The following is a 133859-nucleotide window of genomic DNA, read 5'->3' as shown; positions in this document are numbered from 1 at the left end:
ACAGTCACAGGGGACATTTTACTGCACTGAGTACTTTTAGGCTACTTTTACTATGTTTTTTTTACTAGTTTAACACTTTCAATGCAGGACTTCTACTTGTAATGGAGTATTTTTACAGGATGTTATTAGTACTTTTAATTAAGTAAAGGATCTCAACACTTTGTGCATTACTGGGATTTTGGACACATTTGTTGTTTGCATTAATATGATTTATTATTATTATTATTATTATTATTATCAACTTATTGTTACTATACCCTCAAAATGAATGTTGTCACTGTATTGTAATTGTAACTTCCATACTTTTACTTAAGTAACATTATCAAGCAGGACTTTTATCAAATATTATGAATATATTTTAACTTTTTTGTACATTTTTTATTATTATAAACTGGATATTTTTTACTGCATTGAGCACTTTTAGGCTATTTTTACTATATTTCCCTGATTTTACTACAGTAACACTTTCAATGCAGGACTTCTACTTGTAATGGAGTATTTTTACAGTGTAGTATAAGTACTTTTACTTAAAGGTGCAGTGTGTAGTTTTAGGGTAGAAATTCATATCTTTCCTCTTACTTTTCTTACTTTTATTTACTTTTATTTTGTTTACATGTGGCGGACCCTGCCACCTTTCTAGCTCCAGGACCTTATTTTCCTCTGAGAACAGCTTGTTTATTCACGTATGTAAAAAAAAACTTTGTATAATTACCTCAGTAATATTGTAAATATTAAAATATTACGTTTGAATTTCTTCTCTAAAACTTCACAGTGCGTCTTTTAAGTGAAGGATCTGAACAACTTCCTCCATTTACTGCTGTTTTTGACACATTTGTATAATTATTTCAACCTTATCATCAATATTAAACTTATTATACTTGTGTCACGTCTCCTCTGCTGCAGTTTAACCTGAGGAAACCACCTACTTTCCAGCAGAGGAGGAGGAGGAGGAAGACGGTGGGAGGCGCATCATCCGAGCCGAAATCGAAAGAAAACTTGAATGAGGAAATAAAAGAAATCCTCCCTCGGTAGACATATTGTCCTGTCCTCTGCTCTGCTGCACCTGCACGCTTCTGACTCCGTTTGAAAACACTTTAACTCACTTTATTAATCTGTAACCTGCATTAATCTGCTCGGTCATGTCGAAGACTTGCACCCTGAAGATCAGCAGAGACAGCGCGGTGAAGGTGAGTGCGCGCGTCGACGCGCTCCGGACCAGGAGAGGCTACATGTGATAGCTTCAATGCTAAGAGACTTTTATTAAAACAGCTGATCGATACCTCTGATAGTCTTTACCGTGTTCAGCACACACATGTGGGGGAGACAGAGGGAGCTGTGCTCGCTGGAGCAGCGGAAAGTCCCTCCTGTGTGAGGGGAAAACGAAAGTAAATCCAAAAGCTGTGTCCAAAGTGAGTCAGCAGCTTTTAATATCCTCGTGTTTTCTCTGTCTGCAGGTGGAAAACTTCCGCCTGACGCTGTTTCACCAGGTGTGTAGAGGTCCTGACACGTGACAGGTGTTCACATAACTCATATACTTCAGATCCTGCAGCTTCAACACTGATCTTTTTGTGTTTTTTTTAAAATCTTTTCAGGCTGAGAACCTGTTCTCCAGCTACATCCCGCAGAAGATCATCCAGCTGGATGCCTTGCTCAAGGTCAGCGAGTTCATATTTTAAAGGATAAATTCAGATGTTGTGTCCTCACCCTCGTGCTGGTGGAAAGTCAGGGGATTTCTGCAGCTTCACAGCAAAACAGCGTTCTCCCTAAACAACTGGAGTAAATGGAGACTTGTTTACAACCAAACAACCAAAATGAATCATAAAAGGGTTTCCTACAGGTCGCCGGTCGTACTCCGAGTGTCCAGAAGCCCCGAGATCCCAAACTGATTTGAAAAGACGTTATTTACACCTGCTAAAAGTGTTTTTCTGAAGGGATTTGGGATCTGAGGGCTTCTGGAGACTTCGATTACACCACACAAGCCCTGAGATCCTACACAGATGTTGTTTACACCCCGTCTGAAGTGGGTGCCCTCCCTCGGGGTGTTAATAACGTCTTTTAACTCACAACCTCGATAACCTTTAACCTCTGGTCGTCACTCTCCTCATCGTGTCTGTGCGTTTCCAGGATGAAGCCCTCAATATCACAGACTTGACGTCGCTCCAGGCTCCTCTGGACATCCCCATACCAGACCCTCCTTCCCCGGAGGACGAGGTGAGACAACTGTGATTTTATCCACAAGTTAATGGATTCCTACCGCCTAAAATAACCTTTAAAAACCCACAGGCACGGGTTAAGTTCTTCACACGACTTGATCTGCAGTTTACTTGCTTTGGTGTATGATGATCGTGTATGTAACGCTGAAGCAAAGAGGAACTTAATGTAAATCATTTGCCGAATTTATAAGAAGGCCCAAATAATCAAGAATTTGTCAGAGACAGCGTTTCACAAAGTTTATAAAGTGTGTCCTTACTCAAAAACTCACAAAATCAAGTGTTTTTTAAAGGGAGTCTGGTGACTTTCTCCAAGAATTACATCTTTGTTTGTAAAATTCGACACTAACATTGAATAAAATGTGTCTTTTTTCATAAATTGAGTGTAAATGGTGAAATCAGTGTAAACAGTGTGTTCAACCAGCTGCCACAAACTTCTTACAACATGGAAACAACTTCATGTTTTGAATTTAATGCCGAATTTATAAGAAGGCACCAATGTATCAGAATTTGTCAGCAACCGCATTTCACAGAGTTGATAAAGTTTCTCCTAACTCAACAACTCACAAAATTGAGCAATTTTTAAAGGGAGTCTGGGGGCTTTGTCCACACGCGACAAAGAACTACTTGTACATTTGTAAAATTCGACATTTACCATTAATAAAATGTTGTCTTCTTTCATAGATGAGGAACAATTGTATAGCAAAAAATGTGTAACATTTAATGCAGAATTAACAAGAAGGCACCAATAATTTAGAATTTGTCGTATCTGTTTCACAAAGTTTGTTAAGTTTCTCCTCACTCAACAAACTCTCAAAATTGAGTGATTTGTTAAGGGAGTCTGGTGATATTGTGCTGCTGCTAACATTGGCAGGTTAAGAGAGCCTAAAACATGTCATTTACATTTACTTGACACTTTATATTAGATTCCTCTGTAATGATTTCTGCTTGTGTTAAATTAATTTCACAGGAAATGGAGACGGATAAGAATGAAGACGATGAGAAGAAGAAGAAGAAAGGTAAAGTGTTTCTCTTCTCTGTGGCATCTTCACACAGAGCTTGTGACAGTGAAAATATGCCTCATTCCTCCTCTTCCTACTTCAGCTCCGAAATGTGGCTTCATCAAGGGGAATGAGAAGATTTTAGCGCTTCTAGAGAGGGTGAAACCAGAGATTTGTGCTTTTCGAGAGACCATCATCACTGTAAGTGAATCACTGTCACTGCAAAGATGAATGATGAACAAGTTTCTTCTATAAAACTGTTGAAAACATAAAGTTTCAGCGTTTCGAGTTGCTTTAAAGGTTAAACTCTCCTCTGTCGCTGTAGGTCACCAGCTGGATTCAGCACCTCATCCCCAAAATAGAAGATGGAAATGACTTTGGCGTCGCCATCCAGGTACATTTCTGTGTGCATCCCGTTCACACGTAGTAGTTTATCAAATTATGTGAAATTTCAACGAGTTGTGAATGATTTCTTCCCCACAGGAGAAAATCCTGGAGAGAATCGGTGCCGTGAAGACCAAAGCTGACACTTTTCAGACCAACATCAACAAGTAGGTTGGATAAAATAATATAAATGTTGCTTGTGTTCAAGTGTTACGGCGGTAAATTCAACTTTAACAATTAAAGGTGCACTATGTAAGAATTTTAGTTCAAAACATTCAACTAAAGTTATCAGCAGAATGTGAAGAAACAACAGTTTAAACATGTGTTTCACAAAGTTTATAAAGTTTCTCCTAACGCAGCAACTCACAAAATTGAGTGATTTTTAAAGGGAGTCTGGTGACTTTCTCCACAGATGGCAAAGACCTTTTTCTGTCCTTGCCATGCTGCCACAAACTGACACTTTTTACAAGGAAACAAACAACTTCATGTTTTGCATTTAATGCTGAATTTATAAGAAGGCACCAATGATTAAGAGTTCGACAGAGACACTGTTTTACAAAGTTTATAAAGTTTCTCTAAACTCAACAACTCACAAAAATGAGTGATTTTTAAAGGGAGTCTGGTGACTTTCTCCACAGACAGAAAATATATTTTTCTGTCCTTGTAAAATTCAACGTCTAGCATCAATAAAATGTTCTTCTTTCATAAATTTATTGTAAGACATCTATGTATTGTGTTGCCCATATATCTACTGAAGTTAGCATGCTAACCAGCTAGCCCCAGGCCTGAAGATGTCTTTCACCGGCTAACAAGCTAACAGTAGCTACAGCCATGGATGTATAAACAGAATAGTTAGATATATGATTGTTATGCTTCATTAGATTCATGGGTACATTTCCTGACTGACTGTGACTTATAAAAACACTTCTGTTGCATCATGTAGGTACTTCACAGAGAGAGGAGACGCTGTCGCAAAAGCTTCCAAAGAGACTCACGTGGTGAGTGTTCACAATCTTCTTATCTTAAAGGATACGTCTGGTGATTTTCTACATTTCTTCAGTGTCAACTAATCCCATGAGAGTTTTTAAAATGGTTTTTATCTTAAACAGTATTCAGAACATTAAAAACAATTTGATTTAGTTCACAGAAATGAGTTCGATGCTGAGATACAGACCTGCCTGTGGAAGTCCTAAATAGTCATAGGTCAAACATATTATTTACTGTTTTTCCTTGATAACGAGATAAACTTGATTTGTTTCCAAGATCCCGAGTTGCTTAGGTCATTATCACGGAATAACAAATGTTATTTGCCGAAGAAAACTAGATAATTTTCTTGAGATCTCGAGAAAACAAACTTTGTTTTTTCCGTGGTAACGACATAAATAACTTGTAAACTCAAAAAAACAAAGAAAATTGAACTTATCATTTGGGCTTCTGTGCGAACTGTATATTTTCTATACATCTTGAATATTTCTACATTTTAAAAAGTTTTCCTACACAAGAAGGCCTTGAAGCCCCCATAAAGCTTTGGCGACCCCAAAATGGGGACACGGTGCATCAGAGCACCGAATGTGTATTAATCCACTGCTGGAAATAACAACTGGTCCCGAACAACTGCACTTTCTCCTCCTGTTTGTTTGTTAAAACTACAGTGAGCCGCAGCCACATTCTTTAAAGCTTTGATAAAAACTATTAGAAATACCTTTAACTCTGCGTTCTCTTCCTCCAGATGGACTACCGCTCGCTTGTCCACGAGAAGGACGAGGCCATCTACTCTGAGATCAGAGTGATCGTTCTCGACATTCGCGGCTTCTACGTAAGTCAGACTGATGAGAGTCAAGATGTATTTATCACCACGGTTCTGTCAAAGAGGAACGTTTTAACTGTTTTTCTATCCGTTCGCTACAGGCTGAGCTGTACGACATCATCAGCAAGAACGAGGACAAGGTGACCAATCCCAAGGGAGAGGAGAAGCCGTCCATGTACTGATGCTGGAGAGAGGAGGTGGCACTTAGGACTATTAATCAACTCTGTGTTCAGTCACGCTACATACACCTAAATCAGTCTGTCCTACTTATTCTACTCAAATAATAAATCAACTGGATCCAAGTTTTATCACTGCTGTTTGAGTTTAAAACAAATAAAGAAAGCTTGTTTTTCAAACTGTTTGATTCTCATTTATTTGTTTAAAAAAAAAAGCTTTTCTCACATGTGATTTGTGACAAAACAAATACTCAATTATGATTCTTATTACAAAAATATTTTCCTCCAAGATAAAGAAGGAACGACCCCAAAACAAACATAATCGACTGAGGAACACAACATAGGAAAAGGCTTGTATTCACAAAACAAAACTGTCAGCATCCAGTGACGATCCTCATACTTCAGGACCTTCTCCTCCTGGTATGAGCTGCAAAATACAAAATTATATGGATGTTATTTATCATGCGAAGGTGTAAAACAGCTGTAACAGGTCGTGGAGATTAAAGATCCACGTGTGAGCCTGTGAAGTGAATGTAAACATGCAGGATCTTTACAAACCATGGTGATGTTGTTGCCGTTGAGGAGGATCTGGTCCAGTTTGGTTATCCTCCTTCCCTCTGGTGTGATTTCACTGGAACAGATACGAGTGTCAGTCAACCGACAGGTGAAGCAGATAAAAATGACTGTTCGATGCAAAAACAGGAAGTGTACTCACAATTCTGTCACATCCTCCAGGACCATGTCTGAAACGTTGGATTAAGGACTGATTCTAGGACATTATTCAGAGCCAACAGGATAAAAATCATGCAGTGAAAATGTGTTTGTTATCGGAGTGCAACCTACAACAGAAAGGATACTGACAAAGTCATCGAACCCCAGCAGGGTGCCGACGATTTCCTTGTCGGTTTTCATGACGATGTGAATTCTGGAGCCGATACATTTGTCCACAAGCTCTAAAAGATGAAAAATAAACTGAAATCAGAGATCCTGCAATTACATGTCTGTTTCTTACTTTGCACCCTGACCTGCATTAGATCTGAAACGATTAGTTAAACGAGTATTTTCAGGCCTTTTTCAAGCAAAAATACCAAACTTTAGCTGATATCAGCTGTTAAAACACAAAGATTTGATGCATCGTTGTCTTATATGATAGTAAAATGAATATCTTTGGGTTTTGGACTGTTGGTCTGACGAACCAAGACACTTGGAGACATCAGCTCAATGAAAAAGAAACATTTTACATTATTTTATGACATTTTATGAACAAAATGACTAATTGATTAACTAAAGAAATAATAAAAGATGACTCGATGATGAAAATAATTGTCAGTTGTAGTCCTAATTTGTATATTTGCTAGTTTTATTTCATAAACGTTTGCAAACTTTAAATTACACATTAAATTAGCAAGCAACTAACAGATTATCTTAACATATTTTGACTTTTTATTGAATTTCTCCCTATCTTCTGCTGCAATAAATCACTGTGACTACTGGAAGTGCTTTAGTATATTCAGGGCTGGAACAAATAACTACTCCCAAGTCTATAACATGTCAGAAAATAGTGACAAATGCAATTCCCAGAGAGTAACTTAACCTGACAGTCCAAAACAAAAGGACATTCAGGTAACAATGTGAGTATTTTGCTTGAAAATGACATTATTCAGTAGCTATTAACCTAAATGCCCTGCTTTAAGTATAAACCCAATCCCCCCTTCAGCTTCCTACACAAAGGAAATGCTGCTTCAATTGAAGAAATTGAATCGTACATCACTTATAAAACACAGTGAGAGCATCGATCATCATCAATCTGCTTGTTATGATCACAACACTGTTAGCAAAGACACTTAGCAATGAAGCTAATCACGCGTATGTATCCGAGAGCATGATGCTAACGTGAACTAGCTAACAAAACATCACCAATATATAAACTACAGCCTCAAAACTCACCCGCCGCCCTCTCACTTGTAATATTAATTAATTAGCACACATGTAAAACACTAAGTCAACATTATTGAGCGTTTACGAACCAAGTGGGAGCAACTGAGACGGGTTTGTTGCCGGAGTAGCCGCCATGTTGAATCTGAAGACACCGCGCGCAGTCACGACCAATCGATACAAGAGCGTCCGCAGCCAGACTAAAGCAATCGAGCGTGAATAATCGATATCAGTTTATCGCCGATCAGACATCTGCGAGTTAAACACGAACACGTGACGACGCTGAAATAAACACACAACTGAATATAAACTAAAGGACGCGAAGATTAAATGCTGTTATTTCATCTGTTTCCACAAGATGGCGCTGGCTGTGCCGAGCAATGCATGACGTCATTCTTTTTACTGTAAAATAAAGAGGATAGAGTCTCGGTCAAGATAGTTACCCACCCTGGTTTCTGTAGTCTTCCGGGTCCACCGGTCACATGTTTTTATATAAATACTTCCATTTTATGACATTTTTCTTCAGATCAAGATTTTATAAACAAAACATACATAAGATAAAAATACAAAACATATAAAATGTGACTCATTGTTACAAATTTTACATTAAATATGGCTTATTTTCTAAATGAATAGTAAAATATCATTATACAAATTCTTTAACCACCTCAATCGGTTAAATTTACTCAACGGAAACATACATCTTTGCACAGATCTGTAGCCAATTTTAGGACACTGACATAACCTATGATTACTTCTGGAAGGTTTTAAAAACCTAAAAGGATACTTTACTTTCCAAATTTAATGAAAATCTAAAAATGATGTAGATATTGTTTTTTTTTTTTTTTTACCATAATTGTATTGAGATGAAATGTACAGATAAAGAAGAATGACAGCTTAATTAATGACTTTTATGTGGGGAAAAAATAACATTTTAATTTACAAAGTCGTTTTAATTCAGTCTTGGCAATTCATTGAAGTGATTGGGTTCTTACTGGGGAAATGAGAAGTCATGAAGTTATAGAAAATCCTAAAAGCATGTCATATTGTGTCAAATAACATGGCATATGCATATTATGCATTATTTATTTGTGTTATTTTTATCAAACTCAAAACGCAAACATATCGTTCTAAATAAAGTAAGAAAAACTAAAAAAAAATATTAAAAATGTGTAAAAAATCCACCGAAATTCGGCCTCTCAAACGCCATGTTCGTTTTTTAAGACGAAGCCGGAAGTGCTGAGCGGTGAACCCTCTCGGCGCGGCTCGTCCTCCGCCGCAGCGGGACGAAGCGGAAGAGGCTCCTCTCGGCGCTGCTGTGCTCGTGTCTGCTGCATCTCCTCGGAGGGGAAACATCGTCTTTGTTCGCCGTGTTTACATCCGAGTCCGGAGCTCAAGAACAGCACCGGACCGCCGCGACACCGGGACGGGATGGAGCCTCACGGCAGAGACGACCCAAAGGGACCGGTGCTGCACATCGTGGTGGTCGGATTTCACCACAAAAAGGGCTGTCAGGTGCGTGAACCCCTGCTCTGAGCTAGCTAAGCTAACTGCTAGCTAGCTAACTCTTCCTTGTGGATTGATTTTAATTAAAAAAAGGATAATTCCCGCTGTTTGTGTGTCTGTTCTGCCGGCTGTGGAGCCTCATCCAGCGGACTGACAGTGTCTGTGTGACAGTACACAGGCTGCAGCCCTGCAGGCTGACATGTGAAGGGTTGTGTCTAACATCAGCTGTTGGCTCTGGGCTCTCAGGGTTATGTAACATGTGCTCTGCTGCCAGCCTGGACATCTTTTCACTTCACTTGGGTTTGTTTTTTTTTATCACAGGCTGTTTCTCAGAGCTTCTGGATCCTCTGTCTGTCAAGATTTACCTCCCTGTTATTAATGTGGCTGTCAGATGATGCAGCCCCTGGATGTCAACAATGAGAGGATCATTTTGGGGATGACTGCTGGTGCTTTAATCCAGCATTTAATCTGAGTCAGGACTGTGTTTGATATTTATAAACAGTCGGTTTCCCTCAAGAAGTGCTGCGATAAACTGCAGCGCACATCGAAGTCGAGACAATAATCTGTCGTGTGTGTTCTTGTTGTGATGTTGTGTAATTTGTTTCTCTTGCACAAGAGATTAAACTTCCTGAACAGATAAAGCACAAGGAATTAATTGTTTCACAAAACAGTGTTGCTTAAAGGAAGAGTTCGCCGACATATCCTGTCAGCTCGCCTGGAAAAAAAGGAAAGAAAACTTAAAATGGCTCCTTTCAGCTCGTCTGGTGACTCTGAGCCCCGAGATTTATCTGAAAAGATGTTATTTACAAAGGCGTGTGTGCAAGATATCAGCTAAAAAAGCCACCCAGCGATTATTTTTATCAGCGATTAATCTGCACGTTATTTTCACAAGTAATCGTCTCATTGTTTGGTCTTTAAAAATCACCACATCGATCATCAGTGACGCTTCAAAATGCCTCAACAAACAGTCCGAAACCAAAAGACCCAAAGAAAAGCAGCAACTCCAGCACACGTCTGACATTCTTGATTGAAAAATGACTGAAACGATTAACGATCGTATGATAACTGATCGATTAATCGACCGATCCGTGCAGCTCTCGCACTGACTCTGCAAAAGTCAAGAAAAGATCAGAACGAAACAACCGTGTGAGGCACCGCTGCTGTCATGCCACAGCGACTCATGCGACTAATGATTATTTTCATGATCCAGTATTTTGCAGATCATTTTCCTGATTAATCGTTTGTTCGTTCGTTTGGAGAAATCATCACATCAGAGCCCTGAATGACTTCTTTTGTCTAACAAACAGTCCAAAACCAAAAGACTCTTCATTTACCGTCACACACGACAAAGAAAAGCAGCACGTCCTCACATTTAAGAAGCCGGAACCAGCAAATGTGACATGTTTTATTGAAAAACGATCAATAGATCATCAGAATAGTTGGAAATTAACTGTCTTTGGATCGACTGCTGGATTAATCGACCAGAGTGAAGAGCAAGAGTGAAACTCTGGCACGGCTGTGGTTCGACAGCTGGGTCGGCAAAATCCCATTCACTCGCAGTTTGTTCTGATTCTGTGTCGCCTGAACTAAACAGAAACCCACAGACGAGTGTCTCACGTTGGTTCAGCTCAACGTTTCTCTCAGACATCAGCCGTCTGCCTGCTGCACGACGACAGCAGCAGCGTTTAACACCTGCTAATTAGTGAGAGTGCGCGTGAGGCGCTCGCTGTAATCGCCTCTGATGCATCCTCTACATTCATTCAGTTTACAGGCCGTAAAGCTGAACACTGAGCCTCCTTGTTGCCGCTGCTCTCCATCTGGAGCGACCGTCGCTCTCTGGCCTGTGAGCAGCTGCTGTTCAGAGGCCGAACGTGAAAAAGACATTTTCTGATGTAAAAGCGAGACAGTGGACGCTCTTTGTTTCGGGGCTGTTGCCTCTGGGCGGTGCAGGTTATCTGATAGGGGTCAGCGATCTCCTGCCGGGTATCAGATCAGGTTCTGGCTCTTTAATCCGTCTTCTCTTACAGCCTCTCTGGACCCCTCCCTCCTTCTTTTATTCACCTGCCGCCCCATCTGTTCCTCTGGCAGGAAGATGTGTTTTTATTGGAGCATCACTCCTCCAAAGTCAGCAGCAGCGCCTCGCCCTGAGGGAGTGCGCTCTGCTCGAGGGCGAAGCATTGTTGCGTTCAGGACCAGCAGGTTTCAGGTTAATCTTGTCGGAGATTAACCGTCACCGCTGGCAGGAGGCTGGGCTTCGTAGAGGAGCTGCAGGCTGCTGCTTCTTTAGCTCAGTGGAAGCAGAATAAAGTTCACACATAACAAAAGAGAAAAGGCTTCATAATCACGCAAAATAGAGTGAAAACATATTAAAATAAAGCAGACAGGCAGGGAAAGGTACGTTTTTAAAGCAACATATGACAAGTGAAGTGTTTTATGAAGGAGAAGCCTGTTATACAGAGGTGACTCCTCTGTAGACCCTCAGACCTGCAGGAGGAAACTCTCACGACTGAGATGCTAATGAAACGTTTCTGACTGTGTCTCAGGTTGAGTTCTCGTACCCGCCGCTGCTGCCAGACGAAGGTCATGACAGCAACCTGCTGCCAGAGGAGTGGAAGTACCTCCCTTTCCTGGCTCTGCCCGACGGGGCGCACAACTACCAAGAAGGTACGTCACGCCCACAGTGTGTGTGGTTTCAGAGGGTGGAGGGAACGAAGCTGCACGCTGATCGGCCACAACATTAAAACCACCGCAGTTTGCACAGCGACGCCCTGAAGACCTGCAGACTCACGGACTTTGCGTGCGTGTTGTAGGGAGCGGTAGAGTCCGGACGCTTCTATCTTTGGTTGTTTGTTGTTGAGTCACTACAGGGTGGTTTTATTTGAAATGTCTCACCCGAACCTGCAAAGAAACATCTGGATAAAGTCAAGCTGTAGTTATAAAATACCATGTTTTTAAAGAAGAACTGACGGTAGGCAGGACGAGTTTAATGACGGCATGAGCGAGATTATTTAGAAACTTATTGTTCGTACGGTCAAACAACTCCCACAATGCACTACTGCCACTTTGAGTCCATTAATGAGTTTTTAAACAGGGTAAATGGAGTCAGAAAGTCGTTTTTGGACCTCTTTATATATAGAAGATGACACTGAAGGGATGAAGCTGTGATACTTTCTGTAAAAGCAGGCGTCACGTTTGAACAGAGAAACAGCCTGCAGGCTGGAGAGAGAGAGCAGGACTGAGCAGCAGCAGCAGCAGCGAGCTGACTGTCTTCTTGGCGATCTGTCCCGTGTGTTGTGGCTGCCGTCATGTGACAGTCCTGTGGTTCACCGCCGCTACTGTTCATCCTGTCCTGGGAAGGCAAACAGCAGGAACTGAGTCAGAGCTCAGCTGAAACTACACCCATCAGGAGAGGATCTGTCTGCTGCTGCTGCTCAGCTCAGCTCAGAGTCGCTCCTGCATCTGCTTTTGTGTCCATTTTCCCTTGGAATCGATCCCTGCTGTGTGTTTTATAATCTTTTGTGTGCTTTGTTTCTGCTGCTCCGGTGTGTGTTGTGTGACTCTCTCTCTGCACTGCGGCTCATAAAAGCAGCAGTCACGCTGATATGAGCGGGTTGTTGTTCATATCACTCCTGTTAACATTACTAAAGATTAACAGAGCGTCACATGAGCGCACGCCTTCAAACGGTTTACTGTCGACTTCCTGCATCTGTCAGTAGAAAAAGCTCTTGTGTGCGTCTGTTTGGAAGTTTTAACGTCAATTTAGGAGCCATTTTGGAGCCCGTCTCTCCAGTTTCATACTCCACATGAGCACTAAGCAGGTTTTAGATGGGTGAAGTAGTTTTTGTGTGTGTGTGTGTGCTTTTGTCCCACAATGCACTGCTCACAGAGGAAATGGTAGGAGCTGCTGACAGCTGCCAAATAAGATAAGAAAGGTATTGATCAACGAGGAGGAAACTCAGGTGTTGCAGCATCACAGAAGAGAAAGATCAGTGCACGATGGAAACAGAGGAGGTAGAGACGCAGACAGAACGTTTAAACAACGTTGCAGGTTTCCCACAGAAAGCTGAGCATCTTTGTAAATGATCTGAGTCTGAAAAGTCTCAGATCTCAGAAAGCAGAATCGGCTTCTGTTCCTGAAAGCGTGATCCCTGCAGCCGGCTGTACTTGTGTCTCGCTGCAGCCGTGGCCTCTGTCCAGATGCTCCGTCGCTGCCCGGCCTCCGTCGGCTCTCGTTAATCTCTGACGTCCGGTCTGACCTCTGTGACTCTGCGGCCGTCTCGTCCGGAGGAGATCTTAACCACGTTATACATCGCTCCTCGTCAGAGGGAAGGGAGGCTGACAGTCGTGACATTTCCTTCACTGTTAACTTGTTTCAGGCGATTAGCGATAAAGATCAGGAGGAAGTGCTTACGTCCTTTATTCTTCCACACATGGCTTCATGACCTTAAAGAAAACGTTACACTGTGCACGTATGTTAACACGACTCTCCTGTTGTTTTGCAGACACTGTGTATTTTCACCTGCCGCCGCTCAGCGGAGACATGAAGTGTGTTTACGGAGTTTCGTGTTATCGCCAAATAGAAGCAAAGGTCAGTCAGAGATGTTTTGTCCCCAGCTGTCCACATACTTTTGTCCTCATCACTGCTCTCTTCTTCGTGTGTCCTTGATTTGATTGGAGGCAAAATGACGACGTTGACTTCCTGTTCTGTTTGTGTCTGTGGTGACATCATGGTGACGTTGTTTCGTGAGGTCGTGTGCCGAGCGATGAGTCACGCAGCATCTTCGCTCTGACCTCTCACATCTTCACTTTAATATGTTTTAACCCCTCGCCGCTTCAGGCCCTGAAGGTCCGACAGGCTGACGTCACCCGGGAGACGGTTCAGAAGAGCGTCTGCGTCCTCAGTCGAGTGGTGAGTGAAGATTTAAAGCTTTACGTGCTGGATTTAACGAAACGCGGCCCGTGACCTCACCGCGGTCGTGTGAACGTAGGAGGAGGGACATGTTCGATCCGTTGTGGGAAAGACTTTTTATTTCTTCTCCTTTCATGCGTCCCCGCAGAGATTTAAATGACTCGCAGACAAGTTTTAACGATGTGAAGTGAATTCACTACGAGCCTGTTGAGACGACTCGACCCCGGATGAGCCGTTAGACATCCTCAGATGAACTTCAGCCAAGAAATCACGTTTTGTTTCTCACTTTATGGGTGAAATACTGTTATCACCACCAGACATCACGTATTAAAACATTTAGGGAAGGAAGTTTGTCATCCTATATTCACTTTAAATAATATTGTGATATTTTTAGGCTGTATTGCGACACACTGTATACATCTCGATGTTTTGAAATCACTTCATAAAGGCTCGATTTTACCCTTTGAACTCAAAATAATCCACCAGGGCCTGTTTTGGTGTTTTGCTTATTAAATGCTACATTTTCCTTAAAATCTGAACCAACCCAAGCTAAAATATTAAGTCCATGAACAATAATAAATGATAAAAGTATTGAAATTATGTCATAAATTAGAAAAAATATAAAAATCATGTTTTTTTAATCAAATTTTACTATTTCCAAACTGCCTACACTCGTATATTTGCTCATTGTGATGTTATTTTCAATTACTCAATATGCTCACAACTACAAAATACACTTAAATCAAAATAAACACAGTGTTCAACACTTAAATGGAGACAAAATAGTGTCAAACTGGGTTGATTGACGCCTCATTTGACCAGTTAGGTGCGTCTATGCCCGCCCTGCGGCCTGCAACAGCCAACGAGTGATCTCATAGGCGGGAGACCGACTCCTCGTTCCGCCTCCTCTCTCTCCTGAGCCAATTACACACCAGCTTCCGGATGATTGACGCATCATGTAGCCAATGAGATTTAAAATCCGTGGATATATAATTAAAATGCGTTTTAAAGCCTCCCCGCTGTCTAAGTTTATCTCTTTTTAAGCAATTTTTCTCGTTTTTCCCACCTCAGCACTTGTTTTTGACTATTTTATATGCATAAAGTGAGCGTAAATAACGAAATAAAGAAGTTTAATGAGTTTAATGTTCCTGTTAAACTCAGGCAGGGGGATTGTGAGCTCACAAAATGGCTTTTTTTTTGCTAAGCGCCTGGATATTTCCTCAGAAAAACACGTGTGAAGTGTTGATTTTCAGTGATATTAAATTTGAATGTGCACCATGTAAGACTATATGATGTGGACCCAGTGTGTTTTCGGGGCAGCTACAGGTCTGCAGGCGAGAAAAATAAATAATTCAGTGTGTTGATCGATGACAGTAACAGATCTTATCATGTGTGACCACGTCCTGTAAAAAGACGGTTAATGAAGCGTCGTTGTTTTGGTAGAAAACACGAGACACGAGTGAGTTATGAAGGTTTTTATGGCTCCTGCTGTAAAATGACTCAGACGTCGACACACATGTGACCTGCTGACAGTGTTTGTTGTGATCCGCAGCCTCTCTACGGGCTGCTTCAAGCTAAACTACAGCTCATCACGCACGCCTACTTCGAGGAGAAAGACTTCTCGCAGATCTCCATATTAAAGGTGAGATCATCATCTGAAACCGTCTGTTAGTCTGTTACAGTTTTTCTGTTATCAGCTTCACTCACTTCCTGTTTCCTCCTCCGACAACCCTGCAGGAGCTGTACGACCACATGAACGGCTCTCTGAGGGGTTCGGCTCTGGAGGGATCACAGGTTTATCTTGGTAGGTGAAGTCCAGAACACACTGTTGCATCTTATTTCACCATTTACACTCAATTTTTGAAAGAAAACAACATTTACAGTAAACAGTTACCAACATAGGCTACTTCTTTGTTGCTCGTCCCCAGACTCCCTTTGAAAATCACTCAATTTTGTGAGTTTTTGCTTTAAGAGAAACTTTAAAAACTTTATAAAACTCAGTTTACAACAAATTCTTAATTATTTGGGCCTTCTTGTAAATTCGGCAAATGTTCTACATTAAGTTTATTTCCTCCTTTTGTGTGAAAAGCATCACGTCTGTATGTGTTTGTTGGCATGTAGAGCAGGGAAGTGAGATCTGATATGTGGGATCCTTGTTTTCTGGAGCGTTTAGAAAAAAAAACAGACAAAAAAGGCGATCTTGTCTACCGGCAATGGGAAAGGAGCCAAACGCCTGTTGTTTTGGCAAGTTTACCTGCATTAGAAATCCTGCGTATATGTGCTAATATAGGTGTCAAAGTCGTATAACACACAACTGGCAGAAAATGTTTACTTTGGCTAAAAACTGAGGAGATTTAACACAAATTCTGGTGCACATTTAAACAAATTTGTGTTTTTTATTTTCACTTTCATGCATTTTAACTAAAGAAAGTATGAGGATAAAGACAAAGGTGTTGAAAGTATGTGTACGTTTGTTAAATAAAATATTATGTCCGAGTAAAGCGTCTTAAAATCACATTAATAATACATTTTGACTTGTTTTCTGGCTCCAGGGACGCAGATAATGATTCCCGTCAGCTGTGAACTTCACAAAAATGTCAGAAATGTTGAATTCCTCATTCATTGACGCTCTTGTTTGTGTCCTCAGGTTTGTCTCCAAGAGATTTAATCCTGCACTTTCGACACAAGGTAGAAAACACAAACCGAACAGTGACGTTCCTGCCTGGTTGTGTAACAATGTCAGTAATCCTTTTAATTTCTCCTGCACAGGTTCTCATCCTCTTCAAGCTGATTCTGCTGGAGAAGAAGGTTCGTTCTTCTCCTTCTTGATGTGAAAATGTTTGAAACATGACGCCGAACGTCCGTTTTAATGATTTGGTTTGTTGTGTTTGCAGGTGCTGTTCTACGTGTCTCCTGTCAACAGACTAGTCGGAGCTCTGATGACGGTTTTATCACTGTTTCCAGGTCAGAAACTCACAAATACATAAAGAAAATAAACTTATACAGGAAATGTCCAAAGTTTTATTTAGTCTTTGTCAATCTAACGAGCACGAGGAAGAACTGGTGCGTATGTTTGTTTAGACTATGGTGTCGCTACGGAGGACCAGAACTGCCAAAATCAAAAAACGATGAATTAATATGCCTTTTAAAAATAATATTAAACAAATACAGGAGCAAATTAAAACATAAATATCCATTTATGTCGCATTATATTTAGTAATTAACGCCTTCGTTTTGTTTCAGTATTATCTTTAGTGTGTTTAATGGCTTATTTATTAATTATTTATTAATTGTTTTTAAAATTCTGGCAGTTTGAGTTCTCGATTATATTATTAATAAATATTATAAATATTAAACTAAAGCTGAGCATTTTTAAACAGTAAGAAAAAAACTGAAATTAGAAAACACAAAATTAAAAACAAAATAAAGATAAAAACTAATAAAAAATACAAAACTATTATAACTATGATCTGTACGGATCAAAAAGTTTATGGGTCGACAGAAATTGTTTAAATATTGGAGAAAAAGTTTGAAGGTTTGGAAATATAACTTGTACAACTTTTCATTTGTTATTTCTTCTTCAAGCATCTGAAAGTCTCACATGTCTCTGGAGACATCAGTGAAGCTGGCAGGCAGCTAAAGGCTAACTGGATTAGCTGTAATCAAATAAAACAGCACTGACATTTTCATTTTGCTCTGATGGGTTCAGGTATGATCGAGCACGGCCTGGTGGACTCGTCCCACTACAGGCCGAAGAGCAGCGTGTCCGAGGACCCGAGCCTGGTGGAGAGCGTCTCGGGCGCCGAGGAGTTTGTCTCCGTGTCCGTCACCGACATCGCCAACACCGCGCTGGAGCTGGAGGCCGGCGAGCCCGCTGAAGAGTCCCTGTCCTCCGGGAACAGCGCGGAGGGGGACAACCACCTCCTCAAACCGCCGTCGCGCACCTCGCCGGAGTCCTCCGAGAGCGACTGGGAGACTCTGGACCCGAGCGTGCTGGAGGAAAGCGGTCCTAAAGAGGCGGCGGAGGGGAAAGAGACGGCCGCTGACCTCCCGGACGCCTTCGACTCCAAGCCGGGGACGCCCATCACCGTGCAGCCGCAGTCCGGCAGCGGTCAGGGAGGCGTGGTCCAGGGTCTGGTGTCGGGTCTGGAGGAGGATCAGTACGGCCTGCCGCTCCCCATCTTCACTAAGGTGACTCTGAACAAACTCTTGTTGTAATTCAGATGTTTCACTCGAGTAGTTTGAAGAAAGTCTTGCTGAACCTGAATCTCCCTCTCGTCCCGTCAGGGTTACCTGTGTCTGCCCTACATGGCCCTGCAGCAGCATCACCTGCTGTCAGACGTGACGGTGCGCGGCTTCGTTGCCGGGGCGACCAACATCCTCTTCCGACAGCAGAGGCACCTGAGTGACGCCATCGTTGATGTGAGTGCTGCGCGTATGAAATGTCGATATTTTGGTCTCACGTGGAAACATTAACCCGCCGGGGCCCGAGCAGGTTCTGGACATCTTTTACTCACTTTTGACTTTTTACTGCAAAATATAAATATAAATAAAAGTCCTGCAGCTCTGCTGAAGTCAAGAACTCAACATATCTCTATATCTGAGCGTTTAAGTGTTATATAAAGGATAAAACCTTCCCTGTCCGCCCGTAAACAGTCTTAATTTATTGTTTTTCACAGGATCTTGTTCGTGCACGTGTTTTATTTTTGCATGACAGAAGCGTTCGTCCCACATCGTTTATTCAAAGACTGTTGGAAATTTGAAAATCCAACGTTAATTTCTATTTTATTACAGTTTCTGGCCGTGATACATTTAAAGAAAACGTTGTTATTAAATGTTTAATAACTTTTGAACAGCTGGTCTGATCCATACGCTTTATAATCGTATGTAAAGCCTCGTTTCTCGGCTGTTCAGGGGTATCACGTGCTTTGTTTGGGCATTCAGGGCCTCCGTACTGAAACTCTTGTAGTTTCTTCCTCTGGACTTTTGTTGTTCATGTTCAGTGGATCATATATTTCTCCGAAAATTGTCCCTTTTGCTTCAGTGTCCTCTGTTGTGATTTAATAACCTTTTCACTGACTCGCTGAATGTTTTCAGTCACATCTACATGGTCGGTAAATGTCGTGTAAATGTAATGTCTGTAACTTGCCTCGGAAAGGTCAGATGTCTTTAAATAATAAGAAGATAAACGTCCTGAGGTTCTGACCGAGTTCACAGTAAAAACACTGGGACGTTTTGTGTTTTGTGTCGCAGGTGGAGGAAGCTGCCGTCCACATCCAGGACCCCGAGCTCCGGAAGACCCTGAGCCTGACGACGGCAGACCTGCGTTTCGCCGACTACCTGGTGAAACACGTGACGGAGAACCGCGACGACGTCTTCCTGGACGGGACGGGCTGGGAGGGCGGAGACGAGTGGATCAGAGCCCAGTTCACCCTCTACCTCCACTCATTACTGTCCTCTGCGCTACAGGAAGGTGGGAAGACTCAGACAGTAACTCGTCCGTCACCGTCTCATCAGTCATCGCGTCTCTGTTTCCCTCTCACGTCTTCATTAACGGGCTGTTTAAATTACTTAACAATCAGTTTAATGAGATTAATCCAGAATATCTGCAGGCAGTAAGAGTCTTTAAATACATTTGAGCTTAATTGAAGTATTGTTTAAAGTACAGTAGTTTATAATGATTTCATTTAAAAGACCTGCTTCAACTGTTCGACCATTTTCCAAAAGCATTCGTATGTTTTTTAGACTGATTTCCTTTATTTTCACCACAATTTCCAGATTTCATTGTCGTTGTGCGGTCAAACAGTCGTAAACTACATTCAGGAAAGCTCCCGTATCTGAGCTGTGACAGTCGGCAGCTGGAGAACAAGCTTTTTATTAAAAAAAATAATCCTTTAAAGTAACATTTCTGCTGTAAAATGTCCAAGACCTGATCATCCGACACGACAGGAAACAATGGAAACATCCATTCCCAGTAAAAATAACAACATAAAACAATAAAATACAGGGGGGAGGGAATAAAAATAGACAGCGACGACATACATATAGAGGTCGGGGGAACAAACGTGGGTCGGCAGGTGAATAGAGGAAACATCTGGATTGGAGGTATTTTCCCTGAACTCATGGAAATACTGAAACTGATTGTTATTCTGGAAATGAAAGACGAGAACTGAAAGAGAGTTTTCAGGACAAAAAAAACAAAAGAAAAGTATAAAATATCTCCTTTTCCAAAACAAAACAACATGTCCAAGACCTGTAAACAGTCGTTAATGCTTAAAAATGTCAGAATTAACACATCCGACCCGCTCACTTCTTTATTCGAGTCGAGTCGAGTTGATTCTGCGTTCGTGCTGATGTGTTTTCTGCCGTAAAGAGTCGGAGGCAGCTGTAATCATCACGTCACGAGCACATAATTAACTTTGTTGGAGAAAATGGCCGCTGATCCTCGTCTGTCTTCTGTCTCTTGTCGTCTCCGTCCAGATAACGAGCGGCTGCTGGCTGATTACGGCGCTCCGTTCATCACGGCCTGGAAGATCTCCCACAACTATCGAGTGTGGTACAGCAACAAGCACCCCGCCATGGCCGCCATCACCCCGGGGTCGGTGGACGGGGCGGGAATCTGACGGGTCCAGAGTTTCTACGACGACTTGAGTGTCATTAATGTTAAGACATCTGTGTTTCTTCTTCTGTTGCAGACACCCATTCCAGGGCCAGTACAGCGTGGCAGACGTGAAACTACGACTCTCACAGTGAGTCTTCTTCTATTCCTGCTGCTTCGTTTCATTCATCGTCGTGTTAATCTGCCTTTAAACGCCTCAGCAGCGTCAAATACTGCCGTAAACAACAGATGAAACCCGCGGGGACACACGAGCAGAGCTGTGACCTGTTTTTCATTCAGGCTTCATTGTATCAGATGACTCGCTGCAGCACCAACACATGCCTGCTGCTGCCCTCTTGTGGTGACAAGACGCTAGAAAACATGACACACACGAGCCTCCAGCCTCTTTAAGTATAAGAAAATGTTACAAACAAGGAAGGAAATATCAAAAAGCCTTCGTTATGACGCTTTATCATGAAAACTCCAACATGTTTCAACCACCAGGGCTCCTGACTGTGCTTTTACTTTGAAGGAGCTGAGAGCAGATAAATCCCTCAGTGTGTGTTTGAGATTTTAATTCATCTCTGTTTTGCTTTTGGACGCAGATATTTGGATAAACTTTGGTCATAATGTTCCTGATATTGTCCTGTTGACTCGTACGCACAGATTATTACGTATTACGGTGATTTGAGAGCAAGAATTAAGCTGCTAACGAGCAAAAATCAGATGTTGTCTTCCTCTGGACGCTGCTTAGACTCTGTTCTTCCTTCAAGTCCACAAATTTCACGGTATGAAGGTGAAATTTACCAAGTTACATACTTGAAATGTCTTTTAATGGACCAGAGTCCGACAGATACGTTGCCTGATATTCTTAAATTCACAGAATATATAATTAACAGTATTTTAACACTGAAACAATAAAGTTAGTGTCCAAAACGACTACAAATGATCCAGAGGAATCTATTTGTATGTAAAGAAATACGTTTTATATCGACACATATCAGACAACATATACTCCAACCAGGCTCCATAAATTAGAAATTAATCCCCAGTTATCACAATAATCACCCTCAAAATGATTGAATAATATTCTGCTATTTATCCAACAAGCAGGAAATAAACAGCTGATCGTTTCTTTGATGCATTTCCAGCTGGTTTCTGCTTAATTTCTGCTGACAAATACAGCTTCGTTATCAACAATAAAGTGACTAACGTCCCATTTTTAAAGTTGAATTCCTCAGCTGCCTGTTGAGGCTTTATAATACTGAACCACAAACCAGTTGACATCAACAAATATATTAATAAAAGGAATAAATGTGAAGTTACTGACTCACAGAAGCAGAAACCAGATGAAGAGATGAAGCTGCAACAACTCGCTGTCTGCTGAGGGGAAGTTTAAAGTAATGACCAGCCGTTTATTAACTGCTTGTTGGGTAATAACACATTTATTTTCGGTACATCTTGAGGTGAATTTTGTGGTTGTTTCTGGGGAAATCTCCAGAACTTTAACAGAATCTCTTCAGAATAAAAGACTTTGAGGCGGCTGCTCTGACTGACGGTGAACAGTCGTCAGAAAATACAGTAAATAAGTGAAGAAAACAAAAAGATGCAAGTCGGTTAAACTGTTTTTAAGTCGGTGTCGTGCTGCAGCAGGAAGTGATGTCACTACATGTTGTGTTTGTGGTGGATGTAGCAGCTCGGGGGGGGTCGAGGCGTCGGGGGGGTCTCATATCAGCTGAAGTCATTAATTATGAGCGAGTTTCATTCTCAAAAAAGCCGAGCCGGAGACGTCTTCGGCCTCGGCTCCGGCTCCGGTTTCAGCCCGGCAGAGCGTGAGGACGAAAGGCGACTCCGAGCGCAGCTGGAGAGCCGGGTCTAGTGTTTCAGATAAATGCCACACACACACACACACACACACACACACACACACGTAGTCGAGTGTGTGCGTCCATCCCTAACTTCGCTTCCCGGCGAGGACACGGTCAGATCTGCTCGGCCGTGATGACGCAGAGCTCTCGCTTTACCGCCGGGTGTTCAGTGACACGGCCTCCGTGAACTTTGTCGTAAAGTGTGATGTGGGGGTGTTGGGGGGTGATGTGGGGGTGTTGGGGGGTGTCGGGGGTGTTGGGGGGTGTTGGGGGGTGATGTGGGGGTGTTGGGGGGTGTCGGGGGTGTTGGGGGGTTGCAGGCAGGAAGTTTGGCGCTTGGCCATCGGAGCTTCTGAGGCAGTAAACTCGTCTCATTTCCTGCCTCAGCTTCTGACTTGGATTCACCCGATCTGGAAAAGAGTGCGTGAGGTTTTTCCTTCACGTGTTCCCAAACCGGAGGCTCGAGGGCACGTCGGCAGATAAACGGCTCGGTCTTCACTGCGATGCTGAAGTGTTGATTGGCCGTCAGGAGCTCTGAAGGATGTTGAAATCCTCGTCAGCCGGACAAAAAACAGACTAACGGCAATTATCAATCCCAAGAATAATAAAGATGGACTGATCTGTTTCCACTCGAGCCTGAAAAACACAGATCTGCATTTTGCAAGTAGACTTCACTGTTCATGTTTTAAAAACAGGTGCAGCTGTCAGACACTGATTAAACCCTGCAGCTCTGAACCTGCACGAGAGAGAAAATACTAAACAAAGTAAAAACTAATAAAGCCTGACGCTCATCTTCGGGTTTTTAAATTAAATTTGTGATCAAGACGAGCCAAGATCTGTTGGCTCGTCTGTTCGACAGTGTGCTGAGTTTACTTCCTGGGCATCGTGTCACCTGGTTGCACGCTGAGCTGGGTCACCTGGACTTCAGTGAGTCCGTCCTCTCGGCTCAGCTCATCGGTCTTTGTCCCCTGGAGAAACGGCTAAAACCTCGTCCCTACGCATGACTTCCTTGTGAATGTGCTGTGTTGCATGTGTGTTATTGGAGCACCGGGGGGGCGAACGCAGCCGACCCTCCTTGTTTTTCGTCGTCGGCGCTGGACAAAGAGCAGCCGGTGGCGGCGGAGTCACGTGACGAGCCGCTGCACGGCTGCAGGCGGACGCTCGCTGTCAGAGGACCCTTCTTTATTGTGGGCGCAGCGTAAGGAGCTGTTTATTTGGGTCAGCCGGACGAGATCGCTGAGGCTCGGAGAGGAAACTCCAACAGACAAAGTTAAATAAGATCATTTTACCACAGTGTTTCCATTATTCCACCCACAACAGCTTCAACGCTATTAACATTTTTTCCACACTGGAGCGTCTCACACTTCCAGAATATGAAGGAAGACGGTTAAACCTCGATTCTGGACGTCTTTGACCCGTTTTATACACATTTTCCTGTAACTGAGGTCGAGTTTGAAGCTTTGCCATCACAGTAAATATAAAAATTCAGCACTGCAGGTCTTTTACTTTGAAAAATAAAGACAAAAGGAAGTGTTGGCACGGCTCGGGACGGATTCCTGCCGGAGCAGCCTGATTACGGATCCTAGCAACAAGCGCCTAGCAACCCCCTCGGCTTGTTTGGATCCACTCGGCGTCCGCCGTGAGTGACGGGCGCCGCGGGACGCCCCCGTCTGACTGCGAGACGCCACAGAAGGCAGCGAGTCGTGGTGCCAAGCTCACGCTCCGCCGGGCTCAGAGCGGTGTCGTGTTGATGCTGTCGTCAGATACACACTGCACACACACACACACACACACACACACACTCTGGTTTCAGGTTTCACACACTTCAGTTTACTCTGAATCTCCACAGTTGCTTCTGTTTACTTCTGTCAAAGACGGATCAGGACGTAAGAGCATCAAGTTTAAGTCTTCACTTCGTCTTTAAATCCTTCCTTCAGTCAGAACCGGTCTGGACCCATATTTACCCTCGTCTTTCCTGTCCCGTCTGTGCCGCCTCAGAGAGACGCTGCTTCGTCCTCAGGTCCGGTGCAGAAGAATCGAGCGTGAAGATAAAAGTCAGCTGAAGTTTCGTAGTCTGCAAAACATTTCTGGAGCTTCGCGGCAAAACAGTGTCGCAGAAGTTCGTCCAACATAATCCAGGTCTACAGAAGCCCTGATAGCCCGAATGGACTTGAAAGTTCAGCGGCTCCAGTGAAGATTTTATAATAAAATATTATAAATAACGTCTTTTAAATCAGTTTGGGATCTCGAGGCTTCCAGAGACGCCGGACGAGCTGTCCCGAGCCGTTTGTTTCTTTGTGTTTTGGTGTTGATTTGTGTGTAACAGCCCTTTTTATTGTAATGCTCGGGGGCGAGCAGCTCCTGCAGGCCGCCGCTCTGCGACCCGGTTTATTTTCAGATGAAATAATTGGCTCGTCGGCGGGTGTGAATCCTCGGGAGTGGCAGCTGCTGACACGCGTCCACGCCGCCGTTTCGCCCAGATGATGTGAGATTCCTGCTGAATGTCAGGTCAGCGGGGATCCGTGTGAAAGGTTGCGTTGTTGGACTGGAACCAGGTTCAGATAAAGCTGGGTCGCATTTAGCCGTCCCATTTGTTGTGAAACGTAGCCGTCCGACGCCCGGCTCTTACGTAATCCCGTAGTTTCCACGTAGTTTGTTTCCTGGAAAGAAGGAAGAATTCCTACAATGTCACACGAGGAGGAGGAGGAGGAAGTGTTTCTGAACCCTGTGTTGTTCTTGTCTTCTCCTGCAGCTCGGTGCAGAACAGCGAGAGAGGGAAGAAGATCGGGAACGCCATGATCACCACCAGCCGCAGCGTCGTCCAGACGGGGAAGGTCGTAGGTAAGAAACCTCGAAAAATAACGAGTGTTTTGTTGGTTTGTGACCAGGTTTACACAAAAACTACTCAACAGATTTCAGCAACATTTGGATGGAGGATGAGTCTCGGTCCAGAATAGCGCTCATTAACTTTTGGTGCGAATCCTGATAAAGAGACGGATCCAGGAATGTTTAAAACTTCGTTAGCATTGTGTTTGCCGATTTTAAATATGTTTCATTAGGTTTGATACTGTCAGATGTTAAACATGACAGCAGGACACTAACTTTCCCCCAAAGAGAATCGGTCTAAAATCAGAAAATTAGAGTTGCTTCGTCACACTGAAGCTGAAAAGCAAAATGTTTTTGTAAATGTCTTTGAAAACCTTCTTTAGTCACGCTGTTCTCCACCTCTGCTCTCAGGTCAGTCGGTGGGCGGAGCGTTGACCAGCGCCAAGTCGGCCATGTCGTCCTGGTTCTCCACGCTGGCCCAGCCCGCAGCCGGACCGCCCCTGGACCCGGCCACGGAGGTGAAACCCTGAAACCGAACCCTCCTCGTCCGCTGATCTTCCGGCTGCTGTGAGCGAGTGAAGCCCGACGAGCTGCTTTTTTTTAATGAAGGACGAGATCTTCAGAAAATCAAGAACTATAAAAAAAACCCGGGACGCCGGTCTGGACAGGACAGCCCCGTATCCACTGTGAGACCGCCGGCGCCGTCGATCAAAGAACCGGGCTTCGGAGCGCCTGTCGGTGTTTGCTGGATGCTTCCCTGTGAGAGACACTACAGACGCTGTCGTTTCACTTCTCTGCTGCATATTTCTAGAGTTCGTCCTGAGATCCGACCGTGTTTCTGAGAAATGATGTTAAAAAAACAAAACAAAATATAATAATAATAATGTCACAGGACGTGACAGAAGAGCTGCATGATGAGCTGTGGCACCTTTTTACATTTTACATTCAGTCCGGCTCTGTGGTGACATGGTGGTTGTCGTGGTAACAGCATGAGTTCCTCAGTTTACGCTGAAATTAACAATTATTTTCGTCGTCGGTCAGTTTGTTAATTATTTCCCATCGATGGAGCCCAAAACTTATCAAATGTAGTAAAAACATGTAGCTCAACTAATAACAAATAAAAAAATCTGATTAATAATAATTAAAATTTAACTAAAAGTAATGGATCAATGGTGAGAGTCGCCCAAACCGAACTAAAAATGTAAATTTTATATGAAAATATTGTATCATCCACCTTTTATATTTACTTTTGTTTGATTAATAGTTAAATAAAATGATATTTGAGTTTATGGGACAAAAATCGCCTACAAAAAAGTAGCTAAAAGTTTGAAACGGTTAAAATAAATTAGCTAAATAAATTAATTGAATGTTAATAAATGTCATATTTTTCCTTCAACCAATAATTTGATTAAGAATAAAGCAGAAGCTTTTATTTTTTAAAAGTTGTAGTTCGCTGTTAACTTAAGCATTTTAGCTAGCAAGAAAACGCTAATAATGTAAGCTAGCTAATGCGACTTGATCTTATATGTGCCACGAGTAAATTACATTAGTTTTAATTTTTCGTTTTATCAACTGGTTGCTGGTAAAGGAAAGAAAACTACAAGATTTTTAGCGCTAACTCAAATAAAACTACAAGCTTTTTGCCTTTTTTTTAACCAACTGTTAAGCTAACTCAAAGCTTATTTTTACTTTTTACTCTTGTTAAAAAATCATTTTATGACATCACGTCAGTTTCTGGGCTCCATACACGTCTTTTAAATAACTTGTTCTCTCCAAGCAAAGATCCAAAACCCATAAAATATTGAATTTAAGACGATATTAAACAAATAAAAGCAGCAAATTTTGCATTTTGAGGCAGGAAACACTATTATTTGGTATTTTCCTCGATAAATGACTTCCCGACTCGATCAGCTCTGCACTACGACATCATTTAAAAATGAAATGCTGTTACTAAAATAACCACGATGTTATTACTTGAATCTTCGTGTCCCTAACGCCTCCCTTAATAACTATGAAGGAACCTGCACCCAGCCGTGTGTTTGACAGGGTTTAACCCTCATCCAGGCCTTTTTATATACATATATATATATGGGGAGAACTATATTTAGTAAATCTGAAGATAGTTTAAGTCAGATATCTTATTTATTTGTTGTGTATAAACTTGTAATCTCATAAATGTCCCTTGTTTTGTCACGACAACACTGGAAGTCGATACTGTTGTGTGTTTTTGCACAAAGCAGCCATTATATTGTATTTATGTGACTCTTTATGTTGTGTGACCGTCGCGTCGAGGCGCCGACGGGATCTTTTTCTCAAACATTCGACAGCTGTTGGACTGACAGTGGTCCGGTGAGCATGTTCTGTCCGGGTCCAGTGTCGCAGCTGTAACGCTCGTCATCCTTTTTCGGGTCTTTAAATCTTTTAACGTCGGCTCATTTTTTTTTTTGCTTTTAAACGTTTCTCCGGTCGTCGACTCACTTCTGGATTCTTTCTTTGTGACGTGTCAGAAAATATCGGCTCTAAAAAAGCCGCTTCTCGTTTCTTTTTGTATCCTCTGATGATCTATTTTCATTTTGTATTTAAAAAAGATTTGAATGTATCGTGAAGTTAAAACTCACAGAATATTTTTCTTGACAGATGCTTTTAATGTATTTGAGAAGAAAGTGATATTATAAACTATATTGCTGTATTAAAAACATGATTAAAATGCAGCGCAGGCTTTTATTTTCAGTCGACTACATACAGGAAACAATCCTGCTCTTTCTGTCCCTCCGGGTTTGTGTCTCGGTCCAAATGTAGGTCACCAAACAAAGTGGTGGTTGTGTGTGTGTGTTGTGTTGTTGTTGTTGTGGTGCTGGTTAACACGTGGACGGACTAAAACACACCCATGTGCCGTCCGACAACAATTCGGCGACAGCATCACGGTGACACATGAGGAACGTTTCCATCGTTCACACGCTGATTTTTATTCAGTTTGATTATTTATTTAAGATTCTGAAGTGTTTTCTTGCTTTTGTCTCACGAGCGGTCAGATTTTAGTTGTTGACTAATCGCGCAGTCCTGCTTTTAATGTTTTCATCCCGATACGTTTGATGGAAATATTTAATTCTCGTATTCAACGAGCAGTCGGATTTTAAGACTAAAGACTTTTAAGATGTGTGAAACCAAGTGGAACAAAAATATTCAGGAAATTTTTATTTTTTTTCCATATTTTAAGCGAAATTTTATTTCAGATTTTTTGTTTTATTTGTGTGAAACAGTGAATTATTATTTTTATTTGAATTTTTTTGTTAGTTTTTTCTTCTTTTTTGTGTGAAACCGAGTGAAAAACAAAAATTTCGGGATTTTTCAGGAATTTTTTTTTTTTTCTACAAGAATTTTTTTCCCCCCAAGTGTGAAACAATGAAAAAAAAATTTTTTGGCAGGATAATTTTTTTTTGTTTGGCTAATCTGTGCTGCAATACTCATTTTGACCACAAGAGGCTGAAGTGCACCACTAACCTCATGATCAAATACAGGTAACCAGTCATGTTTCCTTCAGGGGAAGTTTAAATGTCTCCGTGAACACCGAACACAACATAAATATCTTCTGTTCGCAGGTTATGAAGCTTTACTGTCATCTCTAACAATGTTTCACTCAGTTTAACACAAAAAAAAAAAGAAATAAGACTCCTTGAATTTGTTTTCCCAACTCGGTTTCATACGTGGAAATAAAGAATTTTCTCCTGGAAAAGAAAATTACTTAGTTTTTCCACATAAACTCAACTGTTTCACACGTGCAAAATAAAATAAATCAAGAAAAAAACTTTTTTTCCGCCACTTTCAAACGTTTCAACAGTTTCAAACATGGAAATAAAATAAAAAAATCTTCTGAAAATAAAGAAGAAAAAAGACAAATTCTCTAGAAAAATACTTTTTTTTCCTACTCGGTTTCACATGTGGAAATAAAAAACATCCTGAAAAATAAAATTAGTCACACGTGGAAATAAATGTCTCTAGAAAATGTTTTAGCTTTCAGTTTTTTCTTGTAACGTTACACCAGTTAGCCCATTGTTAGCCACAATGCTAGCAAGAAAATACAAACGTTAGCTTGCTAAATGCTACTTAGAAGTTTTAGTTTTGAAACTATGAGAAAAGTTTTACTAAATCAAACACATTTACAAAATGTCACGTTATGTCAACAAGCACGTCTTTCATTCGTGTTTGCTAGCCAACTTTGTAATTTTATCAGTTAGCTTCAGTGAGTTAGCTAGCTTAAAATGGCTGCGTTTAGCTAGCTGTGTTTCAGTTGAGCTAGCTAGCCGCAGTTTGATGAGCAGGAAATATGATCGATAATTAATCCTTTACGTGCCGCGAGTTAATTAAATAAGAAAGTTAATAAGATCAGAAAACTGAAGACGAGAAATAAACATAGTCTTCCGTAAAAAACCCCATAAGTCCTTCACACAAACACACTGATCATGAGTGAATCAGAACAAAAAGAGCCGGTGAGTCCGTTTCAGGAACGTTTTTGGTATGTTTTTTAATAAATTAACGTTCATTCAAAATACAGTGCCAAAGGAATATGATGCAGCCAAACATGCTAGTAAGGTTCGTCATGAAGCACCTGTGCTCATGTTTTTTTAAGGTAGGAGGAAAACCCCGTCCCTCCCTGACCCGACCCGACCCTCCCCGTCCCGACCCGACCCGACCCGCCCTCTCCGCTACTGCTGCCGGTTGCAGAGACGATTTCCGTAGCAACAGCCGTGGGCCAGCCCTCTCCTCTCACAACCAATCAGCAGCAAGATTCCTCAATATTCACTCGAGAAAAATTAAATCTGATAGGAAAAATGGAAATCTACCCCACAATCACACTACAGTAATGTCTGATATTAAATTAAAAAAAGACACTAATACAAAATAGACCTGGTTATTTTCCCCCACACTAAAACAGTTATGAAAAATATATATTTTTTTATTATATATATATTTCAGCAGCTTGGAAATTAAAAAAAAAAACAAAAAAAAAAAATATGCATGAGCCCGAAACCTACTGAGAAGTGGAGTCTGTTGTTGTTGTGTGTTCGCAGAAAGAAATGTGTAATCGTGTGACGATGGATGGAGTGAGGTGTAAACTGCTGGCTGTGTGGAAGACCTGTGTGCAGACAGACAGACAGACAGACAGACAGACAGACAGACGGGCGGTGGGTGGAGTCAGGGTGGAGGACAGAGCGGTGAGGGAGGAGAGGTGTCGGGCGACCGGACCTGCAGTCACCCTCTTTTTTTGTTTTTTCTTTTTTAAACCCTCTCCGCCTCTCACTCGTTTCCCCCGTCGGTCCTCGAACCTTCTCCACAGAAAAACCTTCTGGTCCTCTCGTCTGCGAGGCCTCGTGAAGAAGAGATGGATGCCGTTTGTTTTTTTTTTAAAGAGGAACGCTCGAAATCTCAACGCCGGAGGATCGAACACGAGAAGCTGAGAGCTTTAAAACGAGGCTCTGAAGAGGTCGGAGTTTGTGGAGGACGACGTTTGAAGGCTTGTTTTTTTTATCGAAAGGCTAACTTTGGAGTTACACTGCACTTTACTCTTGATCTTAAGTGCTTTAAAAATAAACTACTATTTATAATAATAATGTTAATAATACATAAACAACAAAACGGGCCTAAATTACCGTTATTCAATCGTCCAAATCACTCGTTCATTTAGTATTTTCGCTTTTCATTGATTGTTTGTTCTATTAAATGTCAGAAAATAGAACTTTCTCCACATTTCATGGACTTTGTGCCAACGATCTGTTGTTAAACGACACTTTCAACAGTCGGTTAAATCAGAAACAGACATTAAAACTTCTCCAGTGACCCAAATGTTCAGCAGCTTTACACCTTAGTAAATAGTGTAAACTGAAGACTAACTGGATCCTGAAGTGTTGCAGAGATGAATTAGTCCATTTAAAGAAGTAAATTTGGGACTTCGGGAACTTGTGGAGGAAGCGTTTCACTATTTTCTGACATTTTATTGAAAATAAAAGACGAATAAATAACTTTAAACAGTTCAAAATGCAACATTTTCTCCTTTAAACTTCAACTTTGACATCAAAAACAGGCATCGAAACTTCAGCAGCTTCCAATAAACACGTTTCATGTCGTCACCTCACCAAACCCCAGTCAAAAAGTAGCACATTTAGTGATTTAAGAGGCGTCTACAGACGTTCTGATACTTTTATTTCTTATATTTTTTTAAAGCTGATCTGTCGTCGTCAACAAAAGGATAAACTTCCTCAGAGCCTTTTTTTAAAAGTCTACAGGAACGTTTTTGATTCTCGATTGAGAGATTTTCAGCAGCGTTTCTTTATCAGTGGTGAGAGAGGAGAAGAAGAGGAAGAGGAAGAGGAGGCTGGGGGATTTTGGTACAGTTGCCATTGTCATTCCAAGAAGGTTTACCAGTTAAGTGCATCATCACCCTCATCATCACAAACATCAGCTGACGTTCAGATCATCACATTGTAGAAACAGTATGACAGACTTGTAATAATATCTAACAGATGTCACGACTGACAAAATAAGAAGAAAATAAACAGAATTTCCAGATTTACTTGTATTTCCGAGGGGCGTCTTTTTCTCTCCAAGCTTGTTGTTGTTGTTTTTTGTTTGTTTTGTTTTCCCGGCTGCATCGTTCTGGAGCTGATGCGAGCCTCCGAAAAGTCCAGAGATCCCTCCAACGTCTCGCCCCCTTCGTGTTCATCCCTCAGCGTTTACAGATGTCCTGGTTCAGTCAGCGAGGTAGGGGAGCGGAGGTTCAGAGCTATACGGGAGGGAGGTGCACCAGCTCCCCGTCCACCTCGAACTCCTCGGCTCCGTCGGGGGAGAAGAGGTAGGTTGGGGGTTTCCAGGGGGATTCCTCCAGGCAGGAGGGGTACAGCTTCCCCACCGCACAGCGGAAGTCCTTGCCCAGGTCCCAGAGCACGCGTTCGGACACGGGCTGCCGCAGGTACCAGCGGTCCAGCTCCATGTCGTACTGGTAGATAGCGTACTTGGCGCGCTCGTTCATGTGAGTCTCACGCATGAAAATGCACAGCGAGTTGAGCAGCACCACCGCCCGCACGCACGGGTCCGAGTAGCGCTTGGCGGGGATGTTGGCGGCGAGGCGCCACTCGTTCTTGTTGACGTCGTAGATCTCCACGGTGACGGAGGAGCCGTCGATGGTGCTGGTGGGCATGCGGATGCCGGAGTTGCTGACCACGTGGAGGCCGCCGATGTAGAAAATGAGGTCACCGAAGGCGGCCGCCGAGGCGAAGCAGCGGCTGGTCTTGCGCATGGCCATCTCCACCCAGGTGTCGGCGCGGGGGAAGTAGCAGTACATCAGGTCGTGGGTCATCACCCAGATGCAGTTGTGCGCCACCACCGAGGTGCTCCAGTTCCAGGCGAAGGGCAGCGGGCTCATCATGCTCCACTCGTCCTTCTCGCAGTCGTAGCGCTCCACCGTGCGCTTGTTCAGCTCTCCGCCGACGTTGTCCCCCCCGATTGCATAGATGAAGCCCTCGCAGTAGACCAGCGACGGCTTGATTCGGGCGCACAGCATGGGGGTTTTGGGCACCCAGGCGTTCTGCTGGGCGTCAAACCAGAAGAAGCTATCGACCGAGTGGAAGACCGCCTGTAGCTTCCCGCTCTTGCCGTGGTTGGTGATAGTGTTTTTGAGCGGGATCTGCCCGCCGGCGATGAACACGTCGTTGTCCGGCGTGACGAGGGTCCCGACCTTCTGCAGGTCTCCCGGAGGATTACTCAGCTTGTACACTTTCTCCGCCTGCGGGCTGTAACACACCACCGTGGTCGGCAGGGACCCGGACATGACGTATCCCTCGCCTTGCGTTTCTGACATGGCCTCCATGAAGATCAGCATCTCCTCCTTGGTCATGCCTAACCGCGGTTTGAAGAACTTGGGCATGGACTTGTAGAGGCCCTGCACCACCACGGACTTGTCGTTGGGCGGCAGACCCTGAAACCAGGCGCGCTGCGTCACCTCCGACAGTGCGTCGATGCGGATCTGACTGAGCACGGACGACAGGTGCTGCGAGCGCGCCTCCATGTTGTACTCCAACCACAGCATGGCCGCCTCGCGCACCGTCTCCTCCTTCTCCACGTTGAGGTTGTCGCTGCTCAGGACGTCTATCAACAGCTCGTGGGAGAGCTGGAGGAAGGCCTCCTGCCGGTACACCACTGGGAACTTGTGCTCCACCATGCGCTTGGCGCTCTGCTTTAGCTCGCTGCAGCTGAACAGGTCGCCGATGCTCAGCATGCGGACGCAGTTCTCAGCGTTTATCTTCTTCACCAGGTAGTCTCTGCACTGCAGCAAGACGTCCTCCACCTGAGAGAGGGCGAGAGACGACAGTCAGACGTCTGACGGACAGAAATATTCATGTTTGCATCAGAGGACACCGTTTTGTCTTTATCTATTATTATCTGACACTGAGTTTACATGACCACAGTTACTTCCTGTCTTTGGCTCTCAGTCCCAACACAACTGGTTCTGGTTGAGGATGTATATCTTTAAAAACATGAGTCGAGAGCGTATCGCTTCACTTCTGTAGGCTTCTCTAGAAGACGGTGCAAGATTAATATAAACATTCAGACACAGAGAAGTCAGAGAGAGAGTTTTGTTTTGAGCTCCCACAGACCTGCAGGAAGCAGGCGGTCTCGTACAGCGGCTCCACGGTGCTGTCGCTGATGGCCAGGTTGCCCGTGTAGGCGTAGGTGATGATGATCTGCAGGGTGGCCGGGTCCACGTTCCTCAGGTGGACGTGGGTCTGTTTGCTCTCGCTGAGGCCGCTCATGAACATCGCCCTGCAGGAACAGAGACGACGACATCAGTCATCAGTCAACAGGAGCTACCGAAGGAGGAAGTGAACCGCAGATCTCACACTGATTAAGATTCACTCATGTGTCCATAAAGATAAGAGATGTTATCTGCTGCTGCTGCTGCAACAACTCAACGTCTTTTCATGCACACCTGGTCCGTGTTGTGTTTTCAGCATCAACTAACGACGTCAGACAAACTCGGGGCGTCACAACAACAACAACACGACGAGTTTCAGGCCGACTTCTAATCAAGTCAAACAAAACTCGACTCTTCAGAGAAGCAGTCGGTGATAAAGCTCCTCATCAGTCTCGCTGTTTTTCCATCCAAATCTTTTCTTTTAAACAAACAGAGCCTCCTAATGACGGCTGGCCTCGAGCCAGAGTGGCTGTAAAAACAGACACGGTAACCGACCGGCGTCAGACGACCTGCAATCGGCTCCCGCTGGAACTCATTTTCCAGCTCCTTCAAAAAAACAAACAAAAACAAATTCGAACATAAACTGAATCTGGAGCCGAGTGCGTCCGTTTAATACCGATATAATGATGATGACACCATGATGCGCTCTTTTAGACATCAGAATATTCATTCAAACTCACGTGAAGCTGGTTTTCAGTGACTCTTTGGCACTTTTGTCCTGTTTTCTGAGAGCAAACTGTCTTTTATTTTGTTGGTAACTGTTGTATAAGTGCAATTTTACACTCGAGTGTGATTTCCACATGTAAACTGAAGTGAAAAGCAGACAGAGTCACTCATTCATGATACGCTACGTCGTCCACGTTAACGATAACGCCATAAAAATGATGAAGTGCGGGAAACAACATGTGTAAAGAAAGTGTACAGAGTTTTATCTTCATGTGTCGCATCACTCCGGAGTTAAAGACGTTTAAAGGAAGGACACAACTAACTTTTCTTCTATCTGTGGAAATTATGTTTACAACAACAAAGAGGCGTCATGACAGTGACTCTGTAAGTCAAACTGTTGGAGCAGGGCTGCACAATTAATCGCAAGAACTGCAATTATTTTATAAAAAAGGTAAAAATGTGTCACAAAACAGTGTTTTAATGAAACTGCAGCGCTGCAGAGACGCTCAGGCCGACACAGCTTCTTCTCCAGATGTGATAAAACATGTTTGTGTGTCAGAGACCAGGAGAAACGCCACATCATCATGATTTTACTATGAAAAATGTGATAAAATTGATCCATAACAATCATGAATTATAACGCAATAGCAACATCTGTCAAAATAATCACTTTAGACCATCGTGCACTGATATTTTGTCCATTAATGCCGGTAAAGCACAACTAAGTGTAAAGACACACTGTTTACTTACAGATGTTACTACTGACTTGATGTTTAACATGTGAGGACACTGAGTGACAGTGGACACCTGTCTGCTGGACACCTGTCTGCTGGACACCTGTCTGCTGGACACCTGTCTGCTGGACACCTGTCTGCTGGACACCTGTCTGCTGGACTAACTGCGCACAGCTGAGCTCCAGCTGGGCTCCTCTCTGCCTTGGCCGGCCGCCTACACGTCCACGTTTTTTCATTCATCTCCGAGTCTTTCACCGCGTCGCTTCATCGCTCTCGTCTGTGCAGCCGTTACCGGCTTGAATCTGTGATTTTTTCATTTATCGCGGTGCCAAATGTTCACATCACTTCTGCAGCGATGTTTCAGCGCCGTCAGTAACGTGTCACCAGACACAGCGGGAGCGACGCAGTCGCACGGCTTCGTCTTTTGTTTGTGTTCAGATTTCCTGACAGCGGTCGACATCGCTGCACACGACAACAACAACACAAAGTCTTCTTCTGTTCAGGCCACTTGATGCCGAGGAATGTACAAACACATCGCTTCCTCTGGGCTTGTTTACTGGATTAACTCCTCCAACAGGAAGAGTTTTGAACCATCCTGGAGTCTGTGACTGTGATCCTACAAATATATTTCTGTTATTACACTCAGATAAAAGTTAAATACACAGACTGAACTTCTAAAAAGTGGTTTAGTGGTGAAAAAATATCAAAAAGTTCCTGATTTTCTGCCATTTTCTCTTGTAAATCATTATTAAAATAACGTTACGTGGTTGAACAGAAGCAGTGATTTCAAGATGAGACTTTTTTGGGACATTTTATAGACTTAGCGATTAATTAAACTGCCAATTATGTTCACCATGAATCTATAATGAAGGTAATCATCAGCTGCAGCCTTAGAAATAAAACTAACCTGTTGATTTCTCTGGTTTGAATGTTGTCGGGAACTTTTGGGAAGATGCACGACAAAAAACACAAATATATAACAAAAAGTCCTTCCAATGCAGAAATCTTCCGCCTTATATCTTTATAACGATCAATTTGGAGACGTTTGAACTATTTTATAGACGGTTTCTGATGATTTTATAAACAACTGGATGCAAAAACAATCAGACGGATGAGTCGACGCTAAAATATGTGTCGCTCTTGAACAGTTAGTCTGCAGCCTCCCGTACGAAGGGGTTTTTTTTGGGGGGGGTGTGTGTGACTGTGTTGCTCGCAGCAGGGGCTGAACCTGCCAGGCCGCATTACGCAACCCTGCAGGCAAACCCCTGCGCTCCCTCCCTCCTTTTCCTCTCTTTCTTCCCTCTTCTCACCAAAAAACCTACGTGACCAGACTTTCCCCTCGTCTCTCCAGAGTCTCCCCCCGCCCCCCTCGAGGCGGCGGACGGAGATAGAGCAGGAAGGAGCAGCGGTAGAGGAAGCACTGCGACACCTCTGAACCCTGCGGGGGAAATGCTTTGCATGTTCGCACCAGATAACGAGTGCGTGGGAAAAACGGCGGGGAGGGAGGGAGGGAGGTGGGTGGGTTGCGAGGGAGGCATCGAGTTGTCGGGAACCTTTTCTTGGAATGCATGCGTGAGTGTGCAGCGAAGTGGGGGAGCGAGGCAGCGAGGGAGGAGGAGGAGGAGGAGGAGGCAGGGAGTTCAAATGCAGCATGAGCTCCTGTCATGTACAGATGGACTATTCCCAGAGCCGAGGCTGCTGCTGCTCCCGCTGCTGCTCCGTCATATTCGCCGCAGTGCACACACACACTTCATTATGCAATGTTGTGCGTACAAATGAGGCCTCCCCGGGGAGAAGAAGTGCAGGTTAGAGGAGGCTTCGTTTAGTCCCCGCAGGAAGTCAGCGTCGGCTAAGTAATCTATTACTTCAGCCAGTAACAGAGTAACAGAGCGTGTTGGCCAGACGTCGTCAGCTCAAACTTGAGTCGACGTGTTGGACGTATAAAGCCCTTATTTGTGTCCATTTATTCCTTCCACTGATCGTAACAATGAACACTCAGTAGAGAGCATACCTCAAACGAGGCCCAACAGTCCCCTTTAATTCAATCAGGCTTCATCCAATATCAAATAAAATGTATTCAAACTGTACTCACTCACAGAAACCAGCCACCTGAACACAACTTTCTTCATCAAGATCCGCGCAGAAGATATTAATCAACACGTTGAGTGACGGCGAAAGGTTTTACAGTCGACTGACCAGGTTAGCATAGCAGCAGAACAATATAACTCCATTTAACAACCTTTATCTTGATCTCTTTACGACTTCAGCTGCACTTCTTTAACTCTGATATCTGCATTACGGGCAGGGACGTCACGGTGCGTTCAAGAGCACCTCATACATAAAACTAAATGACAGTTTATAGTCGATCAATAGCTGTGAGCGCTGAAAATTGAGTCAAATGGTGACCTTGATAGTTACCGTGACACTTTCAGATGATAGTAACTAGTAATATGTAACACATCATATGTTTTAAGTAACTGGTAGATCAGAGAGGAAACAACTGGAGCTCCAGCTTTCAAGGAAACCTCCTCCCTGGTTTCCATCCTCCACGTATAGAGAGGCAACACATGGTGCATTATTCATTGTAACTGTAGGAGGCAAGCACTTACACACATCACAACACGGCTACACAACGACAGCATACCTCCGCCTCGTCACAGTCGCACCGAGGGGGAATAATCGCCGTCTTTAAAACACAAAAGCCCGGCGCTGCGTGCTGCATTATTTATTGAAACTGTATATCTATACGACCCGACGCAGGCTCGCAACCAGCCCGAGGCCGTCAGAAGACACAACTCCCACACATGCATACGACATGAGCTGCTCCAGTGGGCTCACAATGGGGCGGCGCACTCACCTGAAATAGGAGCTACATGTGGCCAGGACCATCTTGTGACACGGGAACTCGGTGTCCTCCACCAGCAGCACGACGTCAGTCAGTAATTTCTGTTCGTAAAAGAACTTGAGCTGCTCCAGCAGGGAGACAGCGTAGTCCGTGTTGACCGGCCTGCGCTCACTGAGATCCGACATGGTTGCATCCCATGAATCGCGCCCCAGTTTTGAAAAGTCACACGGCCGGCAGAACCGGACTCGAACCAACCAGGAGAAAAAATAATGTTAAAAAAGGGATTCAGGAGGAAAAAACAGGGGAGGAGGGAGGGAGGGGGGGGCTCTTCAACACCTCCACTGGACTCGAGTGGAGGTGTTCAGCTCCGACGTGAATGGAAACTTCCTCCGCTGGAGTTGAAAGATGAGACGAGGAGGTTGCGGTCACAGTCGGGGAGTCCAGAGGAAGGGGTCCGGGGTGAGGACGAGGGCGGCTGCTTCCCCTCGTGGATCCGTCTGTCGTCTGAGGTCATGCAGCGAGGCGCCGGGAGACCCGAGGTAGAGCGAGAGCACGACAACTGTCGCAACGCTGTCTGCTACATCAGCGCCTGTCTGGAAAAACACAGCAGAACAACAATAAGACCAGTCATCAGTCTGGAAACCAGAGCAGGGCTGCGGATAACATTTATTTTCTCTATTAATCGATCAGTTGTTTAGTCTGAGATGACAGAAAGTGTTTCCCCAAGACCGAGAAGACGTCCTCAAATGTCCACAACCCAAAGACACTCAGTTTACGGTCGTAGAGGAGGAAAGAAACCAGAAGATATTCACATTTAAGAAGCTGAACCATTGAATCTTAATCTATAAACTACTCAAACTGATTCATCGATTATCAAAGTGAAAATCTGATTGTAGATCTGTTTCCTTCACAGCGACGGGACTTTGTTCCCATCGAATGCAGATCTGGTGTCGTTTTAAAGACGTGGTATTAAAAGTATCCGTACTTTTAACTCTTCACAACCTCATGTTGTGGAGGTACTCGAGTACACGGGTCTAAAATGGGCCTCAACATTCAGACTAAACTTACCACCTTCATTCAGCTGTTCTGTATCTCACTACGATCATCTGCAGGTTATTTTACAGGCAAAACAAGAGTCGATGAGGTGAAACAGCTGAAGGTGGTCAGATATCTACAGGCCAACAGTTAAATACATTAGATCCACACTGAGTTGCAATGAGATCCCCGTCTATGAAAAACACGACATTTGAGGACATCATCTTGTCATTTTTCACCATTTTCTGACATTTTACAGACAAAACAACTGAACGATACATCGAGTAAATGACGCAGAATGAAGATAATCCTCAGCTGCAGCCTTCAGACACATGGTAACACAAAAACACAGCACACGTCTGTCCGGCCGTGAGACTTCAGCTCCACCGCTCACATCAGAAATGGTCTTCTTGGCAGGTGACCATGACACAGAGCCACGAAGCCACGTTTACCACCACTGATACTACAACTGCTGACCACAACAGCCTGCTGCCACAGCCCCTCTGTGCACATCAGCTGCAGGGAAAACACAAAGACAAGCTAATAATCTCACCCACGAGCTGAATATGTATGAATTTAACAACCACCTCTCGGTGAGCCAGGTCTGCTGGATGCTGGTACCGGCGAGACGACCTCTGATCCGGTGTCATCTCTTCACACTCCTGCTGCTAACACGCCCTGAGACAGCTGTCAACACGAGAGTCTGGATATCTGACATTTCTGTTAACTCTGTTAGCACGAGCAGATAGCTAGCATTTAGCATCTTTAGCACAATTCAAAAAACTGATGAAAAAAGGAGGAGACACTTCGTTAGCATGTGTTAGCTTCGCTTCAGTGAATACACACCACGATGAGGTGTTTCTAGTCTGAATGTTTAGCTTAACAACAATGTGTGCATGCTATATATTGATGTTAGCATCGGTCATTGCATGGCACATCCTTCATCCAGCGTTAGGCCATCTACACACATCAACTTCAGCAGGATCTTAACTAGCTGGTCGGCTAACTAGCGAGCTAACGAGACTACATTTACCTCCAACATCACGCTAACTAACGAGCTACGTCTGTTTGGACAGTTTAAGACTGTGCATCGCTAGCACCTTTTTTAGCCCTGCCTGCTGCTGGCTAGCTACGTTAGCACGTAAACCACCGATCCACTCTCCACCATGTCCAAAACAAACCCGTCCGCTGTCTGAAACATGGCAAAGTAACATTAGACAGGCGGGCCTGTTGCAAAACACACCTCACCAGAGGTTAGCTAACCCCTCAAACATTCACAACATCCCTGTGGCTTTGTTTTACAACGAGGTGTCCATCCTCATCTTTGATAAAAACTTGACAAACACACCTTATCAGCTAGCTTAGATGTCATTTATATCGCTAGCTCGAGCAGCGACACTTTGCTCGATCGCCACCCGCGGCAAGTTAGCATCGTTAGCTTCCCTGCGCTCCACAGTTCCGGGGTAACGTAGCAGTTAGCTAGCGTGTTAGCCCCGCTGTGGACGGGTCTTAGCTCGGTGTCGTAAAGCCGAGCGTCCGCTGTCATTAGCTCACCTGTGAATGTGTTTTCTAGCCGACACGATGGGTACAAAACCTCCGCAGCAGCCGCATCGGAGAGCGGTCACGCTGCTAGCAAAAACACAAGCTAAGCTAACTGCTAGCAGAGCTACATAAACGTACGCTAGCTACCTGAATGAGCCCGGAGCCACTTTGGACCGCTTCAACAAACCCGAATCCGAGCTTCCTTACAAGCAAGTGTAGCGAGTCCACTCTCGGAACCGTCGCGATGGGCTTTTCTCGTCAGCAGAAAGTGCCAAGTAAGCTCCCCGAGCCGAATTTAGACATTAAACTGTTGTGTAGCGGCGCCGAGCAGCGGACAACCTCAGCGCATCATAAGCGCCTGAAAGACCAGAGGCCAAATGAGGATACTGCGCATGCGCCCCAAAACCCGAGCAGCCCTGCGCGGTCAGGAGAGAAACAGCGACCCCCGGCGGGCAGAGGGGGCGTGACGTCATGAGGCCACTGTTGTTTTTCATTTGTGTTGTTTTTATATATTTAACTTCTGTCAGGCCGCTAAATATATACATGAATCATTTTACTACAATGTAGAGGAAATATAATTCACTCTAAAAAGATGTTGTTTTAGAAAATATGAGATAAAAAGACACAAATATCTGATAAAAAGTACAAATTATTAAATTAAAAGTCAAAATTACGAGATTAAAAGTAACAAATATGAAATAAAAAGTTAAAATTATGAGGAAAGAATACAAAATTAAGCCATAATTATGTGAAAAAAGTCACAGATATTAGATTAAAAGCCAGAATTATGAGAGAATAGTATTAATTATGAGAAAAAATATGAAATTATGAGATAAAAAGTCAAAATCATTAGATAAAAAGTCACACATATGAGAAAAAGGACAAAATTATGAAATAAAGTAAAAAAAAAATACGAGATAAAAAGTAACAAATATGAGATTAAAAAATCTAAATTATGAGGAAAAAAGCCACAAATATGAAATAAAAAGTCAAAATTATGAGGAAAAAAGGACTAAATTAAGTCATAATTATGACTTAAAAAGTAACAGATATTGGATTAAAAGCCAGAATTATGAGAAAAAAGTATTAATTATGAGAAAAAATATGAAATTATGAGATAAAAAGTCACACATAAGAGAAAAAGTATTAATTATGAGACAAAGTCAAAATTACGAGATAAAAAGTAACAAATATGAAATAAAAAGTTCAAAATTATGAGGAAAAAGACAAGATTAAGTCATAATTATGAGAAAAAAGATGAAATGAGATTAAAAAAAGTCACAAATATGAAATAAAAAGTCAAAATTATGAGGAAAAAAGACTAAATTAAGTCATAATTATGACATAAAAAGTAACAGATATTAGAAAATCCAAAGCTACTTTATAAATTCATGCCATCAAACTGACTGCATTCAATCTGAGTCCTGATTCGTCCTCCTGCAGTCGCAGCACACAGCAGCTGTTTCCTATATGACTGATGAGCAGAGATGTTTGGCCTTTTGTTAGTAGGACGTCATGTGGACCTGAGAGCGAAGCGTCTCTACTTCTGTTTATCCAAGAGTCGACTGTAAAACTCGTCTTTAATCGTTCGAAGCTCGGAGATGTTTATTTGTTTGCCTTCATCCCTCTGAGGTGTTTTATTTCTGACACGAGACACAAAATGGACGGTAAGATTTCCCTTATTTCGATATCCACGTTTGTTTCTGAGCTGTGTGTCACTTTTATTAACATCCATCAGCTGAATATTGGCTTTAATCTCAAATGTAACCCTTTCATGCATGAAATATTCTCACAAAGTCATATTTTTTACTCTTAAACAAGTGAAAAATCCTGCTAATAACTTCATTTTTTCAATGTATGCAACCTAATCGCCTGCATGAATGTTAGCAAAGTAAATGAAAACCGCAGAAAAGTAAAATCTTAACATTTCTCTCGTCACTGGTGAAGGTTTAGGCACAAGAACCACTTAAAATAGGCTTAAAATACCAGTTTTGGTCACCACAAACTACTACAAACAATAAACCATCTGCTGCTTCCTGCAGACGGAGGAAAACCACCTCATGCATTCGGCGGCGGACAGCAGAGACCTCAACACCACCGACCGTTTTTCTACGTCCAGCCTCCGTCTCAGCCGTACTTCCTGTACCAGCAGTGGCAGCTGAACAACCCGTACAGTCACTACGGTCTTCCTGGAGGTATCGAGCTTCTTTTTTAAAACCGTCTTTGTTTCGTTATCTATCAGATTGCGTGAAATGTGTGCGTTTTGTCTGCAGGTTTTAACTTTGGTCGTCCCTGCATGCACCCGTACCAGTACATGCAGTACCCCGGCTTTGTCTTCCCACACGCCCCGATCTATCCGATGGATCACAGGCGGATGTTCGAGCCTCGCTTCCACGCTCCGACCTGGAGCGACGCGCCTCGCCAGCAGTATCACCCGCCGCCGCCTCACGGGAGGCGAGAGATGGCCTGTTCGGAGGCTCAAACCGACCCGAGCGACGCCATCACCAAACTCATCGAGTGCTTGGATAAGATCCGAGGCGCTGACAGAGAGCTGGACTCGGGAGTCGCCTCTCAGGCCTCGGGGATGTTTTCTCCAGAAGAAGAGAAGAAGATCGAAGAGCAGCAGGGTCACCTCCCGTCTTCGGTGCCCGATGTCCACTTGGAGTCTCCAGCTTTGACCTTCAGTGACTCCACGACGGCGGTGTACGACGCCGAGTCCAGCCAGAGGAGCTTGGACGCCCTGAGCCCTCCTGGATGCTGGTCAGGAGGATTGGAAGAGGAGTTGCCCCTCGATAGTTCCTCCGTTCACGAGGACTGCGAACAGGAGAAGGAAGAGGTCACGGATATCCAGTCAGATACCTCCGTGACCGAGCCGAGTGTTCCCAAACGTGACGCCGACAAGCTCCTACCTTCTTCCAATCAACCACCGACCACGGATGCAAAGACAGAACAGAAATCCGATCAAAACTTCAAGATCCTCAAGCTGCCCTTCACTAGTGTCTTGTCTCCTGGAGGTGCTGCAGCCAACATCTCCTCCCCCACCACTGCCTCTGCTCCCTACTACTACAACTACCTCTCCATGCACTCCACCCACGAGCGGCTGAGCGTCCTCAGTCCATCTCTGGACGAGCTGTCCTCCAGAGACGAGATGTTCTCCACAGATCTGGACGACGCTGATCTGTTCCCCAAACACGTGTACACAGGCCGGAGGCTGCCGGAGGTTGTGAGCGGATCTCCTCACGCTGCAGAGGAAGTGGAGGAAGTTCGTCTGCCGGGGTCAAAGAAGTTCATGTGCGCCTGCTGCGGGAAAAACCTCCCGAAAGGTCCAGGAAGGAGCAAAGTCCACAGCTCCAAGATATACAGGGACGAAGCCGGAGACTCCGAGGAGGACGGCAGGTACGGACGAGGGTGCGAGCAGCCGGTCAGGGTGGTTGTCAGGAAGCATTTTGCACCCAGGAAGCCGCAATCTGTCCCACTGAGACATGCAGGGAAACCCTGGTATAAGAGAGGCCAGTACAAAGACCAGCCGGAGCCGGTCGCCAAGGAGGAAGGTCATGATGTTTGTAAGAAGGAGGCGGCTGACGGAGGAGAGTGTGGAGAGGTGACGAGCAGCGAGCTGCAGTGCAGAACGTGTCAGGGTAAGTCCAAACCTCTGCAGCACCACAGTACAAAACATGACAAAGACCCACCTGTAGTCTGACGTCCTCAAGTCTTGCAGGATTGCTGGCGATCTTGAGCAACATCATTGTTTTCAAGAGGCTGCGGTGCACCTATTTTTTAAGCTAAGGTAGTGGCATCATAAAAATAGACAACCTCAGAACATTTATTTGAGACACTTACTAGACTCAGCCTGATGAAGGTCTACGCTGAAACGTCGCAAATAGATGGAAAGTGCAACTCTCGGTCTTCTCGTCGCTCTCCTTCGCACCTGGCTCATTAAAAAGTTGTGTGACGTACGTTTCTTAGATTGCAAACATTATTCTGACGTTTGATGTTAAATACAAATGCAGATTTTGCTGGTTGCATAAAAAAGCAGCCTATGGTGACACATCTTTGTTTGTGCACAGCTGCAGTCAGGACTAATGTGCTGAATGTGTGAACTCGTTCGCAGACAGACTCTGCAGAGAAGACGTGACCACGTCGGATCAGAGCAGGTGGGGAGACGGCGACATGATTCCCAGGAGGAGACAAGCAGCCGCTCTGCAACGACAAGGTTCGCCTTAAACACTCGCATGTCTTTAATATCGGTCTTTACGACTTCCCTTCGCCTTCTTGATATCCTTTTTATTCTCACATCCTCTGGACAGAGATGAGCACTCAGAGGAAAGTGATGTACCACAGGCCGAGAGATGAGGACGACGATGAGCCGCCGCCAGTTCACTGGGAGAGAGGTTAGTGTCTGATCACAACACCGTTAACTTTCACCGGCCTGTCGCATCTCTTTAAAATGTTTCTGTCTGTCAGGCTCTATGATGAGAGGAGAACCAAGATGTTGACGTCCCCCCGGATCGACTTGTTGAATAAAGTGTGTTGAACTGTGAGTGAAACACACACATGAACACACACTTCTGTCCTGGTGGCAAAATATATTTTAATATTTTTTGTTTTTCCTCCTCAGGTCCCCCTCAAAGGTGTAATTGTTCCAGGACCATGAGTAATATTGAGAGCACCAGGTGAAATGCACTGCACAGAGAAAACCTCCTTACGTTAGATAAAAGTATAAAAAAAAATAAAAAATGTGTGTAAAGTTTACGCAGTGACACAATTAATGATTTATGAATTTCACAAACTGGGCTGAGAGGTTGTTACAGATGATGGTGTCACTGTTTGGGGCCAGTCCAATAAAATATTGTCATTATTTAAACTGTGAGTCGTTTCCTTTTCAGTGACCAGCTGGTTTGAGAGGGTGACTTTTAAATGTACTCCAATAGTCAGTAAAGTAATCCAAGTATCACAATATTGAAGCAATATAACTTGATTACTTTCTTATTTCAGTACCAAACATATGCAAATAAAGACGAGAGAAACATCTGTTCAGTTGAGTGTGTCTGTAATCTGATTACATCTTTTGTCTTTGTAACTTTACTGGAATACAGTCAAATTCATGTTGTAATCCCATTACATTACTCCACCAGTCTGCTGACGAGTACTGCAGGGTTGTAAAAAGTACCCAAAAGTAATGGAAGTAAAGATATTCTGATGAAATATGAAGTCATTTTCTAATAAATGTGCTTAATTATTGAAAGTAAAAGTATATTATACTTCATACAATCAGTATTTTCTTTATTCGGTTACTGATTTAATAAATACATTTTAAAATGCACTAGTTTGGCTCTGATGCAGCATGTAATGTGCTTAATAACAACAGATAAATGTAGTGGAGTAAAATATACAATATTTGCCTCCAAACTGTAGTGGAGTGGATGTGTAACGTAGCAGAAAATGGAAATACTCAAGTATAAGTACATTAAAATTGAAGTTGAATAAATGTACTTTGTTACATTCCGTCACTGATATTACATGCCTCGTGTATTTTTCACAAAAGATGAGGTAGATAGAGGAGATAGTCGCCGATTAACTGAATAAACACCAGGAGTCACATCAGATTCTGCTCTGATCCGACGGGAGGAGAGCTCAGAGATTACTTTTTAACTTGTGGGATTAAAAAGTGGATTTATCTTCACTCCTGTTTATCAACCTGACTGCAGCAGTGATCCGGAGGCGACCTCCACTGTCGGGTGTTTCTGTTCTGTAATGTCGACTGCTGACTGGAGCTGGAGGGGAAATGGACTTTACTTCATGAACGTAACATTACAGAGAGGAGAGAGAGAACCAGAACCAGAACCAGAATCTCTGCTGAGTTTAGTCAGAGGTTGATACACTATAGTAATCTGACTCAGATCAATCTCTGATTCTCTCCTGGAAGTTAAAGCAGCAGGAAGATCATTAAAAACATTTGGGATAATGTAAGTTACACAACTCATCAACATGTCAAGCAATTTTTAGACATTTTAATGCAGAATTCTCACATTATATCTTTAATCGACTGAATGAATCATCATTTAACCAAGAAAATTAAATCAGATTACCGTGAAAAGAAAAGAGACTAAAAGCAGAATGCGCTCACAAAACTAGATATGAAGGATTTGAGCTCTAAAACTAAAAACCCCGTGTCAGGGATGTTTTGTCCTGAAGGACCACACTGACCAGAATACAAACACTGCAGCACTTATTTTAAATCTACTGGTCCAGTCAACAAATTGGTCTCAGAGTGTTTATGCTTCACAAATACTGCTCCAGGCTACCAAACAACCATCATCTGACCTCATAATTGGCTCTTCGGGGGTCAAAGCTGCATCTGAATATGTGCTCTGCTCGCCTCCACCAGTAAATCACAAAGATGCTAAAAATGCAAGGATGTGCCACTGAGACACAAATCTGCAACCTGTGCTAATGAATCTGACAAGCTGCAGGTCTGTCGTTCTTAATTAAAGCCAATCAGCTTCGACCTTCAAGGCACCACTCCTGCTTTTTCCCCTTTGTCTGCCTCCCTTCAGGTGATGCTGCATTCAAATGCTCCTCAGACGGTCCCGTTTCTCGAGTATGGAAGTCGTCCATTTGATTTTGGTGTGTTCATGTGTGTCATGTTGGACTGTGGGACGCCAAAAAGAAATAGTTTTAAACATTTAAACAACATGATGACAGCTGTTTCCAGTATTTGAGTGACGAAGGATACTTGACTTACCATCAACCCAATGTTTACTTTTGTCCGCCATGTTTCAGCGTCATGTGACATCAACTCGTGTACCAACATTTTCTCAGACTTTCCGAGTTGTCTTCCCAACTTGAGAGGGCATTCACGTGAATTTTCCTTATCGTTAAAACTTCTTTCCAATATTTCCGACAGCACATGAACGCACCGTGAGTAGTTGCACCTCAGTGGGAGGGACTCAGTGGGAAACAAACATTTTTCATTGGCTTTGAAATTAGGTCTTTAAACTCTCACCTGGAACCAAAATCTAGCCAATCAGAGCAGCATTTCACCGTCATGAGTCCACACCTTTAATTTCCAATTGAAAACATACTTTGAAAGCGATCGTCAGTGGATATCTTCTTTAAACATGTGAGTACACCTGTTTTTTTTTGTCAGAAAATACACTGAAACCATCTGATACTTTGCAAGAAAGAACCAAACAGTTGTCTTAACTTGCTTCTTTGTCAGAAATGGAGGCATCTACCATGCAGCATTCTTTCGGTCTGGGCCCTCGAAGTCCAAACCCACCACATGGAGCTCAGCAGGCCCAGGGGACTGGACCTCCAGGAGCTCCACGTCCTGAGGAGCAGCACCAGCAGCAGCACCACAAACCTTTCTTCTACATACAGCCCCCGCAGCAATACATGCCCATGCAGAGTATGCAGTGGCCTGTGCCGATGCCCATGCCTGTGTCCTACAACCCGTACTACAACTACCCTGGTTTAGGTAAGCGTCTAAAATCTCACATCTCCTTCTCTGTTTGGTGCAACTAATGGATTAAGGGGTGAAATGAAAAGCAACAATCACTGATCTCTTTGTGTTGTATTCACTATTCACAAAAAAATTTAAAGGAACAGTTCACCTATAGATGAAAATCCAGTCATTATGATTTCAGCGTAAAAAGGGTGTAAATAACATCTTTGCAAATCAATTGGGGATCTCTGGGCTTCTGGAGACTTGGATTATGCCACTTGAACCTGAAACACTAACCCCTAGAGCAAAGACCTGGTGCTAGGGTGGGTTCAGTCAATTTCAAGCATTGCTCAGAACAACTATGGCAGACCACATCAACTCTTTACAAGTGTTACTCCTGGCTTTGCATGCCTAAATTGGCATCCAACCAGCAAAGAACTGGCTCCGAACCAGCACATGTGGTATCTAGAGCTGTTTTGTAGGGAGCAAAACTGTAGTTTGATGTGATTTTTAAAATCTCAAACTGTAAGTTGAGCTTTGATTGAAATAACAATTTAGAAACTACTCTTGAAGACTTTCTCCTTCTTTTAAAGGTTATGGCATGCCAATGATGCCCAACTATCAGCCAAATCCCTACATGGAGCCACCTGGCTTTGTCATACCCCACACCCACCTCCATCTGATGGACTACAGGCGCATGCTCAACCCTCAGTACTACCAGACGATGGCCTACCACTCCCGCAGGTTCCGCTACCAGCACAACAGCCAGACCAGAGAAATGACCAGCTCTGAGGTTCAAACTGAGCCACTATCTGCGACACAGAGGACTAGCACTCCAGGCGAAGTTGAAGCCTCCCGTGGCAGCCCCAGTGTCCCCACCAGTCAGCCGCTCTCTCCCAACTTGGCTGTGCAGAAGTTGGATCATTCTCTGGAGATGAAGGATGTGGTGCCCCCTTCCACCAGCACCACCAGGACGACACCAAACGGCAGCTTCGTGATCCAGACAGAGGAAGTCAGGATTGAATGCTGCACCACGCCGGTAGGACTACAACTCCTGCACTCTCACGAGACTGCAGAACTTTCCCACAGCTTTTCCCAGGATATGGTCCAGTGTAGCTCCATCCTCCAGGGTGGTGTCCTGCAGGATAAAGGACTGTGCCTTCCTGCAGACGAGTCCGAGCAGGCGCTCCAATCCTGTCCTGACATCCTGTTAGTCGGGACGCCCAGCAGCAGTGAGACGATCCCTGCTCTGGAGGAGTCAAGGAACCAGACGGACAACCGAGTAGCAGCTCCAGATCATGGTGATGTTCAGGAGATGAGCGGTGAGAAAGATCTGACATCCAAGAATTTTCAGTTGAGAGTCGTCCACATGCCCTACGACCCAAAGTACCTGGATGAGCTGAGGAAGATGGAGTCCACAGTCTGGTCGATGGAGGACACTTTGATTCCCTCCCCTGAATCGCTGATCCAAACGGACCAAACAGAGTCTCATGATGAAGAAGCTGAAGTGCCCTCAGCAGATGTGCTGACGGTCAGAGAGGAAGCTCCAACAGACGAGGTCGTCCCCATGATTGAGATGCCTCCTCTGATGTCAGATGAACTGGAGGATGCAGTCCCAATGATGGAGGGCCTAGAGGATGAGATGTGTCCTGTTGCAGAGGAAACTTTACACACAGCAGAAGAACTTCATGCACCGTATTTGCTGTTGTCGGATTACTCCCCTCTTAAGGTGAAGCAACACAGACGAGAACAAACTGTCCAGGATCACCAGGACACTTCCTTTGAATCGCTCCCTGCATACCTCCCCTCGACCAGCTGGCTTGCAGACTTTGACAACGTCTACTACTGCAGCAAGTTGCCGCCAACTCCCAAGAAGCAGAACAGACCTCAGACCAAGCGTAGTTTGGATGTGCCTTCCAGAAGAAGAAAACTCGACCTCGAGTACAAAGAACAACCGCCTGTTCGCAAACCGAAAGAGAGGTACAAACCCAAAGGCAAGGTGGACCGGAGAAGTCTCTCGGACCACGAATGCTGCATTAGCAGAAGCTTCAATGAGAATTTGTTCACTCCTTACGTGTCCAAGAGGGAGCGACTCTGCACCAGATGTCTGGCGAAGCAAAGGATCTGCACGGCTGCCAGTCCAGGACTCGATGGTCGGACCATACAGAGAAAAGTTCCTTTCCAACAGAAGAATGACGCACTCTTGCCAACATGTGAAGCCTGTAAATCTCACTCCACAACTGGAAAACAACTAATGAGAAAAGCTCCAAGAGTTGATGTCCGAGGCCGCCATCTTGGACACGACACTGAAGGAGAGTCTTCTGAGAACAGCTCATGCCGCACAAAATGGAGGGCAGCTGATGACCTCAGGAAGCTCAACGATCTCAAGAGGCCACTGGCGTCCAAGCAGAACTTGGACACGAGTCCTGCAGCGATGTACCCGAAGCTGAACCAAAAGAACTGTGGGTGTAACGAGCCACAGCATCAGTCAACCGCCTGGGAGAGGCTGCGCCACTGTCCCCACGGCAACACCATCCAACAAATGGACGAGAACTGCGTCACGCCGGTTTCCCCCCAGGACAAATGGCCGAACGTGGATCGGATTTACCTGACGCAGAGGTGGCAAACGGGTAAGCAAATGAGAAATTAGCCCATCACGTGCTGTTCAATAACTCTGCCTTACTTTGTAACTGCAAAACTTATCATCCAGCAGAGAAGTCGCAGAAAGCAGTGATGCCTAACCTCGACGTCGACGGCTCCAAGAACGAAGCCAGATCACAACACTTGAATAAACACAAGAGATCACAACCACAATCACAAGGTTTGTTTTTTACTTTACTCTAAAATCAGCTCAACAGAAGTCGGGTAAAGAAACATGGACGAGCCTTTGAATGCAGAAAAAAGTTTGATATGCTATAGAACAAATTACAATGTCTTACAATGACTTCTGGGTAGAAACTCCTGCATCACGCATACGTTTATGTACAATTTACTCGTCTCAAATGCATATTTGATGCTTTCACTAACACTAGTTTGGAGACCTAATTTAACTGTTGGGCCACAGACTAAAAACAATGACCTCTGGAGTTTAATCAAAACTAGCAGGTATGCTGCGTTTCAGTCAACATCAGGCGTTCGAATTTCCTAGTTGAAACTTCCAGCTTCTGCTCTCCAGGCATTCAAGATGCACAATCCAAAAAGTGAACAAACATCTTGGCTGACGTAATAAAACAATGTCTCTTTAGCAAGTGTACCCTCAGTAGTGCAGCCTCCTTGGATTTGTACAGGAAATGGGAGGGAAAGCTTCTCACATAGATTGAAAAGCCATCATGTACATTATAACTGACATAACTCTCCTAAGCAGGTTCTGTTCACCCAGTTATTTGTTTGGATTTTAAACTTTGGTTTGTGTTTTGTCAACTTTTAGTTTTGTTTATTTAAGAAAAGACATCGCAAGTTAATAAAACACCTGGTAACACGTGAATACAAATGCAAGAATTAGCCAAAAGGCTAATTTTCATTTGGCCAAGATCTTCAAAAGGCTCACTTAAGTTATCTGAATGTTAACTGGACTGACTGGGGTGCATGAAATTCACCATATTTCATCCAATCGGTTGGATAAAGCACATGTCATGATGAATACTGATTATTTGAGGTTGTATGTTGTCTTAATTTCACTTAATATTTTGTGTAATTTTTTTCTTTTTCTTTGCAGGAACTCGTAGAAAAGACACAAGATGCTGATTTGCACACGAGCACAATTCAACAAAGTGAGAAACACTTTTTTTAAAAAAAGAAACGACACGCACTTAATTTAAATTATTTCCACCTAAATGAATTGTATAATAATAAATCACTTTGTTCACTATTTATTAACCTAAAAATAAACACAGATTTATGCTACTTCTGGTCGTTGTCTTGCTTTAAAAAACAAAACTGCTTTTCCTTTAATGTTTGTGTAGTCAAATGGTGGTAAAAGATGTAGTAGTTGTGTTTGTCCACTAGATGGATCCATCTGTACATAAACTACACAATCCATCAGCTGATGACATGACAAACATCAGCTTTTATTTTACTCACAATGATTCATGACAGTCGTACATAATGCATAGATTATATAGCATTTTAATTGTTAATTGTTTCATACAAAAGTCAAAGAATATGAAACATTTTGGAGATGAGATAAAGAAACTGTCAACTTATTTCCTCAGATGGACGCTGCTGCGCCGCCTGAGCTGAACATCTGACAGTTTCCATCTCTAATTCATTAAACACGCCGCTGTGAACACATATTTGCATAAGACCTTTAAACCAACGGTCTTATCTCGACTGACTTTCAGCGAACGTTAAGGTGGCTGTTTATCATCGAGTCACTGGTGGTCTGAAGGTGCCTCTCCGGGGGATCAAACCTGTGACCTTTTTTGATTAGAGTGGCCTGATTGTAGCCTGTAAACTGCAAGCTGTGGCTCGTAATGAAGCTGATGACAGACGGTAACGTGAATGAAGAGATAAGTGCTTCCGATTTACTAAAAACAACATAATCCACAGCAAATGATCTGATGTTCAGTAACATTTGAGTTTTAAAGCCACGTGTTGTTTCAAGTCTCCGTCGGTGTTTGTTTGTCCAAACTGAAATAACAAGATATCAGCTTGTACTGGATGTCTCGTCACTTGTAACTTCAGAAATCATTTTCATTTTTTCGTCTTCATCGCTGTTTCTGTTCTGTGTGAACGTCACTGAATCTCACTTTGGTTCCAGACTGTGGTGACAGCTGCGTTGAAGTCAATGGGAGAAACACACTAAACCCCAACATATCTACGTCGTCTGACTTCTGATCAAGAAATGCCTCCAGAAAATGAAGACACACTGCAGAGAGCAGAGTAACCACTGATTAGGCCCAAAAAAATTAAAAATTAAATGGTTTGTTTCCTCCTAATGTCGCTTGTTTTACCAGTTAATTGCTCCATTTAAGATTTTCACAACAAACTGAGCCATAAAAGACTTTTTCATGATCAATTTAAGAATAAACAATGAGTTCAAAGACAGAAAAAATCACATAAACAACTTATAAATAATAAAACAAGATAATCAAGTAAGACTTTAAACCTTCACGGAAGCAACATTTGAGCTGTAATGTTAGCATTTAGCTAAAAGAGCTGCTAGCATGGCTGTCGACCAAGGCCGTTACATTAAAACCTGGAAACCCTAAATACCCGGATCCTCCGTGTTGTGCGGCCCACAGATCGTGCACACTAGAGACTTCTACCGACCGAGCTGGCTAACTTCCAGTTTAGCATCCGGCTAACTTAAAAAGAAATAAAATAATGTAGTCGTGTGGCTCTTCTAGACTTTCCAAATCATATTGGACTGAATGGATCAACTTATGATAGTGAAACGGGTCATTTCGCGGGGAGTTGTGACACGGGGAAAAGGTCTTTTTGGGCCGCAGTGGGTCACGTAATGATGTAATTACACGGTTTGGCCACTACGTCAGAGCCTGGTGCTCTTCCTGGGGGGCTTGGTTGTGATGTTAGCATTAAGCTAAAAGGCAGCTGTTTTCTGATTGCGTCAGCTAAAACATGAAGACACACTGTATTGAATTAATAGTCACAAAAAAAGGGACATTATTGGAGTCGTCATATTTCTTGTCAAGGCGACTGTGAACACGTTATTGACTCGATAACATGTAACGTCGCTCCCAGAGGGTGAAAAAAACACACAAATGTATTGAATAAATAATGAATGTTGTTGGGCCGGACCATTAGAGTTTATGCAGTGTTCAGCAGCCTTTGAAAGCAGGTAATGAAACCAATCTCGCTGACGTCGTCCCAAATGAAACATGTAATGACAGAAAGCGGCGGCAGTAATGGTTTTCCTGGCTGGAGGGGAGGTAAATACCAGGATGTGGAGCGTATGTTTCTGTCAGAGGGATTGTGGGAGTCGATGTGTGATTTCAGGGTCTCACGGCGGCCCGACGACCGCTCGCTTCGCCTCAGACTGCCGCCCTTTCTTCTCCTCATCCTCCACGGAGAGACGGAGCCCACACAATGAGCCGTCTTCAAAGGGAAGAAAGGCCCGCTCTGGTGCATTGTTTGAAACAGAGAAAAGCTTTTCGCAATCTGAAACAACCCTCTTAAGTGATTTCTGGCTAACGGGAAGGCGAGGGGTCTTTGAAGCTAACAGAGCGTGCTGAGGGAGGCCAGATGGGAGGAGGAAAGTTGCAGCAGTTGAGCGCAACACATGATTTCCCCTCAGATTTTTCCGTTTCGGGGCGGAGATGGACAGCAACGGTTCGAGGACGGTCTCAGAGCTCATATCTCGTCGACTCCATCTTCACGCCGACGCTCCATCTTCATGACGCCTGCATTACGGCTAAATGTGAAAGGCTTCGCCGTGATTGGCTCCCGAGGGGATTTACAGCGTGAGGCGGCGGTGACGGGCTGTAGCACATATATTTCATACAGGACGACATAAACAGTCGGGGGGGGTCTCTGTGGGGTAAAACATCCAGCAGTGATGATTTCCCTTTACGGCGGCTGTGAGATGATGCGTTCAAGTGCATGAACACCAGAATGTCCTCTTAAGGACAGAAAGATGAAGAGAAGCGGACGTTTTTACAGTCTCACACTTCAGCATCAGCTCTTAAAATGCAAATATGGATGTTTTGAGAAAAACTACATTGTGAAGTCGGCCATTTTAGTGTTTTATTTTAAAGGGTTAGTTCAACCAAATCACAAAGACACATATAAAAGTCAAAACCTGCATGGTTAGATTTCGTACCTCTAGGGTAACTTATATGTGGCGGACCCTGCCACCTTTCTAGCTTCAAACAGTGTTCTGGGATCTTATTTTCCTCTGAGAACAGCTTGTTTATTCATTTATGGAGTTTGTATTATCACCTCATTAATATCATAAATATTAAAATTCTCAGTTTGAAGTTCTTCTCCAAAACTACATATTGCCCCTTTAAGATTTTAAAGTCTTATTATCATTTATTTCTATTATTTATTAATCTTGTTTTTGTTATTTTAATTGTATTTTTTTGTGTTAAGGGAGAGTTCTGTAATTTTACTTCTTTATTATCTTCATTTATCTTGTTACGTTCACGTTTTTAGTTATTTATTTAGTTATTTTAGGCTACTTTGTATCTGTTTTCTTCTGTGGATTTACTTCAAAGTTCTTAGAAAAGGTTTTTTATGTATTTTTTTCATTTCATTTTATTTGTACACACATAAGATTGCATAAAATCCAAACAGTGAAAAGATGAGAGTTGCGTCAGACGAACACAATTTGGGAAAACGCAACAAAAGCTCGATGACAACAAGAAGCACATACAACCAATCATAAGACAATAATCAGATAAACACAACAAATAATGTGAGGAAAAAGAAAAATATAAACAAATAAAGCGAGAACATGAGCCAGCTGCGTCTAATCGTCTCCACCTTCTTGTATATTTAGTCTGTGTGCCGGTTCGTCTTCGTCCCGAGTGTCAAGCGTTCATTCTTGAGTCTTGACTCATGCTTCAGTCCTCCGCCCTCTGTGCAGCTCTTGAATGTGCTAACGGCGTCAGGTTGCGAAACAGTGACCATAAAACATTCAAAACCACTGGCATGGTACTTTTAAAGGAATAGTTCAACATTTTCATCCCCTAAAATGGCAAATTACAGATGTTATTTTGAATCTATAGGCTGAGCACATCCTGACTCCAGCTCTGTGAGAGACTGACGTGAGATCAGTGAAGATAATTTCACCAGAATCTGGGAAAGAAAGCAAAATGTTGAACTATTCCTTTAAGGGTCTTATGGATGTAGCTACGATTGAAGATGGTAAATGAGATTTCAAGCAAAGTGTTTGCAGTTGTTTAAAGTACAAGTAGACACGTGTACTTGAACTTTACTTCTACTCTCTTTACTTCTTTAGTTACTTCTCAGATACAGAATCTTTCCTTGTTTTAAAACTGAAAAAACAAGCAAAAAAAAAATAAAAAAATACTCCAAAACTCAATTTAAACTTTGCCGAATCAGCTGTTAGCATTTCCTGTTTGCAGTGCACTCATGGATGTACAGACGACTGTCACTGGATTACTTTGATACTGAAGAAAACTTAAAAACGTGATTTTTCTCAGGCAAGTTCTGCACATGTAAGGAGCGTGTTTTTTCTAGGGATCTCTAAGCCGATTAATAGAGTCATCATCTCCTCCAACCAAGACTTGGATTACGCCAGACAAGTTGTATGGAGCCATTTTGATGTTTTTTTGTTTTATTAAGTTTTAAAACAAGTCTCCATCTTCTTCAGTTGTTTAGCAGAACGCTGCAACGCTGTTTTTGCTGTGAAGCTCCAGAAATGTTCTGTGGACTACGAGACTTCACCTGACTTTCCATCAGCATGGAGGGAGGAGATGATGACTGAAATTTTTTGGTGAACTTTTCCTTTAAGCTAAATATACAGTTTAATAGCCCTCTTGGGGAATAGTGTGGAAAATGCATCGTCACAAAGCTGAAAACTACAAACTCCTGATGATCTTATCGAATATGATATATAAAGCAGTTAAAATGAGTTGAAGCTGAAACATCTGCAGCAGTAAAATTAATCTAAAAATGATGTGAGGGCTCTCACAGGGTGGTGTTGCTACTTTTACTCGAGTATCCGATTGCTTCCTGTTTGTGCACGACGTTCACCTATATGTTGGATCTTTATGTAAAACTATCTATCTGACTTTCCTCTTTTAAAGGCCGTTGCAGATGCACAAAGGATTTTTGAAGCACTCGACAGTTTTGAGCAGCTCGTGTTAAAATGTCAGCCTCTGTGTGTGTGTGCGTGTGTGCGTGCACGCTCTGTGTGGGTGTGCGCAGCCGCTCGAGATGCCTTTAAGAGCTGCAGGAGGTTAAGAGCATCCATTCTGCCTCCTTAACTGTTTGGAGTGATCCTTTCAAGCTGTCAAGTACATTTTTTTTTTGTGTGGAGAACAGCGAAGCGCATGCCACGCAGTTCAAGTGCTTTCGAAAATGCTCGTCGTCAACAGACGTCTCGGAGAACGACTAAGTGGTATCACAACACAGGATTCACTTTGAGGGAGAGTTTCCTCAAGTCCTCTCTGCTCCTTTTTACAGAGACATAAAAATAACCCTGAACAGAAATTACAGCATGAGATTATTTCATTTGTAAATAAGAGTATTACCCAAAGATTGTGAGTCAGATGTGTTCGTGTTGCTACAACAACGTCATAATTAATGTTGCTCCAGGACCATAATTTCGACAAAACTGCTGTGTTAGGTTTAGGAAAAGATGGTAAACCATGTGTTTCAAAGGATAACTTCTCCCATGAGCGTATTTTTTAAGTCACAAAGTGATCTAGCAACAACATAAATGCAATATTTCTACAGGTATTGGCAGTTGTTTCATTAGAGGATGTTAATATCCTTATCCTAGCTTGACCTGCTATATTTATTGGTTAGCGAGCACTAACTAGCTTTTCCTAACGTTAAATAAATTAAATATTAAAACCACCGAGCCTCTTTAGTGGAGCATTGGATAGCCTACTCGAGATATATTAGCTTCCTCTGTTCCCTTAAAGTTCAGCACTGTCAAAACAGTTTGCTGCTGGTCAACCACGTCGACTTGTGCGTCAAAGTTCACCAAATTTGCTTCTGTGAGTCCATGCATTGGTAGCAATATTTTATTGAAATTAACTGATTTTGCTTCAAAACGTTGCTTGTAGCGGAGTATTTTCACATAATGTGGTAAAACTTGTGTTTAATGTGTTTAAATGTTGAAGTGTCATCAGCTTGCGTTTCTTCACAGCTGCACTGTCGAACTGGATTGTGAAGATCCGTGTGTCCACATTATCAGCTCCTCTCTTTTCTCCTTCAGCCGAAGACAAACACTCGGCCGGTGTCGTGACGGCGCCGTCTGCTCTCTGCGGCTCCTGAAGGACATGATGGATGCTTCTTTGAAGGATCCCTTCTGTCATCCAGACGCCCAATTAAAGGGCCGGCTACGGCCGACCACTCCGGACCGAAAGGTAGGAGGGCAGCATCAGTCACTCAGCGGACCACACTGACTCTTTCTGGCAGTTTAGTCCATTGGTCACTGTGACAAAAGCAACTCTGTGAGGTCAGCTAATGATGTAGCACATGCTAATGCTTTAGCAGACAATATCTGCAATATTTTCATTTATTGTATAACGTTAATATATCAATCATACAATGGAGGACTGTCAAACCAACACATCTCATACCTGAATGACTGGACTCGCTGTTTTGTTTGGCAGCCAAGTCACCAGGATACAATGTTAGCAGCTAACACTTAGCAAACCACAGATACGTCCATACGTACGTATCATATTGACATTACTAAACATGTCATGTTCATGTAACATGTTTATTACCTGACTTACAATGGGAGGTGGAGGCAACAAGGCTGCCAAACCGGTTCAAAGTCTGCATTTCTAAGTGTGACAGCTCTGGATAGTTTCGACAAGAAACCACAGCGTTTCAGCTTTTGTAAGTGTCACACCACTGGATATTTTTCAGCTGTGGTTGTGGAGATAAAAAACAGGCATTTTGCAAGACTTCTGAACATTTCCGTTGGTGTTTGTGGTGAACGAAACAGGTATTTTAAGCCCGACAATGATGTTTTCCTAACCCTAACCTAGTGTTTCTTTGTGGCTAAACCTAACCAGAGCATAAGCACAGTGTTGAACCTAAAGAAACATTCAGTTTTAACTTATCTGTGGTACTTTGCTAATATTTGTTCAGGTGAGTGGGTTTGGTTGGGTTTAGGCAAGAAAACTACTTGGTTAAAGGTCCAATTTGTAAGAAATGTTAATTTTGAGTCTCATTTCCAACTTCCAACGACAGATTAGGTTGGTTAGGTTTAGAAAAACATTGTGGTTTGAATTAAAATAACCGTGCTACCTACTCTACGTACGCAACTCCGGTTACGTAATGCATGATGTAAGCCAAGTCCTGTGCCATCCATCCCAAACCACCTGACTTCACCTGACTTCCTCCTTTGCTGATGTAATAATTACTATGGCCACTAGAGGCCCCCGCCTGACGCGAAACAGAAACATGGGTTGATTTTCCAGTCTTGTGATTAAGTAAGTGGACACAAGGGTCCTGTAGGAGTGCAGCAATGGCACAAAAACTTGGCAATTACAGTAAAAGTGTGTGTCCGAATGTGTGTTGCTGCAAAGTGCGTGGTCATTTTTCAGCATAGAGGCGGTCCTGTGTGGCTCGGTGGCAGCTACATCCGCAGGGTCGGGGGTTTGATTTCCACCGGGGCCTCCCACACTCAGGTGTCTGCACTCAATTAAGCAGTAACACAGTCAAGGTCGTGGTTATTGGCAGCAGTGAACTGCAGCTGGAGGAAATGTAGATCAGTGAAACACGACCTTGACTGTGTTACTGCTGTTCACACAACACCGACTACATTTACACAGGAGCGGTGATTTTCTATGACGACCGCTGGTCACATTTAATTTCACCAGATTTCTCCTGTTGTGTTAAAATCTAGAGACGAAGCCTAATCAAGAAAAACAAGCTGCACCTGGCAGAGAAGAGGTAGTCTGGCTCGCATCGTGTTCAGATCTGGTTTCAGATGATTAAGTAACTAGTATTTAGTGAGTATATCGTGTCACTACTCAGTATGATGTCTCACTTTACTTGAAGGTACACAAGAAGAGTAACTAATGATTAAGTAACTAGTATTTAATGATTAATATGGGTTACTATGCAGTATAATTTCTCACTTGAGTGCACAAAAAGAGTAACTAATGATTAAGTAACTAGTATTTAGTGAGTATTTTGGGTTACTACTCAGTATAATTTTTCACTTCACATGATCGTATACATAAAGAGTAACTAATGATTAAGTAACTATTAGTATTTAATGAGTATACTGGGTAACTACCCAGTATTAAGTGTTACTTTCCTTGAAGGTAGATAAAAGAGTAACTAATGATAATGATAATTAGTATTTAATGAGTCTATTGGTATTTTTAGTCTAGCATAACATGCTAACTGTGGCTCATTTATTGTTTTATTTCCGGTTGATCAACGCTCATCATCCCTGACAAACAAATAAATAAGATAAAAACAACTAAAAGCTAAATTACACATGTGGTTTCTAGTCGTTGTTTTCATTTAAAAACAAACAGATTCCTTAATCAAAACCCACATCCCGTCTCAGGCTGTAATTATTTTGAAAACTTTCACAACAAGTGTTTATTGAGAAGGTCAAATTCAAAAAGCAGGTGACGCTCGGCTGCTCCTGAGCTCCTCACGTAAATGTCAAGGGTGCCTGTTTTTGTTTTTCCCCCCTCGTCGGGATGAATCACACTATCACGCAGCTCTCAGACACACCAGAGAGCCTCAGAACAACAACAACAACGACAACAACAACAACAACACTGAAGAATCCTGTCCTCTGCGACACAAACAAAAAAAAAACGGAGCGTGGCCTTGCCGGATATTGAGTCAGTGTACTGTGAAAATGAATACGGTGTAAGATCTCCAGGCGTCGTGTGCTGTAATGGCCGAGCCCACAGGGGAAGCAGAAGTTCAGCGTGTCCACTTGTTAGCTGTAAAACAGGTCCATCACACAGCCCGACCCAGAGAGCGAAGCCTCGGCGCCGCCCTCCTCGCTGCAGGCTCAGCATTTCTCCACCGCCGAGGTGACGCTACATAGATCAGCTGGTGCTCTGCGGTCTTCATACCTGCAGCTTTCACACTTTAATGTCGTCCACTTGACAAATGACCTGTGTTTATAGAGAGCACCTCGCAGGCCTCGGGACTCGCAGAGCAGCCAGCGGGCAGTGAACCCAGAGAGAAGAGAGAGGTCCGGGTTTCTTTTTTTTTTTTTTTACAGGAAGTGAGAGAAACCACTCGGAGAAGAGGATTTAATGGAGCAGGGTTACATCAGAGGGGGGTGATGCAGTGGCGGCACCAGCATGAAGAAAGTCATGATGCAACCTGCAGGCAGGCAGAGGCCATCGTATTTTACAGCCAGTCGCCAGAATAAAATATAAGCAATGTCGCAACGCACGATCCTGAAGCTCTGGTCAGGTTCAGCCACTTGGTTTTATTTTATTCATTTTAGGGTGGAGCAGCTCATTAATCTATGGCCGCCCTCTTCTGTCAGTTAAAGAAGATACAAGGGATGAAAACAAAAATATTAGATATAGAGATAAAAAGTCATCATTCATTTTATTATAATGTGGAGTTTTTATCTCAGGGGTTTGACTTTTTATCTCATAATTTTGACTTCCTACTTCAAAATATTGACTTTTAACTAATAATTTTAACATTTTATATCATATTTACGACTTTTTAACTCATAATTATGACTTTTTGTGTCAAAATTTTGACCTTTTAACTTATAATTATTACTTTTATTGAATAATTTAAACATTTTATATCATAGTCATGACTTTTATCTTATCATTTTGACCTTTTAACACATATTTATGACTTTTTATATCATATTTATGACTTTTTAACTCATAATTTTGACCTTTTAACTTATAATTATTACTTTTATTGAATAATTTAAACATTTTATATCATATGTATGATTTTAATCTTATCATTTTGACCTTTTAACACATATTTATGACCTTTTAACTCATAATTATGACTTTTTGTGTCATAATTTTGACCTTTTACTCATGATTATGACTTTTTATATCATATTTATGACATTTTATCTTATAATTGTGACATCTTACTTCAAAATGTTGACTTTTATCTCATAATTTCAACATTTTATATCAAATTTATGACTTTTTAACTCTATAAGTCAATAATAATGAAGCTCAGATTTTATCTTACTTGTTCTCTATTAACTGGCAGTAATGTGCTTCTATATAATTGTGCTGCATAAACGATTTGCTCTTAACTGAAGTGACAGAATTGGACTTTCACACCTGATTAATGTCAATAAGAGACATTGATCACAGTGATCAGCAGCAGCAGCAGCAGCACACGCTGAAGTCCTGACTGTCTCCAGTTCAGCTGCTCGACTTCACTGTGAGAACCAACATCCACATGATTAATGTCACAATATTTACTTGTTGAACAAATCAGCTGGGATGACACACACACACACACACACACACACACACACACACACACACACACAGAGCACTGAGTTGTTTTCCTGGTCGAGTTCTTGGCGGTGCTGCCGCCCCACCCGGAGGTAATCAGCAGGCTGTTTGGGGCCTTTTAGTCGAATCTCTGCAGAGGGACGAGCTGCTCACTGGGCGTTTCACCCAAACAAACACGGCGGGGGGAAAAGCCAGCGACGACCAGATTCAGGAAGAGGGAGATTGCAAACACGTGTAGCGGTGGGTGGAGGGGTGGGAAAGAGGGGAGGAGGCCCTCAGAGGGCACGAAGGAACGCCATGTTCCCCTCAGGGCCTAATTGCCAGAAACGAGCACCAGATGTGGCCGTCAGAGTGTTCACTTACAGAGACGGACTGCAGGACAGCAAACAATAACATGCAGGACGGAGCGATGAGCTAATCCTGCTTATGTAACGTGGTGGAGGAAAGAGGTGGGGTACTGCAGAGAAACTCTTACAGCTACCTGTGAGGCTGCAGCAGCTACGCCGCCGTCATCGTCTTACAGCCACCAGCTGATGCTGCGATGCAGGTTTGAGTCAGAAGAGATGAGAAGCTCCTCGCTGCATCAGTCAGGTGGAAATAACTATTAATTAACCTGTTTGCTTAGTTAAATCCAGGTGGTGACTTGCAGCGTATATATAAATGACTGTATAAACATCCAGACGTGTCATTCTGTGTGTTTAAGTCTTTTTATCCAAAGAAATAATAATATCTTGATCCTTAAGTGAACATGAAGAGCTTCAGTCACTGAGCCTTCATACTGTCAGACACCATCACGTCCTCCTCTAGCTGAGCCCTCTCTGTGATAAACCCTGTTACATTTCCTCTAAAGATGATGAAACTGAAGCACAGATGGCACGAAAGCTTCCACCATGTGGTCTGTGAAGACGAAAAACTCTTCCTCAGACTTCTTCTTCTACTGTACTCTCCATTCACGCCAGCTTCCACAACACTTTTCACGACCTAATTAAATCTGTGATACTCCAAACTCCCGGATGATTTATCTCACCGAGGCTCCTCTCAGCTCAGATGGTCTGATGTAAAGCTTTAAAGTGAAGCTGATTGTCAAGGTAACCTCGCTAGATTTAACGCTTCTCCCATGAAATTAGCTTATCCCTTTAACTGCGATGAATAAAACCTCAACAGCGAGGAAAAAACTTGATCTCCCGCATGCTTTTTTGGGGCCTGTTAACACAAGATATGGACTTTTTTTCTTTTCTCTTCCGACTCTCCCGAGGCAGGCTCAGATAATCCCTCGTGGATAGGAAATATCTGACCCAGCCACTGATTTCTGGGGACCCTGCTGCGCCTCTATCACGGATTAGCCGGGCTGAATTGGAATCAGAGGCGAGGAGGAGATGGAGCCGATGGGCAGAGACGCCATCCAGGTGTGAAAGTGCACACATTTACTGTCATGGTTTGGTTCATCTCAAAAATGCATGAAATTTCTCCCTGGAGATGGTCTCATAAGAAGGTCATTAGACCTCTGGACGCTGCAGGAGGCTGTGCTGAGTGTGTGTGGGCTGTTTTTGTAAACACAGTATATAATATATTCATCCGTCTCCACTTAGTATTAGAAGTGAAGGTCAGCTTTCTGAAATAAGAAGCGGGTCGGCCTCAAAATTCAATTTCTGCTTCATTTCCAGGCAGCGACAGAGACGTTAATACAGACTTCTATATATTCAGAGGTCGGCTGCAGACGTGTGACCGCCACCGACTGCAGCAGATAGAGTCCAACTCGCAACCATCGTCAGCTGCAGCCTGAGAGAGGGGGCTCTATTATGAGACAGGAAGGCAAGAATATGAGAAAAGTCAATATTATGAGAAAAGTCAATATTATGAGAAAAGTCAATATTATGACATACAAGTCATAATTGTGAGAATTTTTTTTAATTATGATAAAAAGTAGAAACTTTGAGAAAATAGTCATTATTATGAAAAAAGTCACAATTATAAGAAAAAGGTCAAAATTATGAGTTAACAGTCATAACTGTGTGAAATTGTTTTAATTATGAGAGAAAAGTCATAATAATAAAAAAGTAATAATTATGAAAAAAAGTCAAAATTATGAAAAAAGTCAAAATTATGAAAAAAGTCAAAATTATGAAAAAAGTCAAAATTATGATAAAAAGTCAAAATTATGAAAAAAAGTCAAAATTATGATAAAAAGTCAAAATTATGATAAAAAGTCAAAATTATGAAAAAAGTCAAAATCGTGAAAAAAGTCAAAATTATGAAAAAAAGTCAAAATTATGATAAAAAGTCAAAATTATGAAAAAAAGTCAAAATTATGATAAAAAAGTCAAAATTATGAAAAAAAGTCAAAATTGTGAAAAAAGTCAAAATCGTGAAAAAAGTCAAAATTATGATAAAAAGTCAAAATTATGATAAAAAGTCAAAATTATGAAAAAAGTCAAAATTATGATAAAAAGTCAAAATTATGAAAAAAGTCAAAATTATGAAAAAAAAGTCAAAATTATGAAAAAAAGTCAAAATTATGATAAAAAGTCAAAATTATGAAAAAAAGTCAAAATTATGATAAAAAAGTCAAAATTATGAAAAAAAGTCAAAATTATGAAAAAAGTCAAAATCGTGAAAAAAGTCAAAATTATGATAAAAAGTCAAAATTATGAAAAAAAGTCAAAATTATGATAAAAAAGTCAAAATTATGATAAAAAGTCAAAATTATGATAAAAAGTCAAAATTATGAAAAAAGTCAAAATTATGAAAAAAAAGTCAAAATTATGAAAAAAAGTCAAAATCATGAAAAAAGTCAAAATTATGAAAAAGTACAAAATTACAGTACAGACAGTCAGACAGTCAGTCAGACAGTCAGACAGACAGGCAGTCAGACAGTCAGTCAGTCAGACAGACAGTCAGACAGACAGTCAGACAGATAGTCAGACAGACAGTCAGACAGATAGACAGTCAGACAGACAGACAGATAGTCAGACAGACAGACAGACAGTCAGACTGTCAGACACACAGACAGACAGACAGTCAGACAGACAGACAGACAGATAGTCAGACAGACAGACAGACAGACAGTCTGACAGTCAGACAGACAGACAGACAGATAGTCAGACAGACAGACAGACAGTCTGACAGTCAGACAGACAGACAGACAGACAGACAGACAGTCAGACAGACAGACAGACAGACAGACAGACAGTCAGACAGACAGACAGACAGACAGACAGACAGTCAGACAGACAGACGGGATATCTGGCTGAGACAAAGTGAGACAGAATGAGAGAGAAGGTGCTGAAGTGAGGAGGAAGTGTGTCTCTGCAGAGTGAGACACTGAAACTCTCTTCAGTGAGAATGTAACTTCTGTCCGACTGCACGTTGAATCTCGTCCAATCACTGCAGGAGAGAGCAGAGAGAGATTTTCAGAACCAGGAATATAAATAACAGACACACAATATAACTGCGTCCACACAATTGTTGGATCAGCTCATTTTACAGTCAAGTGTTTCCTAATGTGCTTTAATTATGACTTTTAACACATATTTACGACCCTTTAAGTCATTATTTCAACATTTTATAGCATATTTTTGACTTTTTAACTCATAATAATGACTTTTACGACGTTGTGACTTTAGCAACTATTTTTGTTGCTAACGTGCTAAGTTGCTACGTTTGTTTGACCGCTGGCTCACTTGTGTTTATTCACGTTATGCCCGCAGCGCTACAAACAGCCAGATTACCTTTCTATACATTAGCCGCATGCTAACATTAGCAAGCAACAACACACATTGAGGTGAGCCTCTGACTGAACTCAGCACTCAGCAGAGACTCTGGTTCTCCTCTCTGTGACGTTACGATCATGAAGTAAAGAACATTTTTCACATTTAAAGGAACATTTTTAGAAGGAGTAGAAGTATAAAGATGCATAAATTGGAAATATTCAAGTCGAGTACAAATACCTTGAATTTGTACATAAGATCTTGGACTTGTTGGCCTGTTTTCTTTCTTCTCTTCAGTCCAGCTTGTACTTCACTCAAAACATAATAGTACCTCTTGACATCCATGAAGTACATCATCACTGTGTTTGTATCCTATCAAGTGAATCTTTACAAGTTATCAAAATGTGTTTTTTAACAAGTGTTACAACTTCTGAAAACTTGCTGCTTCGTGACGACATCGCTGAGAATAAGCCTGTTGAGACTGTTTAGTTAATGCATGAGATATATTTTATTCATCTTTTATTTTAATGTGGAAAGAAGTTGCATATTCCAACTTTGAAGAAGGTTCAGTAACTAAATCTGCACCTCGTTTCTGCTGAGACGCTGCTGCTGCTGCTGCTGCTGTGTTTGATCTGACCTCTGCAGGAACATCCACCCCCCAAAATTCATTTCAACTCGGCTTCAAAGCGGACGCTGCTGCTGCTGCTGCGGGTCGCCGTGCTGATTTTAAAGCTACATCAGAGAATCTATCAGGAAGTAATGAAAGAGATCATTTTAAATGCTAAAGAATAATCAAACCAGGAGAGGTTGTCTTATCTGTGATTCCCTGTAATCGAAGAGATCCCTAATCCCACTTCCTGTTCAGCGAGGAAGTAAACTTCATTCATGAATAAAGGAGTTTTTAAAAGTCAAGAGGTTGACAGAAGAAATGAAGCACGAGCCACAGAAAGTTTAATCGTAGAAGAGCCGAAGACAACCACTGAGATTTAGAGCAAACGTCAACATGTGGCTCGATATTTCGACAGCAGCGCTAACACAAGAGTTTTGTTTTCATGCTGTTGTCTGTTGGAGGAACATCTTTATCGGCAATAAGAGGGACGGGGTACGCTTTGGCTTGTTTCATTTCTGATTCGTTGAAGACGAGGTTCATGTGTTTTGTCTTTGGGAAGAAAAAACAACCTCCCCCTAAACAAATGGCGCAACACAGGAGGGCAAAACTCCTCAGTCCAACATGGTGCACTGATATAGAGCGTTGTTAAAAATACAGATGATAAACCAGCTGTGTCCTTTGCCTTGTGAACCCATCCTTCAGTCACAGGAGTCAAAGGTCACTGAAGAAGAAGTCGACCCTACGAGGTCGCCGCAGGAAGCTGAAGTTACACTGATTGTTGTTCCTGAGCTCCGTCTCAGCCTCTCGCTCACAAACATCCATCTCAAACTCTCGGGGAAAAAGCGGGTCAGTTTTTTTTCCTCACGTCAGAGTGTATCCAATTATACAGCCTCGCCGGCCTCATTCAGAGCGAGGTCACCTTAACTCCTATCTCTTCCTCATCGATTGGAGGTTGAAAGGAGGATTTGATTGGGTGATAGCAGTTGAGGCGGACGGTGGTTACGGTGGAGGAGGAGGTGGAGGTATATCAGCTAAATTTTCATCAGCAGCTCCTTCCATCTTTTCTGGAGAGAAATGCTCCGGGGGTAAAAAAAAACAAAATAAAGAAAGGGCCAGGGGAGCTTCGGTGATTGGAGTGTGGAGTGAAGGCGGCGTTCAGGTGGTCAGTCGAGAGATGAGTCAGCAGATGCCTTATCGCTTTTCAGCCCAGTTTTTGTGTGAGGTTGTGTGTCCATATCAGTGTTGTGGAGGGCAATATTTGCCTGCAAAATGTAGTGAAGTGGAAGTAAAACGTCACAGAAAATGGGAATAATCGAGGACAGCAATCAAGTTTAAACATATTTCGTTATTTCCCATCGGAGAGACAAACTATTGTAACGAGTGTCGTCTTCAACAGGAGGCCTTGACTGTCATCCAGAGCTACAGCGGCGTGGTTTAACGGGTCACACAGCACTCTCTGAAAAGTGATGATTTAGTAAGACATTACTCTTTATCCTCTTATCCTCCTCTGATCTCCAGCTGAAGGTGGAAAAGTAGGTTTTTTTTTCCCTCGCAGGGCTCAAACTCTGCAGCAGGTGGTGGTGAGTCAGGAGATAAAAAATGTTCAGCCTGTACATATATATGTGGTGGGATAATACAGAGAAGTTTAAGGTCATTTTCTACAGCTTCGTTTCACCGAACCGACCAATTGCATTTACTCGACTGGGCCGATTGTGCTTGGATCCAATTTTGACTTGGACTTAACCTTGAGTGATTTCATTTTTCTGCTCGGCTACTTTATACTTCCAGCCTGCACAAATATTCAGAGGCAAACATGTACTTCATACGCCGCAAAATTTAAAAATACTCATTTAAGTGTTAAGACTTGATGGTGCCAGGGAAAAAAACTACCCAGCAATGTATAAAATAGCCAAAATTAGCTCCACCTTGATGCTTTATATCGTAACTTCAACTTGAAATTTTCAATACGGGACTTTTACTTGTAACTGTGTGGTATTGCTACTTTTATTTAAACTGGCAATAGACAAGTTTTCTGCTTCAACGTATCATCATGAAGTAAATAAACCTCGCTATCACTACACATGTTTTGTCACCACCTGTGGTCCTGAAACTAAAAGTAATCTTAGCCCATGTTGACGAGCATAACAAAGGGTGATGTTAACCATCATATGCTACTTCATCTGACTTCTTTCTTTTCTACGTAATAATAACTCCGGCCACTAGATGTCAACCTTCTCACAACAAATGTAAATATGGGAGGTAATAAGCTGCTTTCACAATCAAACTGTGTGGTCGTTTTTATACATCCAGACTCGTTTGGACTTTTTTTTAATACTTTTTCTGACGGCCATGTTGGTGTAGGTGACGTATGTTGCGTCTTTTATACGAAACTAACTGATATTTTACTTCCTTCACGACAAACTCTGACTTTCTTGACTTGCAAAATAATGTTTCGACCTCACAAACATCATAATTCATTCATGGCACGAACCCAAATGGGTTTTTAAAACAAACACATGGAGGAGGGAAGAAGACTTTGCTTCTTTTTCTCTCTGTGCTGCCGCGGTGGACTAATAATCGTGCCATTAAGTGAGCATTTCAGGAGAGTGATCGGACATTCAGTGTGTATTTTCCATGTAATTATCTCTCGTGGCCACAGCGACCGCTATTCACTGGAAGTTACATAAACTCCCTTTTCAAAACACCACAGTGGGGCTTTCATTTTGAATTATAGACGAGTCCCTTCGGATGATGCATTGTTTATTTGATCGAGCTGTAAATACTGGATGTACGGAGTGAAATGTGTTGTAGTCACTGGTGGGAGAGACTCCCCGAACCTTGAAGTAACAGTTGTGCATTAATCTAATATACATGTTCATTAGTCGGGCCTCGGCAGCACATTTCATTGTTTGATCCGTTCACTCTGGAGAAACCGGAGCGTTTAAACGTATGATGTTTTGTGGGAAAACCTCCGGCTTCTCTCTCGATGTCAGATAACGTCGAACACACAACATGAGCAGCTCGGATCGTAAAACAAAGACGACCCGGTGATTCACACAAGGTCAGCCCGAGCCCTCAGGTCCGGCTCGCTGTAAATCACTCTACGATAGGAGCGTCAGCCAAATGCTTAAAATGTAAATGTCCTCATCATGGTGGCTGAACCCCGGTGCCAGGCCCGTGGGGTCCTATCTGTCTGCCGGCCCGAGGCGGCGCTGGAGTGGAATTGGCAGGGAGCAGATGGGGGACGGGGGGGCAGATCCCTCTGATGAGCCACTCAGAGAGGTTCACTGATTGCACTAATTTAACGGATGAGCTTTAATTTCTGCTGGATTCCAGAACCAGGACGGATCGTCGTACAGTCACCGTGTGTCCTTCCAGCATCGCTTCATGTCGGCCATTGCTGTCCGGCCGCTGCTGACCTCGGCTGTTTTTACGGTGTTTTTCTGTCTAAAGAGAAACGTTTTACTCACCACCAGTAAAACAGTCATTTTTTATGTTTCATTTGTTTTTAAAGAAGCTCCTTTTTTTAATTTCCCATCCTCAGAATCTCACCGACATCCTCCTGCAGAGATAACAGATAATACAACTCTTTTTGTCTTCCCCTCTTCACACTTTCCAAACTCATTCGAGCGGAGACAGAAAAACTTTTGAACAAACTTCTGCGGACGAGCGTCAGGAAACACTTTGACAAATTGCTCAACTTCTTTATTCTTCACGCGTCTTGCGAGCTTCACTTTCCACTCGACGTATATTAAACTTCGACTCGACATACGTACTTTACATTACAAGAGACGCTACAGAGGGAGGATTGTGAGGGATTTGTGTGGGAGAGGAATCATGTGAGAGGCAGATAAAGCTTCCCGGGGAACCTCAGGAGTAACACATCAGTTTTTTTTTTCCTTGAGGATGCGGCTTGTCGCTGCACATCAGCCAGACAGCTGAGCAGCGAGCAACAATAGGCAATTAGAAGCTCCCATGGAAGCAGAGGAAACACAGTGTATATAATGGGGAGAGAGGGGGGAGGACGGGTGAGATGAGGATGTTGAAGGAGTCTGAGAAAAATCACAATCACCTTTATTTTACGTGAACGCAATCACACAACGGTCACACACTCGCCTGCGATGCTTCAGAAGAAGAAGAAGAAGAAGAAGAAGAAGAAGAATGAAGGAGAAGAAGAAGGAGAAGAAACCCCACCCCAGTTGCTCTCTTTCCAGCCTGAAGTGGTACCAGGTGGTTGATGTTTTGTGATGTTAAAAAAAAAGTCGACAGGAGCAGAAGTGTGCTGGCTTTCATCTCAGCCTCCGTCCCGTTTGGAGACTTTGCTTCGTTCGGCAGCTGACCTAATTTTCCAGAATGCAAGAGCTCCGAGTTTTTTATCGCTCATTCGTACTCGAGGCGGCGAGGGAGGGAGGGGAGGGAGGGAGGGAGGTGCACCGGAGGGGATAAAAAAGGCAGACGTCGTTGTTTTTGTGTATCTGTCACTGTTTCAGGTCGACGGCTGGAGAAAAGGCCTTCGACCTGACAGGATACTCGCTGACGTCTGACTTTGTCTGGTCACATTAATGTAAACAAACAACCACAGAGGATGATGAGGCAGGTAGAAACCAGTGCAGCCAGTGCACAGCTGATGAAATGGTTGTCATTTTTAGTGTAGATTAAAGAATTAAACAATTAAAGACTTCAGTATTAAAATAAGCTTTCTCGTTCCTGCCAACAGTGCTGCTACGTTCGATTTGGGAAGCTTCTGTCGTTTGTCTCGCCCAACTTCTGACTTTTATTTTGGATTTAACGGCCTCCCGTCGACACTAGCGTGACCCAACACTGTCCCTAAAGCCTCAATCACAGTATAAGTAGCTGTAGTTTTGTTTTTAGCCTGCAGCTAGCAGCTAACCAACATCACGGCTGTGCGTGGACCTTACTCACTATTGCAGGACAGTATCAGACGGCTGAGACAGGACCAGGAGCCGATCGTTTCGCCGACGTCCTGTCTCTGGGTGATGACATGTGGCCTGTCCTAGGGGCTAAACCCACTCCCTGCATCCCAGAGGTCCAGGTCAAAAACGGCAAGAGTCGTGTGCAAAACGCTTCCTCGGACTGCAAGCATCTGACATCCCTTCTGCTGAGCGACATGTTTCAAGCTCTGGATGTGGGACGGGACCATGCCTCCGCTCCACCGAGCCACTTGGGGGCTCCTGCTTTGCCTTGAACCTGCCGGGGGTCGTCGGTCCATCTGGTAAAAAACACTTATCCTAGGACACACCTTTGGTTCCTTCCTCCCAGCTCCACGTCTCCTCAAAGACACATCGAATGGACCAGAAACTCCTCCATCACAGCACACTTTGTTCATTGCTCGGGTCACGAGCCGGAGGATGGAGAACGGGAGGACGGGAGGATAATAACCTGATTGGAAAGCACCATAAAAAAATATAGATCCTGAAGCTGTTTATGGATCAAACTGCAACTTCACAAATAATTAAGATAATCTAGTCAGCACATCTTCAAGACACGTGAGCGTGGGGAAGGTGGCTCACGTTAGCAGTTAGTTAACTTTCCCCCGAGTGCAGGATGAGTCAACATTTCTTAAAGTTTTCCAGCCTTCAGGTGAGATACAGAACTTGACGTATGCGATAAAACACTTAATCATCGATTGTGACTTCATGGGAACTTCAACTGTCCCTCCGAAGATGTTTCTAATTGATCTCGGCCGCTCCTCTGTGTACAAAAAACACACAGACCTGCTCAGTCAACACAACTCAGAGGTTAAAGAAAAGCCCCTGTAGCTGTTGCTGCCTGTCAGAAGTGGTGTTGCAGGGTTATCGATCAGGAGAAACGAGGACTGAAGGTTGCATCCTGCCCGCCGCTGTGTGTTTATTTAGCCTACAGTGAGGAGGAGAGCGCGTCCTCCGAATGCCAATTAAAGCCGGTGATGGTCAGATCATTGTCACGGCACTCTGATGACTGGCAGGCCTGACAAGCCGGGCCGAGCGGCGCATGTGGTTGCTTTAATTAATTTGCCGGCGGCTGGGCTACACGTGGGCGGACAGAGCGAATATGGATGTGGACGGCGAGCGAGCGACTCATGCTTCTGATAATTCTTTGTGAAACAAAGGGTGAGTAATCGAGTCAGATTAAAGATCCGAGCGAGCGATGTGAGTGTTTCTTTTTCTTTTTGTCCCCTGCGATTGATCTCAGAAGCACAATTTGTTGGTTTGTCTGAAAGGAAAATGTGCAGCATTTATCTGAGAGTACGCTAAAGGTTAGCGTTACCCCCCCCCCCCCCCCCCCCCCCCCCCACCACCAGCGTGGTGTGCGTCCCACAGGCTGCAGCCAGATTTAGCCACCAAAAGTCAACATTAGCATTTCAGACGCCTATCTATTTTCATCAACTCAGTCTCGTGTAAGATTTCCCCAAACTCCCCTGGAGCCTGAAGCGGTATCAGGCATTTTTTTTACGGGGCTCCAGGGGTGCGATGCCATTTCAGAGCCTTGATGCATCACAAATTTAAATTCATTATCCTCCATAATTAAAGCAAATATATCAAAGAGCGCTTACACTGCAGCGATACTGTCAGCGAACTCCGGAGGGAACCGAGACTCGGGCCTGCAGCCCAGGTGGCTTCTCAGATATTCAAACACACACACATAAATATAAATATAGCATCTTGTTAAATTCATCCTCGAGGTTCCTTTTTAATAATTTAACCCCCCAAACTGTGAGCCGTCCTCGTCGTCGCAGGCTTCCTGCAAAAAATGTAATTGCCACTACTTTTAATTATACTCTGGTCACCACATTTAATCATAGTGTTTCAAGTGCGATGGCGGTGAAATCATTTTTAGAGCAAATCTTCGCTCCTCCGCTGACAGAAGATCGTTATGATGCTCTCAGAGGAACAGTTGGACTCGTCTGCGCTGCCCGACAGAGAATTAACATCGACTTTTTTATCTCCTCTGAGGAATTTGGAATATTCTCCTCTTGTTTAGTCGATTATATTTAAAGAAATCCTATCAGAGGTGCTTTATGTTTGCAAGCGACAGGGTTTCATACACCTCGAGACTAAAAATGCATGAAGCGCTCGTCTACAGTTGAGCGATAATCAGCCCAAATAAGGCAAATCTGTCCTAACTTGACTTATCAGAGAGGAAACACTTTCACATTTGTGTACAGAGCGTCTGAGCAGCCGCACACTGCAAAAAATGTCAACCTCAAAAGGTCAGTGAAGCTAAATTTAGACTTTGAGATCACAGTTTCTGCTGCTCGAAGATATTTGTAAGATGTGACCAGAATTTAACTGTCAAACACTCAAAAATCATCAGCAGAGTGTGAAGAAACAACAGTGTTGAAATTAGCATGCTAACCAGCTAGCCTGGACTGTCCTGTGTCATAACACCACCTTGTAACACAGGAGGTGATCGTCTGACAGCCCCAGAAAACAAATAAACTCTTAAAATGTAAAGAAAGGATTTATTTTTCCTCACTAAACAGAAAAAAACAGCCAAACACCATCTGAATCCAAGTTTCTCTCTTTAACTGAACTAAGATGAGCGTGATTACATCGTCTCTGCACACCAGGACTGTTTTTACATAAATGTTTCTAAAAATATGTCTGATGTGTTTATTTTCGTCTTCATTGTGAAAATTTGCAGTATGAGACAAGATAGAGTCGTGAAGCAGTGAAGATGATTTCGTCGTCCTCTCACTTCTTGAAAAAATAAAGAAAATACTGGGTCCATCCATTCCTGAAAACAAGACAAGAGGTTATCACACAGCTGTATCAAACTACGGTGGCTCTGGATAGTCAAACAACCATCTGAACGCCTTTGACGGATGCGCAAAAACATGGAGGATCGAACCTGTTCAGCAAAAAGTCGCAGAGTCAGTGTGTAAACATGATCTCTGCATCCCCGTCTGCTGTGTCTTCTGTAAATCGCCTCCATACTTTATCCGAGGTCGAGATCTCTGCAGACTTCGTTCATGTGCCGTCGGAAAAATTTGTTTTTATGGTAATAAACTTTCACCAAAGCCGTGTTTCGTTTCCTTTGCACTTCGTTGTCACTCAAATACTTGAAACAGCCGTCAACGCTATTTTTTTAAACGCTAAATAAAATGCTAAACATCTTGCTGACACACGAACACACCGAAGTCGGAAGAACGACTTCCCAACTCGGGAAGTGGGAAAAATCCGCGGAGCAGGTCAAATGCAGCATTAGCTCCACGGCTAACTGAGCTACTTGCTAAGAACAGCTAGAAGCTACAGCCATAGCTACAGAGGGGTACAGTGAGCAGCAGTTAGCGGTTATGCTGCCCCCTTTAAGTTTAGAGCTACATTCAAATTCTGTCCGTTTCTTACAAATTAGACTTTTAACGTCGTTTTGCTTTAAAATGCTTTAAATCTGCAACATGTTGAGCAAAATGTTCTAGTTGTAATCTTTAAAGCTTAACGAGGATTTATCTAAAATGTGCCAGAAATTAAAAAATGCGTCTTGTTTCCTAACTTTTACATTCGTCTTGATGAATCATCTTCAGCTGCAGTTTGAACTGGAGCACTTCGTTCAGATTTATCTCCCTGGATTATTTGAGGACGGCTACACAGTCTCAACATACGAATGCTTTCTGAAGCTCGTCTAATGAATTAGTCATTGAAGTGTGTTTAAAGACCTGATTAGCATGAAATGTTATTCTCAATACGTCACAATGATACAAGCCTGTGAATGCAGATGTAGGAGCCGTGCTCTCGTGGGTCTGCAGATCTGGTCATGAAAGACTTCTGTGATTTAAAAAATGAACATGTTTGATGTGTTTACTGTCAAAAACTCACTAAATATGTTTGAAATGTTTCATAATTTCTCTGTTATTCAACTGAAACGCAGTTCGTGTGTGTGTATGAATAGATTTTACTTAGCGTTTAGGGGGGAAGCCCAGAGGGAAGTCCGTAAAGATTTCGTGCTAACTGGAGCAGCACTCCAGTTAACTGGGGGGGATTTGTCCCACCAGAGGGGAACTAAGTCCAAAAGAGGGACATCTAGGATAAGCAGAGGGTGGTACTGGGTGGTTAAAAGGACATTTTGGCTGACCAGAGGGGCAACTGGGTCAACCAGGAGGGTACTTGAGTGACCAAAGGGGCACTTTGGCTGACCAGAGATGCATCAAGGTGACCAGAGGGAAACTTGGTCCAACAAGGGGGAATGTGGGCTGATCAAAAAGGATGATTGGACCTACCAGAGGGGCATTTTAACAAAAATCTGTATCTCCACCTTGGTAAGGCAACGGCAATACAAACTCTGGTTCTTCCTCGCCGACACTTGCTTCCCTTTGTAGACCGCTAGCCTTCTTCTGAACGTCTAATTGCTTTCTTTTTCTTCAAAGTTTCATCGTCCGTTGTTATCGGTCTTTTCTTTGTGACCGTTCCATTGTGTGCAATGGCGATGTGCACACTCTGCATTTACACCCGGGTCAATCGGCTCTGCAGTAGACACGGGTTTTTATCACCTCGGCTCGGCTTGGGTCTAACCGAGCCGGCTAACTTCCTCTTTAACGCCCGGCTAACTTGAATTTGGATAAAATAATTGAATTGACTTTCCAAATGTTGTTGGACCGAATGACTCAAATTCTGACAGTGAGACGAGTCATGTCATGGAGGTTGTGACGCTAAAAATGCTGTGGGAAGTGTGATTGGGGTCAATAGGTGATTTTTTAGCGTGTTGACCTGTTAATGTTGGTGGAAAAGCGGCACGACTGTGCGCCGCTTGTGATTTTGTGACACCCGGTGTGCATCTTTGGTATCACAGCAACCTTTCATACCAAAGCATGACCTCATTCAGCGATACATGTTGACTTAACAGACATTTATTGACATGAAAATGTTCCAGATTATCACTTTAAAGGTGTGAGGATGTGTCGCAGGAGAAACTTGAGATTTGGGGCATCAAAAACTACATTTTATGGCCTAATCAGGGCATAAAAAAAGCATGAATGGCGCTCAGCACCACTGTGGTGACTTTAAAAGTGTGTCACAGCGCGCAGCCTGTGAGGATGGACATTTCTTGCAGTGCAGAGAGAGGCAGCGGTGCAGCAGGACCTCGCTCGGGCTGCTCACCGCCGCTCAGACGCGGCGCGCCTCCACCTGAAGCCTCCGACATGTGTGCGCACATTTCCTCCTTCCTCGTCCAGTGAGAGAGGGCGTCTCCGCCCGGGTTTCTTCACACACACACAGAGAGAGGCTGAGCCAGTCCAGGAGGAGTGGAGGAGGAGTGGGAGGGCTGCTCGTTTGTGTGTTTTTTTTCTCGCTTTGGTTTTGAAACAAGAGGAAGAAAAAACAGCGCCCAGCAAACAAGGCGCAACCGCTGCTGCTGCTGCTGCTGCTGCTGCTGTTGGCCAAGATTACACGCACGGAGCGGAGCAGACACCCCGCACACTCCCGCAGACTGGAGACAGGACCGCTGCTGCGATCCGAGACAGGAAACCAAACAAAAGGTGAGCCCCCGGATCTCCGTCTGTTTTAAAAATGATGATTTATTGAATGGAGTCTGGTGGGAGGAAGAAAAAAAAAAACGCAACAAAGTTATTTCCTTTGTTGCATCTGTGTGTTTGTGTCTTTGTGTCTGCACACTTTTGCATGCACGATTTAAACACATATTTGAGAAGTGTGCGCTGATTTCTATCAACTTGTCACATTTGTGTGTCTTCATAATGCTGCACAGGCGTTTGTGTTGCTGTGTGGGATCAACATGCTCCACTATCAGACCTCCTTTGTGTTGTTATCTGGATTCCTGCACCTCCACCGCTCAGCTTACAGTGGAGCCTCTGCCAGTTGCATTAATGTCATGGTCACCCATTGTCACAGGGCTGTGCTGTAAACTTTAAGCTTTCCTCACTTCTGCATGCTGATAAACAGGATATTTGTTTTTGACTTTGGCATCTCTGCTCTCTTGAAGTGTGAGGCGATGGTGAAATGTGCTCGTCTTGTTTCCTCTCTTTGTTGTGCAGATTTAGAGTCTGAACGTTAAAGCTCCACCTTGAGCAGATATTTGCCCTGGGGTGGGGGCACCATTCACAGAAAACAACACACCCAAGTAGTTTCTGGTCACAACAACATGATTCGAAACCATCTGAAGCCACAAGATCTCGATTCGTATTAAATCAGCACGGCCTGATCTGACAGTGTGATCTGAGTTTGTGCGTTCGGATGCTGCTCTTGTATATTTAACCTTTAACAGTCAGCACAGTTATTAATTTCAAAATAGTCGTGTTTATTTATTTATTTTTTGCAACGATCGTTCATATGTGGATATCAGACGCCTAACAGAGGTGGAATATTTGACAGTTTAACAATACATTTTTAACATTTACTGGGAAATTAATGATTAAAAATGACCCCAAGCATCTTTTTCTGTATTATATTGGTAAAAAAATAAATAAAAGAAGTTCTTATCGGCCCATATCTGACAAGATATACGCCGATAACTGTGCTGAATTTTCACCAGATGACTTTAATTAAGTGATTTTGTAGGGGAGGGACCCTCAGACGCAACAAACTCCCTCGTGTCCACAAACCCTTAAATCGGACGAAGTTGTTCAATAATAAACCGACTTATCTTGCTAACATTAGCTTCACACTGCTGTTGACAGAAACTTAAAATCTCGCCTCGTTTAACTGTCTGCAACGCGTCTCTACAGCGAGTTGTTGCAGCGCGCTAACCCCCATTTTGTTTACGTCTGCTTCCCCACGGGATCACGTACGAGCCCAGCGTCAGGCTGCAGAGTCATGAAGCCACGCCCCCCGCTGCTGTACAGAGCCGCGTTTGATGTTTATTTAAGATTTATTAACATTGAGCTATCGCACTAAATTCAACACTGCACTGACTTGAGTCCTCGGCAACAAACCTGCCGAGTGTGAAGCAGATCGGACGAGCTGCTCTCGAGATATGTGAGTAACAGACAGACAGATTCATCGTTTTATAGTTTGATGAAAGAGGGAGATGAGGAGGATTTGTGATGAGATGTTTTAATAATCATCCTGTGCTCTCAGGTGAACGCTGCCTTCTTCACTCCTCATTCTGTTTCTATTCAGGTCGTCTGTTTCCTCCACGAATCTGAGAAACCTTGTAATCCTCCTGCGTTTTCTTCTTCTCTCTCTCTCTTTTTTTTTTTTAAAGCCTGATTTGCTGCTTTTGGACTTCATCCAACATTTAGGACGTGTCGACTCTTACTTAATTCCTCGGCTAACTCAACGGCCTGCAGGATTACTGTGTTAGAACGAGAGTTTGTGTCAGTTTGATTTCTTGTTTTGCGAGCAGTAAACATTTACTGCGGTTTCCTCTCTCACAGCTGCATCGATGGAAACCCGTCATCTATTGTCTGTGCGAGGTGATGATGTAACTGTGTTAAGAGCAGTCGATTAATCAATTGACAGCAAACGTATTGACGACCATTGTGTCTTTTATCTTTTAAAGATGGTGTTCACAGCCACAGTAACCTGCAAAAATTAGCCTCTGGGATGTTAGTTTCGACAGTGTGTGACATTATCTGACCCTTGGATGTGCTGTCAGATAATTTTATTTAAATCAGTTTGAAGATATGCAACATATGAGAAGAAGATAAAGAAATGACGATGATAAAACTACATCCTGACACCTTTTAAAGGTCAGAATCAATGTGTGTTTGTTACCTCAGAATGAGCCTTTTGTATCCACAGAGGGAGCTTGTCCTCCGTGACGCAGTCCGCCATGTTTCTACAGGAGCCCAGAAGGGATAAAACAAACACCGACTGTAGAGAAGGACACAGTGGTCCTTTAATATCGAACAGCCTGCTGTAGCTACAGCGTCAAACAGATTGCAGATTGCAACCAATCATATCCTCCTCGTCTGACCCTCTCTAGTGTCAGTGTTAGGTTTGTCCCTTCTGGGCTACTGTAAAAAAACAAGGCGGACTTTACGTAAGTTACGTGACCTAAACCAAACCGTGACTGTTTCACAACGTAACAGAAAAAAACCCTCAGAATATGTGAACTGTTTGTCAGCAAGCTTTATTTTGAAAGTCTAACTGGACGTTGCATATAATGTATGATTGCTGACTTGACCGGGGAGCCCCTCACGTGCAAACCTGGTGCTAGGTAGAGCGCCATCGTTCGAAACTTAAATGCCATCGTGTTCGTAGGACAAGAGTCGCTGTTGATTGTGGGGAGAGGAAATGAAAAGAAGCATGTTGCTGCTCTTTGCTCGAACATCACGTCTCCATGTCCATGTTTGAATTTGTGGTAGCAGTGTGTGTTTTTCTACACAGTTTTCTTAGCTTAGCTTCCTCGGCTAGTCGGCCGACGTTGTTTTATGCATATGCGGCTGCGCAAAGCTAAGTGGTGCGGAGACGAGGACGCTTTCAAACCTGGCACAGGGATGTAGGTCGGTGGTAACGGGAGACAGTTTCCTCTGCAGGGTGAGGCCGCTGGAGATTCATGTCAGAGCAACGGTGGGAAACAGAAACAACGACGTCACCGTCCATCACGATGTTTCGCTGTAGACGTCGTCATATACCAACTCAGCAGACAGCAGCCCTGCTAAGCAGTTACCCTTTAAGGCCGCACACCAAGCCACAGTGTCTGACGAGTTGGAGGTGAAAACATGCTCATTATCTCGGCCTCGCCTTGGAAACTTTACATTTTTTATGGGAAGCCTGAGGGCATGGCGTCCGACAGACGTAGATGCTGGTCAGTTGCATAATTGGATGTGTAGGATTATGAGTTTCTGTAGCTTTGACCGCTGCTAATGAGCAGAAATCAGGACTTCACTGCATCAGTGTTGACTTTAATCTGTGTCTCTTAAAGGTTGAATCCCAAGAAGAAGACAAAATCAGCAGAATGCCCTTTTCTCTTCTTGAGAGGAGGCGTGAGATTTAGTGTTGGTGATTCACGAGGAGACGATGTAGAAACAAGTACAAACACGTTACAGGAACAACAACAACAAGGACGCAGGAAGACAAACAGTTCAGTCCGTCCTGGTTCACATGTACAGTTTATACTCTCTGGACCAAAGCGTTGGAGGAAACGTTTACTCTGCTGCTTTTCTGTCTAAGCCTCGTTAAAGCCGAGTCCTCTTAACAACAGTCACATGAATTATAAGTTGCTTATTCATTGGACGGAGACGTGTTAACCTGTCAGCCCGCCAGGTTTCAAGAACTTGGCAGCCCCAAAGGAGTCTGCCTGCGCTCCGAGTGAAACGTGATGGATTTAAACTGAGTGTGTTTATACAGTTTGAGATTAGGAACACATGAAGAAGAAGAAGAAGAAGAAGAAGAAGAAGAAGAAGAAGAAGAAGAAGAAGGATTTCACCCTGTAACACTTTGTTTGTTTTTGCTGGCAGGTCTTGGACGATGACTCCCATCTAACAGGCGTCGTTCTCACCTGGAGAAAACCCTCGCAGAGGAAGCGTTCACAGATTTGGGCCTCGGTAATTTAAAAAGCTGCTGAGGCATTCAGCTGAAACATTGTGCTCTTTGTTTTTAAAGAGGAAAAAGCAGAACAACATGAGAGAGAGAGAGAGAGAGAGAGAGAGAGAGAGCAAAGGTCTGCAGCTGCAGAGAGAAGAAGTTATCTCAGTTAATCAAACGCATTAGCTGGATTTGCTCAAGTTGTTGGAACAAGATAAGGAAACGGACTTGCGCAAAAAATTATGAAGCAATTACCTTTTGTATGAGGGGAACGTGCATATCACAAACGCTCTGAGGAAGTCGTATCATCCTGTGGCAGCTCTGCAACCATGTTTTAGATCTTGTTGTCGCCGTTCGGTCGGTTTGAAGATGTAAAACTGAAACAGACCGGCCAGATTAGGCTCCAACATCCTCGTGACCCTCAGCGTGAATGAGATAAGAAACACGACATGGCCAGAAGTATGTGGACAGGGTGCACTTCTGGCCTATGGCTGCGTTAACATTATCAGCAGTAGGTGCAGGTGATCCGGCCAGAAGATAACATCACGATGCAGCCGATCAATAACAGATAATCACCTGCTTCTCATGGACGATACTGAAAAGATAACAGATGGTTTCACATTTTTGCTTCTTCTTCTTTTTCTTTTTCTTCTTTTTTTCTTCTTCATCTTCTTCTCTATTTATGCCGACACTGATATATAACTGATATTATAAATGTCCCAATATCAGGCCGGTAATTTATCGTGCAGAGCCACGTGAAGATCTGCTCGTCAGTGAGGTCATGTGAAGATCAGGAACAGAAATAAAGAGGACGTTAATACAGTTAATGACTCTTTCCTGTTTCAACACGACGATACCTCCATGAAAAAACCTCCAGAAAGCCTGACACCAACAGATTAAGCCCGATGTCTTGGGATAAGAAGCTCAACAATCACGTACAGGAGATAATGTTCACGTGTCCATTTATTTCTGGCCATGGAGATGAAGGACGGATGGAAGGTAAATAACCGTCGTTGACGCTCTCAGAACAGTGAAATATCTGTGACCCGCTTCTCCTGAGGAACATACAGAATCCAGCCGGAGCGACTGACCCTCGGGGGAACACGTCGCCTCGTATCACCTACACTCCCCAATATTTACTCGGCTTTATCTAACAGCCGGCTGATACCTTGTGTGAGCAGTCGCAGGGAATGAAGGTAAACATTGCTTTGAGTTTGCCGAGGCAGCGAGCTTCAGACACATCGAGAGCTTTCAGATTGTCCCTACGAGCGAAACTCGTCCTGGCATCTTATTCCAGCCTGTCTTCACTGCGGAGGGACGTGAGACGAGTCAGAGATCTGATGACGCCAGTCTGGAAATCCAAAACGTTTCAGCTTCATTCTGTGTCAGATCCAAACAGGCAGCTTGTTTAGTTTTTGTCTCTTGCAGGTTTTGGATCCTTCTTTTCATTTTGTTCTGGTGATTTTCATGTTCAGATAACCTGATGGGCTGAGATACGTTCTTCTTCTTCTTCTTCTTCTCCTTTGTCTTCTTCTTCGTCTTCGTCTTTGTCTTCTTCTTCTTTGTCTTCTTCTTCTTTTTTGTGTTCTTCTTCTTCTTTGTCTTCTTCTTCTTCTTCTTTGTCTTCTTCTTCATGCTGTGGAGATGGTTTGGACCAGAGCACGGCCGTCTTCACCCGCTGTTCATCCTCAAACCTGTGATTCAAAGTCCTGACGTTCAGCCTCTGGACTAGTCGGCGCAGCAATTAAACAAATATGACACGATGTTCATTAACCAGATCAATATGAAGTCGATGTCAGCTGATGGAGGATTCACCGTTCTCTCCATCAGCAGATATTCCTGCTCCTCCGTCCGTTTGTTTCTCTAACCTCTCCGGAGACCTTCAGTCCGGCTCCCGGCGCCCTCCATACATCATGTCCCACTTTATTCTCCCTCCATTTTCCAAAACCGGGCCCTCCGCTGTCTCACTCATTAATTTCTCCTCTCCCAGGACGTTCGGCGGGTCCGCCTCCACCTTTCCCTCTGCTTCATTTGCATCTTGGCTCCACACGACTGCCCAAGTGTTTTCTGGGAGTCAGGTGGCTAATTGGTTCCCATCTGTTGGGAGAAAGCGGGCCTTTATGGGATCCTGGGTAATTTGTGTCAGGAGTTTTACCATATTGATCCAGTTTTTCCACACACTGTTTTCTTCAGGTGGAGTTCATCCTGCTCGTCTGTCAATTAGAAGCTCTCAGATATCCGTCAGAGTAACAAGAAACAACTTCCGACTTCCTCCCGTGTCACATCGAGGTTTTAATTTCACAGTCGCTCTCTGCAGCACGACCTGCTTTCTGTGCGAAGATAAGGCCTCGTGGGAGGAAGTGGTCAGGTCTAAACGAGGCCAAAACAGGAAGTGACAGGAAACACCGAGACGCCTGTTGAATCAGACATGAGAGCCGTGTTTACGTCCGCGCTACCTGAAGACAACAAAATCATTTGAGTCTCAGCAGAGCGCCGAGCCAGTCGCAGCGCCGTGAGAGCGAAACACACAGAAACATGCTGCTGTTTAACTTCAGCATCAACAGTAAAATACTGTTTGCTCTCTGAGGCCTCACATTCATGAAACGTCTGGACTGCGTCATGTTGGAGAAAGATAAACAAAATCCAGTTTTTTTAGACACAAAAACCATCCGATGTCACGTCTCAGTTCACCTGATGAGTCACAAAACATATTCATCTCGACGGCGGCCGACCCGAAATGAGAACGAGGCTCAAAAAATCAAACTCTCTTACAAATTGGACCTTTTATTCTTGATCTTTCGTTAAACCTGGGATCCACTGGATTAGTCAATGAAAGAAAATTAACTGTCAAGTCATTTATCGTGCATAAAAAGTCCAATATTCTCTGCTTCCAGCTGATCCAGTGTGAGAATTTGCTTCTTTTCTCTGTTTTGTATCATCATTAACTGATTATTTTGGGGTTTTTGGAGTGATAGTCTGGCAAAAGCAATTTGAAGATGTCACATTGGGGCTTTGGGATCTTGTATTGTACATGTCACTGTGACATTTCTACACACAGATGATTATATTTCCAACAAGAAATCAAGTTTCTTCGAGGTAATGGTGTTTCATTTGGTCGCGTGTCCCTAAAAACTTCCAGGAGAGAGTCAGAGAGCATGACTACTTTAAAGCACCTTTTAGGTATTTAATTTGCCAGGTTAGCAACAAAACAGACACTTCGGTCTGGTAATTATATCTACGAACACTTTTAGCAAATACACCGAATCTCAATATACGTCATATACACTCCTGCAGACATTTATTTTGCATTTTTACATTAAATATGTTCAGAAAGTTGCGTCTGTTGATTGTAATGCAGCTTTTAACACCTGGAGAAAATTAAATTACATGTTTTTTTTGGTTTAATGAAGACATAAAGGTTGAGTGACAAAACAAAGTTTCTTAAAATAGTTTATTCCTTCATTAAATAAATAAATAAATAAATATTAACAATACTTAAAAACCACTCTGACTGCTGAAATGGACGACTTGCGACCACCTTAACTAAAATAGCTGCACTCCCACATTTCCATTAATCTCATTATCATGAAACAATATTTTATGAGCGTCTATTTTATCTCCTCCACTCTGGCCTTCACCTCCTCCTCCTCCTCCTCTTCACCCTCCTCATCATCATCATCACTCTGCATCTGTGCATTTCTGTTCATAACGACGGTCACATGATCCCGTCTCAGAGAGAGCTGTCGGCCATGAATCAATTTCAAGCTCCTTTTTTGAGAGCTTCCTGACAATTGATGGGGTGCCAGCGTTGACCTTCTGTAATGAGGTAAGGTCTCCCGTTATCCGCCGGCGGGGGGTTTCTCCGCCGGCAGACGGAGAGAGAGCGAGCGAGAGGGCGAATGAATGGGCAGCGCTGAAATACAGGCCTGCATTGCTTGGGTAAATTTAATTTGCCATAAAAAAACTGGAAACGGCAGAGAAGAGATGAGGAGAGGATGAGGTTTAAAGTGGCAATTGAGGGAAGATGACAGAAGTAACTCGCAGTGTTTCGACCTCCAAGGTTATCCCGCAAATTGAGAGCGTTTGAGAGAATTGCACACATCACCGGATGTGTTATTTAATGCAGTTATCGTCGTGTTTTAGGTTCCTGATCTCGAGGGTTTGATTGTCTGCAGCCGCCTCGGTGAGCCGATGCTGCCGCGTTCCCTCTCTTCCTGCCGCCTGACACTCCATTTGTTTCGCAGCTCTATCTAAAATGAGGCCTCCCTCGCATGCATGCAGGCGTATTGATACACCGCTGACTCGTCCATCTATCCTTTTAATGACAGGTCTGAAAGTTTTTTTGTTTAGCGGGAAAAAAAGCCACGGACCTGTGGTATCTGGCTGGGATTCCTGAAAAGGATCCAATTTGAATCAATCACCGTTTCCCCCCGGTGTTCCCGTTGTTTCGCGGGTGTCTCCTGCGATGATAGATGCCGTTATTTTCCGTTTGCAGGATGGATTGTGAATGGTGACGAACAGTGAAGGCTAATGCATCCTCTGTTGTCAGAGGAAAATCATTTACCTTGCTTTCACAATCCATTAAGTTGATGAGAAGAAGAAAACTTGGATCTGCGGAGCGGCTTTCACTTGGTACGCGACGCTGACAGACTGTAGGCCGGATGAAATCTGCAGACGCTGCAGTTTACACGTAAAGCACGTGTCGTTATGTACATTCATCTGTGTTGCAATGTGGGGAATTACAACCAGCCAAGTCTGTTTTGAATTAGTCTTAGAGGGAGGTTGGTCTCCTTTTTACAGCCAATGTGGTGGTGTAATGCATCCTGCAGTAGCCATTTTGGATGCATGATGACAGCAGATGTGGTTTGTGTTTCATTCTGGGGAGTCATTGTGGTGATGTGTGGACAAAATGTTGTTTTTTATAAAGAGCATTTTCCACAGCAGACGTTTGAGCTCTAGAGCAGTGCTGGAAAAAACACCGAGAAGTCAAACTTTCTAGTTCGGAGTAACAAAGTGAAAGACGCTAAACTATCCTATCCGACTGCTACATCCCCGCAGATCACTGCTGCAGTCTGGTTGATAAACAGGAGTGAAGATAAATCCACTTTTTAATCCCAAAAATTAGAAAAGTCATCTCTGAGCTCTTCTCCCGTCGGTAAACGGCTCCGGATCTCAGGGAGTTTGTTCCTCCAGAAGGTCTGGATCTGCACCCGACCTCCTCCAGAGTTTAGCAGCGGGTCCTGATTACAACATCCAGTATTCAGCATGTTTCTGATCATCAGAATCAGTGTTTTCTTTTCTTTTCTTAAAATCTGATCGCCAATAAAATAAATTAATTGTAAAACTGGCTACTTTGGCTCCGATTCGGGATGTAATCGGCAAAGTTACGACTAAAAAATGCAATATTTGCCTCCAAAATGTAATAAAATACTAAAATTGTATCCAGAACAAAAAGCATCAACAGGGCTGCAACTTAAAATGATTTGTGTTACTGATTAATCTCTGAATATTACTTTCTTACTCAATAAACAGAGCGGTGGCAAAATAGTTTCTTTCTAGGTGACATCTTCAGGTTGCATGTTTTCCAACAAAGAATCCAAAACGAGTTCAGTGGACTCAAATTTATTTTATAACCCAAAATCACAAGTCACATTGCTCGAGGGTTTTAAGTTGTACCCTTGATTCGAGGAAGGAAAAAATGCCCTTGTAGCAGGAAAGCAAACAAAAGAAACTTCCAGAAGAGCAGAGTCCTCTTCTAGGACGGACAGAAATGCAATAAATATGCAACATATACAGATTACAATGACTATATTTTGGATACGAGTAGATTATAAAATATATGTGAAGAAAAACACCCCAAAATACTGAATTTACAGTCCTGTGTGACAAAGAAAAGATGATGACCAGGTTTCCAGTCTGCTTGCACAAAACCAAGGCCCTGATGTACTGATACTGGATGTGGTGCAGCTGTTGTTATTGTCGGTTCCAGCTGTGGTCTTCTCCCTCACAATGTCTGCTGCCTCTTCTCGTCCACTTTGTTCCTTCGGTGCATTAAAAAACGGTCTAATAGCATTTTTTTGGATGTGTAATTATGAGGGGAAAAAAACAACGAGTGGAGGCTCCGGCATCGTTGCATCAGTGCACAATTACGTATCAGACCTTTGCTGCAGGCCTCTTGAAATCAGTATGGTCTGTGCACATGCCAGCTGCGTGTGGCACATTATTGCTGATTACATCATTGTGTGCTATGCGGCTGCTATCCTTCACAGCACAGCTGCACAGAGGGAATTATACCACAGACAAACAGGACGCTTACACATTTATCCTCTCACCTGTAGTGCTGTTTATCCCTCTACATTGTTTTGGTGTGAGTTGCAGAGTTTGTATTTTTTTTAAGCCATCTGGTTTCATTACATTCAAGAGAAGGCAGACGTCTCTACGCCCTGATGTAAACAGGTCTAACGTAGCTTTAGCGTTAGCTGATATGAGTTTTTCACATGTAGTTATTGTTTTGTAGCTTTGAGCACCAGAAGCTGAGGGCGATCTCGTTACATTATATTGGAACGAGGTCTACGATATCTCCAAAACTCAGCAACTCGCACCCAAAAAACTAATCTAGACTGGATAAACAACACTACAGGTAAAATATGTATTTTAGACTTTAGGGTGAACTGTCCCTTTAGCTCCTGTTCTGTACATATAATTTCTAATAGTTTTAAAATCTTCAGATTGGACCTGTCTTGCAGAAAACGTATGTTTATTAACTTGTTTGTTTGTCGCTGCAGGGCTACGGACCCAGTTTTTTCACAGTGGTTGTATTGGTGCGCCTAACTTCAGTGTTGATTATTGTTAACATGAAAAAAGGTGCAAATGTTTTCCTTCATTTAAATCCCAGCACACACAACAAGAAATTGCGACAACCTTGCCAATTGTTCAAGAAACAAATAGCTGTATTTCAGGCGCACCGTGGAGCCCTGCGCTGTTGATAATATAAATACTGGCAGCTCTCTTCATTAAAGCACAAAGATCCATCTATTGCAGATAAAGACCTCGGTGAGTGTGGATGTTTTTGTGCACAAAGCATGTTTCAGCCTTCAGGATGAAGGTCTCTGCTCCTCTGAGTCAGACATGCGTCATTGGGTCATGCGTCCTCTCCCCGAGGACGGACCTGCGAGGTGCCATCACACCTCGGTACTCCGGGTCTTTATAGCGTTTTTTTATCCGACTCCCAACACAACTGAAAACCCAACGACCTCAGTGACAATGACTTCTCCTGCAGGAACTCGAAGGGAAGATGCGTGGAGAGGGGCAGGATTAAATACCTGGCAGTAACAATAAATCTTATACTAATGCACGCAGGTGTGATTCTTATTACACTTAAAAAACACCGATTTGATTCTCCTCTGGGCCCCAGTGGGTCTGCTGACTGACATCTTGAACATTATATTTTAATTTGGGCTAATGCCGACAAATTGCTTATAAATATTCCACAACGATATGCAATTTTAAAACGCAAATAATTTTTTAAAAGGGAGTTTTTGCCTCGATGTGTGTGAGAAGCGTTGAGAATATAAAGTCTGGCCGTGCAGCGGCAGACAGTCGGGTCAATGATGAACTTCACCGTGTTGTAAAATCTGACCTCGTTGTATTTATTAACCAGCGTGCAGGCGTGTATAACCCTCAGCGACATGCATTAAATACCTCCAGAATCTTTTATATTTCATGTCCCGCAGTGGTTTAAGTGTTGTTTACTGCAAGACGGATCATAACTGCCAAACATATCACGGTCCTTCTGGTCATGAGGCTACAGACGTGTAGTTTAAGACTTTCAGCGGTGTTAATAACTGCTGGTTTCGTTCCTTGTGTGTAATTGGGTTTTATGGCTGAGCAAAGACCAAAGGAGACTCTTCGCAGTGATAATTGTTGTTGTTATTACCCGAGGTAAGGAGCTTTAATTTGACAAGGTTGCGGTGCGTGATTCGTCAAATGGTGCAGATATGATTGACGAGCTGGATTGTTTACGGTCGATTTATGACGGCAGAGGAAGTGGGAGGTCGTAAACACCGGGACTGGCATGACGATCCAATGTTGGCGGGCTGCAGGAGTGTTTGTTGAGGTTTATGTGTCAGTTTTGATCAGATGCCAATGGGATGCTGGACCTGGGTGGTGGTGGGGGGTTATACATCTGAGGCAGATATGGATGGTGATGGATGTGTGGTGTTTACGATGGATGAGCTTGTGTAACATCATTGAGCTGTGAAGGTCTAAAGTACATAACCCCCCTCCAGCACAGTGAATGATGTATTGACAGAGCTATGGGAGACCCCTGGGAGTCATTTACAAACACAGGTGACACAAACATCGACTGTAGAAACAGTGGACGGAGCCACCGAGACGTCACCCAAAGGTCAAAGTCGGTGGTATCGGGCCATGGACCCTGGGTGGAGCCGAAACGAGCCTAGTTGGATCAACAAGCCAACCTCGATGGAAGCTACCATTGCTGAACACAGGTTGAGAACAAGAGTGAAGATAAATCCACTTTTTAATCCTAAAAACAAACTCTGCTGTCCTCGTCTTTGGGCGTTCATTCCTCCAGAAGGTCCAGGCTCTGCCCACAGCTGTCTCCTCCAGAGCTCACCAGCTGTCTGTCGGTTAACACATCACATTTATTCGAGTTAATGGCGTGAGTTTGACTGCGGGTTCAACCGGCCCAAATAGCCAGAATACCTTATTGATGTTTATTCCTCCAGAGGCTCCGGGCTCTACCCACAGCTGCTCCCTTCCCAGCTTGCCAGCGCAAGCAACTATCTGCCGATTAACGCTAACAAGGTCGCTTGTTTAAAATCAAACTCTGTACTCTCATTGACTCCAGGTGTTTATTCCTCCAGAGCTCATCTGTAGTTTTAGTTTAGTTTTTTTAGTCGTAGTTTTCTTTGTCTGTTCCCTGGTCCAGGTTTGCTCCTTGTGTTCCCGATGCTTTATCACCGCGTTTTTATTTTTTATTTTTGTACTTCATTTGTTCTCAGATTTCCCCCTGACTGCTTCTTTTATTTTTATTGCCTGCCAGTTTAGTTTTTTTGGATCACAGCTGGCTGTTTGTTTTTCTACCTGCCTGCCTTTGGGTCCTTTTTTTTTTGATACACATAACATTAATATAATTTTAAGGAGTCTCCACGCTGTCGAGACCAAAACTGTGCTTGTAACAGGCTGTAAACATGAAACCAGCCTCAAGAAACTGCAGTTTTTGGCACTTCAGCTTCATTTTTCAGTCCTGCTTTGACATCTGACCTCTTGACCTTTTTAAATGAAACAGACATCCAACACACTGAGGCGACACCCGGCTCTCCTCAGGTGACCTGACTGCTGTCACATCACCAGCGTTTGCATTTAAATTAAACCATTAACATCCGTTCTTTCACCGCTGCGTCCCGATTAGTCCGAGCGCTCGGCGCCGTCTGCTCGCTCGTCTCGTAGCTGTGCGGTTAGCATCAGCTAGACACCTGACCCACTTTCCTTTTTTTATTCCAACATCTGCGGCTGTCTGCCTCGCCGGGCCCTCACACGCTTTCATTATTTATTACAGGGACGTGACACAATCTGTGACAACCGCTCTACATGAGAGCTTCACGAGAGACGGAGTACCAACAGCAGCTGCAGCGTATTGTAACTTAACCGGCTATGAAAGATAAATCCACTGTTATTATTACATTTTAATTTGTTTCCCATCCTCTGTCTTGAGGTAAGCAGATATCTCCCCGCCTCTGTCCACACTTCCTCGCCACGGGGCGTCTAATTTTACTTTCAGATTCGACTTGGGGATTGAATTCGAAAGCTATTCCACCTCGTAAAAAAAATGGGCTTGCAGTGGTGGTTTTGGTTGAGCTCGGTTGCAGGAGGGTGTATATATATTTTTTTTTTTTTTAGATTTTTCATTTTTTCCTGGCAGGCTGGGGACCCGGGAGGAGAGTTGTTAATATGGTTGTTGTCCTCGGAGGGGAGGGTCTTTGTTAAAATGACTTTTTGTTTTGTTTTTCCAGGGTGACCTCGCCTTTTGAACCTGGCAGAGCTTGTCTGGGGACATTGTGTTGGAAAAGGCTGCATGCTGTGTTGTGTCTGTAGGGTAGAGGAGTCACAACACACAGCCCGTCGTGATTGAGATCGTTGTGTTTTGTTTTTTCTTTCCTCGAGTACACAAGGACACAACCCCTGAAGGGGATGTGGCCTGATGGAGCCTTGGCTATGAGCTCCGGTGAGGAGGGAGATGATCAGAGACGGGCACGGATACATCAGAGAGCATCACACAATAACTGATTACAGATTTTTCAAATATATCCACATAAAACACCAAATACTGGTGCGAGAAAATGTATTTAATTAAAATACAAGTAACTGTATATTGATATTACAACATTTTAGCCATGTAGTCACCTCAGTATTGGCTGGATTTAAGCGTCGCAATCAAAATATCGTCATTATTTTGTGTTATTTTATTTAAATTCAATAACTTAATCGATAATTAGGCAGCCAAATTTTCATCCCTTGTTTCGTTACACTGCCAAAAGAGTGAGAAGAAGATGGATCAGGATTAAGTGGAGTAAAGAAATATACTGTTACATATATTTTAGGTCGTATCGCCTTCCACCCCTGAAACACATTGTATTATACGCAGGTTTACATGTAAGGCGCCTCCTCCGACTTACGTGACAGGTGATGGTTTCAATCCCAGATGGAAAACACGATACTCCTTTCCTTTTCCTGCTACCTCTTCATTTCTCCGTCCATTCACACCATATAATGAAGACGTGCTGCCTCTGGATTCACCACAGCTCGCTCTGTTTTCACGGCTGCCAACGAGCCCGTCCGCCGTAGCCAAATTTATTTGCTTGGCAGCCGCTCCACAGATCATCGTTGGACGTAAAACAAGATACGGGTGGCTGAGACGGACGCTTTAAGGTGGTGAAATGAGTTATTCTCATTTTCCTTTTTTTTTTTTTCATCCAGAAAGGAAACAAAGCGCAGAGACGGAGGCTTGTCGAAAATGAGATGTCATGTGTGTGATTGCCTTTGATTCTGATAGACGACTCTGTCACATGGGCTGCCGATCCACATACTAAACATGGTTTCTTTTTCTATTTCATCCAGCGAAAGGGAGAATTTCACACATGCTCTTCAGAAGATAACTTAGCAAAGCAGTAAAAAACGTCCTCATATCGTCCTGGTCGCCAGGGAGTCTGCAGCAGCATCCCATTTACTTCATCCATCACAGATCCTCCACTGGGCCTCTAATGTGTCTTTACTGCCACGGGGAAGCGCTTCACTGACTTCACCCCCTCTTTTCTTTTTTTTGCTTTACCTGTTTTTAAGTCTGAATCAGCACACAAACAGAATGACAAACTGGGCCAGCCAGCGCTCCCTTCTGCTACATTAGGCGTCTCGGTGTCTGTGCGTCTCCATGGCAGCCGGCGACGGCTTCGCCCCGGCACCTTGCCGGCGGGGAGGTTGATGGTCACATGTGGCGCAGCGGGAACTGACCCCTCTGACGCACACACTTCAACAAACACACACACAAACACAAAGATGGAGAACAGCTGAGAAATAAAAGGGACGGTTGGAAAGATTTCATATTTCTGTTTTTCCAAAGGTAAACACGAAGATCGTCATCGTTTATTTGACTCGTCACAAACCCTGTTGAAGGTTTGTAAAGACAGAGTGATTAAAAACTGTGTTGAAAGTGATCCTTTGTCGTAAAGCTTTAATATTTTCCAGGTTTTTATGCAGTTAAACTCAAGTTTATATCAAGTTCTGATCCAACTTCTGCAAAAGCATCAACATATACGTCACTTTTTGGACAAAATATTTTGCTGCCAGTTTGTTGTACTACCTACCGCAAGCTAGCAAACGTTAACATTGCTAATGGTAGCTAAAGTTAATGTTAGCAACGTTACAGGACCTCTTTAGTTCTTTACTTTCAAACAGCATGTTACATTTTGTACTTGTACCTTGGAAAAATTTGTTTGACGATAAAATGTTAAGATGTACGTATCCCTGTGGAGCTGGGAGTTTTTTAATGACAACTTGGGATCTTTCCAGAAATTCGGTCCGACCACCTCCATCCATGATCGCAGCAAAACAGGCATTTTAAGCCAAAACATGATCTTTTCCTAACCCTAACCAAGTGGTTTTTGTGGCGACAACAGCTGCCGTTTTTAACGAGACCTTGGGATCTTTCCAGCCGTTTTTGTGGCGACCGAAACCGGCTGTTTTTTTACGGGAAGTCAGACCATCCCCATCCGTGATCACGACGACCAGAATGGGTATTTTAGGCCAAAATCTGATTTAATCCTTCACCTACCCGAGTGTTTTTTGTGCCTCAACCTCACCGGACCATAAACACCGTGATGTCACAACATAAAACATAAAACTGGACCTAAAGAAACAAGAAGTTGCAACATATCAGTGATTTTGCAGAAGCGTACATTGCGAACATGTACCCAACCCACCAGAACATGTATATATTATGGTGGGTTGGGTTGGACAGGAAGAGGACAGAAAGTCCTTCGGATCTGTGTTCTGTTGGTGGTGTTGATGGAGTAGAGTTAGTTGGAGGAAAATGGCACATCCTGTAGATCATGATGGTGATTGCTGGTGGTCGTGGCGGCTGCGTGTTGTGCGATAACAGAGCGACGGGGAAGAAATGCAGGCAGAGAGATGATCGACCTGATATGGAGACGCAAGAATTCATGAATGAAAGTTTGAGTGACAGGAAACATCGGAGCGGGAATGATTGACAGAAATGTTCCAATAAAAGACTGAAGGTAGATCGCGAGATAAAGATTTACTGCTGAGCTCCATCTTTTGTATTCATGTGTTGGAGCTCCCTTTTCGTGCTTTCTGTGAAACATTTGTGTTGATTTTTAAAAATGTGTTTGTCGAGCTGTGATGAATCTCACTCTTCGATCACGGACGTCTCATTTGAAGCACTTGTCAAACCCAGTAGCGGACTGAAAGAAGTACTCTGCATTTAAGTATTTTTATTCCTTTATTGTGGTTCTGGATCATCACAGTGGTCATGTCAGACACATCAGGTGTCCCCCTCTTTCTGCTCCACGCCCGGTTTGTCTTCGCCTGACGATTGTTTTCCTCCTTGCGAGCATGTTTCCACACAATTTGAATTAATTGGATTGTAAATTGATCCTACTTTGGAGCTGAAACCCTGGAAGCCGGAGCTTTGGCTGCAAACAACAGTTTAATCTGAATACTAAATGTTATTAAAAGCCTCCCTTGCCTCGCCTGTGTAGGACAGTGTGTACCTGGTAATGAGAAAAAAGCCCCCAGGGCCTATTGCATTCATTGTGCACCAGCATGGTATAATTCAGTAATTAATTGCCTCAGTGCCTGGATGGCGCTGTAATGGTTCGAAGATAAACAATATGACTTGCCTTCACATGGCTGCTGTACTTGTTGTTCTCTAAAATAGGTAAAAAAAAACTTTAATGTTTTTATAATAAATCGATAAAAGCTTCGGGAGGAGCGGTGGCACACGTTCCCCGAAAACATATTTTTCATATTTTCATTTCGGATTAAACCGTTGGCCTGAATGTAAATACTGTAGAAAAGGAAGAAATCCAGGGCTGCAACTAACTGTCCTCTCGTTGTTAACTATTAGCATTTTTTGAGTAATTGATTAATTGTTTTACAGTGGCTTTGGTGGTTGGACCTTGGACCCTGTAAGAGGGTCCATGAGCATAAAAATCCGGACGATAATTGTGCACATTTTAAAGTTAAATGCATCAATCTGCTGCACTTTGAGAGAAAAATGAAGGGGAAACTGTTCAGACTACGTTTCAACATTTGTAAGTGTGACACCACTGGATAATTTTGACGAAGGACAGTTCAGGGTCTGACTTTTATTATAACATACAAGAAAAACATAGGACAAACCAACATCGTACAACTAAAGAAAAGGAAAATGTATCTGACCACGACAATCTATCATTTGTGGCGACAAACACAGATATTTAAAGGCAAAACACGACGTTTTCCGAACCCCTAACCAAGTGGTTTTTGTGCCTAAACCTAACCAGACCTTAAGCACAACGTTGTCTCAACATAAACCAAAGTGCGTCAGAGATTTCTGTTTCCGCTAGAGCAGAGCTTCCTGCTTGAAGGGTTCGTCTTTAGCTGACGACTCGCTCGTCTACAGTAGTGGTCGCGGTCGAGGCCGTAAATACTCTTCCTCCCTGCAGCACTAACGAAGAATCACCGCTAACAAAGCTCCGCTAATTTGGAGATAAGACACATTTCATTTCCTTTTACTTTGAGGAAGAAAAGTCAGAAAAAGTCAGAAACAGTAACTTAAAGGGGCACTATGAAGTTTTTGAGAAGAAATTCATACACAGAATTGTGATATTTACAATATAAATGAGGTAACAATACAAACTGAGGTGGCAGGGTCCACCAAATATAAACAAGGTAAAACAGTATGATATTTTTCACATATATTTCTCTTCTCGTTGCCTTCAGCTCGGTGAATTTCACCGTCTGGATGACTGCTGAGAAACCGTCACTCAGCGGAGACAGATGGAGACAACTGGTCGCCGTGTTTGGTCTGAACCCACCATACGTTATTTTGTATGTAGGGAGATGAGACGGAGGGAAACAGCGAGTGATTAAAAAAAAAAAACACCCAGTGTTTTAAAAAAAGACATCTGGGTACATTTTTGATTTTTGTGCTAACGTTTACACCTTTAGCTAACGTCTAAAGAATACAGTGACCTCTACACCTCCATCTCTATAAGACTGATGGAAAATTAAGGTTTTTTGGTTCTTGAATGCCAACAACCAGTTTTTAAAGTCGCAGGAGATATCTCATTTTGCTCCTGCGGTGGCAGAATTGTAAAATCCAGCTTTTCGGTGCTTCGCTATTCTGAGTACAGCACCTCTGCTTCTCATCTCGCCTGCTCTGCTTACACAGCCGAGGCTCGGAGGGAACCGCAAGACGCTCCTCACAATGTAGATGACAGGATAAAAAGAGAAAAGAGACAGTGTGGCGGCGAATGAATGAGGAGAGCGAGCGAGGAGGAAGAAGAATGGAGGGAGTGATAGAACGGGAAGCGAAAAGGCCAGGGAGGGAGGATAAGCCATGTCTCCCTTGTCTTGACATTTCTCTCCCGTCTCTCCTGGGAGTGAATACCCCGATATAAATGTACCAAACTGATGATGGAGGAGGGTGGAGGAGGAGGAGGAGGAGGAGGAGGCTTGTTTCATGTGCATCAGTTATAACGCGCAGCAGACTCGGGGACGATAATTTGGTTTCAGGTTGATGTAATTAAAGGGTTGGGGCCTCAGCAGTTTTCAAAGAGCTAATTTGTTTAGGAAGCGCTGAGTCCCCGTCGGCAGCCGGTGACGATAACGCTGCTGCTGCTGCTGCTGCTGCTGCTGCTGGTGATCATGACAACAGGACGGCTCACAGGTGTCCATACCGGTGTCTTTGTCGAGCTCGCTGCTCCCTCAGTGGAGCTTCACCTGGATTGGCTTCTTAAGAGACGTCCTGCTTGGATGAAGAAACATTTGACACCTGATATTAACTGTGTCTGGTAAAAGTAATAATTTCACATTTTTGGAAAACACCTTAATGTGTTTTTTTCTTGCTGAGATGAGAAGATTAAAAGTCATATCTTCTACGTCTGGGGTGTTAATTACGGAGCTGGAGCCAGGAGGCAATTAGCTTAATCAAACAAGATAGAAGCTGTTAATTAGAGAGCTTCAGAGGTGCTGGGAGGCGTAATTTCAACACATCCTCACACCTAAACGACCGAAGAGGTGGACTACCAGTGATTCCCAATACCACCGCAACAGACGTACCGGACTTTCGTCACAAGCTCGCAGTTTGGTTAGGTTTAGTAAAACCTCCGTTAGCAATTTAAAATAAACGTGCTTACTTTACCCAACCGTCCACTCCGTGCTCCTCTCTATGCAGGTCTTTACACTGCTTCTCCTGACTTCCTCCTTTGTGGCCGTGATAAGTACTACAGCCACTAAAGGTTGCCGTCTAACAAGAAATGTCAAAATGAGTCGTAATAAGCTGCTTTCACAGTCATCATAAACTTCCTGATGAGGACGGGCTTGTATTTTTCAGCTTTATACGGTGTCAGGCTAGCTGTTTCCGCCTGCGTCCGGCCTTTATGCTAAGCTAGCCACCTCCTGGCTCCAAATAGATATGAAAGTGGCATGGATCCTATCAACTCATCATCTTATCTTGCTTCTAGTATTTATGCTAAGCTAAGCTAATCAGCTCCTGGCTCAGACTTCAGACATATCAGCAAAGGTGCCACTAACTATAGCTGCTATTAGCCAGTTAGCTTAGTTAGCTGTTTGTTTGTTTTTGCGTTTTTTTACGTTTTGACCTAAATTTTCTTACATCATGTAACTTCTGGCAAAAAATATTATATTTTGCACACATGCACATACAGATGCAAGAACAATCCAGCTAACGAAATAGCACAAATGGCGAGCTACAACCTCACATGTCCACAAACTCAAACTTTCATCACATTCTGGTGATTATTTTAGTTAATTTTTTGAATGTTTTGAACTAAAATTATTACATATTACACCTTTAAAACCAGGTGTAAATGACCAGCTAACACATCCATGTACAGAATCTTAACACCACATGTAAATACAGGAAATTAAATTCACTCTTGCTGCACTTGGGATGAGTTTAATGTGAAAATGACGCCAGTTTTATCAGCTTAAATCACAACACGAGGCGGCACACTGTGCATCTCATTCATTCCCACCGACTGAGTCAACATGGAGTCCCTCCAGATGAAGTCCTGGCGTGTGTTTTGAAACGCATCCTCGCTCACAGGAAAGGACGAACTGGAATCAGAGAGTTGTGAGCGTCTCCCGCCAGCGTCAGATGTGTTGCCTGTGATCGCTGTGTTTGATTTTACTTGATGTCATCCTGCTGGATTTCTGGGTATTGATGTTTCCTTTCCTACCGATTCATTTCTTAAAATTGAAATACATCTTTTTTTTCCGCCACTTCTTACCAGTGTAATTTGGTTATTTCGAGAGAAGCATCATTTTCGTGAGGTGCCCTTTGAAAGCGCTGCCGTTACCGTTCTTACAATTTAACCACTTTGCAGCATTAAGTCTGACAGCTCGGCCTCGCCACACTGCAGCTTTTGGGATTGGTTTTCTCCACCAGGCGTTTGATAAAAAAAGCAAAAGCTTTATCTGCATCCAGAGGCCTGACCTCGCCGGGTCGGGGACTGATCCTGCAGCTCCGCTTCCTCCCCGACAGCCGATGATAATCTGTCCACTCCTCGGGTGGCCTGAGCGAAAAGCCTGAGCTGGCTGTCGGATCAAACAAACCGTCTCCTCGCTTCCCCTCCCCACTTTCTTTGCAAAATAAATAATTTTTTCCGCCTTGTTGCCAAAAAATTCACAGGTGGAGAACAGCGGTAAGCCGGGGGGCAGGTGGTGGTTTTCATTTTGCGAGCCGCAGGTTCGGTTAATCTCAGAATCTGTAAGTGGCATCGACGTGTTTTTTTGTTGAATCTCTTCGAGGAATCTGTTTTGGCTGCCTGTGCACTCGCTATATTTGAAATCCCAAAGGCAGGATTTTATAGGATAGTGTCGACGGATGTCCAGACTTCGCCTCAAAATGAATGTTTGCGTCTCATGTGGCTGTGTTTATTTAATTCAGAACCAGGCGGGATATTCATGTATAATCAGGCCCATCAGATCAGACTAAATCCACAACTAGGCCTGCTGAATTCAGACGGTTCAAGCCTTTACTAATTAAAACAGATTTTTAGATTTTCTTTGTTTGTTGGAATTAAATTCTTGTGTCTGTTTGGACGTGTTGAATCACAGCAACTGGTGTTAATGAATGAGCACTCCATCTTTATTATTTTGGGGTTCATTTGGGTTCATTCTTGACGGCAGTGGTGGTTGATTAATGGTGTGTTCATCAAGATTCATCATTTGTGTCTGTTCACGTTACTCACGCTAATATTTATTCTCCCCAAGCAGCTGAATTACTTCACTGTGCATTAGCCATAAGCTAGCGATCAACAGCACTCAGCAGAGACTCTGGTTCTGGTTCTCTCTCTCCTCTCTCTAATGTTACGTTCATGAAGTAAAGTCCATTTCCCTTCCAGCTCCAGTCAGCAGTCAACATTACAGAACAGAAACACCTCCGGATCACTGCTGCAGTCAGGTTGATAAACAGGAGTGAAGATAAATCCACTTTTTAATCCCAGAAGTTAAAACGTCATCTCTGAGCTCTCCTCCCGTCGGATCAGAGCAGAATCTTCCTCCAGAAGATCTGGATCTCTTATGCAAACTTTAGAGGCTTTGTAGTCTCAGCTGCAGATATCGATGCAGTGTCTCTGACGTCGCCTGTAGGCCTCAGTCGGGACGTTTTGAGGCTCGTTTCTCCAGAAGTTCTGGCTCTGCACCCGACGCTCTCCTACAGAGCTGGTCACCTCCTGAGCAATCTCACTAAAAGGTCCATTTAGTAGTTGTTCTGGGGCTTCGTCTTTAGATTTGGGGTTGCTTTGTTGTCGTCATTAGGAACGACTTTAACGACTTCTCATCCGTACTGCAATCAAAGGTTAAGAACGAGTCGTGGAGCTGTGTTTTAAAGCGAGCGAGCAGAGCCTTCTCTACACGGACCTTGTTTTGTTTTGTCAACAACTGGTCAAGGTCAAGTCTGAGCTTTCCACTTGAATAATTCTCTGTGAGGTTTTCGTGACGTCGTCAGTAAAATCCTCTTCTTTCTCCCCGCTTCGATCAGATAAGCCCGCCCGATAAAAGCAGCTCTGAGACGGCTGATGTATCAGAGTTCAGATGGCGGGAGCAGAGGGCTTTCTGAGGGGACCGATAAGCCAAAGAGAGACAGAAAAGGAGATGAAGGATCCGTCTGAGAGAATATTCATGAGTCCTCTCCGCTGTAATATGTGTGACAGCATGTTAAAGCTGCTGTGATTATCATCTTCAGAGACATATGACCCATATCTCTGACTTGAAGGCTCTCTTTGCATTCTGCTGTGTTTCAGAAGTCCCTTTTCTCGGTCGTCGTGTCCGCCTTCCCCTGATTTTAAAGCTTGATATATGTCGTTCTTTCCGGTGTCTCGTATCTCAGGCGAGCTGGTCGCAGTCCTTGGGCGCCTTCGGTTTGTTCGTCTCGTGCTGTCAGCTCGTCTGTTGGCCTGTTGATTGAAACATGCCCGCGGTCCGACTCTGCTGCCTGACTGACGACACACGATGCCAAGCGGCTGATTTATGACCTCTGTAGCACGCTGACGCTCCTGCTGTGAAACTCCTCTCCCATCTGTTTCCATTTGCGGAGTACCAGAGTGTTTTTTTTTCTGCACAGGGGAGTCGGTGTGTGTTTCGACTTTGACCCTCGCGATGCTCGAGGCAGTTCGACTCTCATTTGCTGAGTTTGCATTGTGCTCTTCATTGACTGCGCCCTGCCTCCCATTGACTGTGTCCCTGTGCGTTTGTCTGCTGCTTTACGACCATCTCCTCGGATGTCATCGGCATTGATTAACTCCGCGGGCCTCATCAGAGCTTGTTATCCTGTCAATTTGCCCACCAACTGCTCGAATCATTAACATTTAGGTTACTGTGCAAAATGCTCCGCCAGGTGTTACTGTAGCTCATTTCGCTCACAACGGTCCATCCACACCTGTGCTGCTGTCAGAGAACACGGTGTGATGTGTGAATGTGATGGAAAAGATGCAGCTTAACCAGAAACGCTTTCAGGTTTATTTCTTTGGCAGCTGCGAGAGACGATTTGTTAAAAGTCTGCACGAGCCAAGATAGCAAGTATGAAAAACTGCAACTTCTTCCAAATAATTCACCTGCAAACAAAACTTCATCATCAGTCTCCATGTTGCAAACTTATGAGGCTTCGTAGCATCGACTGCAGACAAATATCGATGCAGTGTCTGTGAACTGTGAACTGTTTTGAGGTTAAAGTTCAGCATTTTAGTACACTATTCTTGAATTAAGTACAATTGAGTTAACATGTTTTAAGCTGTTCAGAATTAATATGCTATAGGGTAGCATGTTGCCTATGCTATGAGCAAAATGCTAAAGTTGTCAGTCTGTTATTCTACCATGAGGCTCAGTAACATGCTAAAGTTTATCATGCTATTTTGCTATTCTAGCTTTACTCAAAAGGACCATGCTAAAGTTAGCATGTTGCTATGCTTTCTAGAATTTTTATTAAAATGACATGCTAAAATTAAGCATGTTTTTATGATTTCTAGAATTAATTTTAAAGTAATAGCCTTTGCTAAATGGTAGCATGTTACCTATGCTGTTAGCAAAATGCTAAAGTTGTCAGTATACTATTCTACCATAAATATACAGTAAAAACAGCAAACTAAATTGTAGCAAGCACAATAACAGACACAAGTTTGTTATGTTGTTTTGCTATTCTAGCTTTATTCAAAAGTAACATGCTAAGTTAGCATGTTCTTATGCTTTCTTGAATTGATAAGTAATTGCTAAAAAGTTTAGCATTTAAGTTTGCTATCCTAGCATTAAAGTTACATGCTAAAATGCAGCCTGGTTTCATACTTTCTAGAATCGGTATAAAGGTAAAAGGTTTGCTATCCTAGCATAGTAACATGCTAAAGTTTAGCATGTTATTTTAAAGATGTTGTCTTCAGCTGTTATCATCGAATCTCAAAGGAGTTTTTGTCATTAGCTTCATCCTGTTATGAGCTGAAGTAGTGCTTCAAGTAAGAACTATTTTATCAATCAACCCTTTGAATTATTTATTGATTAATAGATTAAATCAGGTAACCAGAGAGAAAATAACCCCCATTCTTTGTAGTTATGTAAAACTAAGAAAATAAATCCTCTTATTAGAGAAGCTGGAACCAGAAAATGTAAATGTACTAATCATTTTAGTGGTATTATCCTTTAAAATTTTGGGTTTTCAGATCCAGAATGTGAACCTTCCAGCTCGTCCTCACTGTCTCGCTGTTTCGTCTTCAGTGAGAGACGGCTACTGTAACGAATGTATCCGACATAATGGCTCGGTGTCACAGTGTGTAGGAGGCAGAAGTGCTGAATTAAAGAGGGAGAGTCTATTTGCATAACACCAACATGTCTCCTAACCTTCTGCCAGGCGGGAGGACGGCGCGTCCTTTGTGCTCAGATGTTTCTTTAATGTCGGCTACATGTTGTTGACCCGCTGCAACAACAGCTCTCACTATCAGCTCGAAGGTCTGACGGCTTTGTGGAAACCAATTGCTCTCTCTCTCTCTCTCTCTTTCCTTTTTTTTTTTCCTCGGCCGCATTCAGCCGCAGAAATCGGCTCAGAAAAAAGGGGGAAGCATTGTGAAGCCGAACCAATTTCATTAGAGGTAGCTTGAAAGCATGTGCAGCAGGCCGGAGGACCTCGAACGCAGGTAGCCTTTCGCATGTTTGGCCTCAGGAGACTCCAGCTGAAGGTCAGGCCTGTCTGCTGTGTATGTACAGTATGTGTGTTTTATGTTTGACATTTGTCTTCTCTCTTCTTCTTTCTCTCTGCTGCAGGGCTCTTGTATCGGGCAACGTGTTGAACGAGTGTGTGCGTGGAGGTTCAAAGCGATGCTCGGTGAGTAGTGCCGGAGATGGAGAGGGAGGTAATCACAGGTTCGTCAGCGATGCCGTGCGTTTTGATGTCGGCGCAGGTCGGAGGGCGTCATTCAGCTCATGTGGATGTAGAGACAATCATGCGAGGCTCTCTGGGTCTGTTCTCTTCTTTCTCTTTTCCACCCACTCCCCTTCACAACCCACTTCACACTCAACACCGCAAAAGATATCTCTCTCTGTTCCACTGCGGTCTGACACCGTGTCGTTAATTGACGACACTTTCAGTCGAGCTGCGGCTCTGTAGCTTCACGTTTGACATGTCGATTTAAAACTCGCTATTCCTGCGTCGACCTTTTTTACACAAAGAAACTAAGAACCTCGTGTAACATACGCCGAATTTACAAGAAGGGAAAAATAATTAAGGATTTGTTGTAGACGGTGTTTCAATATGTTTTTAAAGTTACTCCGAACTCAACAACTCATAAAATCGTGCAATTTTGTAAGGGAGTCTGGTGACTTTCTCCACAGGGGACACAGAAGTAGCTTTATATTAATGAACGTTTACTGTATTTGTAAAATGTTGTTAGTTTACCATCAAAAACATGTCCTTAACTACGTGGACTTGATTTCTTGGTTGTTTAGATTAGTCTATTGACAGATAATTAATTGACAATCGATCATTTATTTGCAAAAATATCCCAAAAATCAGTTTTAAGTGTGAGGATGTGCTGCTTTTCTACATTTTATATCATTACAAAGTTAATATCTTTGGGTTTTAGACTATTTTCTATCATCATTATAAACCACATCATTAATCAATTAACCAATAATGTAATCAACATATTAGCTGATAGAGAAAACAATGCTTTCCACGAGGTTGTGCTGAGGATGCTCAGGATGAAAGCCTCAGATGACCTCGCAGATCAGCGCCTCGATTCCCCGGGCAACCTCGGGGTAATGAACAACACCTGACGCTGCAACAACACACACACACACACACACAGTGACAGACACCATCCAGCTTTAATCCTGACAAATTGCCACCACGCGTCCTGGAGATCCTCTTTCTAAAGCCCTTTATCTGCCTCGCCTGCCCATTCAGCGGCGTACAGAAGCTCCCGGATTCGTCCTCCAATCTATATCCTCCCCAACAGGCCCCATTATCTTAAGTGAGTGTCGATAGGACGCTGAGAGGCGCGCTCTTTTTCTTCTTCGTGTACAAATGAGCTGCGGGAGTCGTTTCCGAGCTGCACTGTGGTGCGTGTATGTGTTCTGACTCGTAACCCGGCTCGTGTAAGCGCTGATGAATAACTGGCCTCCCTAATCTGCTGCAAATATGTGTGAATGTGTGTGTGTGCGTCGGTGCTGCAGGGCTTTGATGTCGGAGCTTCTGTTGTCATCCCTCATGTCGTTACCGGCATCACAGGATCCCGCTCAGCTGTCAGACGCACCAACGCCACGCTCCCTTTTTAAAAGACTGCGAGCTCGCCAGCCAGCCGGGGATAAGGCATGTAGGAATATCAAAGCCGTTTTTTTATCCGGCAACATATGGGGACATTTTCTGGAGGATGATTGGAAGAGAAACTATCGAAGGCCGTCCTCGTAGCGGGAATTAGCAAGCCGGCGTTCCTCCAGAGAGAATTGAGCTCAAAGCTTATTTACAGTCCCCCGGTGCACGAGCGAGGAGCGGCTTCTTGTTTCCAAAAACCACCACCCTGGTGTTTTCACTGGGGTTTCCTCTGGAGCCGGAGCAGAGGCTTGAAGGCTCTGTTGGTGTGTTTGTTTGTGTGGAAACTGAGAGCATATGGTGAGAATAATTATGTGCTCACACCTACAACTCTCAACCTTTGTGGAAAACTTTTTTTCGGTAGCATCTGCTTGAGTTAGAGGCTGTTCGGACCATCCTGAGTCACAAGTGGTCAACTCTTAAGTCCGTCACTTCACGTCAGTTAACGCTCTCAGGATTTAACACAAAGAAAGAAATTAATGTAGAACATTTGCCGAATTTACAAGAAGGCCCAAATAGTTCAGATTTTGTTATAGAATGTGTTTCACAAAGTTTATAAAGTTCCTCCTAACTCAACAACTCACAAAATTGCGCAATTTTTCAAGGGAGTCTGGTGACCTCTCAAAAAAAGTAGCCGATATTAGTTACTGTTTACTGTATTTGTAAAATTTGACATGTTAACCATCAATAAAATGTTGTCTTCTTTCATAAACTGAGTGTAAATGTGTAAACAGTGTGTTCAAACAGCTGCTAAATATCAGCAGCAAAGACTCAATTTAGACACCAAAGCAGCCATGCTGCGACAAACTGATGCTTTTTACAAGAAAAGAAACAACTTCATGTTTTGTATTGAATGCCGAATTTACTAGAAGGTATGAATGATTGAGGATTTATCAGAGACAGCGTTTCAAAAAGTTTATAAAGTTTCTCCTAACTCAACAATTCACAAAATTGTGCGATTTTTCAAGGGAGTCTGGAGACTTTCTCCACAGGCAACAAATAACTACCTCTGTATTTGAAAAATTCGAGACTTACATTCAATAAAATGTTTTCTTCTTTCATAAATTGAGTGTAAATGGTGAAAATCAGTGTGTTCAAACAGCTGCTAAATGTTGGCAGGTAAGACTCAATTCAGACAGAAGCAGACAGGCTGGTACAGCCATGCTGCGACAAACTGATGCTTTTTACAAGAAAAGAAACAACTTCATGTTTTGTATTGAATGCCGAATTTACTAGAAGGCATGAACGATTAAGGATTTATCAGAGACAGCCTTTCACAAAGTTTATAAAGTTTCTCCTCACTCAACAATTCACAAAATTGTGCAATTTGTTAAGGGAGTCTGGTGATATTGTGGTTACTAGTACAATGGTTGGATCAGTGTGTTTACAAACATCAGTTAGGGATTGATCAGGTCGATGATTTGATACATTTGGTTTGTTGTGTGACACCAATCCATCCTTTTGACCATAACAATGATATTTAGATATTAAATGTTGATAAAGTGTTAAAAATACATTGTCAAATCAAACTGTTACCGTCTTTTTAAGAGACGAAACGCACAATAAGAAAAATTAAGGATGAATTTGACTGATAGCATTTTGTTCTAGATATCCCGATAACATCTGATATCTTGATTGCTCTAATCGACCATCGGAAAATCTGAATTCATCCACTTTTTCTCTTAAAAACACAACTTAATTCACTGTCTTTCCATCTGATCCTAACTGAGTTGCGCGTTGTAGCTAATTGGTTGAGAAACTGTTGAATCTTAACTCGCTGATTAACATTCAGCCGCTCGACCTCCCGCTGAGCGGCCGTCAGCGCGCCGCCGGTGAGTTCCCGACTGTAGAAATGTAAATGAGCACGCGGCTGCCAGCCAGCCGGCACGTATAGTATCAGTGTGCGGTCCGTCCTGATGGATTTGTCTCCGTCCGTCAGAGGGAGGACCTGGCCCGTGACTCGGCAGCTTCGTGCCAATCAAGCGTATCGACCCATTTGTGTTTTCGCCAGCCGGAGGTGTCCACGCTGACACCGGTGTGGGTGAAATATTCCTCTCCTTGGCCGAGCGTCAAACGTGTCCTCAGCCTCGCTGCTGTCTGTCTCGCTAAAAGAGATGAGCAGGGGGGCGAAGGAGGGTGTGAAAATAGCCGATGGAAGACATCACGGCCATTTCTCAAACTCAGAGCTGTAGTAGCAGGTGGCCCGGCAGCCGGCAGCCTCACTTCTTGGCTCGGCACACGCAGAACTCTGGCTTTACTTTACCTTCGTTTACAGCCTTTTTTGTTTCTTTATAATTCAAGCTCCTTTTAATGTCTGTTTTTTTTCCTCTCTTTGTCCTTTTACCGGAGCACTACAGCTGCCTCTCGATGATTTCTGCTATCTATACAGCTGCTTCCACAAGTTTTCCTTGTTTTTGGGATTTCAATTTGCACTTTAAATAGAGGGATTAAATGTGCTTAATTGGTTTGTACTCAAAGGATTAAGGATTATAATAAAGAAATATATTTTATTTCATTGCTTGAAAGATGGAATTATTAGAAAAAAAAAAGCTTTGTGAGAAAGGACAATGAAGCTGAGACGAGGAAAGAGGGTTTACCAGGAAATGTTTGCAGTCCACTCGCTGCTAAGAAGCATTGATAATTGATAATTATCCAATGATTTACTTTTTGTTTGTTGTTTGATTGTTTACTATCATCTCAAATGCATGTTGTCTTACTGTAAACACAGCGTACAGCCATATAACCCGACCCTAAACTGAACCGAAGCAGTGTTTTCTCTCCTGGCCGAGGCTGATCTGTCGTTTCGGATATTTTCCGTCCGTCCAGATTGACTCATTTTGGATTTTGCCGAGTAAAGAAAAGAAGAGATGAGCAGCTGGAGGGAAAACAACCTGTTGTTGTTGTTGTTGATGCCGAACAGAGAGGCCTGGAGCAAGTGTCAAAGCAGCACTCGCTTCCTTTGTGACCTGTGAACACAAAAACCTACCAGATATGTTAATGAATGTGAAAGTAAAAGTGTGGTTGGAGGCATTAAGAATCATTTTTTGATGAATCTATTTGTCACATTTGACGTCCTCAGATGGAGCTTTTCTCTGTAAACGCCGGCCGTATTAATCCTCAGTCGTGTTGGCTCAGATAAACACTGCTTACATCTTCTTCATACGGCTCGTGTCGGACCGAACAGTAAGCAGGCTAATTGTTTACTGTGTGTGCTGATTCGTGTGTCTCTTTAATGACTGCAGGCAGACTGTTTACTCAGTGTGGATTACTGAACACACAGCCTGTCCTCTGTCAAAGACAGCCTGTGTGTGTCCGCTGCATTTCTAACATTTTATCTGGGATTGTTTGGTGGTACGACTCAGCTCAGCTCAGCTCTCTATTGCCTGCAAACAGCACACATTCATCGGCGTACAGCTTTGGATGTATTGGCACTGTGACTAACGTTACGTTTGTGATCGCTTTTGCTTTTTCATCCTTAGTTACTTCACTTCACACAGTTACACTAACACTGTACATCATGTTATTTACCGTTCATGACAGTATCTAGTATTTCTGATCACTTCACAGACTCTAGCTAACGTGAGCGACAACGCTTCGACCTCATAGCCGCCATTTTCCTCTGACGTCTCGTTCAGGATGCGTCGTACCGCCTCGTTCCAGGAACAAACAAAACAAGGAACAGGAAGAGATTTTATTAGCCGACAGGTTATCTCTGCCCCTTTATAGTGAGAATACAAAGTACAGTGTCTAGATGACAATGATTAATAATTAGTTAAGTAGTTTAATGGATGCAAAATTTACCTTTGAATTTCAAACCTCTTGTTCTCATCTTAATTTTTTGCTGTCTGACATCAGATTTGTACAACTCCACTCAGTTCTGCAGTAAAACATAAGCTTACATGTAAACATTTGCTCTATAATTAAGACTTAAATAAAATCTAGTTGTCAGAAAGCGTTAAAAGCCACCAAAGACGCAGTTTATCAAAAAATATCCCTTGAGGGAGGCTTATCCACGCTTTCCTCCGGCTTGTTACTGATTCTCTTCGCCTGACAGCTTAGACTTCCTCCTGAAAACACACACAAACGTGTGTGTGTGTGAGTGTGTGATGATGTCGCCTGCCTCATTTGTTTGGGTTAGCCCATAATTAACACGTCAGAGCTCCAGTGAGAGACATCGAGGCGTTAATGGTGACAAGGTGACATGAAACAGTTTGAGGGCAGCTCTAAAAATGTGCCGTGCCGTCACCACGTCACTTCTGCTTCCTCTGGTCTTTTTCTTCTTCCTCAGAGCAAAAAAAATTTTGACAAAACAGTTGCGATATGACATCGTCTGTCTCAGAGTAACCTGCTAGATGTGCCACCTTCTGTGGTGCAAATCGACTGAGAGGCTCTTGAAAGCGTTAGCTGGCAGCGTCGCCGTGAACAGAAGACGTGTGATGAATGTCTAATCAGGCTCCTGAAGCTTCTTTACTCCTGAACGTTTACCTGCCGAGCTTCTTAAAAACTCAAGCTGGGTCTTTAGATGATGATGCTCGTTGATGTGCGAATGATCTCAACCTCAGTTGGAGGAACAGGGGTCGGGGTGCGTTCGCTGCCTGCTGCGTTCGATCGACTCGAGCAGCTGCAAAAAGATGCATAAAAAAGTTAAAACCCGTCTTTTCAGGTATGATTCCTATTTACCGCCACCGAGCACAGACCCAGACGGAAACACATTTCGCCGTCGAAGTCGCCTGCGATCCCTCAAACGTCTGCCTTCGAGCCCCGCGGCCCGTCCTTAGCGGTGAATTTTATCACCCTCTCTGCGCTGAACTCTTTAATAAGTGAATCAAAGTGTTTCATTCCACGGCGAGATATACTCCATTTGAAGAAATGAGACCTGCTCTGACAAAATGATTTCTGGCATGAGAGGGGAAAAAAAGCACATTATTGCCTCCAGTTAAAGTTATGAGACCACTCTCACTTATGAAACGCTCTCAGGAGCAGCCATCTTTTTTATTTTATTTATTGCGAAAACGGAATCGAAAACGTTGACACCTTTTGTCCTTAATAGTTTTTAAATAATCCTCATTTACAGTTTCAGCGTCGGTGCAGATTAAGCCTAATTAAAAGTGTCAGTGTTGTTTGAAGTCGGGGGGCAGAGCCGCCGTGCTCGTCTTTATCTCAGGTCTCCAGGATCTTTATGTGAATCTGCAGATGGAGATCAGGCCTCCGGCTGCTGAAAATCACAGCGTTCGCCTCTTTCATCTGCTTTTGAAAATTGCACACTTTCTCAGCGCAGAGACGGCTTTCATCAACGAGCTCAGAGGGGCCGGTGATTTGTTTCGCTCATGAGAGTTTTTGGACTCTGCGTGACCTCGCCGACGATTGATGGCATCGCGTACGAGCCACCAACAGCCTGTCACTCACATGCAGGCAGGTGTATGAGTGGTGCAAACACACTAAATATTATAGTTTGTGTGACTGTTTTCTTTTAAAGTTCAGGGTTTTTGTATTTTAACACTTTCTAAACTGGCAAAGGAAAGATTGAAGATGCATTTCTTCCTCTGTCAACTCGTCTTCTTCCTCCAGTTTTCACGACGGAGCGTCAAAACAAATCACAGCTGACGTTTCGGTGATTTGAATTTTGAGTGGGTTGGTCCTTTAATAATAGATGTGACAGAATTGCAGTGAAATGAAGGCAAATCCTCAAAAGCCTCATATTTATTATTCACTTAAGGTTTTTTTTCAAGATGTGTGATTTCTAATTTTTTCCAAAATATGGAGCGTCACCTCGTTTTAAAGGGTAAGGCCACCCAAAATCTGAAAACGTACAACTTTCTTATCTTTAATAGTTTTGGAGGTAACTGGAGAGAAAATAATCTCTTTCTAGAAACGATGTCTAGGATACTCTGAAAAGTCACAGGAAATAATCACAGCCCGACAGATGCTCGATTTTTGGGGCCGATAGCAATATTTGGGATTAAAAAATTCCACTAATATATCGGCCGATATTCTTAGATATACAGATTATATATAGAGTCACATTTTATTAGGGATGCACGATATTTTAGACTCACGTACTTGCCGATACTGATACCTGCATTTTTGGCAGTATCGGCGGCATTTCCGGTGCTGGTATCAGAATCAGAACAACTCTAGTTTAGTCGTATAGCACAATTCAAACACAAGGCATCTCAGCGGGCTTTACAGAGGCATAGAATATATTAAAATACATTAAAAACAAGCAGGAAAGAGTCGCTTTTTGAGGGACTGACTGGTGATGGTTTGATTTTTTATTGTGTAACTCTTACAGAAAGTGCTGACCAGTTATAAAACCTGACTGAGGAGAGTAGGTAGTGAAAACAGGCTTTTATATCACGTTGGGTCCGTGTCATCAACAGATTAAATAAAGTTAAACAATGCTGTTTCTACATAAACGTGGGCGTTTGCACAGGAGAACAAAAATGGAGGAAGCGTTCCAGTTTTTATTAACGAGGACAGATATCAATACTGGAGCCAATCTGATCGCTAAACAACACTTTTTTTTTTTGATGTCTTAATTTGATGAAAATGTGTTTTTGGCTCTTATAAAATAAGCTGCTGCTGCTGCTGCTGTTACACAAGCAGCAAACTTAAAAACAGCCTTGTTAAAGAAAGTTTCCTCCACGGGACTCGTGTGTGTTTGAGGACACTCTGACCGCAGAGGTAATTCAATCAGCTCCTCGCCGTCGTCCCGGCTGAATTTGTTGTTAAGTCAGGAAAAAGGTCTTCTGTAGTCAAATATTGGCTTTAGAGAATGAAAGCGGGTACCTGGAGAGCTGTACTGGATGAACACCGCTGTCCTCTGCACACCTCCTCCGGGTTGGGCGGCGTCCCAGCGGTGCAGGAGTCGGAGAGTCACGCTCGGGCTCATCCGGCCGGCGCTGCCAGCTCTGACACTCGCTGGCTCCTCGGGCTGGAAATTGCCATAATGTGTCCTGCAGTGGTCGACTGCACAGGCCTCTATCAGGGGCTCCATCTGTGCTGAGCGATGCACGTCATACTGGGTGGTGGCGCATAGACACTCAAACGCAACAATATGCAACAAAAAGCACTTTATCAGATAAGATCCTCAACCAGGACATCAACAGGATCATACGCACGTTCCTCATCTCATCTCATAACCCAAACAGCGAGCGTTTATCTGTTCCCAGAGCTTCCTCCCCTCCAGATGTTTGATTCCCCGACCTCCAGCGCTGACGTCGGCTGATCGGGTCCGGCTCACAGTTGGCATCACAGTCCGTCCCAAAGGCTTTACATGCATCATATCGACAAAGAATTACAAAAATTGCAGTAATCGCAAATATAAATATCCTTTCCTGAAACCTAAAATAAAGAGTTAATCCTGAAACAGCACTTTCAAACACGTATCAGGACACACACACACACACACACACGCTTTCCGCTGTAACCTTCGTCAAGGACGGACATTAACATTAAACGTATATGAAAAATGAGCTGCGGTTCAAGTTAATTGATGAGCTGCTGGATTAAAACACTCTGTAAGTGGACTGTGGAGCGTTTAAAAAAAAAAAAAAGCAGTGAAGGAGCTGCTGCTGCTCCTGCTTCACTACTTTAAGCTGTTAAATGTATTCTGGATGAGATGTTGACTCCCATCCAAAGTTTCTGGATGTGTGGGTGAAGAAATCTGCACATCAACTACATGCAAATGTCTGCTCAGCACACGGCCCACGGTCGAGACTGAGACCAGAGCGCGTTTGATTCGACGCGTTTGTACCGTAACCGTGGTTAAAACCACACGGAGATTAATCGACTGCTCTGTTACCAGCTCGGCTTTTATTCGCTGATGAAATGTTCCCGTCACAAATATAAAAAGAAGGATATTTAAGAGTGCTTCAGTGACGAGCAATTAGCATAAATTCAACATATGCAACACCTGCGTCGCAGCACAATGCATTTATCTGTCATTTGGAAATGAGCGAACGTCCGCTGGAGCGTAATTCATTAGAAATACGATGCCAGAGCGCCACAAATCGCCTGGACGGACTCCAAATAGAGCTTTTCGAGTTTCATTGTTCCTGCCGTATTAGAAGAAGTGAGAGGAAATGTGTTTGCTCCTGCCAGTTTCTCTGGTGTCTCATATCTGCTGAGGGAAAGATATCTGAAAACGCTCGGGGAATGAAGGACGGTGTATTAGAGAAGAGTTGAGCGACAGCTTTAATTTTGATGGAGTCATACCTCATGAAGGAAAAGGTAAATATGGGCATCGGTCCAAGCGTTTATTAACACATTCTCACACCTAAACAACTGAACACGGAGCTGCAGGGTGAGATTATTTTGCATGCACCGGTGCACCTTAATATTCAGCAGGTCAGAAAATCAGAAACCATAAAAATACTTTCAACAAACACCCACTGGGCGAGGAGACGGATTTATTCCTATCATTTACATAATGGGGTGCGCCTTAATGAATAAGTAAGGCGCGCCAGTGCAGCCAGTGTCAAAAGTCAGTCTGGAGCCCTGGAGTAGGTAAATTGCCGGTGACTCCCAAAACAGCATGACCATTGCAGCGTACCAGCGCCAGGCGTACCGGACCTTCACTGTAGGGTCACAGTCGGGTTAGGTTCAGGAAAACATCGTGGTTTTGGGTAAAACAACTATGTCACTTATGTGAATTCAGTTATGAAGGTACCAATATTACATACTTTATGCTACTTTATGCTACGTTACGTTACTTAGCTTACATGATAAAACAAATAACTACGTAACTTGTGAATACAGTTGGGAAGGTTAACAACATTACGTACTTTACGCTACGTTACATACATGCAAAACTTGTGGTTTTGGGTTAAATAACTATGTTACTTATGTGAATTTAGTTACGAAGGTACCAATATTACATACTTTATGCTACTTTATGCTTCTTTACACTACGTTATGTTACGTTGTGTACATGCCAAAACTTCTGGTTTTAGTTAAAATAACTGTCACTTATGTGAATTCAGTTACGAGAGTTACCAACTTTACATACGTCACTCTATGCTACGTTGTGTACACGACAAAACTTGTGGTTTTGGTGAAAATAAATAAGTTACTTATGTGAATTTAGTTACGAGAGTTACCAACTTTATGTACTTTACTCTATGCTACTTTATGTTACTTTCATGACTTTATTTTACGCTACATTACGTGACGTACATGACAAAACTTGTGGTTTTAGTGAAAGTAACTGTAATGTGAATTCAATTACAAAGGTTACCAACATTATGTACGTAACACTGCGTTACGTTACTTTACACTACGTAACGTCACTTTACATTACGTTACTTTGTTACTTTATGCTACGTTACGTTACTTTACATTACATGTGACGTTACGTAGTGTAAAGTAATGTAACGTAACGTCACTTTACATTATGTTACTTTACACTACGTTACGTTACTTTATATTACGTTACTTTACACTATGTTACATTACTTTATGTTACTTTATGCTATGTTACGTTACTTTACATTACGTTACGTTGTGTACATGACAACATTTGGTCTATTGTTGGAGCTGCCTTCGAATTCTGCTTCGAATTTAATAAATTGCACCTTTTAACCAGCTGAATTTTAGGGATCTTTCTTTAAACTAACAACAACAACAACAACAAATTCTGACGTCCTTGTTGCCTCAAACAATCGGGTATCAGTGAGGCTGGAACTGAGTCATTGTAGCTGATATCGCCTGAAAGCCCTCTGCACATATCATGTAGCTGCTTTGCACCTGCTCGATGTGAACTCGTGTCCTTTAATGAACCAGCGCAGGAACAGTTACATCATCATCTCGCTGACATTTCACCGACTCACACCACCTCAGGGTTTGCAGATTAACAAGTTCTTCCTCCACGCTGCTCACAGCCGACCTCCCCCTGCTGCTTCCAGGTAGTTTATTATATGGAGCTGGGTGGAGCTGTGTGTGTGTGTGTGTGTGTGTGTGTGTGTGTGTGTGTGTGTGTGTGTATATGTGTTTGTGCATGTGTGTACTTCTGGCTGTGGTGGCTATTTTTAACTTGTCTGCTAGGACGACTGCACTTTCTCCTCGGCTGATTGTGTGTGTGTGGAGGCCCTGAGGGTGTGTGTGTGTGTGTGTGTGTGTGTGTGTGTGTGTGTATGTGTGTTTCTGTTCCCTATGTGTGTGTGTGTGGTCACTCCCAGTGGACCACAGGCATGTCGGGGTAGTGGAGGCCGGAGCTCGGTCACTCTGCCTCATTACCAAATCAGACGTCCTTCCCTGCTCCCCCGATGACGCCACAGAAACACTATTTAGTCACGTTTCTACCAAAGTAGAGCAGATTGAGGTTAAATCAAATCTTCCACTTGTTCAGGACACTTGTCCCAAGCTGCTCCCGGACATTTAAAGAGGAGATTTTGTCTCGTGTTTCTATGTAGGTTTGATAGAAAAATGGGTCACAACTTGAGCTTTTATCTGGAAAAGCAGGGTTGCCCTGGTTACAGCTCAGTTGAACCGATAAATCATATTGTTAAGTTGCAGCCTCGGTCGCTCCTCGCTGCAGCTTCACGACCTCAGACGGCTCCTCGAGAGCAGACGAGTTGTTTTCTTCAGACGCCGAGAGAGAGAGAGAGAGAGAAGTGGCCGCGTTCTCATCGCTGCCTCAGATGATCTCCTCCGACCGAGGCCGAGAGCAGCAGTGACAGAAAAACTGTGAATAAAATCCTCCGATACGACGGCTTAATGACACTGATACGGGTTGTGGTTTATATCCTGCTCAATAGAACTGCAGCAATCAATGAATCAGCCATTTTGGTAATTAATTGATCGTTTTAGTATTTTTTAGTAAAGTAAAAATACTAAAAATATCAAAAAATCACTGGTTCCAGCCTTTTAAAAGTGATTCTTTGTGGGTTTTCTGAGTCTTAAATGATATTTAACAAAAAAACAAACATTTTTTGTTGACTGTTGGTCAGAAACTAACTCCATTCTGGGTTTTTGCATTTTGTCTTCCGTCTACCGCTCTCTCTACAGCACTGTGTCCATGCTAGTTAAAGTCACTAGCTAGCTACTTGGCGCAAGATCTAAGACAATGTGATGTTAAAATAAAAAAAGACACATTAAACTCCATCCACAGGGGACGCAACATGTTTTTTTCCCTAATAACGCTGGACTGTGAACAACAAATCTATGTTAAGTTTGGCAAGAGGAGAGCTAGTTAGCTGTTAGCAGCTGGTGGGCATCAGAGTCCTGTGTTGTGTTTGGCTAACAGAGCTAACAGCTAATGGAGCTAATGTAGCTTGAGAGTTTCAGTTCAGAGAGACACAGAGCGCTGACAACAACGAAGCGTCTCTCCTCATGTTGTTACCAAAGCGCTAGCTACAGCGCTGTCGGCGCCAATCAAAGTCGCTAGCTAGCTACTTGGCACAAGATCTAAGAAAAATGTGACACGTTCAAACCTAAAAACACACAGTAAACTATATCGACGGCGGACGCAACCTATTTTTTTCCCTGGTAACGCTACATTGTGAACAACAAGTCAATGAAGTTGGCAGGAAGAGAGCTAGTTAGCTGTTAGCTGTTAGCAACCGGTGGGCAGCAGAGTCCTGTGGTGTGTTTGGTTTACGGAGATGACGGACCTAAACACACAGCAGGACAGAGAGTTTCAGTTTCAGACTGAGAGTTGCAGCCCTACTGTTTTATTTCGCCTTAGTTGGACCATTTTTCTGATATGATCATCATATTTCTCTATAAAGTCATCGGTGTGGGAAATTAACTGAAAGAATTGCTCAATAATTTGTTCAATTTATTACTTGGTTTTTGGACTTTCGGAGCACAAGATGAGCTTGTTTACTTTGTTGGAAATGAAGCTTTTCAAACAAGAAACGCAGCCTCTTGTGATTCGTTATTACTGTGGCTAATGTCGCTGTTTCCATATGTCTTTTTGTTTTATTGTGCCGCTTTATTTTAGTCCTTGACACGAAGAAAATAGGTCAAAGAGGTAGTCTCGGAAAAGGAAAGGACTGCGGTGGAAAAGGGGAAAGAAATTACCCGCTGAAGAGTATGAAGAATTGATGTAAAGTAGAAGAGGAAAAGCTTTTCAGTCGGGGGAAAAGGAAGAAGGAAGGCTAGAGAGAGGGTGACTGGGTGTATGGGAATATTGAGCCACAAAGCATTTATGTCAGATCAAAGCTAATCCTTATCTTTGGGGAAAGGATTCAGTAATACCCAGGGCTGTCTCACCCCCTCAAGGGCAGGTTTCTTTCTCTGCTTCCTGTGCTCATATTCCTTCTCTCCTCACTTGTCCATAAAACTGCCATGATTTTTTTTTTTTTTTCGACTTTGACTCGGTAACGGTGTGGAGAAACTAGGTCAGCTGGGGAGTGCAGAGAGAGGAGTGGAGGGTCTGGCCTCCGGACCTGAGAGGGGAGGGAGTGATTCGCCAGGGGAGGCTGGTGTTGAGGGCAAAGGAAGGAGACGTGCATGAAGCTGAAGCAGGTGATGGTGACGACCACGGATTGATTGAGTCGACCACAGACTAAGGAGGAGTCACTCAAGTATTTACTTTGCTGAAGCATTTAAGGCTTTGACCATCTTTCCCATGAAACGCCGCATCCAAAGGTCACATCTCAACACAACTTCATACCAAAACAGCTAAATAGGTCGATTGCCAGCATCTCCCAAAACAATATACTGTATATAACTGTTCCCAAAACAACATACTGCATATAACTGTTCCCAAAACAACATACTGCATATAACTGTTACCAAAAAACATACTATATATAACTGTTCCCAAAACAACATAGTGTAACTGTTCCCAAAAAACATAATGTATGTAACTGTTCCCAAAACAACATACTGTATGTAACTGTTCCCAAAACAACGTACTGTATACAACTGTTCCCAAAACAACATACTGCATATAACTGTTCCCAAAACAACATACTGTATACAACTGTTCCCAAAACAACATAGTGTATGTAACTGTTCCCAAAAAACATAATGTATGTAACAGTTCCCAAAACAACGTGCTGTATGTAACAGTTCCCAAAACAACATACTGTATGTAACTGTTCCCAAAACAACGTACTGTATACAACTGTTCCCAAAACAACATACTGTATACAACTGTTCCCAAAACAACATATTGTATATAACTGTTCCCAAAACAACATACTATATATAACTGTTCCCAAAACAACACACTGCATGTAACTGTTCCCTAAACAAAGAACTGTATGTAACTGTTCCCAAAACAACATACTGTATGTAACTGTTCCCAAAACAACGTACTGCATGTAACTGTTCCCAAAACAACATACTGCATGTAACTGTTCCCAAAACAACATACTGTATGTAACTGTTCCCAAAAAACATAATGTATGTAACTGTTCCCAAAACAACATACTGTATGTAACTGTTCCCAAAACAACATACTGTATACAACTGTTCCCAAAACAACGTACTGTATACAACTGTTCCCAAAACAACATAGTGTATGTAACTGTTCCCAAAAAACATAATGTATGTAACTGTTCCCAAAACAATGTACTGTATGTAACTGTTCCCAAAACAACACACTGTATCTAACTGTTCCCAAAACAAAGTACTGTATGTGACTGTTCCCAAAACAACGTACTGTATGTAACTGTTCCCAAAACAACGTACTGAATGTAACTGTTCCCAAAACAACATACTGTATATGGGCTATACTATGTATGAGAGTTCGGCGTAGAGTCGAGTTGGCTCAGACTTCTGATCCGATGCCTCCGGAGCAGGTGTTCTGTTCAGGACGACCCGGAGGAAACCCCGGGGCAGACCCAGAACACACTGGAGGGATTATATATCCCATGTGGCCTGGGAATGCCTCAGGATCCCCCAGGAAAGAGCTGGAGGACGTAGCTACCAACAAGGGCATCTCGGCTATCGTCTTTACTCTGCTGCAGTGACGTCAGGCGCCTGGATATTGACGGATCGATCGATGAGATGTTTTCAGAAGGATTCAGGCTCGATAAGCAGAATCCTAAACCCTGTCTTGTTACGGTTATTTACGAGCGCCCAAGGTCGAATGTGTTCATCCTCTCGCCTTTTTAAAAATGAACCAAACTAAAAGGAGTCCGGTGTGAGCGAACTGCTCCCAGCACACCTGGTGTGAACACACTCTTATCTGTCATTGCCACGTCCCCACGGGGTGCCGCGGGGAGTTTAATTGCCTGAGATCTTGTTTTTGATAAAGCACTGAGATGTACAGTGTTGCAGGGCAATCAGTGGTCACCTTTTTCCATTTCTGTCACCACTTTCCTCTCCGCCATCCGTCTCATCCTTCACTCCATCAGCCGGAGGGACACCGGCTCGGTTGCGATGGCAGCGGCAGAGAGACGGAAAAGAGAAAATTTACTCGTCTTTCCTCTTCAGCGGTTTTCACACTTGACAATTTGGGGCAGAAAAATAAAATAAAAAGTCGGCAGGGCCCTGTTTGGTATTCATTGTTTCCTTGGTGCTATTTTGACAGGGTTTAATCATCTGTAAAAGTAAACTATCACCGCTTCCGCATGGATTAACACGGTAGACGCGATTATGCAAGAGGAGTAGGAGGAGGAATAGATTGTTTATGGAGTCTGTGGCCTGAAGGAGACGCTTAAAAGAATTAGATATACTTAACACAGATACTGAGGCGAAGGGGTCTCATGAACTCAGCCCTGCTGCAGCCGGCTGGAGGCAGAGATGTTTAATGTATGATGTACATAATAATGATGTATTTATCTGACCGCTTCATCCAGGACTGTGGAGACGAGTCATCTGTAAAGTGCAATTTGTTCCTCTTACTGGATGCTTGGGATGTTTGGCATCATTTACAGGGATTTAAAGGACCACGTCAATATGTTTTCAAGTTTTTGATTTATCTTATTACCCTCGCCAAGGAGGTTATGTTTGTCGTTTGTCAGCAGGATCTCCTTGACTTATCAATTTCTTGTCTATATCGAGGTACTTGTATCTGTGACTGCCCTCGTCTCAACAGTCCTTTCTCTTCTCTTCTGTTGCAGGTGACGGACCATGTGGCCACTGGCAAGCTGTGACATCACTGTGACATCGTGGACGGTGGAGGTGCATCAAGCATCAAGGAGCCAGTTGTGATTTCGTAGCTTCGCCTGGAGTTGTGCAACCAATCTGTTTGTTTGCTGTTTTTTTTTTTTACCGGGGGAATACAATAAGAGACCATGGAGACTCTTTCCCAAGATTCGATCCTGGAGTGCCAGATCTGCTTTAACTACTACAGCCCCCGACGGCGGCCCAAACTCCTGGACTGCCGTCACACGTGCTGCTCGGTGTGTTTGACCCAGATGCGCAGCAGCCAGAAGGAGATCCGTTGTCCCTGGTGCCGCGGCGTCACCAAGCTCCCGCCAGGACTGTCCGTCTCCCAGCTCCCGGACGACCCGGACATCATCACCGTCATCGCCATCCCTCACGCCTCTGAGCACACGCCAGTCTTCATCCGCCTCCCCAGCAACGGCTGCTACATGCTGCCACTGCCCGTCTCCAAGGAGCGGGCGCTCGGCCTGCCGGGGGAGCTGGGATGTCGCTTCCTGCCCGGCGGGCAGCAGAAGGGGGTGACGGTGGTGACCGTGCCCGAGCAGCAGCCTCTGGGGCTGGGTATGGCTCTGGAGGGTGTGGGGATGGGGTTGGATGGAGGCGAGGGGGAAAGGAGAGTCACCGGGCCGGTGGGCGGAGGAGGGAAGGGCTCCACGTGGTCCGGTGTGTGCACGGTGATCCTGGTGGCGTGCGTGCTGCTCTTCCTCCTGGGCATCGTGCTGCACAACATGTCCTGCATCTCCAAACGCTTCACTGTCATCTCCTGCGGCTGAGGGCGAGGGGAGGCTGCTCGGACTGCCGCGGACCCCCCCTGGATTCCCCCACTAGCCCTGCCTCTCCTCAGGGTGGGACTCTGCCGAGGAGAGTGGACTTAACTCACATCATGGGCGTCTAAGGAAACTGCAGAGCAACGTAGGGAGAACAGAAGAAGAAGAGGGCAGGGAGGAGATCCACAACCGGTCTGCCATTGTGTCCCTTTTTTATTTTATTTGGGGGACTGAAATTAAAATGGAAATACAGATACAAACCTTGACTTTCCTCTTGTCCAACAGGCCCTGAATATCTTGCCCCTTTTCCCGTCCTCCATCTCCTCTGAAAGAACGCTTTGGGAATTACTCCAGAAATGTTTTTTGGATCGCTGATATGTTTTTTTGGCTCAGAGCCGATTTGACACTCACGCTGTCTGTGGTTTGTAGAAGTACATCAGTTATCCTAGTGTTGTTTAGCTGAGTGTAGGTTCTGAGTGCGGCGCCTCCAGCTGGTGCTGCGGTACAAAGAGTTCGGACTTGGCTGCTCTTCGTTCTCTGGTGCTGCAGGAATTAACTGTGCAGGATCCACTTCTGGGCCCCGATTGAATCATCTGGGAAACTTAAAAAATCAACACAGCTTTCATTTTCTTTTGTTCTTTTCTTTACACAACCTGTTCCTGTTCAGAACAAACTCTTGAGATGGCTCTGTGTGGTTAGTAAAGGGACTGTTGTCACAAAAAAAAAAAAAGACAAAACATGGATTGTATTGTTCATTCATGCCAGCATATTACAGGCCTACACTCAAAACACTGCTAGTAGTGAGTTGCTGTATTAGGGCTTAGAAGCTGGAGAGTCCTTTGGCAAAAAAGGACGAACATTTGTTGTTTTTAGGTTCTCAGATATGAGAATTTTCTCTTTTTTTTCTGTTTTATATCATTGTAAAATCAGTATCATTTGGTTTGGGGCTGCTGGTTGGACAACAACTAATTTGAAGATGATAATTGGGCTCTCAGAATTGGCAAATATCTTCATAAACGATTAATCTTTTCAGTGTCCTGTTTTGAATTAACTGTGTGCAGACATCTACTAGTATACTGTTTGTACAATTGGGTGAAGATTAAAATCTACAAAGAAAAGTTTGACATGTTGGGAAATACATTTATTTGCACTGTGCAAGAGTCAGATCGACATCACTCTCATGTCTGTGCGTTATACGGATCTAGAGCCAGGGGGTGATTAGCTTAGCTTAGCTTAGCATAAACTGGAAGCGGGGTAAACAGCTAGCTTAGCTTTCTCACGTGTTTAAAAAAGCTTTACAATTTATCAGCACCTCTCAAGTCCATTTATTACTATGCTGTATCTTTGTGTGTATTTGTTTAATATGTGCGCAAACAGAGATGTACGCTAATGTCATGCTAGGTGCTACATGCCATGTTAGCTACAGCACATAACTGCCTATAACTTTAAAACCACAACTTTAAGTCTAATTTTGTTTTTTTGTACATTTTTAACAAACCACAGAAAACATGTTTGTATGTAGGCGTGTTTTTGAGCTTTAAAGAAAGCAAAGCTATTTGTTTGTCCCTGCTCCCAGGCAGTTTTGGGACGTGCTACATGCTAACGCTATGTGGTAGTTACAATACGTAACTTCCCATTAAACCATAACTGATACACACAAGGTTATACATGCTACATTTCTGAACTCAAGGGGTGTTGTTAGGCTAGCTGTTTCCCCCTGCTTCCAGTCTTTACGCTAAGCTAATCTAAGCTAATCACATCCTGGCTGTAGCTCTATGAGAGTGATATTGATCTCTATTAACTCCTGGTGAGAAAGGACCAATAAGCGCAGTGTCAACAGTTACTTTAAATAAACATTATAGACAATAGAGTGCTGCAGGAATTATGTTTTTTTGTGTGCTAGCTAAGTTGGCATCGCCCCAATTCCCTCAACAAAAAGCCAGTGGGTTTTTTTGTTTTTCTGTGACAAACAAAAATGTATGACACTTATATGTTTTGTTTAGCAAGATTATTTTCACCAATGAACACCACTTTTATGATTTTTAAAGAGTAAATGCAGTCACTAGCAGTGCTGCTAGCAGCCCAGAGAAGTGTTGGCGTTTACCCCGCTCGCACCATGGATCTATAACCCGCACTGTGCAGCCCATAGAGCGTGGGCACTAAAGAGCCGGCTAACTTCCTGTTAAGCGCCCGCTAACTTGAGTGAGGACAAAATAATTCAATTGTGTGGCTCTTCTAGACTTTCCAAATGTTATTGGACCGAATGACTCAAATTATGGCAGTGAAACGAGTCATTTCACAGGGGCTGTGACGCTAAAAAAAATGGATACACCATTTTACAGCCCCTTCTTTCACAATGTCAGCTTATGTCTTAAAAGTCATACCTAGTATGTAGTATGTAGTTTACACGGTTCAGCCACTACGAAAAAATTGAGGGCTTGGCTCGCACAGGAGCTTTACAACAGGACGGGGCTAGCTGGTTAGCATGCTAAACATGCTTTTCAACACCAATTATTAACATCATAACGTCAAAACAAAAATTTTGTGTGTAATTTTTGTTAAGTTTAGAACGTTTTCAAACAAAATTCGTACATATTGCACCTTATTTCAGGCATCCACCCAAAAACCCATTGAAAAAACCCATTGACCTTGAGACAAGGGAACCAGAAGATGCTAACTTCCTCCTCAGCACTATTGGACAAGCAAACCTTTCCTTCTTTGTTCCTTTCTTGCGGTGCATTTTGTATTTTCCCACGGCTGCTTAGCGTATTAGCTCTCGTTGAACAGCTAACCGTCCGTCTCCTTTTCACCCCGACCTGCAGACCACCACCGTCAACTCTTCACTCTTTGACCAGGCGTTCACCGGCAGCCCACGCACTATCGACTCCCTTCAATCTTCATACCTTTCCCTCGCTTAGAAAGCTGGTGGATATGGGCTCAACGGTGCGACGGTGTGTGTGTTTGTGTGTGTGAGTAATGGGTCAGTAGCGGGTCAGGAGTGGGCGGCCGCTGCAGGGCTCCAGTTAATGACGACCGTATCGATTTATCTGCTTTTGAATATCTCTCGCATCCGCGGAGATGGATGTTTCTCTTTCTTTTCACTTTTATATGTTGAGGCAAGCGATTCGTCTGTTTGCTGTGTGTGGTTGAAGCGACGGAGTGTACAGTGCACACAAACAGGGTGAACTCTTTTGTACAGCAGCCTCGTCATGTACAGAACGATTGTAATTTCCTCATCTTTTTCAGATAACTTTGGGTTTTTTTTGTTGACGTGTTTTTGTTTAAAGAGTCTGATTTGAGATTAAGGGAGCTCGCTGTGTGTTCAGTTACACTTCAGGGCACTCAGAGTTATTATGACACAACAGATGCACGACGTGAGGACAGAAAGAAGATAAAAGATTATATACTGACCAAAATGTTATATAGAAATGCATATATCATCTTATTTAATACATCTAAACTGTGGAGGATCGAGTCACTGAGGGATAAAAATGTGGCTTTTCTTCCGTATCAACGTGATTTTACCGCCTAACATCAAAATCTCAGCAAATTCCACTGGATTTATTTTACTTATTTTGTTTTGATTTATCAGGAAAGCAAAGTCTGAGGTTTTCTCTCTGCTCAACAAAGACAAGCTCAGCTCATTTTTAGAGAAAATGAGCTGAGCTCGTCTTTGATTTTGTTCAATTTTATTACATTTTTTCTGATTCGGCGTCTCACATCAGCTTGATTTCACCACATTTCACCAAAGCAAAGTTGGAGATTTCCTCTCTACTAAACCGTAAAAAGAGATTGAACATTTTCTCTAAAAATGAGCAGATATCATCTGTGATTTTGTTCAAACCAAATTTATTTTGATTTGATCTCATATCAGCTTAATTCCCCCAAAGCAAAGTCTTGAGATTTACTCTTGTCTCAACCGTAACGAGAGATTAAACCTTTTCTTTACAAAGTGAGCAGAATTTGTCTTTCATTTATTCTCATCTCAGCTTAATTTCACTAAAGAAACTCTGATATTTCATCCCGCTTAAGAGAAAAATAGATTTGGACATTTAAATCAATGCAGCTCTGTTCAGCTCGAGGCTTCCTGCACACGTTGTGAGAGCGTTCAGGCTACAACAGTGCAGCTACTTGTTTTACAGATGCAGCGAGAGACGGAGTCCAGTTCATCTGAACCGGTTCATGTGGGACATGCCTGCTGGTTGCAGCTCCCACTGTTGCTATGAGACTGTACTGGAGGCCCTTTTGAAGTGCGGCGCTCCTCGCCTGAAAAGTTGAAATATTTTTAGCTCCGAGCGCTCGGCGCTCTGTGAAAACTTGATAATTTCTCGGCACTTGAGGGTGAAGTGGTTTTCTGTCGCCGCTCAAGATCCACTCAGAGATCCCAGTTAAGAAAAAGATGAATCATTTTTGGGGAAATCTTGATGAAAGACGTTTTATTAATGAGTTTTACACATTTTAGTAGTTGTAATCATCACTTAAAGGGTAACAACACCAATTTTACACATTAAAGTGTGCTATTAAGTGGTACCAAGTCTTCATCGGCTCCAGAGGAAGCTGCATGTAATCTGATTATTTGCCTCCAGTGATGTCCACAATATCACCAGACTCCCTTAACAAATCGTCTGATTTTCAGAGTTGTTGAGTGACGAGAAACTCTAAAAAACATTTGTGAAACGACTACGACAAATTCTGATACATTGGGACCTCCTCGTAAATTCAGCAGTAAATGCAAATCATTAAATTTGTTGTTTCCTTGTAAAAAGTGTCAGTTTGTACCAGCCTGGCTGCTTCTGGCTCTAAAGTGCTAAAGTCTTACCTGCCAACATTTAGCAGCTGTTTGAACTGTTTCAACTCATTTCACAGCAAGACAGCATTTTATTGACAGTAAACATGTTATATTTTACAAATACAATAAAAATTAACCAATATAGGACACTTCTTTGTCGCCTGTGAAAAAAAGGCCCCAGACTCCCTTTAAAAATCGCAAAATTCTGTGAGTTGTTGTGATAGGAGAAACTTTATCGACTGTGTGAAACGCTGTCTTCGACAAATTTGTAACTTTATGAACCTTCTCGCAAATTCGGCAGAAGTTAAACACGTATTGAAAAGCGGCAAAACAAATGATCGATAGAGAAATCGCCATTTTTATTCCACGCATTCTTTTTCAAAACCTGGCGCCTACATTACCCACAATGCATCTTGGCAACTGTGTGACATCACTGGAGGCAATTTATCAGATTACATGCAGCTTCCTACCTTTCTCGCCTGTGAACACACTTTAATGTGGGGAATTGGTGGAGTTGCCCTTTAATGCTTTATAAATCATAATAAGCTGCGTTCACAGACAACATAAAAATAAAACACGGTTGCTTGCAGATCTCTGACGTACAGTCTCGATATCTTCAAGACGTCTCGCAAAAAGCTGAGATTATCGTTACGGCAGAGAAAGAAAAGTGCAGATACTTCGATTGAGGCTTTCTTTTAGAAAATTCAACAGGAAATCAGGAGAAATAACCGATTTAAATGCTCGATTTCCTGCAGAAACCAGTATAACCAGCAGGAACGCGCTCCTGGTGATCATCCACACACTGGGCTCGCTCCATTCGTGATGAATGAACCTGTCTTTAGTCTTTTCCCTCTGCCAATCCATCATGAACGAGGCTCTGGGTGGGGGGGGAAGTGGAGAAACAACTGCGCCTCGTTTGTTCGCTTATTATATGAGATTATTGATCCGAAGGCGGTGAAATCCCATCATTATTCCAGGCAAACTCTGTAAAACGCTGTCAGGCACAAAACCAAGGATAAACACAAGGTATACAGAGGCACAGCAGCTGTTTCTGGTTATTGCTTTTCATATATTTCCGTGTTGAGTTTAAACATCCAGGATACGACTGCACCATCTGTTCTTAAACATTCATCACTTCAGTCACATTTGCTGTGATTTAGGAGAATATCACGCCTCTGAATCTCCTCCCCGTCCTCTGTGAGTCTTGTTTTGCTTTTATTAAACGAAGAACTGCCCTGTGAGACATTTTTTTTTTTACAGAAACGTAAAAGAGAGAGACGACTTGAGAAGCAGAAGTAGAAAAAGGAGGCTTGTCATTTCTGTGCCTGTGTGTTTGTAAAAATGCCGTGAAGTTCCTGTTGTAGTTTCCTGTTTGTGTCGGGTCGACGACGGCCGACGACGCAAGCAGCAGCTGTTTTTGGTGAATTATTAAAGCAAAACGCTCTGAATCTGAAGCACGACGAGTCCTGACGTCTTTATTTTCATACCCAGAGACACCACAGGTGAATATAATGAAACATTTTATCTGGTAGATATCTTCATGAAACCTCCTCAGCTGATCACTCACATTATGATTATTTTTTATCTTACAAGTTTTCTATGTTTAAATGAGCAAATGAGACTATTTTATTAAATATGCGCTCAACTGCACGTGTTTTATGGACATTTTTCTGTCTGATGGAAACTAATTTCCACCAGTAAAATAGATTGATGAAAACTTATTATGAGAGAAAAAGTCACAAATATGAAATAAAATAAAAAATTTGAGAGAAAAAGTCGAAATAATGAGAAAAAAGCCATGATTATGAGACAAAAATTGATTATTATGAGAAAAAAGTTTAAATTTGAGATACAGACTCATAATTATGAGATAAAAATTTGTAATTATAAGTAAAAAAGTCATAATTATGACCAAAATTCATTATTATGACATTAAAAGTTGAAATTATGGACAAAAAAAAGTCAATTATGTCATAAAATGTCAAAATTATTAGATCAAAAAGTCAAAAATATCCGATAAAAAGTCAATTATGAGAAGATTATGAGATAAGAAGCCAGAGTTATGAACCAAAAAGTCAAATTATGAGATTAGAAGTCATGTTTATGAGGTAAATGTTGACTTTTCATCTCATAATTATGACTTTGGTTTGCATTTTGTTCCTGAGTCTGAAAACAGCAAAATACCTCCACATCTCATAATTGACCGGCGCAAGAAAACAAGGTAGTTTCCACCTTCAGGGCCTCGGTTTAAATGTTTCATTCTGGACCAGCTTTAACAGAAATGTCCATTATTAGAGGAACGCGTTGACATTTACAGCCTCAGAAACACAGATAACGTCCCGTTAAACGTTTCTTTGTTTCCACTCGGAGATAAAGAGGCGGATTCCTCGTGGCTTTATTTACTGAAGTCACACTTCACGGCTGAGTGAGCTCCTCTCTCTGTTTACCCTCAGGAGCCTCTTTTCTCCTCAAATATTTATTGATATAGTGTGAGGGAGGTAATTAACGCTCTCCGGGGACCAACTGCAGCCGCTTCGCTGCGGAAAAACACCTCGATTCCTCACAGGAGGCCGCTAATGATGACCGGGCTCATCACGGACAGCAGAGCCACAAGCAGCCGTCGCCGCTCGCTGCTAATGATCGCTTGTTCACTGTAACGACCGCGGAGCAGCGTTTCATCTCCGACTGCCGCAATTATCCTCCGAACAGTGTCGATTTAATGATGTTTTCAGGTTTCACTTATTATTTTTTCCAGCTTTTTCAGAAGGTTTGTAGACATCCGGCTAATTACTCGATTTCATGCTGTGACACATAATGACTTGTTTTTAAGATGACTATTAAAAAAAACAAACGCATTACCTGTTTTAACTGACAAAAATTCATTATTATGAGAAAAAGTAACAATTGTGAGATACAAAGGCTAAAATATGAGAAAAAATGTCATCGTGAGAAAAAAGTAAAAATTTGAGATAAAGAGTCGAAATTATTAAATAAAAAAGTCAAAATTATTAAATAAAGAGTCAAAATTATGAGATAAAAAGTCAAAATATGAGACAAAAAGTCAAAATTATTAAATAAAAAGTCAAAATATCAGACAAAAAATTACAACTATGAGATAAAAAGTCCAAATTATGAGATAAAGAGTCAAAACTAGTTGAGAAAGTATCGTGGTTTGTCTTAAAATAACTCCACATGTATGCACAGTAGCTTGTACGTATCAAGCTTCAGTTACGAACAGTCGACGATTCGAGGGAGGTCGAGGTACCATCCCTCTTCATCCCGTCCGATATGGTGGACCGCAGTCCAGGTTCGGACCCAGACACCATCCTATCAGGACACGGAACAACAACTGATTAACTTATCAAGAATAGTCACATTTCAACTTATACGGACTTTGTCGCTCTTCGTACTACTCCGCCTGACTTCCTCCTTTGCTGCCGTAATAATTACCACAGCCACTAGAGGTCGCCGCACGATAAGCTGCTTCCACAGTCAACTTATGTTGTTTTTACTTTCAGCAATCACTTAATTTGGGTCTGAAGCTGTAAACGGACGCTTGACAAAACAATCAAGTGGGAGAGCAGCTCAAGCTGAGACACGCTGTGAACGTTGGACGTGTCGGTCCTTCTGTTCTGCTGGAGGTAATCTGCAGGTAATTTATTACACAGCTGAGCGGCTGTGGTGCGGCCGGAGGAGGTAGTTTGTCAGCTTGTCATCGGTATATTGTGTTTCGACGGGCGAGCAGAGACTCGGATGGACAGTCGGCGGCTCACAGGGACGATAAGAGAGGAAGCCGCCACAATAAAGAGGGACGTGTGATCGGTTACATCTCTAACGAGCTCTTCAGACAGTCGAGAACAAACTGAACAATGTTTAATCACCGGCGAGATCCTCAGCCGGTGTTTCAAGGTGTAAAGCACATGAATGCCTTAAAATGTTGAAGTGCCACGGAGAGAACGAGGGACAAATGTCTGATCGTGAGAAAAAGTTTCGGCAAACCTGGAGGATGAAGTTAACGGCCTTCAAGTAAAATTCAACCGTTGTGACGACAGATGTTTCTCTCTCCTCCTACACGTACACAGGTATTTTTAAAAACACATTTTTTTTCCCTCGTCCACACCAGCTGGAGGTCCGACCAGGTCTCGTCCAAAACCGGGCGACGTTGGCGTCTTAGTCTGTTTGGTCTGGTTGCATCTGGTTTGTCTGCAGCTGATCTTATGTAGCAAGTTGTAAACTTCCTGCTGCACATCGGGGTGTAATGTCTGCCTGTCCGCATACTTCTGGCCACGTAGTGTTCAATGAAACGAGCGCAGGAACTGCTGAGAGCTCCTTCATGTGGTCGAGGATCACAGTGTCAAGTAGTTTCACGATGAATACTCAAGTGGTTTGTTTATGAGGGTGCGTTTCCAGTCTGAATTTCTGAAGAAGTCTGAGTGTCACGGGTCAGAATGTGAAAACACATTTTCTCTCATTAACATCATTAAGAAATCATGCGAGCAGAGGTCTCGGGATGACTCATTACTTTTAAAAAAAACAAGCCAAAATGTTTCTACTTCAATGCCAGCGCTCATTTTTTGTGAGTGGGTGTCGTTTTTTTAAAAAAGTATCTGGAAGGAAACCGTTTATTAATTCTGCTCCGACCGTTTAAATTAGCAGGCGGCTAAATCTGGTCCGTCAGTGGGAGTGAAAATCAACAGGGCACAGCGACGCTGAGGTCTGATTCTCTAAAGACTGGTTTAAAATACTGAAACGTAAATTGTTCTTGATGTTTAGTCTCCACTTCGTGTTTTTATTTCACACAGTGATACAGCCAGGAGCACATCCGAAGTGCTCCATGAAGAGCTCTCCGTCAGGTGCTGGCCTCCAGAAAAAAAAGATTAGCTTCTGAATTTCACGAGCGTGGGATTGATTGGTAACGCACGGTGGACGCTGTCAAAATGCAAATGAGCACCATCGTACTGTGAAAACCCTGAGAATGAGGGTCGCATGTATGCAAGTGCAGCCACACACACACACACACACACACACACACACACACAGACTAATTAACCTGTCATTACACACACCTGCACTCCCAAAGAACGATCGCCGCAGTAACAGGATTGATTTTCCTCCTCGTCTGTTCGCTGAATTTGCTGCTAAGTGGGGGTCATTTTATTAGGCTGTCATATTTCAATTTGTTTGATCGTCGCAGTGTCAGACTGCAGCTTCTGTCCTGGAAGCAGAGACGAGAGCTCAGACATACAGTACCGACTGTACGGTGCTGGTCTTTATCTTCTGACAAAGCTTACGGCTTGATGTCTGCTTAGGTTTAGGCACAAATATCATTCTTGTTTGTCTTTGGCTGCACAAACACAGCTGGAGATACCCTGAGGTCTTGTTAAAAAAAACCTGGTTTTGTTGCCACAAACACAGCTGGAGATGTCCTGACTTCCCGTCAAAAATATCCAGTTTTGGTCTCCACAAACACTCCTGGAAATTGTCCCTCTGTCTTGTCAAAAACACCCACATTTATTGCAACAAATGTCGCTGGAAATGTCTTGAGGTCTTGTTAAAAAAACCTGGTTTTGTTGCTACAAACATGGCCGGAGATTTCCTGACTTCCCATCAAAAATATCCAGTTTAATCTCCACAAACACAGCTGGAAATTCCCAGCGGCCTCGTGAAAAACACCTAGTTTTAACACCACAAACACGGCTGGAGATGTCCCAACTTCACATAAAAAAAATTCCGGTTTTGGTCTCCACAAACACAGCTGGAAATAATCCCTAGGTTTTGTTAAAAACACCCGGTTTTGTCACCACAAACAGTTGGAGATCTCCTGACTCCCATCAAAATATATATTAGTGTCCACAAACACAGCTGGAAATTGTCCCAACTTCTTGTCAAAAATGTCCAAAAAAAAAATAAATGTCAAAAATATTGGATTTTTGCTGCCACAAACACGGCTGGAAATTTCCCGAGGTCTCCTGGTTTTGTCACCACAAAACATGGATGGCGATGTCCCGTATCAGTTGTAAACATGGCTGCAACACGTCTTTTCAAATTAATTTGGGCTCTCCGGGGACTTGGAAAACACCGGAGGAGCTGTATTTTAAAACAAGTCCCCATCTTCTTCAGCTGTTTATGAGAACATTGCAACGCTGTTTTGCTGTGAAGCTCCAGAAATGTCTTGTTAGACTACGAAACTTCACCTGACTTTCCATCAGCACGAGGAATACATTTTCATTTTGGGGTTAAAGAATCTAAATACTTCGTCCACCTCTGCAGAAATTCATGTGTGAAGTGTTGACGGGTTAAATAATACTGTAGTATATTCGCTGTATTTTACACATGAATAGTTTCCCCTCAAGAACACATCGCCCTCACCGGTAGAGACTGTAACTTTAATGACTTCCCAGCTGCTGCCTCCACTTACGACATACTGTACGCCTCCATCTTTGTGAAACTTTGTCCTCTAATCCTTTCAAATATTTAACTTTTCAGCTGTCTGACACACTGTAGGAGTGTTTTCTGAAAAATTGATATTGCTTTTACTCAGTCCGTTGCACACTGTCACCCAACGCTGCCTCCTACAAATAAGAACCATAACTTTTTTTTTTTTTTTTCCTCCAGCGTGAGGAAAAGAAGTCTCATCTGCTGCCAGGCTTAAACAGATGACGGTCTCCAAAGCTTATGCCAACAATCCATGATACACCCCGGAGAGCGCTCACATAATACTGCGGTGATACAAGAAAACAGTTCCTGTGACAGTCCTGGCATTTCATACTGCGTTCCAGTGAGGAAGCGGGAATTTTCTGACTTCGAACTAAACATGCAAAATGATCAGCCGAACCGCTGAGAGCGTATCTGCTGTAGGTAGATAAATCCAGGAGGAGCCGGTGGTTCGTTATCAAAAAAACAGAAAACTCCAATCAAAGCTGCAACTTTTCACACAAACAAGCTGCTGGAGAATTCTTCAGATCTCTAACGCTTCATTTTCTTGGCTGCATGAAACACAAGAAAACAGAAAACAATATGGAAATGTGAGGAGAGTTTTTGCCTGTTTTTTGTTTCGGCTGCGTGGGAAGAGTTCGTGTAGCGTGTCACTCTCTCGCAGGTACATTATTCTGCCAGTGTGCAGGAGTGAAATGAAGTTATTGATCTCCTCTGGTGATCCATCCGGAGAAGACTGTAGCTACTAGCAACGGATCTGCAAAGCAAATAAAATGTTTGACTGACGGCGGGTTTAATTAAGTGTGAATGTCATTCAACAGATTCATGTTAAATGGTGATTTGATGGCGCCAGAGGGAGAAGATAGGTGTTGCTGTGAAATAATAATAAGTAGAAAGGGTTAGTTTGTTGGTTTAGTTTGTCAGAATATTTTCTAATCTAATTATTTTTATTGTGCAACTTGTTTTAACATATTACACCGAGTGTCTCCTCTCAAATAAAATGTGTCTTGACTTTAAATTGATTCCTGTTTGCTAAAAACTACAGAGTATTTCCATTTCATATCACTTTATTCTCGTACTTCTCTACAATTATCTGACAGCCGTAGTTACTTTAAGATCGCTTCATACAAATTAAATGAGAGAATGAGAATAAATTGCATTTGTTACAAAGTAATATAGATGTATTTTTAATTTAGTATGAACTAAAATGAAGGGACAGTGTTCTTCTGTTTTCAGACTGATTTGACAAGAGATTTGCATGAAGGGACGGCTGAAATGTAATGACTGCCTCTACGACCACTGATTTAAAACTAGCACTGTATTGAAATTAATCAATTAGAAGTGTGCTGATAAAACAGTGTGTCCCTTTTCCTTATAATTAGCACCCAATTGCCAACACATCCTCATATTTAAACGACTAAATAGGTCGGTTGCCAAGGACTCCCAAAACAGCATAACCTACCGTATACCTTAGTACCAACGACTGGACCTTCATCATCATGTAGTTAATGTTGTTAAATGGTCACAGTTTGGTTCAGTTTAGGCAACAAAACTACTTGGTTATGTTCATAATCTTACGTACGAGTAAAAAATGAGTAAAACATGATTTGGTTAGTTTCAGGCATCAAAACTACTACTATGTTAGGGTTAGGGGTTAAACCTAACCAGACCGTAAAGACAGCGATGAAATAGTAAACTGAACCTAAAGAAACACAAATTTGGTGTGCAGAAATGTACATCGTCAACATTATTCTTGCAATTGTGTTGCTTTTCCCGTGAAGCGACTCAATAACATCTTCCATTACACCCCCCCGCAACTCTGTTAAAAAATAAAATAAGGAGTCTAAAGCCTGATTACACCATCAGGATTATCGTCTCCATTGTTTTCACACACTGAGTAGAAGTCCTTGTGATATAACGGGTCTGATTTTACTGAATCACAATGTATTCAAAACAAAGATCTCACACTGAAGGTGAAAACCAGCCCTGAAAGGGGAAAAATGTCTCCCTGCCAGAGGAATATCCTCACCAGTCAGGTTACTCTAAAGTATTCATGATGTTTTGATGCACTGAAGTAAAACTGGGTTACAGTGACGGCTCTAAAACAATATCTCTGCTTGAATAGATAAAAGGGCTGACATGCATTTGCGATGACTCAGAACAGCCTGATGTCTATCTCAGGAAACGATCGTCTCATCGTTCCCGCTTCCTAATTTCCTCTTGATTCGAGGCACGACAGCCTCAGACCTTTTCGCTCAGACATACTCTCGCTGTGGCCTTTGCCATGAGCGGGGCAGATGGCCAAACAGACCCTGAAACGCCTCCAATTTTTCCTCCGTCTCGACATCTGGCGTGAGAAACAAGCGCGAGAAGTTTGTGGCCGTCGCTAACTGCACAAAAGAATAGGCACGAAAGTTCGAGAGGTAACCGAGAGCTCATCGGGGGACTGTAAAAGAAGAAAAATAGAGCTTGTAATTTAAATGGATATAGCAGCTCCCTTGTGTTCGTCTCATTTTCTTCACAGAGGATGCCCGCGAGGTAACGATGGGGTGTAAACAACAGATGGTACGCTTTATCAACGGCGAGCACTCGGCTCCTCC

General features: G+C 43.1%; 7 protein-coding genes across 10 annotated transcripts; 5 read left to right on the top strand and 2 right to left on the bottom strand.

Annotated features, from left to right (window-relative positions):
* Positions 1–967: 967 nt before the first annotated feature.
* Positions 968–5758, top strand: psme2 (proteasome activator subunit 2). Its single transcript, XM_073488669.1, has 11 exons — positions 968–1187; positions 1455–1487; positions 1593–1655; positions 2125–2211; positions 3181–3229; positions 3315–3412; positions 3537–3605; positions 3695–3762; positions 4539–4593; positions 5325–5411; positions 5504–5758. Exons 1-11 carry the CDS (start codon positions 1140–1142, stop codon positions 5582–5584), a joined length of 738 nt encoding a protein of 245 aa, XP_073344770.1. The 5' UTR covers positions 968–1139; the 3' UTR covers positions 5585–5758.
* Position 5759: 1 nt separating this feature from the next.
* On the bottom strand, positions 5760–7707 carry lsm5 (LSM5 homolog, U6 small nuclear RNA and mRNA degradation associated). The gene is made up of 5 exons (XM_073488670.1): positions 7606–7707; positions 6436–6531; positions 6294–6321; positions 6137–6209; positions 5760–6005 (listed from the first exon to the last, which is right to left on the bottom strand). The coding sequence occupies exons 1-5, from the start codon at positions 7649–7651 to the stop codon at positions 5973–5975; spliced, it is 276 nt and encodes a 91-aa protein (XP_073344771.1). The 5' UTR covers positions 7652–7707; the 3' UTR covers positions 5760–5972.
* Positions 7708–8843: 1136 nt separating this feature from the next.
* On the top strand, positions 8844–27931 carry avl9 (AVL9 homolog (S. cerevisiase)). The gene is made up of 16 exons (XM_073488644.1): positions 8844–9028; positions 11563–11683; positions 13522–13607; positions 13857–13928; positions 15481–15570; positions 15666–15732; positions 16576–16616; positions 16698–16736; positions 16823–16892; positions 17638–18119; positions 18216–18350; positions 19182–19401; positions 20409–20526; positions 20624–20677; positions 25147–25235; positions 25632–27931. Exons 1-16 carry the CDS (start codon positions 8945–8947, stop codon positions 25748–25750), a joined length of 1887 nt encoding a protein of 628 aa, XP_073344745.1. The 5' UTR covers positions 8844–8944; the 3' UTR covers positions 25751–27931.
* Positions 27932–30795: 2864 nt separating this feature from the next.
* On the bottom strand, positions 30796–41136 carry kbtbd2 (kelch repeat and BTB (POZ) domain containing 2). Of its 2 annotated transcripts, none has more exons than XM_073488776.1 (4): positions 40936–41136; positions 38224–38804; positions 33869–34034; positions 30796–33558 (listed from the first exon to the last, which is right to left on the bottom strand). In XM_073488776.1, exons 2-4 carry the CDS (start codon positions 38394–38396, stop codon positions 31999–32001), a joined length of 1899 nt encoding a protein of 632 aa, XP_073344877.1. In that variant the 5' UTR covers positions 38397–38804; positions 40936–41136; the 3' UTR covers positions 30796–31998. The 2 variants fall into 2 exon arrangements, with proteins under 2 accessions (XP_073344877.1, XP_073344878.1); XM_073488777.1 differs by having other exon boundaries at positions 40996–41136.
* A 1147-nt stretch (positions 41137–42283) lies between these two features.
* Positions 42284–45652, top strand: LOC141014690 (bucky ball-like). The gene is made up of 7 exons (XM_073488578.1): positions 42284–42455; positions 42831–42983; positions 43062–44426; positions 44900–45001; positions 45096–45179; positions 45253–45325; positions 45407–45652. The coding sequence occupies exons 1-6, from the start codon at positions 42449–42451 to the stop codon at positions 45282–45284; spliced, it is 1743 nt and encodes a 580-aa protein (XP_073344679.1). The 5' UTR covers positions 42284–42448; the 3' UTR covers positions 45285–45325; positions 45407–45652.
* Positions 45653–47935: 2283 nt separating this feature from the next.
* LOC141014343 (uncharacterized) lies at positions 47936–52138 on the top strand. The gene is made up of 4 exons (XM_073488082.1): positions 47936–48268; positions 48829–50865; positions 50949–51056; positions 51951–52138. The coding sequence occupies exons 1-4, from the start codon at positions 48013–48015 to the stop codon at positions 51977–51979; spliced, it is 2430 nt and encodes an 809-aa protein (XP_073344183.1). The 5' UTR covers positions 47936–48012; the 3' UTR covers positions 51980–52138.
* A 24878-nt stretch (positions 52139–77016) lies between these two features.
* Positions 77017–126278, top strand: rnf152 (ring finger protein 152). Of its 3 annotated transcripts, XM_073488741.1 has the most exons (3): positions 77017–77134; positions 102657–102717; positions 119223–126278. In XM_073488741.1, the coding sequence occupies exon 3, from the start codon at positions 119397–119399 to the stop codon at positions 120039–120041; it is 645 nt and encodes a 214-aa protein (XP_073344842.1). In that variant the 5' UTR covers positions 77017–77134; positions 102657–102717; positions 119223–119396; the 3' UTR covers positions 120042–126278. The 3 variants fall into 3 exon arrangements, with proteins under 3 accessions (XP_073344842.1, XP_073344844.1, XP_073344843.1); XM_073488743.1 differs by lacking the exon at positions 102657–102717; XM_073488742.1 differs by lacking the exons at positions 77017–77134; positions 102657–102717 and adding an exon at positions 114066–114107.
* The last annotated feature ends 7581 nt before the right edge of the window (positions 126279–133859 follow it).

Source organism: Pagrus major, chromosome 19, assembly GCF_040436345.1.
Source record: "Pagrus major chromosome 19, Pma_NU_1.0".
Lineage (NCBI taxonomy): Eukaryota > Metazoa > Chordata > Actinopteri > Spariformes > Sparidae > Pagrus > Pagrus major.
This window is presented reverse-complemented; position numbering and strand designations above follow the sequence as displayed.

Bases quoted from the DNA above. Each gene is read 5' to 3' on its own strand.
- psme2 (XM_073488669.1), top strand. From the start codon at position 1,140: ATGTCGAAGACTTGCACCCTGAAGATCAGCAGAGACAGCGCGGTGAAG. The intron at 1,488-1,592 runs GTGTGTAGAGGT...AAATCTTTTCAG, and splicing joins GCCTGACGCTGTTTCACCAG to GCTGAGAACCTGTTCTCCAG. The intron at 3,413-3,536 runs GTAAGTGAATCA...CTGTCGCTGTAG, and splicing joins TTCGAGAGACCATCATCACT to GTCACCAGCTGGATTCAGCA.
- lsm5 (XM_073488670.1), bottom strand. From the start codon at position 7,651: ATGGCGGCTACTCCGGCAACAAACCCGTCTCAGTTGCTCCCACTTG. The intron at 6,322-6,435 runs GTATCCTTTCTG...CCAACGTTTCAG, and splicing joins GGGGTTCGATGACTTTGTCA to ACATGGTCCTGGAGGATGTG. The intron at 6,210-6,293 runs GTGAGTACACTT...TATCTGTTCCAG, and splicing joins CTGGAGGATGTGACAGAATT to TGAAATCACACCAGAGGGAA.
- avl9 (XM_073488644.1), top strand. From the start codon at position 8,945: ATGGAGCCTCACGGCAGAGACGACCCAAAGGGACCGGTGCTGCACATC. The intron at 11,684-13,521 runs GTACGTCACGCC...GTTGTTTTGCAG, and splicing joins GGCGCACAACTACCAAGAAG to ACACTGTGTATTTTCACCTG. The intron at 18,120-18,215 runs GTGACTCTGAAC...TCGTCCCGTCAG, and splicing joins CGCTCCCCATCTTCACTAAG to GGTTACCTGTGTCTGCCCTA.
- kbtbd2 (XM_073488776.1), bottom strand. From the start codon at position 38,396: ATGTCGGATCTCAGTGAGCGCAGGCCGGTCAACACGGACTACGCTGTC. The intron at 34,035-38,223 runs GTGAGTGCGCCG...CTGTTCCTGCAG, and splicing joins ACATGTAGCTCCTATTTCAG to GGCGATGTTCATGAGCGGCC. The intron at 33,559-33,868 runs GTCTGTGGGAGC...GCCCTCTCTCAG, and splicing joins AGACCGCCTGCTTCCTGCAG to GTGGAGGACGTCTTGCTGCA.
- LOC141014690 (XM_073488578.1), top strand. The intron at 44,427-44,899 runs GTAAGTCCAAAC...ACTCGTTCGCAG, and splicing joins GCAGTGCAGAACGTGTCAGG to ACAGACTCTGCAGAGAAGAC. The intron at 45,180-45,252 runs GTTAGTGTCTGA...TCTGTCTGTCAG, and splicing joins GCCAGTTCACTGGGAGAGAG to GCTCTATGATGAGAGGAGAA.
- LOC141014343 (XM_073488082.1), top strand. From the start codon at position 48,013: ATGGAGGCATCTACCATGCAGCATTCTTTCGGTCTGGGCCCTCGAAGT. The intron at 48,269-48,828 runs GTAAGCGTCTAA...CTTCTTTTAAAG, and splicing joins CTACAACTACCCTGGTTTAG to GTTATGGCATGCCAATGATG. The intron at 51,057-51,950 runs GTTTGTTTTTTA...TTTTCTTTGCAG, and splicing joins ATCACAACCACAATCACAAG to GAACTCGTAGAAAAGACACA.
- rnf152 (XM_073488743.1), top strand. From the start codon at position 119,397: ATGGAGACTCTTTCCCAAGATTCGATCCTGGAGTGCCAGATCTGCTTT.